The sequence below is a fragment of the Rhizophagus irregularis genome, chromosome 2 (assembly GCF_026210795.1).
Source record: "Rhizophagus irregularis chromosome 2, complete sequence".
Lineage (NCBI taxonomy): Eukaryota > Fungi > Glomeromycota > Glomeromycetes > Glomerales > Glomeraceae > Rhizophagus > Rhizophagus irregularis.
The window spans coordinates 3,264,608-3,387,979 of NC_089430.1; the positions used below are offsets into that span (position 1 = coordinate 3,264,608).

Genomic DNA, 123,372 nt, shown 5'->3' on the forward strand with positions numbered 1-123,372 from the left:
TCTTTTGCTGCGACCATCCGACCCGCAAAGCTCTCTCCTACACAAGTCGTGTATTTGCATAATGCTGTTCTTATCCCAAAACTTGAATACCGAATGCAAGTTACTCATTTGTCCGAATCCGACTGTCACCTAATAACGAGAAGTATACGATCCGTTGTAAAGCACAAAGCAAATTTTTCTCGTTCTTTACCCAATCCTATTCTATTTTTATCTTAAGCCTTGGGCTTGATTAATTTGTTTGCTCATCAACGACAATGTCATATTACTAATTTATTTTTAATGGCTAATTCTTCTTTTGTTTTTATTCAATCTCTTTTTATTTATAGACTGAATTTAATTCAATATAATTTTTTGATTCCTATTTCTCCACTTTTAATTAAGGACTGGTCTATATGGCCTTCTCTTTTTTCTTTTAAGAAAGATTATATCGCATGCACTATTGCTCTTCTAACTTCTACTCCTTTTCGTTTGCTTCATACTCAACTTTCGAAGCTCTTGAACTTATCTTTGACTGATAAATGCATTCCTTTATTTGAATGCATGACACCTAAAGCTTTTAAAGCCTATTTTCCCATTCTGCGAAAATGACAATTGTTTTATCTGTCTCAACTTGTTACTCCTCAAGGAACTCACTTAATTTCCTGGAAGGCTTATTATGACAATTTGGTTGGACGACGTGGTCCTGGTCGTATCCCTTATTGGTACAAAGATATCCAACAAGCTACCACTGTTCCTGACTCCCAAAATCGTTTGCTGGATCATTTTAATATTACGCCTACGATTGACTCTTCATTTTATGCATTGGCTCCTTGCCTATCCTCTCCCCCTACTACAAAAAATTGGATTGTCACGTTGGACGATTATGGTTCTCCCATTTTTGGCAAACAGCTTTTGGTCCAAGCAAGTCGTGGTACTTGTTCTATCGTTCACTGGATTTCTCCTGATTGTGAATCTTCACCTGGTGATCTCATTATACTTTCTCCTTGTCCTGGTTGCGCTGCTCATACTCCTTTGCCTCCTTCCAAAAAACGGAATGCTGATTTAACCCTCTGTACGCCTACGGTCTCTCTACAACATTCGCTTATTCTGCCTACTACCAATAAACGAATTAGACGTACTACTCTTGAAGTGACTTCCCCTTTTACCTGGGCTGATATAGAAGATGGTGTCCGTCTTTATTATAGTAGATTGGATTTTAATTTTGATTCTCCTTCTGCAGATACCGCTATAGCCTTTAACACTCCTGTCACTATTGAATCCTTGGCTGCTGCTGTCTTTGCAAATTCTCCGTTGGTCGTTTCCTCAGATTCGCGCTATACCTTTTTCACTGATAGGTCTCTTATTAATTTAGGCACTCCCGATGTTTCTATGGGCTGGTCTTAGATGCAAATAGTCACTGATGCAGGCTTTCCTAACTCCATCGCCACTTATGCTCACGGCCTTATACGAGATAATCCTTCTTCTTCTCGAGCTGAAGCTGCTGCTATTTATGCAGTCTTGACTATCTCTCCTCGCGACTCAGATGTTACGATTTATACTGACTCGCAAACTGCCATTGATGGTCTTCGAAGTTGTTCTTCTTCTGTCTACTCAAACAGTCGCCTGTATTACAAAACTACAAATTTTCGAGCTTTGGGCGATTATTGAGCGAACCATCCTTTCCAAAAACCTAACCGTTTTTCCTGTTAAAGTTAAAGCTCACTCTGGCAATTATTTAAACGATTTTGCTGACTCCTTGGCTAATACTGCTCATACTGCATCATCCAGTATTCTGATTTCCGGATTGGACCTGGCGTCGCCCATGATTTTGTCTTAATTTATGACAACGATGTTGTCTGGAATCTAATCCGCGCCACCTTCTCAAACAATATTATCAAACGCAGTTAATGCGTGATTTGTTAGACTTAACACGATTCCACTTTATTTCTTTATTATCAGCTAATATAGATTACATTGTTGATTGGGAACTTACTTGTTTCACTTTAAATTTCAAGCCCTCTCACTGATGCATCCTTTACTCCGAACACGCTTTCAAGACATCTAACCTTTAAATTTAAACTTTTCTTGGATGACTTGGCTACATTGGAAAAGCTTAAACGGACCTGACCAGACCTATACATGGATGAATTAACTTGCCATTTTTGTATCGACCGCATGGAAGACCTGATGCACCTTTTTATGTGCAAATGACGACGTCTACCTATGCAACAAATTCTCCAATCTTATCAAAATCATTTGATTTCCAAAATTCTGGAAGCAAGCAATTTGGCTGATATCGATCCTACTCCATTTATAGCTAAACTCACTTCTCTTTCATGCTGGTCCTTTTCTTCTACAAATTGGTCCTCCTTCGCCCTCGTCCGTGGTTGCTTACCCAAACTCTTCATCGACTTATTTGTTGATTTATCCATTCCGAGAACTTCTGCGATTAAAGTTATCGCTGCTATTCATAACAATTTTGTTCAGAAATTCAGAAGACGAATTTGGAATCCGCGTTCTTATGAGAAAAGTAGATGGGAAAATGCGATGAACATTACCTATAAGTTGAAAACTACCCCGAAGCCATCTAACCTGCCATTGTCAACGTACATACCTTACTCATCTTTACCACCTCCGACCCTACACGATTCACGTGACTCTGGAACCGATTGGTTGATGAACTCAATGAAATATGGTTTGCCTTGGTTTAATTACTTTTTGGGTTTTATGGGTCGTCTAACGGTGCTACTTAATAACAGCTTTTGCAGGATGGAGTGTCGATTTTTATAGTGGGCGCGCTATTTGTTATTTTGTTAGCATAGTTGCTTCTACTTTGGTTGGAATATATCAAGGGAAAAGATCTGGGGAAATTTAGTGTAATGCGATTTTTCTTTTTTAGATTAATTTTTTACTTTATTTTTTCTTAGGAGACTATATAGCTTTGTTTTTAGTTAGTTTTATTTTTATATTTTTCTTTTTATTTTTTGTAAATTGTAAAGTTCGAATAAATTCAATAAAGATAAAGGCTACTATGCCACGTTTGCCTGGTTTTTGACTAGTATTTGCACATCTGATCATAACCCTGTCATCACATACTATGATATGTCTTTACTTTATGTCTCTATCAAATTGGCTCGCGCTTGACAACTTAAGCGCCAAACCCGTCACGTTTTCAAATTTGATTCTGTTACTGATATTCAATGGACGGAATTCGCTGACAAAACTGATGCTTTATGTGACGTCTCACCTTCTACCTTTTCCTCCTGGCATATCAATCAAATGTGTGAATATCTTCAATCACGAATCCTTAAAGCTGCCAAAGTTACTTTACCCTCTTCTACTGTTGGCAACAATTATACTCCTAAGGTCTCTAAAGATCTGGAAATTTTAACTCAACATTATTGGTTTTTAAATCGCTTAATGCATTCAATACGTCTATTGCGCAAATATCCTTCAACTTATTCTGTAGCTCATGAACATAAGTGGTCTATACATTTGTATAGACTCCAAAATATCCTTCAATTATACAAGAAAGTATTTACTTTCATTCCTACTTTGCCCTCCTTTCTTTCATCATGTCGACAAGATAACTTCAAGTCACTTCTTGATGATTTATCTAATATTTCAAAATCCTTAAGGGGACTTCACTTACTTCAAGAAAAAGAATTTCAAGACTCCTCTATTCGTGCTCATTTAGACGATAGAAATAATAATTTTGAGACTGACCTTTCCTCTTTTATCGATTCAGCGCTTTCTCGCACTCGTCGCCATATCACTTTGGACCGTGTTTTTCTCGACCATTCTACTCAATCTCAGTTATTAACTGATTCCAAGGATGTAGATGATGCTGTTGTTAACCATTTCCAAAACTTCGTACCTATAAAGTCCACTCCTCTTGTATCCATCGATACATTACCTGATAGATGGTCTTCTGCCTACCAACCTATGGATGATGTATCCTCCTCCATCTATGATTCTTTAATGAATCCCTCTACCCTTGACGAATGGTTATCCACCGTCTCTTCCACTCCTAACGGTAAGGCCTCTGGTCATTCCATGATTACCTATGAAATGCTTAAACATCTTGGAACCCGTATCTCAGCTCTGCTCCTTATTTTAATTCAAGCATGCCTTTCCAAAGCCGATATCTCCGACTTATGGCGACAAGCAATGGTTTTTCCCATCCCTAAACCTCACGAATGGAAATGTCAATTAAAAAATACTCGTCCTATTACATTACTTGAAGTGATTAGGAAATCTCTTGTCAAACTTTTTTATAATCGCCTGTCTACTATTATGGCTTCACATGATGTTCTAAAAGGTGGTAACTTCGCTGGTCTTCCTGGTGGTTCTTGCCGCGACCCTATCATTACTCTAGAATCTATTATCCATGATGCTATTACCTACAATAACCCACTTTGGATTCTTTCCCAAGATATCTCTAAAGCTTTCGACTCGGTCGATCTGTCAATGTTACGTTTTGCTCTTGAACGTATACGTCTTCCAGCCTCCGCTGTTAAATTTATCCTTTCTCTTTTCACGAAACGCACTAATCGCGTTTTCACTGCTCATGGATCTACGCCTGCTTATAGGGTTCGCATTGGTATTGACCAAGGCGAAGTTATCTCTCCTCTTTTATGGGTTATTTATATAGATCCCTTACTTACTGTTTTGAAGAATGAAATGAAGGACCCTTACGTTCTTTCCTCACCGTCTTTAATTGATTCTCCAACTTCTTTTCCTGATTTGAAGATTAATAATTTAGTTTTTATGGATGACTCTACTCTTATTTCCTCGTCAAAAGCTGGCATGGAATTTATGTTATCCATTACTGAAGAATTTTACCAAATCAATAACACTTCTGCCAATTATAACAAATATGTGTTAATCACTAATTCGTTGCCTCTGACTTCAATTTCCACTTTACCCTCTATCACTTTTAATTTGGATTTATCCCCTTTAAATAGTGTTCCTTCCATTACTATTACCCCAATTTCCATGACAACTTCTTTTCGTTTTTTAGGTGTTTGGTTTAACATTAAGAGCTCCCATGATTTTGTCAAGAAGCAACTCAAACGCGAATGCTGCTCCTTTGCTGCGACCATCCGACCCGCAAAGCTCTCTCCCAAACAAGTCGTGTATTTACATAATGCTGTTCTTATACCAAAACTTGAATACCGAATGCAAGTTACTCACTTGTCTGAATCCGACTGCCACCTAATAACGAGAAGTATACGATCTGTTGTAAAGCATAAAGCAAATTTTTCTCGTTCTTTACCCAATCCTATTTTATTTTTGTCTCAAGCCTTGGGCTTGATTAATTTGTTTGCTCATCAACGACAATGTCATATTACTAATTTATTTTTAATGGCTAATTCTTCTTCTTCTTTTATTCAATCTCTTTTTATTTACAGATTGTGTTTAATTCAATATAATTTTTTGATTCCTATTTCTCCTTTATTAATTAAGGACTGGTCTATATGGTCTTCTTTATTTTCTTTTAAGAAAGATTATATCGCATGCACTATTGCTCTCTTAACTTCTACTCCTTTTCGTTTGCTTCATACTCAACTTTCGAAGCTTCCGAACTTATCTCTGTTAGATGGATACGTTCCCTTATTTGAATGCATGACACCTAAAGCTTTTAAAGCTTATTTCTCCATTCTGCGAAAACGACAACTGTTTTATTTATCTCAGCTTGTTACTCCCCAAGGAACTCATTTAATTTCCTGGAAGGCTTACTATGACAATTTGGTTGGACGACGTGGCCCTGGCCGTATCCCTTATTGGTATAAAGATATCCAACAAGCTACCACTGTTCCTGACTCCAATAATCGCTTGCTGGATCAGTTTATTACTCTGCATACGAATGCTTCTTCATTTTATGAATTGGAACCTTGTCTATCCTCTCCTCCCACTACAAAAAATTAGATTGTCACGTTGGACGATTTTGGTTCTCCCATCTTCGGCAAACAACTTTTGGTCCAAACAAGTCGTGGTACTTGTTCCATTGTCCATTGGGTCTCTCCTGATTGTGAATCTTCGCCTGGAGATCTTATTCGACTTTCTCCTTGCCCTGGCTGCGCTGCCCATATTCCCCTACCTCCTTCCAAAAAACGGAATGCTGATTTAACCCTACGTACAACTACGGTCTCTTTACGACATTCGCTTATTTTGCCCACTACCAATGAGCGGATTAGAAGTAATACTTCAGAAGTAACCTCCCCCTTTACTTGGGCTGATATAGAAGATGGTGTTCGCCTTTATTATAGTAGATTGGATTTTGATTTTGATTCTCCTTCTGCTGAAACCGTTGTAGCTCCTGTTACTCCTGTTACTATTGAATCCTCGGCTACTGCTGTTTTCGCAAAATCCCGTTGGTCATTTCCTCGGATTCGCGTTATATCTTTTTCACTGATGGGTCTCTTATTCATTTAGGCACTCCTGATGTTTCTATGGGCTGGTCCTGGATGCAAATCGTTCCAGATGCAGGCTTTCCTAACTCAATCGCCACTTATGCTCACGGCCTTATTCGAGATAATCTTTCTTCTTCTCGAGCTGAAGCTGCTGCTATTTACGCAGTTTTAACTATCTCCCCTCGCGACTCAGAAGTTACTATTTATACTGACTCGCAAACTGCCATTGATGGCCTTCGAAGTTGCTCTTCCTATGTCTACTCAAATAGTCGTCTGTACTATAAAACTACAAATTTTGAGCTTTGGGCTATTATCGAACGAACCATCCTCTCCAAAAATTTGACTGTCTTTCCCGTCAAAGTTAAAGGTCATTCTGGCAATTATTTAAACGATTTTGCTGACTCCTTGGCCAATACTGCTCATACTGCGTCATCCAGTATTTTGATTTCTGGAATGGACTTGGCCTCTGCTCATGATTTTGTCCTAACTTATGACAATAATATTGTCTGTGAATCTAATCCGTGACACCTTCTCAAACAATATTATCAAACGCAGTTAATGCGTGATTTGTTAGACTTAACACGATTCCACTTTATTTCTTTATTATCATCTAATATAGATTATGTTGTTGACTGGGATCTTACTTGGTTCGCTTTGAATTTCAAGCCTTTTCATGACGCATCCTTTTCTCTTGAGCACGCTTCAAGACACTTAACCTTTAAATTCAAACTTTTCTTGGACGATTTACCTACATTGGAAAAGCTTAAACGGACTCGCCCTGACTTATACATGGACGAATTAACTTGTCGTTCTTGTATCGACCACATGGAAAACCTAATGCACCTTTTTATGTGCAAAAGTCGTCGTCTACCTATGCAACAAATTCTTCAATCTTATCAAAACCATTTGATTTCCAAAATTCTGGATGCCGGTAAATTAGCTGACATCGATCCCACTCCATTTATTGCTAAACTCACTTCTCTTTCATGCTGGTCCTTTTCTTCTACAAATTGGTCCTCTTACGCCCTGGTCCGTGGTTGTTTACCCAAACTTTTTATTGACTTATTTGTCGATTTATCCATTCTGAGAATTTCTGCGATAAAGGTTATTGCTGCTATTCATAATAATTTTGTCCAAAAATTCAGAGGACGAATTTGGAATCCGCGTTCTTACGAAAAATGTAGATGGGAAAATGCGATGAATATTACCTATAAGTTGAAAACTACTCCAAAGCTATCTAACTTGCCATTGTCAACGTACATACCTTACTCATCTTTACCTCCTCCGACTTTACACGATTCACGTGACTCTGGAACCGATTGGTTGAAAAACTCGATGAAATATGGTTTGCCTTGGTTTAATCACTTTTCGGGTTTTATGGGTCGTCTAACGGTGCTACTTAATAACAGCTTTTGTAGGATGGAGTGTCGATTTTTATAGTGGGCGCACTATTCGTTATTTTGTTAGCATAGTTGCTTCTACTTTGGTTGGAATATATCAAGGGGGAAGATCTGGGGAAATTTAGTGTAATGCGGTTTTTCTTTTTTAGATTAATTGTTACTTTATTTTTTCTTAGGAGACTATATAGCTTTGTTTTTAGTTAGTTTTATTTTTTATTTTTCTTTTTATTTTTTGTAAAATTGTAAAGTTCGAATAAATTTAATAAAGATAAAGGCTACTATGCCATGTTTGCCTGGTTTTTGACTAGTGTTATTACCAGAATAACATAGACTTATTACCAATATTTTATCAGAAAAGAGAAAAGTAAAATAAAAAAACAGTGAAATGTTTTGCTTATAATAGCTATTTCATCTATTTCATCATCGCTTATCTGTGTTTAACTATTTTTAGATACAAATAAAGTTAATGGAATAATCTTATTCGTGTTTAGCTATTTTTAGAAATTAATCAATATACAACAAATATTCTTAATTATCGGGTTTTTTACTAGAACATAAAAAGTTTTATTATAAGTGCGAACTGCTGCAAGAAATCAATGCCCAATATTTTCCCAATTAGAGTCATCAAATGCATTTTCTTTATCAATTATATAATATCTATTATCTATTTTAGCAAAACCTATACAATGATCTAAATATCTTACATCGATAAATTCTTTTGATCTGAATTGAGTAAAATGTTTACATCCATATTCATCTTCTACAATTTTTGATGTTAATTGTACATAGGCTAACATGTAAACCTGATGGTTGAATTCATGGACAAGATAATAATTTACGATTCCATATATATCTACAATAACGAGTTGAGGAGGCGCATTGGATCTGTGGGCAAGTTTATCTATTGTGCGTCTTATCTAAAAATATTTATAAATAAAATATAAAATCAATATTAAAATTATATCAAAAAAATAGCAATGATAGTAATCAAAGATTATAAATTTTACCTGAGCACAATAATTATTTCTTGCAATTTTATTATTTCTTTTTATACAACAGCTATTAATATATTGTCCATCTGAAGTTCTTAATCTTCCATATCTTACACCATAATTATTAACCTCCTAAAAAACGAAATTATTTTGTTATTGTAATGATGAATTTAAAATTAAATAAAATAAAGCTTTATATTACCATTTCTAAATCATTATGATTTATATTGCTTGATCCTTCGTAAAATTTAATCAGATGTTTGTGTTCTTGGCTTAGCAGAGAATATTGAGTAGAAGGGGAATAAAATTCTTCTTCATACCCTTCAGTACTAAAGACCCGTTCCTTACTCCATTGTTTTAGCGGTTTTTCTTTGAAAATAGCTTTTGAGATAGAAAAAAATGGTAACATATAAAATTGCTGTAACAAAGTAAGCATATTTGCAAGGTTGCTATATGGCTTGATCTTTGATTTAATGAGTGGTTGTAATATACCACACACCCTTTCCATAGGAAACTGCCAATGGGTCCAACTAGGGCCACAATATTTAATAGAATCTGCTACATGTAAGAGGTAATGGAAACTTATCTTACATGCTGCTAAACGTTGGCCATTGTTCTGATAATACTCTCTAAAATAATTAATCATTATTTTAATTATTATACAATTATAAATTATAAGACAGAAATCATTACCTTTCATAATAATCTGAAAATTTTTTAAGCAAAATTTGTACATCATCAATTTGTTCTTCAGATATTTCAGGTTCTAAACAAAGCTTTACAGCCTTCACAAAGTTTGCCCATCCTTGAAGATGCCTATTATGTAACGAAAAGTAAAATTTACTTTTTGATTAGTTAAAAAAATTTAAAAATGTATTAATTTAACTTTTTACTTTTTATTAAAATACCTTTTATCCAGATACACCTTTAGTAATGGTAATGAAAATAAAATTATCCAATTTCTCCATTCTACCGCTTTGTAACCATTATGATATTTAAATATGTTACGTGGAGGGCGACCAATTTCAATAGGCATATTTTTTTTTACTTTTTCCATTTGTATGCCAATACTTTTCCACTGTGATTTTGATAACTCATAATCACTAGACAATAATAGATTGTTATAAAAAAATTTTCCACTCCAATGTGCATACATTGACGGTGCTACATTCTCGAAGAATAAATGCATTATATTTGTTGGGAAAGACCATGGAAATAATAATATTTGTTTTAACAATTCACTGGACCCTTTAATTCCTGTATAGTAAAGTAATAATAATTAATACAGAGATGTAAGTATACTTTTACTTTTTTTCTCAAGAAAATCATACCTGTTTCTCTGATCATTTCATCTTTTCGATCTTTATTCGTTTCTTTTTCAATTAATTTTCCCATATTGATCGTGTCATCATGATTTCTTATATTGCAAAAAGCAGATGATGGATAGTATATGTGTTTATTTGATGAGTGACAAGTCCCTTTTATTATACAAAAACGACAACCTTTATACGAATTGTATCCAGAGAGGTTTAAGCTTTTGCTTAACGCTGGAACATCCCCGTCCATGTTAATAAATGTGCGCGTAAAATAAAAGGTTCATTTATTCGTCCATCTATACATTGAACTCCTTCTATAATATTTAACAAAATAAAATTTCAATTATAGAAAAAATACATTTTTATTAGATATTAAAATTAGCTATACCTTCAAGTTCTTGTAATTCTTTTATAAGAGGGCATAAAAAAGAATTAAAATTCTTTGGCGAACGGGGACCTGGTATTATCATTGTTACCAGTAGATTTTCTTTTTTTACACGAATAGAAGGATGAAGATTATTATTTATTCATCAGGAAATTATATAGTGCAAAAAGTTGCGCAAGTTTACACATCATAATATTTCGTAAGCTTCCAGACCCGCCGCAAGTTTGCGTAAGCGTAATATTTTGTAACTTTTTAAAATATTTCGAAATATTACGATATGCAAAGCTTCGTAATTTTACGATTTGTAATATTCCGTAATTTTGCGGTTCGCAATATTTCGTAATTTTACATAATATTTCGTAAGTTTTCAGACCCGCCGCAAGTTTGCGTAAGCGTAATATTTTGTAACTTTTTAAAATATTTCGAAATATTACTGTATGCAAGGCTTCGTAATTTTACGATTCGTAATATTCCGTAATTTTAATGCGTAATACTTCGCAACTTTTTAAAATATTTCAAAATTCTATGATGCGTAATGTTTCATAATTTGACGATTCGTAATATTCTGTGATTTTACACAACTTAATATTTCGTAATATTTCAAAATATTTCGATAAATAATACTTCATTTTCTGTACTATAAGTTTATATAATGTATGTTTTATTAGATATAATCATAAAAAATTACAAGTATTTATTAATATATACAGAATACATAAAAGTAAAAAAAAGAAAGAGTAGAGTAACAATATTATTAGAAGTAAAAAGAAGAGAAACAGCTAGTATTAGATATAAAGATAAAAGAAATATTGTTATTATTGTTAGTATTAAAGTAAAAAGAGTTAAAGAAACAGTAAAAGGAGTAAAAGAAACATGGATATTATCGTTAGTATTAAAGTACAAGTAAAAAGAAATAAAGGAAACGTAGATAGTATTGTTAGTATTACGACATAAAGTAACAAAGAGGTAAAAAAAAACGCGTTAATATTAAAATAATTAGTATTAATAAATAAATATTTCTATACCTGCAAAGTAATTGAACAAAAGAATAAAGAAATAAAGAGAAAGAAAAAAATAAACATGTTGTTAGTATTGTTAGTATCGTTAGTATTAAAGTACAAGTAAAAAGGAATAAAGGAAACATGGATATTATTGTTAGTATTACGATACAAAATAACAAAGAGGTAAAAAAAAATGAAAATAATTAGTATTAATAAACAAATATTTCTATACCTGCAAAGCAATAAATTATGAAATATATGTAAATATATTGTATATAATTAAAGAAATAATAGAAAGAAGAGACAAAAAAATTAAAAATATTGAACAAAAGAATAAAGAAATAAGAAACAAAAATAAATAAGACAAAAACGCGTGCATGATTAAATGATTAAATGATTAAATCACATGCAAGGATCAGCCTAATTTGATTGGCTAGAAAATACGATATCGTAAAATTACGGAAATCCGCATTTTAAAAAATCACAGAAATTGTATATGCACAATTACTAAATATTATCCCCTCGTGATAAATTAAAAATTATCAACACAAATTCAACACAAATTTAACAAATTTAACGAAATTTGGCCAAAATTAACAAATTTTTACCAGAATTATCAACACAAATTGAACACAAATTGAACACAAATTTCAGCCACGATTTATTTATGTCACACCCGTGTTGTTAAGAATTAATAACCATTTTATTTATTAAAACTATATTAATTATGGTAAAAAAAATGCTATTACGTGTGATATATATAAAAAATAATATTTATTTCCTATGCAACCCATAATTCTCTAATAAACTATTTACATACCGACCTTCCTCCTCCGTGTTATAAGAGTCAATAGAAAGTATATCATCATCAGCTATGCCATCATTGGCCGCACCATCATTGGCCGCACCATCGTTGGCCGCATCATCGTTAGCCGCACCATCGTTAGGCCTACCATCGTTAGTCACACCATCATCAGCCGCACCTGCTCTATCATCAGCTGCTCTATCACCACCATCATCTACATCATTACCATCATGAGAATCATCGTCCGAATGTGTAAATTTATCCCTATTTTCCAACTTTTGCTAAAAATCAATAAATAAATAAATAAACTGTAATTCAAATAATTCACATTTTGCAAATTGTAAATTAAAAACTTACTAAGTTGTTGATTATCTTCGACTTCATTATACTTTCGCTCATTTGAATGTTTTGATTATTAGGATTTAAGTACGTTTCACATATGCTAATCGCATACGCTATTTGTGTTTTTGAATGATTTTTATTTTCTTTTCGCAACTTATCAATTATCAGCGACATATATGTCGTAGGTTGCCCATCTTTAACCTTTTTAAATAGGTTGTTGTAACATCTTTTCACCTCCGCCTTACTCTTCCATTTCTGAATCTTTGACGGACTAGCCTGAGTGTTAATAGACGGTAATTTATGCCCAGTCGCTTCGAAAACAGAATACATAACGTCTTTAACTCTAGACGTGAACGTCCTCGTATGCTTCTATGTTGTTGTACTAACTATTAAAAAAAAATGTTAGTATGAAATTTAATAAAATTCATAATTGCTTTAACTTACAGTCGGGGCAATTTTTTTTTCGAAAAAAATAATCCATTGATTTTTTTTGAACTGGCGCATAAATTCCAGATTTTCATCTTTTAAATATTTTTTGGTAGCGAATTTGTACTCGTCTTGCGAAGGATAAACAAAATTTTCAAATAAAATTTTCGACACCTTCTTAACGAGCTCCTAATCAAACGAGGTTAGCATTTCAGGTTTACATTAAATAATATTCATCTTTATTACCTTTACATACTCCGGATCTATTGTATTATTATTATTTTTGTTATTATCGTTGAGCTTTTTTTCTATGCTCGAGAGACGGGTTTCGAGATTTTTTTGTCCGGTGATAAGAACTTCAAGCTTAGAAATTATCTGCGAATTGGTTCTTAATAGTTTTTCTATTGTTTTTTTATTAACTTTAACAATAAAATATAATTTAACTATATATTATATAATTTTTTTTATAAAGAATATGATACATATCATGTCATATATACCATCAACGCTATCATCGGATATTCTCACTCGCTTCTTCAGCTTCGCTACCCTCAGTACTACGTTTTGAAAATCTTTCGTTATCGTCAATTCTTCGTTTCGCCGTGCTTTGTAGCTTTAGAATTATGATAATAAATTTGAAACGAAAATATGAGAAAAAGGAGGAAATATATGAGAAAAAAGAGGAAATATATGAGAAAAAGGTGAACTAGAAAATTCGAAAAGGATGAGGAAAAAGGGGGAAATACATGAATCAGAAATTCAGAAAAAGGAGGCAAGCTGTCGTAAGGTAATTTCCGCCATTCTAACTAAAAAGAAAAAAAACTTGCGAAATATTGCGAAAAATGGATGAACTAATGCGAAATATTACGAAAAATGAATGTACTAATGCAAAAATTTTGCATCGTGATATTACGAAAAAATATTGTAACACTTTCATAAGAGAACTTTAAAAAAAACTCTCGTAAAAGCACATAGTACAATCGAAATATTAATCAAATCTAATTTATAAAAAAATAACATGTTACACATGTTGGGGCTTTTATGCATGGAAAAAAAAGTTGCAGCCAGTGAACTCATTTGGCTGATCAGATTGATAGTGATCTTGGCCGCTTATAACCTGATTATCGCATAAATTTGTGGCCGATCATCCGTCCATTATTGTAAAAGCGATTTGCCGTGTTAAGCCAATAAATTTGCGGCTGATTATCAGATGATTAGCCGATTGAATAAGCCATCCGAATTCTTACAGCCCGTTACAGCAAATTCAAAATATGCGAAACACTCAGCACTTTTGCTGTCGATTCACTTGGCAGGTTGCCGGCAAATTGAAATAGTAAATAAAATAATAAACAATATTTATATGGTACATCATAGACTTGTTACATTTATTTTTAGATTTGCCAATCCACGAACTCGGCAAGTTCCCGACAGCAAAATTGCTGAGTGTTTCGCATATTTTAAATTTTGCTATAATGCGTAAAATTGCGAATGATTCCGCGATATTAGCCACCAGATTCTTACAGCCAGTTCCATTCATTAATGCGTAAATTTGCGTAGTCGTGTCTATTCAAATAACTCAATCAATTGTAATCCATTCAATTAATTCATTAAATTTTTACAATGAATTTGCAATATAATTTTATTAGCACACATAATCTCATATAAATTAAATAGTGAATTGATACTTTTCATTAAATTTGACGCGTTAATTTAGTAACATGAGTTTCAAATGCCCCCTTTGTATGCGAATATTCAGTCAACGCTTTGCATATACTCAACACGCCCAAAAATGCTTAAAAAATGTAGAAGTAGAAGTAGAAGATGATGATGATAATAATGATAGTGAAAAATATAGCAGTGAAATGGATACAGAAGTAATCTAAGTAGTGAATATGAAAATGATAAAGTTGAGGTAATTATGTTATTCCAGATTATTCTTTTTAAAGAAAAAGCTCAATAATTATGTTATTCCAGATTATTCTTTTTAAAGAAAAAGCTCAAATTATACTAACTCATTTTGGTTTATAATTTTAGGTGGATGATGATAATAATGTACAAAATATGTCATTTGACAGTATTGGAAGTGCAATATCAGAGATGAGCCTTGAAGATAGTAACTTTGAAAATATATTAGATTCATCTGAAGAGCCTGAAATTTTTGAAGAACCCAAAAATCTTAATACCAAAACTTGCACAGAATTTCCTAATGATGCTTATAAAGATCTAATGTTATTAGTAACGAAATATAAAATAAACAATAAAGGTGGTAATGAAATAATACGTTTTTTTAATAAACATTCAAATCTTACAGAATCACCATTACCAAAAAATATTGAACAGGGACGAGCATTTATGAATAATATGCAGTTTTCTAATTTAGAATTTAGTAAAGTTCTTATAACAAAACATAAGGATAAAGATTATTTTCTTTATTATCAAAACTTAATACAGTGCATCAAAAATATCTTAACTGTTCCTGACATAACACAAAATTTTGCGCTATCTTACGAAAACTATGAGGTAAATAGTAAATATTAGTTAATTCAATAATTTAAATAATATTTATTTTAATTTATTTATATTATTTTATAGTATAATAGAGAAAGTATTTACAGTGAACAAAACACTGGAAAATGGTGGAAAACTACGCAAGAATCCTTACCTACTGGTTCCAAATTATTATCAATTATTTTATATTCTGATGCAACAACTACAGATACATTAGGAAAAAGTCAATTGCATCCAATATCAATCGCTGCGCATGTAATATGTAAATCATTTCTATATTAACGAAAATTTGTGTAACCGTAATTGAGTTACTTCATTTTATGATTTAACGTCAATTTTAATATACTACGCCCATACTGATTAAGTAATTTGGTAGATCATCATGTGATCTACTAATTTTACAAAATAAATTTCCTTTTTTCGCAATTTTTTTTTTTTGCATTTACAAGAAATTCGTCTTAAAAAAACGCGTTTTTTTGAGATCCTTTTAAAAATAAGAAAGAAAATACGGTTTTAGCAACTGAAATATATGTAATTTTACGAGAAAAAAAAAGATTTTCTAAGCTTGTAATATTGGTTGCTCGGACAGTTTTTGCGTAAAATGCAAAAAATCGAATTTTCACTATAAAAAGAAGCTTTTTCAAAAAGAGTGTATACATTTATCTTTATTAATTATCACTATATTCTTGTATATACAACTCTTTTTAATATATAATTGTTAAATTTAATAGTACTTTCGGTCTATATTTATTACTAATTTTCTTTTCTTATTTTTTTAGTCATTATACTCAGTTTGGTTTTTCTGTTAAGGAAAAGGAATAACAGTAAGCATTTTATTTAAACTACCGATTTATCTTTTTTTACTTATAGGTTAACAATAGTTAAATTGTATTAATTTTGTAGTCTACGGTTCGTTTTGAAGAGTCTAGTGATAGTAAAAGTAAGTTCTTGTATTTTCTTTCATTTCGTCTCCTAATTCGTTTCATTCGTATTTTATTTTTTTTTCTTATTCATTCCATTAGTTGAGTTAAACCTTTTTGCTTTTTTTATATTAATTTTTCGTCTTCTTTCTCATTAGGCTACTGTATCAGTTCGAAATGGGAGTTCATGGATCGGAGTGATCTATAATAAGACAAAGGATAAATAAAAAAAATTAAATAAACGAAATAAAAGAAAAAATATCCTTTTATTTTTCGTTCTTATTTTTTATTTTTTAGGCTACAATCTGGGTCGAGACAGTGGTTCATGATCGGGTGAGTTCAATACCTTTTATTTTTTATTTTTTTTTCTTTAATTTTTAATTCGTCTACTTACTTTTGGATTTTTTTTTTATTTTAGGCTACAATTTAGTTCGGAATGGTGGTTCACAATCAAAGTTAATTTAAGACATATTCACTTTCTGGGAATTAATGAATCAAAAAGAATATAAAAAAAAATTGATTGAGTGAAGAAGGAAAAACGGATAAAAATTCTTGAACTAACGAGACGGACAGCATATTTTGGGTCGGTCCTGATTGAAATGGCGGTTACGATCAAGGTGAGTTCATTATATTTATTCATTTATTTTAATTTTTTGTCTACTTTCTCACTTTCGTTCTTTCTCTTTATTTTAGGTTATAGTTATGATGGAAATGGTGGTTCATGATCGGGTGAGCTCAATACCTTTTATCTTGAATTTTTTTCATTTAATTTACTTACTTTTCATTTTTCTTTTCATCTTCCTCTTTCTTATTTTGTTTTTTTTTATTTTAGGCTATGATTAATGGTGGTTCTGAGTTTAAGACATATTCACTTTCTGCGAACTAATGAATCAAAAAGAATATTAAAAAAAATTGATTGGGTGAAGAAGGAAAACGAATAGAAATTTCTTGAGCTAACGAGACGAACGGCATATTTTAGGCGGTCCTAATTGAAGTGGCGGTTATGGTCAAGGTGAGTTTAAAACATACTTTTCTTGATTCTTTTTTTCTCTTTTGTTTTTCGTTTTTTATTTATTCATTTATTTTAATTTTTTGTCTACTTTCTCACTTTCGTTCTTTCTCTTTATTTTAGGTAATAGTTATGATGGAAATGGCAGTTCATGCACCGGAAGTAATATACCCTGGTTATTTTATGTCGAATCTTCATCCGTTTTCGTTAAAATCAGAAATTCCGTGGGAATTACAACTAAAATGTAAATCTTATTTAAACTTTTTACATCTTTTTCCTTTTTATTTCTTTTACTTACTTTCGTTTTGTTTTTTCGTCCTTACTTTCAGAATGCGAAAATTGATGGATCAGGACTAAGCTGTAATGTGAAATATTTTGACTGTTGACTATTTATCATAGTGCTCAACTTGAAATCTTACTAGCAACTAGTAATAATAGATTTATGTGATTCTTTATGGTAGTGAAAGATGAAAAGTGACGTTATTTTATTTAATTTATTTAATTACCTGTTATTTTATAAAAAATTTAATTGATATAAATAAAGTATTTATTTAATTATTTTACTAAAAAAAACTCAATTAACTATTTTTTTTTTGTGCATATCCCCATGCAGCCTTAACTTTCTTCTTTGTCCAATAATTTGGTGATAATTCTAAAAGTGAATCTAACACCTTTTCAATTTCTTCATTGCTAGGCTTTGGACTTTTAAAATAAGGCTTCAAAATAGACTTTTCTTCTTCTGTTGTTACATGCCGTGGTTTTTTGGGTTTTGCAGTAGTGGTGGTTGTGGTTGTGGTTGTGGTTGTGGTTGTGGTGGTAATGGCAGTGGATGATCCTGCTTCAGACTGAGGTGGACATTTTTTAGATGTACGCTCAGCATTTTTTATATCTTTTGTTTTAGTTATAACTACTTCTTTGGCTCTTCTTCCTTTTGTATTAATGGGATCAATTCTCAATACCTCTTGCCTGTAAATTTGCTTAAGTCTTTCTTTTCCTTTATCATAACATGAAAAGAGTTTGGTATAACCACTATCAGTTAATTCTATGCAATTTTGAAATAAAGGATGATTTGTTGGATTTGATGATTCAAATGCAACTAATAAAGAATTAACAAGAGCCCAAAATAATTCACGTCTTCCATTAACTGCTCGATCTTTTTTAGATACTGCTATATCACCTATAAATTCATTGAAAAGTAAATCCATTCTTTCTCGTTCTGCTTGAATGGCTTTTATCTGTCTTTTAAGATTCTCATCATTATAAACATTTCCTGTAATATTTTCTTTTATAAATTTAACGCCAAAAGTTTCAAGTGCCTCATCAAATGCATAAAAATGCCCTTCACGATTAATATTAACTGAAGGAGCAAATTCTAAAAGTGTACGAAGTTTAGGATATTTGGCTAATATTGCAAGATAATTTACTGTTGATTTCATATAATTCATTTTTCCAGCTGAAGGAAATAAAGGAGCAAAAGCAGCAAGACATTGAATTTGAAGTAAAGAATTTCCAGTACGAATTCCTACTCTATGTCCCTTCCAATAACTTCCCCATTCAAAAAAATAATACCAAACTTTTAATAGATTATTATTATTATTTAATATATTTTTAAAGGAAAGATTATTTTTCTTTGCATAAATGTTTAATGTACAACCAACTGCCCCCCATAGTAAATCAAGAACACGACAAGTTGATCTATAATCTACAACTTGTTCTAACTTATCTAAAAATTTGACTCCAAGAAAAGCAGCAAAATTATAAATTCCATAACTTGAAAAAATAACTAATAATACACTACACATGTCTTTACTAGTATGCCACTGGCCTAATAAGGGGCAAATTTTTGGATTACTTAAATGATATCGCATTACTCGTCGAAAAATTGCTTCATCACAACATACATTAATACTTTCATCATTATTAATATTTAAATCAACAAAATATTGATCACATGCTTTTGCAATATCATTATCATTATTTGGATTTCCACCTGCTTCCAAAATAACTACATTTGCAGGTGGTAATGAATTTCCAGTATTATATATTTCTATAATTTTTTTGTTAATAATTTCTATATCAAAATTTTGATTCCAACTTAATATATTTTCATTATTTAATTCCCATAAAAAAAAATTTTCAATAATTTTTCCAAAATTTTGTATTATTTCACTTGCATCTTGATTCTGTCCAAAAATAAAAGTATTTTCTGATAATTCAACTAAATTATTAGAAATTGATGATAATTCAATAGGAAGAACAAATTGAAAAAGAAGGCGTAATGTTGCATGTGTAGATAATCGTGTGACATCATAAATATTACCCCATGCAAAAGAATTTTGCTTAAAATCAATATTATCAATTACACATATATTCCAAATTTTTGATCCAGTAATTATTCGAGATTGAGGATTTGATGTTAACATTCGAATATTTTCTAATTTTCTTTCATGAGAAATAGAATGTGATATAACGCTTACAGATTCAAGTACTTGATGTAAAGATGAAAGAAGTCGTGGTTTTCGACATAAACTTGCTAATGATCGTGTAAGCCAAAAAGATGTATTAGTAAATCCCATCGTTAATATTATTGAACTAAGCATAGTACTTATTTTTTGAACTTTTTTTTGATTTACTTCTTTAGGTATATATTCTTTTTTTCTTGATTTAGCAACTACATTTGCCATTTGGCATCGATTAAATAGTAATTTTTCAACTATTTCACTAAAAAGATTGTATAATTCAATAGGAATTGCATTTTGGTATTCATTTAATGATTGTGGATTTTCTAAAAGCATTTTATTATTATGTAAAAGCTGACGATTTTTTAAAAGAAATTCAGCCAAATTGTTTCCAAATAAATAACAATTTTTAGAATTTAATTGGATAAAATCTTTGTTTAATTTAATATTATATAATTTAAAAATTAATTTAATTGCAAAAAGACTAGGAATTTTTGAAATCTTAGGAGTAGGTGATGATATATTTTTTTCTTGTGATGAATTATCTGTATTATTATTAGATGATTTTTGTAAAATTAAATTTGAATCTAATTGTTGAAGAGCAGGTGTAATTGTGGCTAAAACTTTTTCTTGAAATTCTAAATCCCTTTCATGAGCTATTTGTAAAATCCAGTTAGCCATTAATTCTAATGATGTAGTTATTTCACCCAAATGAATTTTTGTTTCATCACAATGTAAAGATTTATAACCTCTTCCTGGTTTAATATATATCACTCGGTAAAAAACGGTCTATCCTACACATATCCTACACATATCTTACATATATCAAGTACTAGAAAATCATACACAAATAATACACATATCATACACATATCGGGTACTTATATATATAGTATACCTATCAGGTACCTGATATATGTATGATATATATATTAGTACCCGATATGTATATGATATGTGTATTATTTGTGTATGATTTTCTACATTTTAAGTACCCAATATGTGTAAGATATGTGTAGGATGAATCATTTTTTTACCAGTGTATATGACCACCATACTCTTCATAACATTTACAACATATATATCGTGTTTTATCATATTTATTATCATCAGAATTAGTTGGCATTATTATTGGTTCAAGTTTTTTTAATACATTGCATCCTTTTTGACAAATGCAAGCTAATCTAATTTCATTGCCTAATACTTTCCATGAATGTTCTTTGCAAAACTTTCCACGACTAAAAAAATAATAATTTTTTTCACAAAATCTACATTTACGAAAATGAATTAAACTTTGATTTACGTCTTTATCTTCTTTTGCACCTTCTTTATGAAGTTTATTTTGATCAAATAAAAAATGTGTATAACAAACACCAAGTTTATCCAAATTTTTTCCAGCTTGAAGAACTGCATCATTATCCAATTGCCAAGTACCTATTAACTGCCACAATCCTCGTAATTTAATATTTGAATTACATTTTTGTAATTTTCCATCAATTACATCCACAATTGCACAATTTAATAAGTCTTTATGATTGATTTGTTCAATATTCAGCTCAACATTAATACTAGTATTAGCTGTAGTTTCTGATTTATTAGTATCATAATCATTTGCTTCATCTTCAAAATCATTATTTACTGAACTATCACTATTATTATCTAATGCTCTTTTCATTGCTAAATGAAAAGCATTTTCATTGTTTTGTATAAAATTAAAATCTTCCTCATAATCAGCAATATTATCAAAAAAGTCATCAACTGAATTTTCTGGATTTATATTTAAGTCATCATTATCATACCTGTCTTTAAAGCTAAAAGTATTGGTTGAAAACATTAAAATAAATTTAACTGTAATAATTAATAAAAAAAAATCAAATATAATTTTTTATATTAATAAACAAAAAAAAATTGTCATATTGGTAAATGTAACTAAAAAATTATATGCAATACTTACTTTATAAATAAAATAAATAAAAAAATTAGTTTTTTTAATTTTTTATACCTTTTTATACTTCTTTTACGCTCCTCCTGCACTTCTTTGCACTTTTTTACGCTTCTCTGCACTTCTTTATGCACCTCTACACTTCTTTGCACTTCTTTTGCATCCTTTTACACTTCTTTTACGTTCCTTTGCCTTCTTTCTACGTCCCTTTGCCTTCTTTTTACGTCCTTTTGCCTTCTTTTTACGTCCCTTTGCCTTCTTTTACGTCCCTTTGCCTTCTTTTTACGTCCCTTTGCCTTCTTTCTACGTCCCTTTGCCTTCTTTTTACGTCCCTTTACACTTCTTTTACTCTTTTTGCACTTTTTTTACGTCCTTTTGCCTTCTTTTACGTCCCTTTACACTTCTTTTACGTCCCTTTACACTTCTTTTACGTCCCTTTGCACTTCTTTTACGTCCCTTTGCACTTCTTTTACGTTCCTTTGTACTTCTTTTACGTTCTTTTGCACTTCTTTTACGTTTCTTTGCACTTCTTTTACGTTTCTTTGTACTTCTTTTATGTCCCTTTACACTTCTTTACAATCTTTTTGCACTTCTTTTTATGTTTCTTTACACTTTTTTATACTCTTTTGCTTTTTTTTCACTTCTTTATACTTGTACGTTCTTTTAAAAAAAAAAATTTGTAATTAGTAATTAAAGTATAAAAAATTTCAAAATAAAATACACAATTACCTTTTAACTTGCTCTATTTATCGTATATAAAAAATTTTAAAAAACTTTTTTTAAGTTAAATAAATTTCTAACAGTTAATAAAATTAAAAAAAAATGAGTTATTTTACTACAAAAAATTTTAAAATACTTTATTTAGTTATAATTTGAAGTTTTAAATTACTTACTGTATTTAACATGCAAAATATCTCTCACTTTTCTTTATTTTTTACAAAAAAATACACCAACTTCAAGTTGAGATCCACCTCAAAAAACAAAAGTTATTTGAAAAATTTTTTCGATATACTCTTAAAAGCCGTTAATAAGTATTATTTTATATATTTAGTTTAAGGGGTTATATTATTTAAATGTTGTGTTACATTTGACCTGTATTTTTTCGATTTTAACCAAATTTAGGCTGGCATTATAAAATTGGTCAGAATTAAGAAGATTTTGGCCAGAATTAAGAATTCGAAGATCATCAATTTAACCAATTAGAATAATTTTAGCCGATTTTGATCTACATACATATACTATATATTTAATGACTATGTCGCACTATAATTTTTAATATGACTATCATAATAAAAAAAATTTGCCCCCTAATTTTATTACATGCGCAGTGATTGATATATATTTCATTAGGCAATATCCCAATATGGCGTCGTAATAAACAGGATGCAAAGCAACTTTTGGGATATTTACCAATTTTAGAAGCTGCAAATAAAGATCTGGTTCGTGATACCTTTCATAAATCTTTACGTCATTTACTAGAACCAATTATTTTATTAAAAGATGGTATAGACCTTTTTATAAATAATGAAAATACCTGGTTTTATCCTAGAGTTTCAACTATTATTGCAGATTGGCCAGAAGCCGCAAGTTTTTGTTTAGTTTATAAATCCTCCAATTCAAGCCTTCCATGTCACTCCTGTTTAATTAAAAGGGACAATCTTGCAAATATAAACTTATCGGTTAATGATGTAATACTAAGAACTCGCTGATGAAATGCGTAAATATTTTGAAAATGATACACAAAAATCTGTTTGCATAGAATCTGTACCTAATTTTTTTTGGGATTTGCCGTAAGTATGCAAAAGTAGAAATAATTATAATAACATATATATATATTAATTATAAATATTTATATTATCAAGGAATATAAATATCTACTTGGCTACTGTTCCTGACAGAATGCATCATTTAGATTTGGGTTTATTTCGTTATCAAATTATCTTCACGTGCGATATCTTAAAATTGCAACATGTTAATGGTAATAAATTAGTTGAAGAAGTAGATCGCCGTCTAGCAGCAATTTCACGTTTTCCCGCCATTAAAATTTTTTCCAATGGACTGCAGTCAATTGCAAGATTAACTGCTAATGAATATCGAAGTTTGATGAAAGTCATGATATTTGTTATTGATAATTTATATGATGAAAATAATAACGAAGTAGATAATTTTGTAAATAATGATGATCTTGTGAAATTGTACGAATATTGGAATGAAATGTATATTTTAAGTAGATATGAAGAATTTAGTGAAAGTGACTTGGAGAAATTTAATGTATGTATTAAAATTTTAGTAAAATTGAAAATTTAAATTAAATAAATTAAATTAACATTTAAATTTTAGGATGCAATACATAGATGGGCGCGGATGTTTGTCAAGGCTTTTAAATTTGTTTCTCCTTCCAATTTGAAGTTGCCTAAATTGCATTCATGGGTTTATCACATTATTGACTCAATACGATCTTATGGCGCAATAAATGGCTATACCACAGAAACTTACGAAAGTCTCTACAAATATTTCGTTAAAATACCCTACCGAATTAGCAATAAAAAAGATGTCGAACCTCAGCTTTTACGAACTGTAAGTATTTGGAAATTTATTTATTGTATATATTTATTATATAACTTAAAATGGAAATTAAATTAATAGATAAAACGTCAAGCAATATCTATTAGAATGTCTCAACATTCAGTGAATCCGGCAAAAACACCTCGCACTTGTAAATTTTCTGCAAGACTCTTTGATTTCTCTTTACAAGATGCAAATACATTTTTTAATGAAAAAAAGATTCCGTAGACAATAAAATGCAGACCGGTTTTGCTAGATTTATAAGTTGTCTGGATTCATATCTAGATTTACTTGATGGGTTCACAATTATTGGTGAAACCCGAATAAACATATACGGATCAGTAACACTGGAAAATGGTGCCATAATGCGTGTCACAAACAGGTATCATAATAAAGTATGGTTTAGCGACATAGCTATTTCAATGGATTCTGAAGAATCAAATGATTATATATCAGACAAAGGACTTTGTTATGGACAGGTATTTTTCCAATTTATGTAATAATTTATTATAAAGTATTAATAAATATTTATTATTTATAGGCCTTATTGTTAGCAGAAGTATTAACAGACCCACCGCTAAATCTCGCATTAATTCAATGGTACGATTTTAAATCTAAAAGGAACCCATATTTATATGGATGTCTTTACTTAAAATTGATAGAATTATATAACTTTGTAGCTATAGAGTCTATACATGGTGTCGTTCACATAGTACCCCGATTTGATAAACAAAATGAATATTTCGTAAATAAATATATTTTTTAGTCACTTGATATAGGAGTTTTGATTTATTTTAATAAAATTATATCCTTAAAGAATTTATGGTCACGTTTCCCATATCATAAATAAAATGCAGATTTATTTATTTAATTATTAACAACACAGGTGTGACATAAATAAATCGTGACTGAAATTTGTATTCAATTTGTGTTCAATTTGTGTTGATAATTCTGGTAAAAAATTATTAATTTTGGCCAAATTTCGTTAAATTTGTTAAATTTGTGTTGAGTTTGTGTTGAATTTGTGTTGCGTAATTTTTTATTTATCACAAGGGATGATATTTAGTAATTGCATGTACGATGTACAAGATTTTTTTTTATGATTTTTTTAAGAAATGTACGCAAAATATTTAATCAGAATATAATTGTTTTATTTTTAAATATGATATATTGATGATTTTTTTTTAAAAAAAAAATTGATTTTTTTAAAATTCAATAGAATGTGCTAATAATAAATTGGTTTATTTTTAAATATAATATATTGATATTTATATTTAAATAACCAAAACATGTACATGATTTTTAATTATTTTTAATTGAAATCAAACTAAGATTTTTTTTTAAAAAAAAATTAAAATAAATTAAGTGATTTATATTTATATTTAGAATCATGATATTTATATTTAGATAATCCATATCCGCATGAGATTTAATTAATATGTTTAATGATGAAAAGTCTAATAAATTAAATTTTAATTGAAACGAGAAATAAAATCAAACCAAAGAGGTATTGTTTAAATTTTATTTAAAGTGACATTTTACGACTTTCTTTCAAATTTTTACTCATCCCAAAATCAAATTATAAAAATCAAATCTAATCTGATAATGCCTCGCCACACACGTCGTCGTTCCCACTATAACGTCCATTGGAACTGGGCTATGATAGACGAACTTGTTGACATACGCCGAGACAGAAACCGCGCCTACCACAATATTAATGGTAGAAGCCGCCAAGATTTTTGGGACTCTGTTGCCAATAGGTTCATATGACTAATATCTATAATTTCTTTAAAAAAGAATTTAAATTCAAATTAACCAATCCATTTAATTGAATCAGAATAAATAGAATATTTCGAACGAGGGTTTCCGGGCAACAGTGCAGCCAAAAGTGGAGGAACCTCGTCAGGGATTACCATGTAAGTAAATAAATAAAATTACATTCATATAAATTAAATGTATTTACCGAATATTCAAACTGATTTTGATATTTAGAACTATGTCCTTTATCGTAATGGTACCCCTGGGCGGCAGCTGTGAATGCGTACCGGCGCAAGATATTATCGCGAATTTAGAACGAGATTTTGGGAGAGGCCGGGTAATTATACTATAATAAAATTTATAATTAATATTTACGTTCATGTTTTAAATTTGATAAATTTGATCAATTTTAGTCACGCATGATGATCGTAGGGCAAGGAGAAACTTACCTACGTATCGTAGAAGAAGATAATTATTTTTATTTTTTTATTATTTATTAAGTGAGTAGCTAGACATTTGATCCGTACCAAATATCGGCTGGAGACTCACGTTTTTTTGGGCTGTGACTGATACTGACGTCCACGCCGTACAGCCTGGGTACTATTTTATAAAATAGTAGCGAACAAGTATCAAATGTGTATTTTTTTTATTAAGTTATAATAAAAATTAGAATTTACTTTAATTTTTAACATAAAAATTGTAAATAATAAAAAATTCGTAAATAAAAATAAATTTGCTTTCCCAAACTTAAAAAAAAGGTGTTTATATAAAAGAAAAGGTGTTTATATTATTTTTGATTATTCAATAGTATCACATGCCCCTTGTATACGTTCTACTGCATATGCAGTTTACAATCTCGTAAATTTTTGAAATATTTCAACCGTAATATTACGCAGGTTTACAGTTTCGTAAATTTTCGAAATATTTTAACCGTAATATTACGCAGGTTTACAGTTTCGTAAATTTTCGAAATATTTCAACCGTAATATTACGCAGGTTTACAGTTTCGTAAATTTTCGAAATATTTTAACCGTAATATTATGCAGGTTTACAGTTTCATAAATTTTCAAAATATTTCAACCGTAATATTACGCAGGTTTACAGTTTCGTAAATTTTCGAAATATTTTAACCGTAATATTACGCAGGTTTACAGTTTCATAAATTTTCAAAATATTTCAACCGTAATATTACGCAGGTTTACAGTTTCGTAAATTTTCGAAATATTTCAACCGTAATATTACGCAGGTTTACAGTTTCATAAATTTGCAGAATATTTTGACCGTAATATTGCGTAAATCTTACGATATTGAAAACTTACATAATATTTTAACCGTAATATCACATAAATCTTACGAAATTGTAAACTTACGTAATATTTTGAAATTTTTCAAAATATTATGCCATAAACTTTCGTAAACTTACAAAATCGTAAACTTACGCAATTTTTCGCGCTATAAAATTTCCTGATGTTAATAAGATGACCCAACAATCATCAGTTCGTTGTTCAAAGATCTGATATCCATCACATGTCCCAGATAGTGCAATATCCCGTTCATCTTTAAAAAAACCCCTTTGTAATAAATCCTTATATAACCTATTGAAAGAAACATATTTTAATGGCCTTTTTTTTTAAAAAAAAATTTACTTTAGTAATTAAATTATACTCACAATCCATCAAAGATATCAGCATATATTTCCTCCTCTCCTTTGTTTTGGGAATAATTACGTCTATATTGTAATTCTTCGGCTCTTTCTTTATTCTTGTATTGAATTATTAGGCGTTCTTTTACCAAAAAAAAAAATGTTGTATTTACAGGTTTGCCATTATCATTAAATCTGTTTTCACCACAAATAGGGCAACTGGCTAAATTTTCATATGATGATGTAAATGCAATACAACTGTTTTTGCAAGTATCGTATCTATGAGGTTCAAAAGGAACTATGCTATTGATTTTTTTTTCAACTTATAGATTGTTAAATTAGAATTAACATTATCAAGTATTTTGTTGAATGCGATGTCAGATATTGAATGGAGTACTTTTGTATGTAAAAGACGTAAACCTTGAATCAATTCATCTAAAATAAATAAATATTATTATTCTATCAAAATTAAAATCAATAAACATAGTATTAACTGTACCATCATTTATGTTTGTCATTTCAGATTCCTCAAATTCTTTATTATCATCTGTTAATTCATCATTCTCTTCAGAAATATATGCACTTGTTTGTGAACAATCACTTTCAGTTTCTATGTCTCCTTTATCATCTTCTTCATCACAATCTTTATTATCAAGACTTTGCCTATCACTATTCTTATCGTAATCTTCGTTATTAGGAATTGGATTACCATTATTATAATCTTCGTTGTCAAGAAATGGCTCATCGCTATCGTCATCATCATAATCTTCTGATCTGCAATTAACATGATTTTGATGATTATTAAAGTATTATTATAACAATAATGTTTAATAAAAGTAAAATTTACTTTTTTTTATAAAACAATTAATTAATTACCTTTTTGGTATGTCTTTTAAAATTACAGGAACATGATCGTTATTTGAAACATTGCTTTCTGAACTTGTATCTGATTTATCCGATTCATCGTCTTCGAACTTTCTTTTTTCAGCTGCGTTACAACTTGAAATTGATTCACTATCGCTTTTTGTTTCTGATCCACTTTCTGCTTCAGATTCATTAATTTTTTCAATATTTGCTTTTTCTCTTTTTTGATGTTTTTTAAAAGTTTTTCTAGTAGACAACCACTTTCCGTTACCATCTTTAGAATTTATTTTACAAATACGACAAGAACAAAGAAATGGCATTTTGAAACGTGATAGAATTTATGTAACGATCTATTTTTATAAACAATCACATAGTTTGTATTATTACATGATTGTATTAAATTTACGCATTAAAGTTAGAGGTTGTGTTACAAGATTGTGTATCATTATTAGAGATGATATAATAATGACAATATTCGTAATAATTATACTGATTGTATTATGAGCAATGGTTCACACAAAGCCATACTAATTGTTCAAAGCCTATTATGAGCAACGGTTCATATAAAAGCCATAATAATTGTTCAAAGCCTATTATGAGCAACGGTTCATACAAAACCATACTAATTGTATTAAGAGATTGTGTTATGAGCAACGCTCGTACTGATGACTGATAAATTGAATCATTATATTTTATGTATTATTATCAATAAAGTTAATTTAACCGTGTTAATACTGATAAGAATGTAGTCCTAATACTTGTAATAATCTTTCATTAATAATTTCATAATATAATTTTCATGATATTTTTTTTCTTTATGTCACCAACACTACAGTGAAATGCAAAAGTTATATTTAAAGGTAACTCCCTCTCACCAATTGTTCGCAAGGCTCTCAATCAGTCAGAACCTAAAATAAAGTTATATCGGTTATTAGACATGTTTGATACTGGTCTCCTTAGTGTCCTCGAGCTGGGCTTTGATGCATAAACGAGTCGTAATATATTATTCACGGGGGTAATGAGTCAGTTTTTGGAGAGGCACTTTGTCAAACCATCAGGACAGAAAATCAGAAAATGGAGTCGAACAACTATAAATGGTATTTCGCGATCAATAAAAAATAAAAATAAACAACGCGTCAGTCGCGTCATGTTTAAGTATAAAGTATAAATACATGCTATCTTTAGTGATTCTTCATTTCTTTACGCATTTTTTTAAAAAAATTTAAAAAAAATGGAACAAACACCCGAAACTGAGGTATAAGAGTAAAAATATAAAAATATTTTTAATAATCTATAATCAAAAATTCTTACTTTATTACTATATTATAGCTCAGGCCCATATATAAGCCTACGTCTAAATATAATTTACAAAATGCGTTAGGATTAAAAAATGAAAAGCAACGCTGGCTTGCTTATTTAGTAACTATTTATTAATTTTTAATAAAAGATAAAAATTGTTTTTTAATAGTAAATTTTTGTAATAGGAGATAATGCGAGAATGTCTCTACGAAAAGAATGTAGATTTTACCGCCGATTATAGGAGTCAAAAGCATACAATAACTGCACAAATAGTTCGTTTTGTAAATATTAAATTTTAATTTTCGTTATTTCTTTTTTTTTGAAGTATACTAAAAATTATTATATTATAGTTTAAAAAAAAGGCTCCTGACTTCCCTATAACCGCAGCCGATTGCCGATTGAGCTGTAAAGGAGATACTTGTTAGTACTATACAAAATAAACGTAAGTTAATAATAACTTTATTTATATCTAGTTGGTTTATAGTAGAAATTAATTATTTCATTTTATTTATAATAGGCTATTATCTGAAAAAAAAAAATGAATTAGAAAATAATTTAAGAGTTCCACCACAAAATTCTCCAACATTACAGGACCATCCTCCACCATCTCCTCAAGCACAACAAGATCCTCCTTCTCCAGTTGAGCCTTCTGATGAACAAGTTCAGATCTGGCCTCCAGTTGAGCCTTCTGATGAACAAGTTCAGATCCGGCCTCCAGAACTACGTACTGATGAACAAATTCAGGTCCGGCCTCCAGAACCACGTACTAATGAAAAAGTTCAAAGTAATCCTCCAAAAAGGGTCCGGAAACAACGTGTAAATGACAAAGAAAATCAAATTAATGTCCCCAAAAAAAGAGGAAGAAAAGCAAAATCAAGTAAATAAATAAACTTGATCTCGGAGATGACAATTTCTTCGTTCTTGTATAAAACGAATCATACATAGTTTTGACTTAATTAGTTCAATAAATCTTGTTATGATAAACTATTGGTTAATTCATCTTCTCATACACTATATCAGTATTCAGCATTTCATTCGAATTAAATTAAAAATTTGAAGACGTTTAGATTACCTCCGCATAAATAATTTGAATTGTGTAACGCGTAATTTGTCCACGCCTCATTACGCAATATTTAATTGTTCTAATCATTAATAAATAATCTACACACTATAAATTACTTTGATAAGAAATTTTACACATTTAATCTTTTTTGTTCTAAAAAATCGCTTAAATCTTATAAATACCTTTCCCTTCAATTATGATAACTTACAAATGAAGATGGTTCACAAAAGAAGTCAAAATAAATTACAAGAACGAAAAAATAAATCCTTTTCGAATAATAAAAGAAAAAGAGATAAGGTGAGTGAACACTTGAGAACCGTCTAGAGTGGTTACTAGGTTCGCCCGTAGTTTTTCAGATCTTTTAGATAGCTTTTTTTATTTTTTTTCTTCTATTTTTTATTTTTTTATTTTTTTATTTTTTTTTTGGAGGGTTTAATAAAAGATGGAGTATATAATTGTATTTGGTTGTTATCTGGTTTCTAATTAAAAAATTGGTTTAGGTCAACTCTTTAAACGAAACAATTGAAAATAAAGATAAAGGTAATTATAAATTATTATTGTATAAATAATATATATCAATTACTAACATTTATTTAGAAATTACACAATTAAAACGGCAAAAAACATTTGCCGTTGAATTATATCAACAAAAGTTAAACCAAATAATAGAAATAGAAAATAAATTAGAAAATAATTGCAAATGTATAGAAAATGAATAATTTTGTTAATAAATTATATGTTATTATAATTCAGTTCTCCCAACTATTCTGTTCCCCAAAGAACTACGTGAAAAATTTTTTTTTTGATGGGAGAAAAAAATGATATGTTCCCATATGAAATAAAAATGATATATCTTCCCATACGAAACAAGTTTTGTGAGAAAAAAAATCATTTTTTCACGAGAAAAGGAGTTTGCCAAACAATCCTGTTACATTGAAGATCTGCTACTTTTACGTAATTACTAATAGCTCATTTATTTAATATTTGTATAATTTATAAAATAAAATACGAATACTGACAAAAAGTAAATTTTACTTTCAGTTAACAACCAGATCGGCATACTGTACTATTCTGATTGAAGTTTCTAGCACGTTGTTTGTAATTAATTTTGTACTTTTCTTTGTCCCCATTTTTCCCATTTCACAAAAAATTCATCAGATCTTATCGTTCTCGTGTATTTGCTAAAATCCTTCTTTTTGAAACATGTATTTTCTCACGCATTTTTTCCTATATATACAATCCAATTACGTAAAAATTATTTTAAGTTTTCGTAACGTCTAAACCTGTAGTACTCTCTTTAGGTAAGTCAGCCTGCTGAGATAGTTTTAATGATAGGAATAACTTTTAATTTATATAATAGATTCACGATGGTCAGACACCGCTCTCAACGTTCGAAGGAAAAACGAATTGCTCACATTAAGAGCAAGAGAGGAAGTGCTCGTCAGGTAGTTGCAGGTGGGTTCCTCTCTATGATATCCTGGGGGCTTAGATTGTTCTAAAGAGGGCTTGTGGATGTTTGTCCTGAAATGATCCTGTGGACGTCTTTGGATTGTTCTAAAGGTGACTTGTGGACGTCTGTTCTAAAACGAATCTGTGGACGTCTAAGCGGTATCGGTGTCAACCTAAGATGGAAAAACCCGCTTGGTCGAATTGCGCATAGATCAAGTTAACCAATTTTTTTTCCCCCATTAGATTACATAAAGGAATTGGAAAAAAAGGTGCAGGAACTTCAAGAGCAAGTGAATGGTATGGATCGGGCTTACAGAGATGACCAGAGAGAATTGCTGCGGGTACATAATGAATTAAAGAAGGCAGAGAAGAAGTAAGTAATCAACTTTTTTGCTAATAAGTTTCCTTAAATTAATATAATTTTTCACTTTTATTTTATTAGGATTACTCGTTTAGAAGGGGAGGAAAGGGATGAAGAAGGCCAAGAAAGAAGACAAAGAAAGGGACAGGGACGAGGGAAAAGGGGAAAATAAAATTTTGTATAATGTTATTTATATTCCTAATATATTTTTTCATCTATATGTTAATAAATATTAATAATATAATATGTTACAAATTGTTTATTATCGTTGTTGTAAGTTGTAAATATTAACGTGCTTGGTAAACTAGTTTTAAGAATGAAGGATAAAATTTAGCGCAAAGAGTAGTGACAATACAAAGTGCAATAAAATTACAGGTATTGCGAATAAAATGACTAAAAAGCCAAAAGACAGAATGAAAAAAAGAAAGATATAAATAAATGTAAACGAAAATGATGCAGACCTAACCTGACGTTATACATTATATGTTATACTGTACGAACACTGTTGTGATATTAAAGTCAATCGGCAAATATATATATATATATTTCAAATAAATCTTAATAAAAAAATCAACGTGTAACTGAATGATAAATTTTCTTTACCTGAAGATTTTTTTAGGTCTCCCGGTTCGTAAGACGAAAACGTCTAACGTAATGATTCAATTTATGATCGCATTGCACATTGCGTAAGTTTAATAACCCACCTATTATTTTTATTTATTTATTTATTATATATCTAATAATTATTTTCACACGAGAAAAAAAAATTTTTTGTCAATCCTAACTGTTACATTCTGCTACCATCAAAATTGTCATTTTTTTTTTAGTGAGAAAATTTTTTATTTGCGGAAAAAAAAATACCGAATGGGAGAAATGTGGATGTTGCACAGAGTTTAATGTATCATGCTAAGGTGGTGGAACATCATTATTATAACACAATTAAATCTTACGCGTGCACTTCCATTTTTGGTTCATCAAATCCACTTTGCCATTAAAGTATAAATACACCGCTTCCATTAAAAGATGTAAAGATGTAATTCAATATGGTGCATATCACCTAAACTCATCAAATAAAATTAGTGATTTTAAAAAGCTAACTACTTGTTAAAATTATATGATAATTAAAAATGTAAACCGATAAAATTACACTTTGAGTTCTTCTCTTTCAAATTATCGGATTACTTTTCCTTTATCTAACATATTTCAAAAGTTATTAAAGTTTAAAGTTAGCATATTTTTATATATCTCTATATTAACTTATATATAAATGAGAAAATTTCGGAATTATTCTATCATGTGATATTGATTATAACCAATTATATTGATTTATTTGTTATAATAAATTGTGATCAAAATTTTAATTACTAAATAAAGTTAGACTATTGCCTTATTTAGAAGTAATAAATTCTAATTTAGTAATGATCATCATAAAATAAAAATTCGGACTATTGATGAGTTTAGGTGATATGCACCATATCGAATTACATATTATGATTAATATGTCCAAACAAAAAAAAATCAAATTACATATTACGATTAATATGTCGCAGCAAAAAAGCCATAAAATAGAATTACATATTACGATTAATAAATTTATCAAACAAAAAAATTAAAAATTCATTTTTTGGTTTTTCTTTCTCTAATTCTCTTCTTTTTTTAAAAAAATACTGAATTCTTTCTACCACCTTTATCGCAATTTTAAAATATGGACTCTTTAAGATCATTAAAAATACCAATTATCCAGCTGCAAAAAAGTATTTTACCTTATAATTTTGATTCTGGAGAACAACCCGAAACAGAACAGCCTGCAACAGGTTTGCAAAGTTAATTATTTATTTTGTATCTAATTCTAATAAATCAATTAATATCTACTTCAATTTTGAATCAATATTTCATAATTGGATATATTTAAAGATAAACAAGAACCATTGGTTCTAATAATTTCTCCAAGTGTTACAAGTGACGATGGTTCTTCTGGTTCTCCCAGTGTCGGGGTTGGGGTTTCTAAAACTTTTAGTAATAAGGGCCGTGACATATATTACGTAATTTCTTAGGGGGTGGGGGGTAATTAGTTATATTAGTAGAAATCTTACGTTACACTGATCTGTATATCATGTGATCTATGATCATAATCTGATTCGCCGTAAACATTTTTTTTTTAATTTTCAGAAAAAAATTTTTAATTAAATTAAATTGTTTTGTATTTTTAATTTAATATACGTAATTTATATTGCACAAATTTTAGATATTATGTACTCAGTTAAATAATAGTGATAGTTTTATAGAAAATCTGCATTTAAGATATTCTTGCAGTATATTCCTTTTTTAATGTACCGCTATTGCAAATAAAACTGAAATATACTTTACATTTTACGTATTTTTTACTTTAATTTTTCAAAGTGAGACAAAATTTTCAATTTAATTATTCAAATATATATTCACTCTCCATCTGACATGTATTCTCTTAAACCAAGTTGAATTTCATTAGATGGGACAATATGTTCTGGTTGTTGTGAAGGTAAAAGAGAAAAATCATCAAGAATCATAGAATTTTGTTTAACCTGATCCTTTTTTGGGCGTCCTCGAGTAGCAGGATGTGCTGTGCGTTTGTGATTTGTCAAAAAGGCAAGAGTAGGAAAATATTTTTGACAGACGGAACAACAAAGACGTGAGTACATATTTTTATCAATAGATGGACAATCAGCATCATAGCCTGGTATTTTCAAAAGATCACAATATTGAAGAATGTGAATAGGATTCATAAAATGTCCATCTCTAGCTTTGGTGACAGGTGGCAAGAAACCATTGTTGTTTTGTAGAAAGTCCATGGCTTCTTCAGCTCTAGGTGGTTCACAACAACTTGTATTTTTACAGCGCTTGATATCAACCGAATAGGTGCACAAATTACAATGTGTTTCAATCCAAGACCATGGTACAAAACATTCCGAGAAGGTATTTGCATCCTCTTCATTTTTTTTTGAATTTTTTTCTCGTCTTTTTAATTCTTCTGCCCTTTCTTTATCTGTACCTTCAAACTTTATATTTTCAAATGGATTAGTAAGTGTATCTACATAATGGACATCAACTTTCTTTCCAAAAATCAAATCACGACTCCAAATATCACACAAGGTTTCTCCCGCATATCGAAAATTTTGAGTAGCCAATTCTGGATTTATTACTCTTCCTTGTGTATTCAAATGTATACCAAAATGGTTGATTGGCAATGTCGACACCAGCAAGTTTTCCAGACAATGTCGCCATACCTCTTTCCACAGGATTATATTTTGATTGTCCTGGAGCATGCGTCCTTACACTTAAATAATCTAAATCAAATTTCTTGAAGAGATGACAATATGCTTTTATATTTTTTAAAAATCTAGGATTTTCATCTGGTCCTCCATCCACCAACAATATCCAAATAGGTCGAATATTTCCATTTATTTTTAACACATCATCGTATTTGGAATCCATGGTAAGACTATTAAGATCTTGCATATGAGTAACTGAAGACGTACCAAGAGACCATTGAGGACGTACAAAAATTGCCAGTTGTCCTGTTCGAAGTGCATCATTTGAATCACTTGGCTTTATCATCAAATATACTGATGGAATTAATTTTTGCGCATATCCAGTAGGAAAATCATGATCTGCTACACATATGGGTTCATTAACTGATTGTAGTGTATGAAAAGTCCGGCCTACTGCAGGTATTCCTAAGCCTATTTTCGCCTTGTCATCTTGAGAAATAATAACACTCATATCAGCAAATAATGAAGCAAATTGTCTTGCACATTTAACAGATGCAAGACAGTAATGTCCATCAGGATGTTCTCGCATTTCAGTACGTGAAACTCCAGCTACTGCAACCCATGCCGGATGATGATGTGCTCTTGCAGCAATTGAATTGGCTTGACGAGGCAATAGATAATTATTTAATGTGGTTCGTGCCATATATACATTGTATCTTTCTTCAAGATTTTTACGCAAGTTTTCAACTATACGCACTTTAACTACTTCCTTCCTTCGTTTTGCATCAGCTGATCCAAATTCAACTGAATTATGAATTTGATCATGCAAGTCTGGGTATTTAAAGAGAATTGGAGGCCGACCACATCCATCATATCGCACAACTTCCTGATCTTCAGTAAGCATTTTTAATTTTTTCGCTCTACAATCTTGAACATACTTTGCATTTCTTTTTAACTTCATGATTTTGTCTTTATTAGAGCTAATTTCAGTTCGAAGATCATTTATTTTTATGTACATATCATTTCGGATTTGAGGGTCAGTTGTAATATTGCAAATTTGCTCTAATTCGGCTATCTTTCTTTCAATCATTTTGATCTCATCAGTTGCTCTCCTTTGGGCTGATGCATTTGGTGAAATTTCCAGTGTTGAGTCTATGGAATGAATGATAGGAGGGGGTGGAATGGGATCTTCTCTTGGTATAGAATGCTTTGATATTACTGTTCGTATATCATACAAGTTAAAGGGAATTGCCAGGTATTGTTTAATTATATCTTCAATTTCTGTAGAATTTTTGTTTTTAATTTTATTCCATTCTTGTGCTGCTTCACGGCAAATATCAGCACGGTTTGGAGTATAATTTGCAGTTTTTACCATGATGCTATATACATAAGCATTGGAAAATTCTTGATATTTATTTATAGGTGAGCGATATATTGGTTTTTTATTAAATTTAGGAGTTGAAAAAAACATTTGACGACTCATTTTCGATATTAATATGATGTATTAAATTTAAAAAAATATTAAAATATGAAATAAGCCAAGTGGAAGATAAAAGTTTCGCAGCGCGTCAAAGTATTTCGCAAAACTTGCAATGAAACCGTGATATAAAATGATCGGCATGTTACATTAAGGAGTTTAATAATTGTAATTTTTCGAAATTTAAACATTTTGATAGAAAATAAATTTTGGATTGTTTTTAAATTCGCATGAAAATTTATTAATTTTTTTTCGAAATAAAGCCATTTTAAATATATTTGGATATATGTAAAATAAATATATATATATACAAATTTAAACTTAAATATCTTGAAAATCTGGATGAAACATCAAGAATCCAAAGAAAAAGAGAATAGAAATCGTATTGACAGAATGACTTTATTTAATCATAGAAGTGAATCAACCGGAAATTTTATAAAGTTGATAAAAATGTCACGTGATTGAAGATCATATCTTACATGGGGGTGGGGGGTAAGCGTTTATATTAAATTGATATTACGTAATATATGTCACTGCCCTAATGGCACTAAAAAACCAAATATAAATAATGAATTTTTTGACAATAATGATAGGAATGAAGAACAGGATCATGGTCAAGGTTAGTTTTAAAATTAATATGATTTTATATTTAATATATGTGCGAACACGGTATAACAGTAATATTAAAGTTTATTAAATAGTTATTAATTAACACAATTTTATTTACAAAAAGTAAATTCCTTTTTTCTTATTTATATTTTATAGATGATCAAGTAAAAGTATTGGATACCAATACTGATGATGCTAACGAAGATTTTTGTAAGTTTCAATTTATATCTTATAATCTTAGTAATTTAAAGCAAACAGTAATATTTAAATTTATGTTTATTATTTTCTATTTATTGTAATGTATAAGGTTCAACCCAAAAAAAATGATAAAAAAAGAACGAAAATTGGTAAATTTTCGCATTTTTTTTCTTACCTTGTTGATTAACAAAAGAGATACTTACTTTTTGTTATTTTAAATTATATTAGATACCTCGATGCGTAAAAGGGCTAAACCAGGTATTGTATAATTCACAGAAAGTAAACTCTGAAACTTGAATTTGAAATAATATATATATTTTTCTTTAGACGAAAAAATATTATTGGCCATTAATAAGATCAGAGGTCCCACAATAGATTCGTTATTATATTCATTGAGCAAATTGAAAAATACCGGAGTTAAAAGTGTAACAATGAACTTGGTTAATAATAATATACGATTTATGGATTCTACAGGAACATTAGTAATAAAGCCAAATCACGTTAACTCTGATGATATAACAATTAATGCCAGTTTTCCTCATTATGATTATAATCAAGCCTCGGATCTCAGCTTCGAGGCAAATATTATCGAATTAAAGAAATTCAAAGAATTGGATATGGCTAAAGATATGATATGTAATTATTTTTAGAAGGTTGTAAAGTTGCAATTATTACAACATACATACAACACTTTTGTTGTAATTACAACACAATATTATAATTATTATATAGTATTATAATTACTACTAGTATTGTAATTATTATAATGTGTTATAATTATTTTCAATTATACAAATATATATTATTATTTCTTTTTATGATGATATTTGTTCTATAAAAACTTATTTTTGTAATTTTTATTTTTCAAAAAGAAAATTTTTGAATAATCATAAGTATTGTAATATTACAACACTTTAACTTTAAAAGTAGTAATAGGTTGCAACTCTTACTATTATAACACAAGGTAGTAATTATCAATTACATACTACATCTTTAGATATGGCAAGTATAAGATTGGCGGAAGATTTGCATAAGCTGCTAGGTTATATTGGTAAATTGCCAAATAATCCATCTATACGTGATAGGTCAATCTTCAGTAAAAAAGAAGAGTATAGAGAAGCCCCCATTAGTCATTTGGAAAAGATTAATTCAACACAAGATTTTCAATTTTTTCGTGGTACTCAACGTATTAATTTGATTTCTGATGACAATCAAAAAAGTTGCAGTTCTTTTAAAATTTTACCAATTCGTGTGCAAGAAAAGACTTCATCACTTACTGAATTATCTGATAAATTCAAGAAGATTGCAAAAGATTTATTGGAGGATATATTTTTATCCGTAATGGGAGAAGCAAATGAGCAAGGAAATAAAGAAATGGCTAGATGCAAGGAACTAAGGTTCCATGTCAGGTTTTTTAAGTCATACATACAATTACAGGCTTTTTGTGAGATAAACTTAAACAAAAAACAATCAGAGACGACAAAATCTCAAGCAAAAATATTAATTGCTCAATTTTACCCCTTAATTTCTTTACCGAATTTGGAATTGATGCTTCAGCAAGCACCACGTATATACAGGTTACTAGAAGTAGCCAATTTTGATTGGCGACTTTTAGATTCTTTCGAAGAATTAAGCGCATGTTTTTTTAAGAGTGGGGTAAAGACAACAATTAACTTTGAAATATGGATCAATTTGGTCCGTACAGGCAAGCTGATTAGTTATGACGAAGAATTAAAAACTCAAGAAAGAAATAGGGAAAACAAGAGGATTAAAATTGAAATTATTAAGGAATATTTTGATATTTCAGGGGTTAATTTTGACAAGATGGTTGGTAATGAGTAGGTAGTAAACAGAGAAAAAAAAATTTTTTTTGCAGTCAAATAGTTTTGCATTATAATTAGAATGAATTTATATTATAATAATAAAAAATGGACTCGAAAAGCGTTGCAACCTCCAGATTTATAAATTAACATTATAAGTAATTTAGTAATTTTACATGAATAAAAGGCTAAATAATATGCAATCTTTTATTGTTTGCGCATTCTAACATTTGCTAAATAAACTTGCTATAATTGCTATCGTTTACTATCATAAATAAATAAATAAATAAATCAATTTGTGGCTTAGCCTATTTTTACATGAAAAAAACTCCGATATGTTATTTATGTATACGTTTTTTTGTATTTATTTAAAAACGTTTTTTTTTGAATACATTTATTATTACATCAATTTGTTGTTAATGGTTTGGAACATTGTTCCAGTTGGTTCGATATTTTGTTAAACACTTCATCAGATATAGAATGGAGTACTTTTACATGTAAAAGACGTAGTCCTTGAATTAATTTATCTAAAAAATTAAATGTTAATTAATGATCTAGTTTAAAATTTTAAATTTATAATATTAAACATACCGTCCCATATTTTATTCTCTTTTTCTGCTGTTATTTCAAATTCCTCAAAACCATCATACTCTTCAGAAGTACCACTTTCTGTCTCTGAATTATCATTATCATAATTATCAATAATCTTAAAAGGTCCATAATCATAATCATCAAGAATTTGATCATCGCTAAAATAATTGTAATTATTAGGAAAATGTAAGTTATATTTTTTATTATAAATAATCGATCAATTACCTTTTAGATGTATCTTCTAACACTGAAGGAAATGGAACATCAAAGCTTTGATTATTACTGTCACTAAAGTCATATTATAACAACAATTAGTAAATTAGTAAAAGTAATTTTTACTTTTAGCAATAACAGTACGATATATTAGCTAATATTTTAGGAGGTATAATGATAATTTTAATTATTTGTAGATAAAGTAAAAAAATTGACTATGCTGATTTTAAATAAGGGCAATTTTAACAAATAAGGGAAGGTTTTCACTTTGACAATCTCAATTTAGTGTAGCGAGAGGTCCCTGACAATAGGAGAAATAATGGTAAGACAACAGTAAAACAAAAATTTTAAAAAACTTTTGTCCATTGATGAAACTTACCGAAAGTTCATCATTCCAAAAATATGTTTTTCTTTCATATTTACCTAAAGTCCATTCCAAAGTCCAGATGTTCTGATTCTAAAAATGAAAAAACGTTAGTTATAATATTTTTAATATAAATACATTTACACCTAATTACCTGAAAGGCTGTTCCAAATGGTTTTTTCTTTCAAATATCTATATAGAAGGAAGACATAAAATAGAGTAATAGATTGATTAATATACGTGAAGTATGAGTCTTCAGAAATAAAAATCAGCAAAAACAATGTGTATAAATAAGATAGAACAAGTATCGATATGCGCCCAGTCTTAAGCCGCAGGATCCTCTTCAAGAAAATTTTATTTTCTAGAAGAAGAAACCTGAGTCTTAAACGATACCAATTCTATGTATGCGCTTAGTTTTAAGCCGCATGATTCTCCTTAAGAGAAGAAACCGAAAATAACTTACAATTAATAAATTAAAATTTAACTATGAACATAATACTGGTGTAATGTTATACAATGGAAAAAAAATGATGAAAAGATTGATGACATAGTAAATCATGTAAAATTTCTTTTTAGGTCATATTAACGAGAATTTTTTTTCCTTTTTTATGTATTCAACCGCAATATGGATATTGAAAAGATGAATCGTGTGAAATTTCTTAATGAACTGCAAATGCTTTTAACTCTCTTTTTTCCTTTTTTTTTTCTTTTTTTTCACATTTTCATTTTCAACATCCAATTTTATATCGTAAACATGGATATCTTGCCAGAAATCGACTTAAGTGAGAACAGAATTACGAATAATACAATTGACAAACTAATCGAAACGCTTAAAACTACTAAGTTCAAGGTTAACCTTATTATACAAATTAAGATATATTTTAAATATAAATCTAAAGTTTTTATTTGAATTAGAAATTGAACCTCAAGAGTGTCTTCACTAAAAATAACAAACAAGAAACCTTTGAAATTTTGAGAAAAATATGCGAAGTAATTAAAAAAAGCACAAATTTGGAAGAACTGATAATTAGTAAAAATGCACTAGGAAAAAGCGGTGCAAAGGCGTTAAAAGTTTTTTTAACTAATAATGTTAATTTAAAGCACTTGATAATTGACGACGCGGGGTTAGGCGAAGGAGGTACAGTTATATTAGAATCGTTATTGAATTCGAGAAGGAAAACTTCTTATTTAGAAACATTTTCAATAAAAGAAAATGTTTTAGGAAAACAGTGTTCCAAACTGCTTTCTATGGTTCTACATAAACATAAAATTACACTAACAAAAGTAATTTTGTCTCGAAACAGCTTTTATAACTCAGATCTTTGTCAAATAATAGAGTCTTTAAGTTTGTGTAAGAAGTTACAAATTATTAATCTCGAAGATAATTTTTTCACTAAAAAAACATCAAAAATGCTTAGTCAATCTTTGGCTAACTGGCCGGATTTAAAACAACTAATAATTAATGATTGTTTGATATGTAAAAAAGGTGTTATATATATTTTAGAGGCATTATTAAAGGGTACCAATAAAAATATTGAATATCTGGGGTTTCAATATTGTAGTATTGATGAGAATGGGTTCTATACTTTGGCAAGTATAATTAAAAAAAGTCTAATGTTAAAAGTGGTGGAAATCAATGGGAATTATTCAATTAAAAAAAAATGTATGTCAAAGCTAAATTTGGTCTCTAAAAAAAATGGAACCTTGATAAATGGATTTGATGATTTAATTAACGAAGATGATGAGGGAGAAGAAAAGGAGGGAAAGGAAAAGGAATTGGACGATAATGAGGTAGAGGAAATTCATAATGACATGAAAGGGAAAGGTCATGATGGAAAGAAGAGAAAGGAGGAGGAGGGGCTGGACGTAGAGGAAGAGGAAGGAGACTATGATGAAAAGGAGGGAAAGGAGGAGGAGGGGTTGGACGTAGAGGAAGAGGAAGGAGACTATGATGGAAAGGAGGAGTGACTGATGATGAAATCATGAGTTTTATAATAATAATAAGATAGTGCCGTAGTACAGTTGCGATTTTATTGTAAAATTAAAATATTTTGTATATATTGTGCCAGCTGGCAACTTAATAAGCATCCCATGACTTTAAATTTTAGCTGAAAAGTTAATTGAACGAATAATTTACTTACATTAATTATTCTACGTAAAAATCATTCATAATTTTTTATTTATTTTTTTTTTACATTTTATAATATAAAATTATAAATTCAGTCTAATGTGATAAATCAGATACTATTATTAACCAAATTCATTGCTACACTTTTAACTCCAGTTTTTTTCAATTTGCTCAAAGAATAGAATAATGAATCTATAATAGGATCTCCAATCTTACTAATAGCCAATAAACTTTCTTTGTCTAAAGAAAAATATATATATATATTACTTCAGATTCAAGTTCACAAGTTTTGCTTTCTGTTAATTATACAATACCCGGTTTAGTCACTTTTTTACATATCGAAGTATTGCCTAATATAATTTAAAATACCAAAAAGTAAATATTACTTTTGTTAATCAACAAAGTAGAAAAAAAATACGAAATTTTACCGATTTTCACTCTTTTTTTATCATTTTTTAGGGTTGAGCCTTATATAGAAACAATAAACATAAATTTAGTATTATTGTTTGTTCTAATTATTAAGATTATAAGATATAATTTGAAACGTACAAAAATCTTCGTTAGTATTATTGGTATCTGATATTTCTAATATTTCTACTTGATCATCTATAAATAAGTAAAGAAGAATTTTACTTTTTGTAAACAAACAAAGAAACGATGAAAAAGAACTACCATCACTTTCCCTAACATGTTTTTTGTTTGAATTTCCTTCGATATCTCGCGATGCTTATAATATAAATATGAAAATTGGATTAATAACTTTATAATAATTATACATAACAAAATCTCAATATTATTGCTATACCGTGTTCGCCTATATATTAAATATAAAATCATAGTAATTTAAAACTAACCTTGACTATCATAATTTTCAGAAAGACTTTACCAACCGTGCTATTAAGATTAGAAAGATCGATATTTTTAAAGATAATCCAGAACCATTTGTCCTAATAATTCCTCCTAGTGTTACTGGTGGTGATGGTCCTCCTGGTTCTTCCGGTGGCATTGTTTTTGAAACTTTTAGTAATAATGCACTAATAAAAAACAAAATAAAAATAATGAAAATAATGAACTCTAACTTGGCATCGAAATCTATAATTATGAAATATTGATTCAAAAAAATTGATATAAAATTCGATTTATATTGCCACACATTTTATTTTTTGTTTTTTTTTGTTCTCATTTTTTACCTGCACAATTCTTGCATTTGTCTTTAGTTTTTGACATCTTTTTTCAAAAAATAATTCATGTCTTTTAAAGAAAGAAAGAAATTTAGTTTATAAAATTAAATAATCTAATTACGTTATTTTATTTAATTTTTTGCCGATCAAAATATTCATGTACTCGATCAGAATATTTTAAGGACACATCATCACATACCAGGTCATTTGTGAAACCGATACGAATAGTATATAGTCCTTCCCAGAATATTTTAAAATATTACAATTCGAAACACTATTTTAAATATCCATTTGTACAATTTCAGTATATTTTAAGAATATTATATTAACATACCTAAATTACTGATAAATTACTTTTAAGGATATTTTCCATATCTAATCAGAATATTTTAAAATACCAGTCAATATTACATTTGAAAATTAAGTATATTTTTTGTATAATTTAAACTTATTTATTATTATAGAACACTATTTTAAATATACTGTTTGTACAAATTTCAGTATATTTTAAGAATATTATTACTATATAAGGATATTTTAACCATAAAACTAGTACAGTTTAAGGATGTAGACTTTTTATAGGGACGTAGAACCATAGTCTTTTAGTTCTAGGCTAATTCTGGCTAGATATATAGTGTCAGTTGGAATTACTAAATATGGCAATCACGTGATCCCGGATAAATAGTTTAGCCACTGGACAAAAAATTTTTTACTGGTTCTGTCATTGCTAAGGTTGCTTGTCTAAACCTATTCAAAATCCTATGATTAGTTTCGTCAAAATTTTACTATAGATTTATTATAGTTTCGGCAGAGTTTTGGCAGTTTCAGCATTTATAATAAGTTTCGGCAGTTTCGCCTTTTCCAAAGTTTCACCAGTTTTTTAATATAACTTTAATATAGTTTCGGCAGAATTTCACTTTTCGGCGAAATGCCATCTTGCCAAATCCCCTAAATTTCGGCAAGCAACCTTAGTCATTGTAACACAAAAATTTTTGTATTACACTTACTTGTAATTCTGGCTGGCACTATAAGTTCGGCCTGAATTAACAGCAGGATTGAAAAGACTGAAAGACCGCGGTCTGTCTTAAGACTGGCAGTCCTGAGACTGAGTAAGACCAGTAGGACCGATGACCATCTTTAGTAGCAATTGCTGATCGTGCACTTTTAAATACTTTTTTAATTTTAAGAAAACTAATCCAGGAGGAAAAAATGTCAAATTTTTCACCACTTTTTTTGTCAAATACATAGAAAGTTTTGTCTTTTTTATCATAAATTAAAGTTCCCTCTCTATATTTTGCTTTTTTATAAAAAAAATAAATCTGTTTTCCATTAAAACTAGGTTGAAATCTATATAATTCTTGAAGGGCCTCGGGATGCTTAATTTTTTTGATTCCTGTAAGTTGGTTTAGTCACTTAAAACACGTTTCTAAAGTAAAAAAAACTTTAATTAATAAAATATTTTATTAAATAAAAATATTTAAGTCTACTTTTCTGACTATATTTATTAAATTTAAGTATATATATATATGTATATATGTATATATATAGCCGATTAAAAATTTCTTTTCATAGAAATATTTAATCACGTTTTGAAGAACCAAAAAATGAAAAAAAGATCTCATATTTGTTATACTTTAATGGTGTAATAATATTGTATATCAAATTCTTTTATCGGAAATGATTTATCTTTCAAATTTTTGACATTTATTAGTGAATTATATTAATTTAATATATAAGACAGTTTTGTTAACCTAAAATCATATTGTGTAATATTCAGTTAGATTCCTCTCACCCCTTGATAATGTATGAAGATATTGTGAAGTCTGATAACTTTTCTAGGGAGTTCTGAGTAAGATTGCTGGAGAAACTAAGGGGTTTTAGCAAGTTGGCGAAATGCCAAAATGGCGAAACTTTGCCAAAATTATATGAAAGTCTTATTAAAAAATTGGCAAAACTCTGGAGAAAAGCGAAACCTGATTAAACTTATTATAAATGCCGAAACTACTGAAACCTTGTTAAAACTATAATAAAACTATAGTAAAATTTTGGAGAAACTAATTGTAGAATTTTGGAGAGGTTTAGGCAAGCAACCTTAGTTCTGAGTCCGCTGCTCTTACTAAAATACCATTGAGTTTGTTCCAATATCTATTTATATCTTCTTGAAAATACTCTGTAAGATTGGCTTTATTCTTAATTACTTTTTGATCTAGCGAGTTTAGTTGATTTTTTATATTAAGCCAGAACTTATTACACTTTTCCATTTCAATGTCATCACAATCATACAAAACTATGGTGTGGGCATTACCAGCACAGGTCGAAATGCTAAAAATCGGCAAAAAAATGGCACGAAAAGCAGTGGCTATTCTTGGCTATTCTTGGCTGTTTTTGGCTATTTGCGAATTAACCTATACTATTTGTAAATAGTTTATATAAATTTGCGAATAGTTTATGCAATTCTAGCCATTTTTTTGCTTGTTTTTGGTCATTTAACGTGTGCAGTAGGTAATTTGTCATATATTGTATTTTTTTTATTATTTCTTATGAGGATCGAGGTATCTATCATAGTTAATGTAACTATGTCATAATCATTATGTGTGATAAACATTGAGGGGATAATTGAAAAATTCATTAAATTATTACTGTGATTTTCTGATATCCAAATTTGGTCTATTCTCGTGCTTACACAGGATTCCGCTTACTTATAATAAAGGTCACTGTAGAAAATTGGTCCTTTATTAATAGTTTTTACCTTACTTTTTTCTTAAATTCTATTGGTTAATTAGCTAAAATCATAACAATGTAACATAAAATTTTCTTTTATAGTAGGATCTGCAAAGAATTTTATATATGATTTTTACCTTAAGCCTGGGGGTGACCTATCTTATAAATAAGCAAATTCTACTTACACCCTCTCTGTGATAAGTATTTTTTAGTACTTTTTTATTGAACTTTCTATATAAACCAATGTCTCAAGATCATTAAAAAATTTGGGTTTTGTAATATGTTATAGACTTGTGATGGGTACGATCAATATGACCATTTGAAATCAAGTTAAAATCTCCTATTAATATATGTACTATATATATTTGATTTTTTCCTTATAGTTTCATCACACATTTCCTTTTTAAGTTGTTCCAAGGTGTCATGAAAAATTGTTTTATTTTGTGATGCTGCGTAAATAATTTATATGCAAAATAAAACATTTCTGAATAAAAAGTATGCTGAGACTAATTTCATCTGAATAATCCCTACATACTTTCTTAACGGACTACATGAACAACCAGGTGTATCCAGATGTAAGGTTGCTTGCTGAAACCTAGGAGTTTAGGCAAAATGGCGTTTCACCAAAAAGCGAAATTCTGCTGAAACTATATTAAAGTTATATTAAAAAACTGGCAAAATTTTGGAGAAAGGCGAAACTGCTGAAACTTATTATAAATGTCGAAACTGCTGAAACTCTGCCGAAACTATAATAAATCTATAGTAAAATTTTGATAAAACTAATCGTAGGATTTTGAAGAAGTTTAGACAAGCAACCTTATCCAGATGTGTATACATTCGAAAAAAAGCTGCAGGTTGTTCCAGAAAATGAAAGACCCCTACCTGACTCCGTGATAAGAGGACAACCTGAAAGATTTGTACCTGAACAGGACCCCGCTTACTTCTAATAGAGGTTACCTATAAGTCTAAGGTAAAAATTACATAGAAAAGTCAAAAAAAACTGGTTGGTAAAATTCTTTATAAATTAAAAAAAGTAAATGTAATTCTGTGGTAAGTTTTTTTTATGTAACTGTTAAGTATATGGTAAAATTAAACAGGATTTTAAAATGTAACTTGTAATTATAAGGTAAAATTTATAATTTTGTAAAATTTATTACTAGTATATACTATTTTTAGCATAAAGTTTATTACACAGACATGTAAAATTTATTATACTATTTTTAGTTACAAGTTTATTACACAGACACATAAAATTTATTATACTATTTTTAGTACAAATTTATTACACAGACATGTAAAATTTTATTACATAAACACGTAAAATTTATTATACTATTTTTAGTTACAAGTTTATTACACAGATATGTAAAATTTTATTACACAAACACGTAAAATTTATTATATTATTTTTAGTTACAAGTTTATTACACAGACACATAAAATTTCATTACACAAATACGTAAAATTTATTATATTATTTTTAGCATAAGTTTATTACATGGACACGTAAAATTTCATTATACAAATACAGACACATACAAATTTATTACACAAACATGTAAAATTAAAAAAATAAATATGTAAAAAAGAATTTTTTATAGATATTCATGTAATATAAAAAATTATAAAATAAAGCAAAGAACGGAAAAAATGGGTGGTTGGAGGTAGTAGGTGGGATAAATATAAGTTATTTTTTTTATTTTTTTTTTGTCAAAAAAATAATATATATATTTGTAACTATTGATCAATTTTGAACTTATTTTAAATAGGAACTTTTTTACATTTTTTTAAAATAATTATATCTAAAAATTAGGCCAATTTTAAAAGAAATAAAAAGTACCAAATGTATAAAATAAATTATGTTTTATACAATTTATAATTATAAATGTTACTGAACTTGTAAGGTAAAAATATATGTGATTTAAAAATATAACTGGAAAGGTGGTAAAATTACTTAGTAAAAGGAAAATTAGAGTAAGGTAAATTTACATATAAATCTTAAAAATTTTACGGTGACTTCTATTAGAAGTAAGCGAAATCATACCTGAGCGGATACTCTGACATCGTATCAGGAAAGGCTAAGACTAATACCTAGTTAAGTGAGAATGCTATCTAGATACTGAAGCTACTTGGGAACCCACTAGTCAATTAGAAGAAGATGTTTCTGACTTAGTTTGCAAGTTTTAGGAATAAAAAAAAATTGAAGAATTAAAAGGTCTTATTTTTTGTCTCCTCGATTCACGTTAGGAACTATCAGAATAAAAATATTTTTCCTATTGCAAGTAAGGGCTATATACTCACGTGATTTATGGACATTGTGGTTGTAACGTTTTAGACACGTCTGGCTTAACCCTCGTCCTTCCTGTACTTTCTTTACTCAAAATCGTGAGGTTTTCAGTGATAGTACAATCAGGGGTAAGTTCGATAGACACACCCTTTATCATGCCGAATGTTTTACCTGATCCTGAAGTACTGGATATATTATGTATAATACTCTTATCAACATTCAGCCCTAATTCCTCAACAGCTTTCCTCTAAATAAAAGACATGTTAGTACAAATGTCAGCTAAATATTAAATCGTTATCCCATTAACTTTCCTATCCAGTGCTAAAAGATCTTTAGTATTCTCCAAACGAGATATGTCAATATCTATAGGATCATTCTCCCTGATATCCTCTTCTTATTCCTTCTCAGCTAAGTCCTAATCCTTTGGAATCTCTGTAATTTTACCAACAGACTTCAACTCCTCTTAAAGAATCCCACAGAGCAATTTTCTAAAATCTACAGATCTCAATAGATTCATCAAGTCATTCTTGGTAATGGCTTTTGCAGGTATAGATTTAGCAGTAATCTTTGCAGGAATCTTAACAGGAGTTGCTTTACCTTTTAAGGGTGCTCCAGGAAAGCTAACTGCTGTCTTACTTGAAGATAACTTAAGAAGTTTCGAGATACTCGAACCTACTTTTTTTTTGATCCAGAATGAACCATATAAATATCACCATCCCGTTCTACTAATTCCACCTTTTTACCAAGACTCATAACATTATTATTAATGTCTATAGCATCGTCATTAAGATCAAGATTTTTCATTTGCTTGAAACAATTCCAAATCATCACATCTATCTTTAGTTTTTTGAAGTTTCTTCGCAAGTCTTTTAAACATTCCAAGTCCCATAATAAGATCAATATCATTAAGATAATCATGATCATTCCAAGCAGGAGCATCAGAATCATCACCAACATCATGATGTTCATTAGGTACTCCTTCATAATATTCATAATCTTTTTGTTGAATGACACGTTTTTGTGGCTTTGGTTGAACAGGTTGAACTGGTGGTTTACGAACTGGTGGCTGTCTCAAATTCTTCTGCAACTCCCAAATTTGCGCTTAAAATGTTTCCATCTGTTTCTTAAGCATTTTATCCATTTCTTCTTGAGTAATGCTATCTGAGTAACTGGTTTTAAGATACTGTAGATAACTGGTTCTTGTGAAGTATTAGGAGTTTTAAGTACTTGTCAATGAGCATTTTGCTCAGTCTGACCACGCCACATTTCTCCTTTCCTTTTTTTAACTCTTTCTAATCATTCTACCAACTCATCTACAGGAGTATCTACACCGATTCTTTCAGCTTCTACCAAATTATCCCTATTCAGTTCACAGAAGAACTGGTTAGTTATAACTTCAGAAGTAAAGTTTAAGACCTGTATACCATTCCTAATTTCATTATAAAACTCATGAATAGGTCAACTACCCTGTTCAATACTACTAAATCATAAACGCAATTTTGCTAGAGTAATATCTACCTATTTTAACAATAGTATGATAAGGTCAAAAAGGTATAATGTAAGGATTTCCAGCACCAGCACCACTAACATTCATAATAATACCTGCAGCAGTAACAAAATTAAGATTAGCATCAGTAAGTTCCATACCCGCTCGATCTCTCCATATATCATTATTAGCCCTATTTATCTCATAGTCAGGCCATATTTCGGTCATGAAATTACCTGCATTATTGTGACCTTGTTGATATTGAGTAGCTACTGAATTTGCAACCAAAACATGATTGGGAGCAGCGGCAGTAACGACTGCATTGTTAAGAGCTAATGCTCAAAAAGCGGCTTTATTGCAATTAGTAATAACACGTACAAGTATATTTCGAAGTCTAACATTTTTTCCTAAAATATTGTTATCATACCATTCTGCAGCATGACCTTTCAAACAAGTTCGAAGAATACTTAAAACTTTCTCGTAACTAGCTAGAGGGCCACCAGATGCATCAGCAGGATTGATATTAAAACTGTGAAGGTACTCCTTATATAGCTTAATAAATTGATTAAAATTTTCATCTTCACGTCCTTCAAAAATAGGAAGTCCTAATGCAACAGTAGCCATATCACAGAATGTTCTGGATTGTTGGGAGAAGGCGGAGGAAAGTTCAATTGTCTAATTCGAAACTATTGTACCTGAATACACAGAGCAGCTATCTGTTGAAAAAGTCGATTTCTAAGACGTCCCAATGTCTGGATCCCAAAATGCATTTGATTATTAGCATGTACTAATTGTGCATCAACCTGTCCAAGTTGCGCATTAGCTAATACAAGTTATCTTCCAGTTCAAGTAACTCTCATCTGCCAATGATTCAGAAGAATATTACCATGATTGATTGCATTTTGAACCTCATTACAATCTTTTACTGCTTGAGTATAATCTGCTTGTATTACATTACGTTCATGTCATGCCTGATTACGCTCACCTATAGCCTATTTATGAAGCTCTACCATAGTATCATAATCTCTTTGTAGGTTATGATTTCCTTCTGTAAAATTATCATTAATTGTACGTATGTCACGTAATTATTGTAAACGTTTCATCAAATGCATTTATCCTATCATATGTGTAAGCTAACAAACTTTTTGTAGTATCAAGTTCTTCATGTTTTGCTTTACAGTATTGCATTAATATATTAATAATATGTTTGATTTGATTATTCGCCTCGTGTATCTTTGAATCAACAGATAAATGACCCCTGGTAGTCAATAAATTTGCATGAGCCTTAAGTATTCTAATTAACTCATCATCATCTTCTTCATTGGCCAAGTGTGCAAGAGGTAGTCCAGTAGGTTCTGAAGGAGAATAAATTGCAATTGGTGATGTTGACATTATATTTAAACTAAGTTAGAACAAAATTCAAATGGATCTCTATATATACAATTTGGATGAGTATACGATCGACTCAAGACAGAGTAATGAGTATGCTACAACATGGCTATTCTCATTAGCCATAACAGGTAGCGTAAAACCATTATGATCATTAACTTGCTAATGGGAGATAAGAAAGCAAAAAAGCTATTAGCAGCAGAAAGCGGATGGTAATTGGTACGTACGTATTATGTGATGCAGTACTTTTAGTTGGCAGATACCAAGACCTTGCACAGGTCGAAAAGTAAAAAATCAGGCACTAATCGGTCACCAATCAGGTACCTGATTGGTGACCGATTGGTAACTGATTGATGCCTGATTTTTTACTTTTCGATCTGTTTTGCCTACTATTAAAATAGGTCACCCTGTGGCCTAAGGTAAAGTTTACATATAAATCACTTTGAAGATCTTACTATAAAAGGAAATTTTATGTTATATTGTTATAATTTTTTTTCTTTTTAGTTAATTAACCAATAAAATTTAAGCAAATCCTAAGGTAAGGTTTTATATGAAAGTGAAATTTCTACTAGTAACATATCTTAGTAGTAGGCGGAGACCTCAGATACCTTGAAAAACTAAAGTGGGCAGTCGTACGTGATTTTTTCGAAGAAGAAGAAATCTTATTTACCGCAGTAATCCATAGTGAAATTCCAGAGATTAACTCTTTTGATTCATTCTAAGCTACTGTAATTATATTCAAGGATCTAACAGATACTTCCAAAAAAACTCAGAACCTTATCACTAGTTACTTTACACATGGACGACACAAAAATATTTTATGTATCTATATAACCCAAAAATTCTTCACTATTCCCAAGGCTATTCGTGAGAATGTGAATTATATCTCTCTACATGGAAATTATGGAAGCTTTATAAATACTAAGAGAATCATCTGTCAATATACAGAAGAATCTGAGTCATTAGCTCCAGTAATTGATGACTTTACTCTACAACATGAATTTGTAGTGTTCGATCTTAAATGATCTAAAAGTGATCTATTATCTAGATGGGATATTAGTCTCAGTTCGATAACAGAGCAATCTCAGTTTGATCTCAGTTTGAACCCAATTCAATCTCAATTCAATTTCAGTTTGATCCAAGTTTGAACCCAGTTCAATCTGAGTTTAAACCCAGTCTGATTGCAGTTCGATCAAAGTTTAATCCATATGGACAGAAAGCTGTAGCTGAAGCAAAAAAAGGGTGGATACTTGATTGAATTTACTCAGGTATTTCTATTCTCTAAAGAGTGTAAGCATTTACTTGTACCTGGTGTCTTAGCCAAGAATGCAGATATCTGAATTAAGTATGTCAGCTAGTATGTCTTTTGGAAAGCTTATAGACTCTCTGGTAAGATCTTAGGAGAAGACTTCCAAAACTTCTTTATAGTGGTAGAACTGCGAAGACCAAAACTTCAAAACCTGAAACCATAAAAGAGTTATTCTCCCGATATGAAGCTCTGAAGTCTAGTCACTCTTTAAATAGCAAAAAATAATAGAAGGTATTGAAGTTCTTCTACAGATCTTTTTCAAGGGTAATATGGATTGTAATGCACTACGAGTAAGGATTAATAGTATCTTGTGAAAATTTCACGTAATTCGTCTACAGTAGCTCTAAGTAGAGTTCCAATCCATCATCCGACGGATGATCAATCTCTTCTCATTTATTTTTGGAAAGAGACATTTATGTTTCATAATTTATAATTTAGGAACTGCATTCAATGTAAGGTGATCAGACTATGCATTATTTAATTAATTGAACATAAAATAAATGGGGTGAAATCTTAGTCGGATTGAAATTTTCATCCGTCGGATGATATTTTAATCTGTTCCTAATTTTTCCTCACTTTCATTTTTGAAAAAAAAGTTTATTTATTAAATTATATACTGTATTATGCTCTTAGGATATCCTTAAAAAAAAATGCTCTTTTATATTAATTAAATGAGCGTACAACTGTCAAAATGTGATTATCCGTCGGATGACGGATTGGAACTCTAGCTCTAAGAATCATACTAGCACTTTTTTTACGGCCCTCAAAGTCAATTCGTAACATCTTAGCTTTTAACATTATAGCTTTTAAAGCTCAAAAAGCAAAGTTCTTAGTCATCAGATTACTCATATGACTCATATGACTCGTATAATTCTTATAGAATGTAGTGAATAGCTCATCAATACCATCTGGATATGTATCACATAAGAACTGATATAAGGCAATTTCTCCGCTATCACATCCAATGGCTACAAGCTGTTCAAGTAGCCATTTTCTAATATTCTCATATAGCTTTCCATCCCTATAAAAAAAATTTTACTTAAAATATATTTAAAATATATTTAATTTTCTTATTTTATACTTAAAATATACTAAAAATTGAATTTTCACAAAATTTGAATTTAAATTGTATTTAATATATACTTAAAATATATTTAATTTACATTTAAATTTTGCCCATTTCAGTATATTTTAAGGATGTTTAAAATAAGAATATTTTAAGTATATTATTATATACTTAAATTATACTTAAATGATATTTAATTTTTACCTATTTCAGTATATTTTAAGTATAAAATAAAATTTCAAGTTTATTTTAAGTATATTTTAGCAAAAATATTTTTTATAGGACATCCATAAGTTTTATATTTAGTCTCTATACGAATAATTGTATAAAGTCCATATTACTTTTCTGATGGATAATCTGAATTAACTTATTCTTGACAAGTCTTAAGGCTTGCAGAGGATCACTCTCATCACTAATCTTCTTTATAATCTGTCTATATAATACGCTGGATAATCCTCTATGTACTGCTTTTGCAGAGATTACTTCACAATTCTGATACTGGTTTATTATGATTGACATGGCTATTTTTCTTTATGTAAAAAAGAATTATTCAAAATTACATAACTATTCAGAGCAGTCCTTACACAACCTATTCGTTAAGTCACTCAGATTTGTAAGCATAAGATATTCCTTGCACAACTCGATATTAAGCTCTGCAAATTTTCGGGTATGGCTTCTAACGTACGTACGATTGTTAACACTGAGGAAGGCGTCCTGTTAGTCATATCCTGCTCTAGGATAAGATCATTATACAGTATAACGCTGCATAAAACACCTGGTATAATTTAAGAAACCCGCTTAGATTGTATAGTATCCAGGGAGGTGTTATGTGGGAAGGAGGGTACTATAATAGGGGATACGTTGAAAGGAGGGTATTAATCATGTGATAATTAATATACTGGTAATCTTAAAAAGTAATGAAAAATTCAATAAAACTTTCCGCAAATATAAAAATAATTTAATTTATTGCAAAATGATGATTGTTATAGAATTTTAACGATTTACTAGACAAATCTTTTTATCAGATGACCTGCAAGGGGTAGCACAATTTTGAAAAAAGCGCAATAAAATGATCATGATATTCAATCACGTCAGTGTTCTTCGCATTTTTACAAATTTTAATTTCTTTATTTCATTAATAAAATGGTTCGTCCTCAAGCAAATAAAAGTAGTAACTGTCTAACAATAACAGAGAAAAAAAGGAGACACTGGAACATATGCAAAAAAGTTGCAATTATTATGTATTATGAAAATGGCCATAGTAAAAATAAGACAGCAGTAAAGTTTAATATTCAAACAAACCAACTTCGCAACTAGATATCTAAAAAACCTCAGTTACTCAAAGTATAACTAGATGTTAAACGTTTAAATACAGAAGCAAAACCAAAATACCCTACTTTAGAAACTGCTTTACTTATTTGGGTAAAAGAAAAAAAAATCAAAATGCAGTTATGCGAAGCATGATTTAAATGAAGGCCAAAGCACTTGTACAACAACGCCAATGGTAAGTTACATGTTCTGGTGTTGGATCTTTTGCTTTAGTAATAAGTGGCTAAATGGTTTTATACGACGAAAAAATTCAAGTAATCGCTGCTGTACTACTATTGTGCTATGTTAGGATCCCGAAAAATACATATAAAAATCAGAGATGATCGGCAAAATTTTGCCTTAAAATAAGCAAATATTTTTACTAAGATCAATACACAAAGTTGATTTCTGACTTTATAATTTATATTAGAATAAGCAAATTTTTTTTATGACATTTGTATATTAAAAAAATGAAATCATGGCTTTTTTTTTAATTTAATTAGTTGTATTTAGAATATACTTCCAGTATAATTGATTTTCAATTGCTAGCATAATGCCAAATTGCAAAAATTAATTTGTACTGACGTATTTATTTATACTACTATATTTAATTATTTGATAATTCAAGTATTAACACTAAAACAAAAAGATTGTTCATTATTTTTTTATAAATTATAACAAAAACTTAGAATATAATTTATAAAATCATTTCTAAAAGAAGATCCTATTTCTAAAGAAAAAAAATATTAATACTACTTTCACATATAAAACAAAAAAAATTCCACCCTATTCTCAACTTATTAAAAATTTCAGTTTAGTTTTAATCTAAAAACCATTTCTAATAGAAAAAACAATAGAAATATTAATAATACTTCTAAAATAAACAAAATAAAGCTAAAAAATTCTTTACTTACAGTGAGCATTGGAGTTCCAGTCTGAATTCCAAGTTCCTAAGAAAAAAGTAAAAGGAATATTAGTATGGTAATATTTCCAAAAAAATTGACTATACTTTTCTCTTAACTCATATTTTTCCAAGATATTGGTATCTAAAATAATAAATTTTAAATTTAAGAAGTTGCTTTTAAAGAAAAATAATAAAAAGGAATATTAATAACATTCTAAACCAAATATTTTTTTTTAATAAAATGGCTTGTTGTTAAAAAAATATAACAATAAAGGCCAAAAAAAATTTTTATTGAATAAAACGGTTTGTTACAAACCAAAAAAAATATTTTATTTTTTTCTTTCAATAAAACGGTCTGTTAAAAGTCAAAAAATTGAAAAAAATTATCTATTATCAATCAGATTAGCCGTCAATTACGTATTTTCAAAAATTTATGTATTATACTATACGTAATGCTGCTTATTAGGGAATTCCAAAGCATTATGCTGCTAATTAGTAGAAAATCGCTGGAATTCCAAGCATTATACTACTAATTAGTAGAAAATTGCTGGAATTCCAAGGCGTTATGCTGCTAATTAATAGAAAATTGCTGAAATTTCAAGGCGTTATGCTGCTAATTAGTAGAAAATTGCTGGAATTCCAAGGCGTTATGCTGCTAATTAGTAGAAGACTGCTGGAATTATATATATATATTTTTTTTATTAAAAAATACCGTTGACTACGCAAATTAAAATATATGACATATATAAAAATGATTGTTATTACGCAAACTATATATATAACCTTTTAAAAAATCTCAAAATCTACAGTCAAACCTTGATATAGCGAACCCTTGATATAGTGAATTTTTCAGACAACTATAATAAATTTCCCCTTGCTATAACGAATTAACCAATCAAATCTCTTAAAATCTTCACTATAGCCCTATAGCGAAGTTGGCAGGCTCAACCTGAGGTTCGTTATAACAAGGGTTGACTGTATACAAATAAAATTTTATGACTTTTGGAAATTTTACTAATATGGTTAAGCAAACTTACACGTGACCTTTATATGTATTTTTCGGGGTCCTACTATGTTTACCTGATGATCTAGTTGAAAAACAACAAGAATTTTTATCATACATTGTATATCGGCGTATTCAGTATGATTATCCTTTAGCATATATCAGTAACATGAATGTAGTATTCTGCACAAATCAATTCGTAACACAATGTGATCCTGATTGCTCCTGAATAATAAAAATGTATTTTGCAAATAGCTTTTGATCTACTCTGCACAACAGGACATGAAAAAGCTAACTTTACAGTAGTTTTAATGTGTATGGCAAATGGAAGAAAACTTCCTCCACTTATAATTTTCAAACTTAAAAATGTTCCTTAAGAAAATTTTTCTCCAGAAGTAATTATTCGTGCAAATCAAAAGAGTTGGATGAATGAAAATAAGATGCTTTATTGAATCAAAAATATTTGGACTAAACGTGAAAGAGTTTTTAATCTACAGTCATTATTAGTTTTGGATTCGTTTTTGTCACATAGTAAATTCTGTTAAAAGGCGTTTTGGTAAAAAAAATACCAATATTGCTGTAATTCCTGGAAGATTAACATCCCACCTACAACTCTTAGATGTTTCAGTGAATAAATCATTTAAGACCAAGGTAACAATTATTACTCTGATCCCTTTAACAATATCATTTAATTCTATTTTGCTTTTTTGATTTCTAGTTATAATAAAAAAAAAATAAAAAATATTAAAATTTGTTATTATTATCCTATAGATGCGACAAAACTATAATGAATGGATGGCAGAAGCTGTTAAAGAGTTAACACCAGCTGGTAATTTAAAAAAACCCTCTTACGAAATCGTAGCAAAGTGGGTTAGAGATTCATGGAATGCAGTTGATGTTAATTTAATTCAGAAATCTTTTAAATGCTGTGGCATCTCTAATAAGCATGATGGAACTGAAGATGACTGGATTTTTAACTATAATCGACTTGGACAAGGAAATTAGCCAGAGGATGAAGTAGAAATGCCATCAGATAAACATGGCAATGATGAGGAAGGGAAAACAGATGGTGAATATGTTGGTAAGGAGAGAGAAACGGATGAAAAATATATTAATGAGGAAGAGGAAGAAGATGATGAGGAAGAATACGAAGGAAAAAAGGATGATGAGGAAGAATATGAAAGGAAGAAGATGAAGAGGGAGAATATGAAGGAGAAGAGGATGGATATAATGATGAATATCATAGTCATTACAAACAAGGAACAAATTACGTTAACATATGGAATGATTAGCGGGTAGCTTTGAATGTGTAACAATGCTTATTATTCGTTAATAAAGCTTATTAGTTTTCAAACTGAAGTTTTTTTTTACGTTTATAAGTTAATTAATAAATTAATAAAGTTAATATATTATTATTTATTATATTTAATTTATTTATTATAATATATATAAATGATTACTTTACAAAATCAATAATTGATTAATACCAGGTACTATTCAAAATCAGATATTGATTAGTACTGGGGTACTTTTCAAAAATACTAGAATGTAAACTTTAAGTAATACCCCAGTACTAATTAAGGGGAGTATTATTCCAGGAGGTACTATATGTAGTGCTGTATGTAGGGATGGTTAGGTTGGTCCTGGTTCGGTTCTGGTCCTAGGACCTATAAGTCCTATTGAACGGACCTGCAGACCAGGTCCTGTTAGGACCAGTCCTGAACCTGGTCCCTGGACCTGGTCCTGATTAAGTTATTTATAGATTTTATGAATTTAGTAATAACTAAATATAAAAAAAGAGAGTTGCAATATTGGGATTCACTTTTTTATATTGATTTTATATAAAAAAAGTGAGTTGCGATATCGCGATTCACTTTTTTATATTGATTTTATATAAAAAAGTGAGTTGCGGTATCGCGATTCACTTTTTTATATTGATTTTATATAAAAAAAGTGAGTTGCGGTATCACGATTCACTTTTTTATATTGATTTTATATAAAAAAAGTGAGTTGCGGTATCGCGATTCACCTTTTTATATGATTTAATATAAAAATGTGAATTGCAATATCGCAACTCATTTTTTATATGATTTTATTAATATAAAAATTGTATTGCAATATTGCAATGCACTTTTTTATAATTTATAATTACTTAAAATCAAATTTACAGCAAATTATACATATATAATTTAAACATATGGATCTCTTATAACCTTATTGGCTAGGACTTTTTAGGACCTGGTCCGCTTCTAGTCCAAAATTTGGACCTAAAGATCTGCAGACCAGGTCTTAAGACCAAGTCTTTAGGTCCAGGACCTAGGACTTTACCATCTCTAGCTGTATGGTACTCATCCATGATTCTATTCGCAACTTTTCGCTGAACATATACTACATGTCTTTCTAATGATATCAAGCAACATCTCTTAAGGTCATCTCTGATATCTTGTATCTCATTGAAAGTTAATCGCTGACTACTATGCTGTGTCTCCTTCCTCCAGTCAATAATAATATTTATAAGAGTGACCTCTCGATAATGGACAAAGTAATAGTTATAGTTGTTTCTAAAATTCAATTGCATAATAGTGCAAAATTGTGAATATCTCAGGATCTATTGATCAGATTTTGATGATCTTACTACCATTCGATTCGTCTCATCGAGACGAATCTAATGATATGTGTTTCATTTCTATAGCACTGATATTGACGGAGTTTTTAATGAATTTTGGTGTTGAAGCACGATCTAGTGATTGGATTTGAATGAATTTACCACTATTCGATTCGTCATGACAAGACGATTCTAAAGGCGGTAACATCAGGAAATTTTTTAAGATGCAGAACTGCAGAGATCTGTAAAATTAGCAGATCTCCACATTTTTTTTGTTAATTTATGCGGAAGTCAGTTATGCAATAATCTGCAATTTTGCATATTTCTGATTTTTTATGTATGCATTTCTGCAGAAAGTCTGCGATTTTGCAGATTTCTGCTTTTTTTTATGTGAAATTTATGCGGAAGTCTGCAATTTTGCAGATTTTTGCTTTTTTTTCATTAAAATATCAGTTCGATCTGCAATTTTATCATTGATTTAATATTTAAACTTTAATTAACTCTAACTTGATTTAATACCTAAATGATTTTTTTTACAATACTCTTTAAAAAAAAAAACTTTACAAAACTTTAAAAAAATAATTTTTTCTACAACACTTATTACTAAAGAAAAAAACTTTGTAAAATAATTTTTTCTACAACACCTTTCAGGAAATAATCTGTTAAAGATTCTAAAGAAAAAATATTTCTATTATTTTTTAAGCTTTGAAACTTATCAGAGAAATTTTTTTTTAAAAAAAAAATTTATTTGCAAGGTTCGGAGTCTTTTTAAGGCAAATTCGTCCAACATTCAGCACATAATCTGCAACATGCAGGGAAATCAGAACTAAAAAAGGAGTCGTATTCCTTTTTTTTCTTCTTTGAAAAAAAAAATTTTTTTTTAATGAACGTCAGTTAACGTTCAGTTTGTAAGTCAAGAAACATAATAGAGCTTATTGTCAATTTTAATTTGGAGGTATATCACCTCTGAAACTTTAATTATTTTTAGAGAAAAAAAATTTTTTTTATATTATATAGGTTAGATGAAACCTATCGATGATTTAGTTTGGAATTCAGAGGTATGCTTACCTCCAAAATTTAATTTATTTTTTAAAAAAAAAATATTTTTTTTTATATTATATAGGTTCTGAATGGAATCTATCGATGATTTTAGTTGAAATTCAGAGGTATGCTTACCTCTGAAATTTAATTTATTTTTTTAAAAAAAATAATTTTTTTTATATATTATATAGGTTCCGGATAGAACCTATCAAAGATATTGGAATTCAGAGGTATGCTTACTTCCGAATCTTAATTAATTTTTTTAATATTATATAGGTTCCAGATAGAACCTATCAAAGATATTGGAATTTGAAGGTATATTAACTTCCGAATCTTAATTTATTTTTTTAAAAAAAAAATTTTTTTTTATATTATCTAGGGGATAGGTAAATATACGGGGGGCCAACTCAAGGTTACACAGGCTGATCAATTACCGATTGAACTGAAGCCTTCATAAATTGAAATTACACAAACGAAATTTCATATTAAAATTTCGCTTTTTTTTATTTTTTTCGACACGCACAGCATAAGAAAGTAGCTGATCTCGAAGTTAAGTTTGTTCATATTAGCTTTATATAGCCGAAGTTTTTTCATCCAAATTGGACCACTGGTTAATTTCTTTCGTATTTTTATATGTTTTATTACGCTGACAATAGGAAGTTAGAAATTACAAACTTTTTTTTTGAGATTTCAATAAAAAAATAATTTTTTTTTGCTTAAAACATTTAAAAATAGTGTTTTCTTCTTTCGTTGTGCATTATTTTCAAGTATTTAATAAACTTTTATATATTTTTGAGGTATTTAAAATAGCCGATCAAGTTTTTTGAAATATATGTAAGCGAAACTCGACAAAAATTATATATTTCCGTTAGCTTTGATTTTGTTATTTTTCAGCTAATTTTTTTTCATAGATCATATTGATTATCGGCCCATTTCTCGCTTTAAACATGGGGTATTTTTGAATTTTAATATAGTTACTTATAAAATTACTATAGGCTTCGTTCTGGTCTTATGACTATGGCCTGTGTAACCTTGAGTTGGCCCCCCGTATATTTACCTATCCCCTAGATATTATATAGGTTCCGGATGGAACCTATCGATGATTTTAGTTGGAATTCGGAGGTATATTAACTTCCGAATCTTTAATTTATTTTAAAAAAAAAATAATAATTTTTTATTATATTATATAGGTTAGGATCCTGGGCATTATTGATGATTTTAGTTGGAATTCGGAGGTATGCTTACCTTTGAAATTTAATTTATTTTTTTAAAAAAAAATAATTTTTTTATATTATATAGGTTCCGGATGGAACCTATCAATGATTTAGTTTAGAATTCGGAGGTATCTTTACCTAGAATGCTAATTTATTTTTTTAAAAAAAATAATTTTTTTTATATATTATATAGGTTCTGGATGAAACTTATCAAATTTGTACGTCATATTACGTGATGAGTTGACGATCTGGTAAAAAAGGAGTATTAGCCATTTTTGGCAATAATCTGCATAAATCGGCATTATTAAATTTTTCCGGTTGAGTGGCAATTTGTCCCTTAATATTAATCAATTAGAGGTTAATATTAACAGGGTATGAAATTTAGCAATTTTAATAATTTATATATATTATTTGTTTAAAATTTTATGATTTTTATTTTGTGTTTAATATATATTTAATTTTTATATACTTTATAAAGAAAATTGTTAAAAATTTCAAATAATTTGTGATGTTAATATAAAATTAAATTGCTTGCTAAAAATAAAAAGATTAATATTAAAATAGTAAAAATATTTTAATATAACAAAATAATGAAATTATTTTATTATTAAAATTAATTAAAGTGAAATAATAACAATTTTAATATAATAAAATTCATTAATAAGTAACTTTATATAAAACCAATTATGGTTTGATGCAAAAATGTTGATATATAAAAATTATTATCTAAATTGGTAGTATTATATAAAAATTAACAATCAAGTTAGTGCTTCTAACAGATCGGTTCAAACCGGATTTAGCTTAAATCTGATCTGATCTGATTTTTATTTTAATAGATCTGATCTGATTTGAATTTGATCAGATCTGGTTCAATTTAATCCGAATCTGGTTCGGATCCATTTGAATCTGATTTGAATCTGATCCAAATTTGGTCCTTGTACTAAAAAAAGGAAAGGGAACGTTAATTACGTTCCTTAAAGTAAAAAAAATAAAAATAAAAATAAAAAAACGAACTTACCATAGTTCGTTCTTTTAAATCCTGGTCATTCAGCTTCGTCTCGCGTCTAGGTTTCCTAAAAATAAAAGAAAGGGAACGTTAATTACGTTCCCCTAAGTAAAAATAAAAAAAAAACCTAAAAAAAAGAAACGAACTTACCATAGTTCGTTCTTTTTTTTAAATCCTGGTTGTTAACGTTTTAATGACTTCATTCGTCCAGGTTTCCTAAAAAAAAGGGAACGTTAATTACGTTCCTTTAAGTAAAAATAAAAAAAAAACTTAAAAAAGAAATGAACTTACTATAGTTCGTTCTTTTTTTAAATCCTGGTCGTTAATGGCTTCATCTACGTCTAGGTTACCTAAAAAAAAGGAACGTTAATTACATTCCCTTAAGTAAAAATAAAAAAAAAACTTAAAAAAAGAAATGAACTTACCATAGTTCGTTCTTTTTTTTAAATCCCGGTCGTTAATCGGCCCATTCACTCCAGGCTTTTCTAAAAGAAAAAAAAAAAAAAAAAAAAAAGCGAACGTTAATTACGTTCCTTAACGTAAAAATAAAAAAAAAACTTAAAAAAAGAAATGAACTTACCATAGTTCGTTCTTTTTTTAAATCCTGGTCGTTAACGACTTCGTTCACGTCCAGGTTTCCTAAAAAAGAAAGAGAACGTTAATTACGTTCCCTTAAATAAAAATTAAAAAAAAACCTTAAAAAAAAGAACGAACTCACCATAGGTTCTTAAACGTTCCCTTCTTAAATCCTGGTCGTTAGGCTATCTTGTTACGTCGGAAGGCTTCCTAATAAAAAAGAAGGGAACCGTTAATTAAGTTCCCTCAAGTAAAAATAACAAAAAAAAAGAAACGAACTTACCTAGTTCGTTCTTTTAAATCTTGGTCGTTCGGCGTCCGTTTGTCCAGGAAAGGGTTTTTAAAAAAATGAATTTTTTTTTTTTAAAAAAATTTAAAAAAAAATCTGATCTGAAATCTGTTCAGATCGGATCGGATTTTCTCATGTTTGATCTGATCTGATCTGAATCTGATCGGATCAGATTTTTTTTTAAATCCGATCTGATCTATGGATCAAAATTTTGAAAACTGAACCGATCTGACTCAGATCAAATTTGCGAATCCCAGATCAGATCGGATTTTTTTCGGAGCACTAGATCGAGTCATATAAGTATAACAATTATATAATAAGTAAGAAACATTTCTACTTTCAATTTATCAAATAAAAATACACCTTTTTTACTTCATAGATAATACAAAACATGATTAAATCCTTTTAATTAGCAACAAAAAAAAAATAATTATTTATATTCACTAATAATTTTTAGATATTTGACAATACCAGAAATAATATTAAAACTTATTACTACACAAAAGGTTGCTATAGTAGTTCTTATTATTAGAAAGGTAACAATTGTATGTATGGTTGCTGAATACAATAAAAATAAGATCTTATTATAAAAAACTATGGCTAATTAAAAAAAAAACTTAACTATAATGTTGTTGAGTTTATATATAGTTTTGTTATTTCTGCAAACAGCAAATATTTTCAATATCCACTTTCAATATATGTATTACAACAAAAACTTAAAGAAAATAGTCATATATTTCAAAATGAACATTAGTACTTCATATACTTACTTTACCATTGTAAACTACAATTAATCAAAGAAGTTTAGTCTACTGTATACATACTGCCCAAATTATTTTAAAATGCTATAATTATAATTTAAGATGCTATAATTCATTCAATTTATATATAATTTACTATGTAAAGTATCAAAATAATTTGGGATGCTATAATTATTTGGAATTTTACTTATAATTATGGCAGCCTAAAATAATTTGAATGGTATGTATAGTTTACTGTAAAAGGTGTAGTTATTAAAGCCAGTCTTTATTTTAATCTTTTCGCTATTAGATACAAATTATTATATGCTTTTAAGAAAAAGATTACTTCTAAAATTACAGTTGGGTTTTAGAAAAAATGTCTTAATAAGACGAAAAAATATAAATATTTATGTAATGATATGAAAATAAAAATAAAGATTCTGAAGTTGAAGAATTTGATGAATTATATAGGCTGATTTGTTTTTTTTTTTATTAAAAAGAGTTATTGAATTGATTTTCACAATTTTTGTTACTCAAAATTGTTTTGTAATACCAAAAAATCATCTGATTGATGATCACTTGACTAAATAATAAGTTGAACAAAAATTTACATTTGCGAAACTAAATTATTAAATATAAAAAAACTGTGAAAACCCCCATTTCACTAATAAAAAACCCATTTCTCATATATATGGAATTTTTAACATATATTATTAAAAAGTAAGTATATTTTAATAAGAAATTTACTACAAAAAACCACTGGTGGTCACCACCAGTGTCACGTGTTTATTATTTTTATTGATAAATTAATAAATTATTAGCTCCCTTGTTTATTGTTTAATATGTATTTATGCGGTTAGCAGTTTCTTAATTAGTATTAACGCGTAATAGTTTAGCCGTTTATGTTGAGTATTACGTCACAAAATAAAATATTGCTGTGGTTTGCTTCGCTAAAACAATAGTAGCTTCGTGTCATATTGTATCGCTTATTGTTTCGCTGCGGCTTGTATTCTGTCATATATCCACGAAGCTCCCCGTATTTTTTTCTTTACTTCTGTTTGATAGTTTACGCTGGACCATTTCGATCAAGTTTCATAAAAACACACCAACTGTTCTGTTTGGTGACTGTTATATCCCACCTTTCAAATTATCTAGGAACCATGCCAAATGGTTCATTTCTACAAAATAAAAAAAAAGAATGTTAGCAAAATGTTCTTATACTAAATTATTAAACACAATACTCCCACCTATAACCCACCTTTAAAATCGCCTAGAAGTTGTGCCAAATGGTTCATTCCTACAAAAATAAAAAAGAAGAACATTAACTAAACATTTTTATACTAATTTACTAAATATTACCACTACACTACCCCATCCACCTTTGAAATCGCTTTAGAGCTGTAACCAAAAAGTCCGTTTCTACAAAATAAAAAAAACAATTGGTTAGTATATTAAAAATAAAAAAAAATTTTTTTATAAAAAAATTGATCAAATTAGTGAATTACATAATTCACATATTCATACTGAATAATTCATTATAGTAGCCTTATTTATTTCTGTTTGTTCTAATCTGATCTGATTTTCACAAAATTTTTTTTGGCCAATCAAAAAACAGCGTAAATTGAACAGAAAAATTCGCGTTATGATCTATTTCATTCTGTTCCAATTTTTTTCTTTCTATAATTATGTCTAAAAAGGATATTGAATATACTTTAATGTTATTAACAATACAGGATTTAAATGACTCTTTTGACTCTTTTAATGATAATGAATTAAATAATAATACAGTCAACCCTTGTTATAACAAACCCTAGGTTCTAGACCTCAACTTCGCTATAGGGCTATAGTGAAGATTTTAAGAGATTTGATTGGTTAATTCGTTATAACAAGGGGAAATTTATTATAGTTGTCTGAAAAATTCACTATATCAAGGGTTTGTTATATCAAGGTTTGACTGTAATAATTTAATAAAAAAAATACTTCTTGCTTTATCCTCTTTACATTATCTTGTTCCTCAAAACTATATTCCTAAGTCTCAACATTGGTATTATAAAATCTTACCATTATATGATGATATACGATTTAAAAAAGTTTTACGAATGGAAAGATAACAGTTTAACAAGCTAATACAAGTTTTACAGAACGATACAGTTTTTCAAAATAAAGGAAATAAGCCATAGGTACCAGTTGAATTTTAATTAGTAATATTTCTTAGGCGTTTAAGTTCTAAAGATGATATTTTAAGTATTTGTTCTCAATTTGAAATATGTGAAGGTACTGTAATTCTTTATATTAACTGTGTAATAAAGGCTATTAGAAATAAAAAATTGGAGTTTGTTCAATTGCCTAAGAATAATAATAATCGTGCTATTGTTTATGCAGGATTTTAAGCTATTGGAGAGTTTCAAAATATTATTGGAGCAATAGATGGTACTCATTTTATTTTAAATGAAGCACCTGCACAAGATCTAACAGCACTTTTTACAAGAAAAAAAAGATACGTAATTCATTGTTAAGGAATTGTTGATTTTAAAGGAATTTTTATTAATTATATAATAGGATGGCCGGGATCAGTGCATGATGCACGAGCCTATGCTAATTCTGATTTTTTCTTAATAAAGCAAAATATATTGAAGGAGATGATTATGTGTTAGGTGATTCAGCATATCCGATCTCTTCCTTTTTAATTACTCCTTTTAAAAATCCATTTAATCATCGACAATGTCAATTTAACTTTATTTATTCAAAACATAGAGTTGTTGTAGAATATGCCTTTGGTAAATTAAAGGCTAAATTCAAAGCATTAAAAGAATTATCTGTAAAAGATATAAAGACAGCAATTAAATTAGCAGATTGTGCTATATTATTGTATAACTTTCTTGAAATTTGTAGGAAAATTTGGGAGATTAATGATCAAAATGATGATGATGATAATTATAATGATCAATATGATTGGGAAGATAAAAGTGATGAAATTTAAAATTAGAAGGCAAACTTAAAAGAAAAAGAATGTCATATGGGCCGATCCTTGGAATCTAATTTTTTTACACAAAAATAATTTTATTAAAGCAAATATAAATTATCATTTATATAAGAATAATAAATTTATACCAGATAATGCAAAAAAAACTAATTAATTATATAATTTTTAATTTTTTTTTAATATAAGATATCATTAAAATTTAAAAGATCAAATATAACTCTCATGACAAAATCATTGATAATTCTTCGTAGAAATAAGCTATACAAATAAATTTACATTCATTTGAAAGAGAAAATCGAGATCTATCTAATGAATCTAAAAACAAGTGAATTGAATCACTAGTTGTTCAGTAATCACGTTTAGTATATTATTGAATTTTATCTAAATTTGATCATTAATTACTTCACATATAGTGATTCAATTTGAATGATCTTTGCTCCCTAAGGTGATGCCAACTTTTATCTTTAAAATAAATTTAAAATAATTCGTTTAATATATGTAGATGTTTAGGAATCATCAATTATATTATTAATATAAAATTTTATAAATTTGATAAAATCTGATATAAAAAAATTTATTAAATACCTGTAGATGCAAGCTACACGAATGAAATTATATTCATTTGAAAGAGAAAATTGAGGTCTATCTAATAAGCCTAAAATCGAATGAATTGAATCACTGGATTGTGAATAATTACGTCTAATATATTTATTTTTAATTTTTAAATTTGATTTGACTTTGATCGTTAATTACGCCTCATCCAGTGATCCAATTTTCCTGATCTTTGATTCTTACGATAGAGCAAATTCTCAGCTTTCAAATGAATGTAAAATGATGACGTTAGCATATCTCCAGGAATAATAATGCACGATTTTGTCACCTGCATAAAGTCCGATCTGAAAATTTTATTTCTTACCAAAAAATGCTTTCATAAGAGAATCCCAAATTCTTTTACTTTATTTAAAAGATTTTATTTGCCATTTAAGGATTTTAGTAGAATAAATCTAATGAAATAATTTTAAAAGATAAAAAACAAATATATAATTAGTTATTTTTAAAAAAAAGAATATCTTATTATTCATTTTACAACTATTTTACATCATAATTATTTTTTATTTGCATGTATTTTTTACAAAGAAAAAACAATAAATTAAAGCTAAAAATTATGAAAAAATATGTCTTATCTATGTATATAAAATATTAAGTTTTTTCTTTTACTTACCACTTAAAAATAACTGCTATATTTGCTTATAAACTTTTTTGTCATATTTAATAAAAGTGAATAGAAAAATGATGGAAAAGTGATGGGAGTGATGGGGAAAAAGAAGTGGTTATTACCGTTATTTTTGAATATTGATTAAAAAAATTTTTTTATTTTTTATTAAATCTGAGTTACGTAAATATGTAACACATATTTAATTTAGATTTGTGTAATGTTAATCTTACAAATTTTTATAAAAATCTTAATTTAGACTAATTCCAAAAATCGGCACATATGCCATTGTATATAATATAGTAAAAGAAAAGAAAAGCAACTAAAAAAAAGGGAATACAGTTCCCCTTTGATATAACGAACCCTATGTTTTAACTGATCAAAGCTTCGTTATAAGCAAATTCGTTAATACTAGCCCTGTTCATTTCTGTTCTGTTCCGATCTGATCTGATTTTCACAAAATTTTTTAGCCAATCAAATTCATTTAAAAATTGGATCAATAACTGGATTAACGGATTAAAAAAATTGATGATCTAAGTGTTCTGAATACGCGTTTTTTACAGTCTCACGTTTAAATTTACTAATAATGACTTCAATAACTTCTAAAAATAAGAAAAAAGTTTTGTCAGCAAGCAATAAGGACGTTAATACAAACATAAAACTTCATGTTACTATACGTCTAGAATCAACCACATTAAAACAAAGTAATTTGCCCATTAAGGTGATTGCATCTGAATCAACTTTAACTCATAAAGAAATAACTCAAACAATTATTAACCTTTCTGATGACCTTACTGAACCTACTAAAGATGTTTGTATTTATATTTTTGTCTAGTATTAATTTTATTTACTTTATTTTAATATATTCTATTTACAAATAGCTGGACGCGAAAACTACCTAAGAAGAACCACAAAAAATTGAAGTTTCTATGGTAAAAATTTCAGTTTAATACACTTAATTAGATTTCTATAAATTAAGACTTACTTACTTTAGCTACCAATTAAAGGTACTAAATGTAAAAAGCAAGTTTTGAAAATAAAAGTTAAATCAAATGATGATGCTAAGTGGACAGATAGCGAAATTAAAATATTGCTTAAGTTTTGGAAAGAAAATTTGGAAGAATAGAAACAGGGAAAGGTGAAGGTTTATCAAAAAATTATAAGTAAAAATGTGTTACCAGGTCATACTCTTGATCAAATCAGAAATAAGGTTGGAAAATTGTGTGAAACATATTTGCAAAAAAAAAAAAAGCTAATTCTACTAGTAAAGGTAATGTAGAATGGATTTAGTTCTTACAAATGGAAGAAATTTTGTCGCTATCAACCCAGATTATGTTACAGATTCAACTTCATATTTTCCTCCTATTTCTTATGGCGAAAATTCAGATAATAAAAAAAATTATAAAGCTAATGAAACACGAAAAAAGAAAAGAAAATCAACAGGAATTGAAGGTATATCTGGGGTAATTGCAGTAATGGGAGAATCAAGGGATAGGTTTTATGAAAAAAAACTAGACTTAAAGGAGCGTAAAAGTTAAAAGAAATTCGAATTGGAGGAAAAGAAATTAATTCAGCAATACGAGTTGAAAAAGAGTAAGTTGGAGATAGAAAGATTGCGTGCTGAAAATGAAAAAGTTAAATTAGAGTTGAAAATGTTGAAATTTCGCAAAAATAATAAATGAAAATTTTTTATTGATTTGAAGAACAGGACGGACATCTCCATATTATCATGATATTGCCGATCATTTTGCTGATCACTTGTCCAATATTATCATATAAAAAAATACCGTTGAATTAATTTTTTCACAAATTCTACATAATAATGTATAAAATTTCAATTTTATTTACTTTATTTTATTTATTGTTAATAAATTAGTTCTTAAAATGATTCATAAAGATTTTGTCAAATATTAGACATATATTAATTTTACAATAATTGTAAACATTTATTTAATGATAACTTTTGGGTTATCAAAAATTATTCAGGTTTATTTTAGTCACTAATTCTTGAATATCTAAATAGTATATTGTGAAAGTTTCAAGTTTGGTCCAAAGTTCTGTGGCTTAGCTTGAAGCTTCAAAGTCAAATTAGCAGATGATCAGCATATGGGCGGACTTATAGCAAAAGGTGGGGCTCGGACAATCACGTGATTTCAAAAAAAATTGAACTTTAATATTATTGGTTAATTTAATAAATTATAATTTATTCCATCATTTTTAAAGATTTTTAAAATCAATTTTTTGCAAACTAGAGTAAATTTTTGCAAGGAATTCATTAAAAGCATTAGTTTTTTTCTAAAGCATCTATATTATTTGTTAAATGCAATAATAGAAAAATACAAAATTTGCAAATTCTTAAATAAAAAAATTTTTTATTAATATATTATAAACAAAATTTTTTTTTTCTGAAAGGTTAAATAAAGTAATATATAATTAAAATAAAATTTCAAAAAAAAAATTTTGGCCAAGCCCCCCCTTTTGCTACAAGTCCGCCCATATATATGAATTATTGAAAATCTCAGCCTAAGGCTAAATTTGGAACCACATTTTATTTTGCCACAATACTTTTATATTTAATTATTGATAACCTAATTATTAAACAAAACAATTAAATATTATTTTTAGAACATTTATAGCTTGAGATAAGGCTTCAAAGTTAATGTGATATCACATTTATTATGATCGGCAAATGATCAACATGTGATATAGGGTATGTCCGTCCTGTTGATTTAAAGTTTACCTTACATAATTAAATATATTTATTAAATATAATATAAATATAAAATATTTTTTTTGTAAAATTTGTTTATTAATTACTTGTTATGCTACATATTAATTTAACATATGTGCCGATTTTTGGAATTAGTCTAAATTAAGATTTTTATAAAAATTTAATATTTTAGTAAGATTAACATTACACAAATCTAAATTAAATATGTGTTACATATTTACGTAACTCAGATTTATTAAAAAATAAAAAAAAATTTTTTAATCAATATTCAAAAATAACGGTAATAACCACTTCTTTTTCCCATCACTCCCATCACTTTTCCATCATTTTTCTATTCACTTTTATTAAATATGACAAAAAAGTTTATAAGCAAATATAGCAGTTATTTTTAAGTGGTAAGTAAAAGAAAAAACTTAATATTTTATATACATAGATAAGACATATTTTTTCATAATTTTTAGCATTAATTTATTGTTTTTTCTTTGTAAAAAATACATGCAAGTAAAAAATAATTATGATGTAAAATAGTTGTAAAATGAATAATAAGATATTCTTTTTTTTCAAAATAACTAATTATATATTTGTTTTTTATCTTTTAAAATTATTTTATTAGATTTATTCTACTAAAATCCTTAAATGGCAAATAAAATCTTTTAAATAAAGTAAAAGAATTTGGGATTCTCTTATGAAAGCATTTTTTGGTAAGAAATAAAATTTTCAGATCGGACTTTATGCAGGTGACAAAATCGTGCATTATTATTCCTGGAGATATGCTAACGTCATCATTTTACATTCATTTGAAAGCTGAGAATTTGCTCTATCGTAAGAATCAAAGATCAGGAAAATTGGATCACTGGATGAGGCGTAATTAACGATCAAAGTCAAATCAAATTTAAAAATTAAAAATAAATATATTAGACGTAATTATTCACAATCCAGTGATTCAATTCATTCGATTTTAGGCTTATTAGATAGACCTCAATTTTCTCTTTCAAATGAATATAATTTCATTCGTGTAGCTTGCATTTACAGGTATTTAATAAATTTTTTTATATCAGATTTTATCAAACTTACAAAATTTTATATTAATAATATAATTGATGATTCCTAAACATCTACATATATTAAACGAATTATTTTAAATTTATTTTAAAGATAAAAGTTGGCATCACCTTAGTGAGCAAAGATCATTCAAATTGAATCACTATATGTGAAGTAATTAATGATCAAATTTAGATAAAATTCAATAATATACTGAACGTGATTACTGAACAACTAGTGATTCAATTCACTTGATTTTAGATTCATTAGATAGATCTCGATTTTCTCTTTCAAATGAATGTAAATTTATTTGTATAGCTTATTTCTACGAAGAATTATCAATGATTTTGTCATGAGAGTTATATTTGATCTTTTAAATTTTAATGATATCTTATATTAAAAAAAAATTAAAAATTATATAATTAATTAGTTTTTTTTGCATTATCTGGTATAAATTTATTATTCTTATATAAATGATAATTTATATTTGCTTTAATAAAATTATTTTTGTGTAAAAAAATTAGATTCCAAGGATCGGCCCATATGGAATATGAAAACCCTAAAAATAATCCTATGGTTGAAGTGATAAAGATGATTCTATATTAGATAGTGACAAAGGTGAATATCATGATACTAAATTGATAATATAGAAATTACATTATGTTTTAGTATGCAATTTTAGTTATAGAACAAATTAGAAACTCACCTTAATATTTATGTTATTTAAGAAGGTTTTTTTTACAAAAAAACAAGGCTTGAATATTACATGAATTAAATAGAAATGGACAATTTTACAGATGAAAAACAAGTAGTACAGCTATTCTGATTTTTTGAGGAAATTAATAATATTTAAATTTTTTAATATCACATACTTTTAACAGCTTAAAACTAAATGAAACCAATCTTTTTTTTTTATGATGCTTATTTGATTAATCAAGAATATATAGAACAGGTATGAAATAATTGATTATTTAATGACATGATATTAAGATTAAGGTGTAGGATTAAGGTTAGGATTAGTTAAGGTTAGGATTAGAATGTAAAATTGTATAGGATTAGAGTGTAGAATTGTGTGGGATTAGAGTATGGAATTAAAATTAGAATTAGGGCTTAGAATTAGGGTTAGGCTTAGCATGTTTATTGTTGCTAACTTTATTTTAGAGGTTGGAACTGACCAAAAAAACCTTATTCGATTAATAATCGATTAGCCAAAGGCCCTAATCAATTAATAATCGATTAATATTAAAATATTAAAAATTTTTTTTTTTGACTGCAGATTGCACCAAATTGTTTTTGATCATACATTTAGTTATAGGAAAGTCTTATTTATTATTATTATCATTAAAAAATTAATACAAATTCAGAGAACACGTGACCAAAAATTCACAGCTCTGGGCCGCATTAGATAATTTGACCAGAATTATAGGTTGATAATTTTAATCGATTAACTGATTTTTGAAATACCTTAATCGATTAACCTTAATCGATTCCAAACTCTACTTTATTTATTTTTTTTTTTAATTTTTGATTGATAGTTCAACTTGCAAAAATGGATTCTGGAAATATGATTATGAAATTAAACTAATTCTACTCAAAAAATTTGATTAAAAATATGCTATTAGATGCAAATTAAACCTGAATTATTACCAACACATTCACAGTTTATTATTTTATTATACCAGTGTAAATATCTGCTAAAACTATATCAAAGTAAAGGAGCATCACAAAAAATAATTAAAGAAAACAAAAAAAATCAAAATGTTAATATAAATGATAGCATTCTGAAAAAATTATGAAAGTGTAGAGGTTTTGTTATGATTTACGAAATTGCAAGGTTCTTAGCAAAAAAATTGATGTTATATTATATGTAGATAATTAATTTAGATGTTATAAATAAATTTTATGGTATATACCATATCAATAATAATATGGAGGTGTTATCACATGTGGGCAATTTTCTTTAAAAAATTTACTTTAATTTTAAGTTTTATTAATAGCATATTGGTGTATCAACTTTTTTGCACTGGACCATATTTTCTTAGATAGTTTAAATAATTCTGTATATTTTACTTTAAAATGTTAATTTAAAATTCCATATATTAAGATACACTTAAAACTTTTTACTATTTAAATATAAATATAGTAATTAGATTTATATTTTAAAGTAATTTATCTGTAGTAATATTTGGTTTCAAATACCAATAATTAAAAGAAATTATATAAAATATTGCAAATAGTAAATTTATACTAATATTAAAAAAAAAATGTTGGTAAATTAATCCTTTGTAATTCCTGTAATATATTATACCAAAGTTGAAGAATCAATTCAAATGGTATATTTTGTATTAATGATGCAAATAGAATTTGACATATATTATAAAAATATAGGGTGTAAGTTATTTATTTAATTCTATTATAATTAATAGTATTTTAAAAAGTTTAATAAAAAATTTAGGTTAGCATTATGGATTCGGCGGAATTAAGAAAATTTTGGCTAAAATTACAATTTAAAGGTGATTTTTAAGTTTTACTTATCCGATCTCTTAATTAATAAGCCAGCATATTTAAACTTGTTCCAATTAAAAATGTAAGATATTTTATAAAATATAAAAATTGGTTTGTAAATACCAGGTTAATTTCTTAATACTAGTTGAATAAAAAGTTCATTTATAATTTTCTTTTAAATATCTTTTCAGGTTTCAATTTTAAATTAAAATTATTACTTTAAGGCGCACCTAATTTCATCTCTTCTAATTAGTGCATTTATAAAAAGTAATGAAACTTAGCTATACTTGTTTATATATTTTCTTTTTTTTTTAAACAAAAAATTGCTTAATAATATAAGAATTGGATTGTTATAAACATTGATTCAGATCTAATATCATTAACATTTATTATTGTAGTAATTACTTTTTTTTTTTTAGATATTAACGCAAGTTTGTCACATTTAACGTGACATCTAAAATTAAGAAAAGTATATTAATTGGAAATATGAGAGATTCCATTAGTCTTTGATTTACTTTTTACTACGGATTTCCGTTCCGCAGAAGCCACCACAAATCCATGAAAAGGGGGCGAAGGTTTAAGGGGACGACTAAGATATTCAGGATGATATTGAGTAGCGACATAGAATGGGTGACCTAATAACATGTTAAATAAATAAATAAATATTGAAATCAAACAATATGTTTACAAAAATAAATGAAATAACTTACCCTTAAGCTCCATTATTTCCATCCTATTTCCAGTTGTATCGCGCCCTACAAAATGTAAACCTTTTTCTTCAAGTGTTTGCACGTACTTAGGGTTAACTTCATACCGATGTCGATGGCGTTCAGAAACATGATGGTCATCTCCGGAGATAAGTTCAGCACTCTCATAACATTTTCCTTAATAAACCATAAACAAAATTTCAATATCAGAAATTTATTTTTTGAATTTATGCTCTTAATGCTTACGTATTTTTGACCACGATTCTGTTCCGTCTTGGAAAATAGTGGGCCTTAATCCCAGTCTCATTGTTCCGCCAAGATGTGTCGTTGAAATTTCAGGCATATTAATAACGACCTGATGCTTCGCATTTTTGTCAAATTCTTCTGAATTAGCAGCTATCATTGTTGAATCACAAAATAAATTATTATATTCGCAGTATGCTGTATAAAATAATTATAATATACCTTCGAGACCACAAACATTGCGAGCAAATTCGATTACAGCTACCTGTAACCCTAGACAAATTCCTAAGCAGAGTAAGAGCAAACATTTTTACGAAATCAATTAATAAGTTTTTTTTTTTTTAACGAAAAGTCAAATTAATAAATATACCTAAATATGGAACTTTATTTTCACGTGCAAATTTTGCTGCGGCAATTTTGCCTTCTGTGCCACGAAATCCAAATCCTCCTGGAACTAAAATACCGTTAGCAGACCTTAAATTTTCCCATGATTCACGGTACTTTTCCGGATTTTCTTTTTCGTATTCTGCTTCTAAATATGAAGCTTCAACCCACTATTCAAATTAAAGAAATATGATATTTTACGAATTAGTATATTATTTATGCACTTATTTAAGAATACAAACATAATCTTACATACTTTAAGATCTATCTTACGTTCACAGTTTAATCCAGAATGTTCAAGTGACTTTTTGACAGAAAGATATGAATCCTGAAGATTTGTATATTTCCCTACCAAGACAATTACAACGGGATGTAAAAAACGATCATGACTAAAAGAAATCAATTTGATTAAATGTTTAATCGATAATATAGCATCCATAATCCTACAAAATTGCGTACTCTTCTGTTAATTTTGTCCATTGCTTCAATAAATTTTCTCCTTTTTCGACTTGAGTTTTAGAAATCAGGATTTTATCCAACTTGAGTCTATTTATTAGAAAATCTAAAACGCCTTGTTCTTTTAATAAGAGAGGAACATGATAGGTCGAGGAGACGTCTCGAACAGAAATTACCTTAAGATGGATCAAAATTAATCAATAGACTTCAATATGAAAAATTATATCACCACATTATTTTATTTATTTTAACACATACTTGTTCTATTCCAACATGACAAAACATTGAAATTTTATTTTGAACTTCAACTTCTAATTTTTGGGAGCAACGACATGCGATCTGAAAGAAAATTGAATTTTTATTATCGAAAAGAAGTCAAAATACTAATAAATAATATTAAGTCACAAATTTACCAAGTCGGGTGATAATCCTAAAGCTCTCAATTCTCTTACGGTAGCTTGAGTTGGTTTAGTTTTTTGTTCACCTACAGGACCAATAATTGGAACAAGTGCCACGTGACCTAGTGCAAAATTTTCTGATCCAACTCGAAATTGAAATTGGCGCATTGCTTCAATAAATGGGGCGGATTCTATATCACCGACAGTGCCGCCCAACTTAAGGTTTCACGATGATATCTTTATTTAAAATTAATTTAGAATAAAAACAATAAAAGATTGCAGCTATACCTCAATAATGCAAACGTCAGGTTTTTCACCACTTTCATCAACAGGTATTGATGCTACTCGTTCAATCCAATTTTGCATTGCATCAGTTATGTGAGGAACCTAAAATAGGTCGATCGGATCAATAAAATTTATTTTTTTAATGATAAATGATGAAATATTATATAACATTATACCACTTGTACAGTCTTGCCCAGATATTCACCTTTTCGCTAATTGGATAAAAAAAATAGTAAATTAGGAAAATGAACATGCTTGAAAAAGATAATACAATCAATTTATTTGATTTTAGGTATAACCTCCTTATTGATAACTTCTTGATAAATCTTGCCGGTTGTGATGTTATTATCTTTCGTAAGAGTTATATCGAGAAAACGTTCATAGTTTCCTAAGTCAAGATCGACTTCCCCGCCATCATTTAATACAAAAACTTCACCTATTGGATAAGGAATGATTAAAATATACCGATTTATATCCATGACTTTCATGAAAGTAAACAAACCATGTTCAAAAGGACTCATAGTTCCCGCGTCGATGTTCATATAAGGATCGATTTTTATAGCAGTAACCCTTAACCCGATAGTTTTTAATAAGAGACCCAAAGAAGAAGCAAATATTCCTTTCCCAATACCCGAAATAACACCTCCGGATATCAAGATATACTTTATTTTCTTATCAAGGTTTCCCATGTTTGATATAAACACAAGGTAATGATATTCGTAGGTTTATAAACAAAGTAAAGAAGAGCAAATACGAAAGAAAGACACTTGAATATTAAGAGGAGAGAAAAAAAATTTTTTTTATTTAATGTTTTGGGCCCAGTTTGTCATCACGACAACTGGGAAAGAAACCAGATCTTCATAAAAAAATTTTCATTATATACTTTAAAAAATTTTTTTTTTGTGATACGACAATGCACGACTCATTACATCATCATTACTGTAAACGCGCATTAATAAATGAGCATAATTTCCTATTTTCTTGTTATTTGTCACGTGATAGATTTTTAAACAAGTACAGTATTAGTAGTATGATTATATATTAAATGAAAATAATTCATGATTAATTATAAAATAAAATAAAATAAGGTGGTATTATGTTTTTATTTAATTTAAAAGTAAAAATGTAATTACTTTATAAATAGTATACAAGATTGATAAATAAAAGCATGAAACTATATAAAACAAACTACCTTTATAAAATAAGGATTAACCAGTTATTATATTAAAAAAATCTTATGTTTATTAAATTAAAATTTAGTTAAAATAAATAATAATAAGTATAATAATATAAAACTTTTTTAAAAAAAATATTTATTAAAATAAAAAAAAGTTCACATTTATTTTATATTAAAGAATCTTGTTTAAAAACTTTCATATTTATTTATTTTAAAAAAATATCTTTGTATTTAAAATTTCATATTTACTTATTAAAAAAAAATTTTTGTACTGTCAGTATTTATTTGTTAAAATATATATAAAAAATATTACTTTTTATAAAAAAGAGTTTTGCTAACTTGCCCTTTGGGTTAAATAACTTGGGTTAAATTACCTTCCTAAAATTTATAATTTATATTAATATTTTTTTTTAAAAAAAAATTATTCATGTTATTATTTATTTCACTTTATATAGATTTTATTTTATTTGAATATTATAGAATATAATAACTAATTTTTCTTATATTTTTAATAATGTTTCTCATTTTTTATTGTAATTATAATTTACATTTTTTTTTTGAAAATTTGGGTAAAATAGGACCCCAGATATCTCCAAAACAGGTCATAAGTCACACTTTTGGCAAATTGGCTCATTTTCAAAAATCGTTTTTTATAAATATCTCGGCATCTAGTGATCCAATTTTGATAAAATTTTTTTAAAATTGTAGAGCTAAATGAGTTTCTACAAAATAAAAAAAGTTCATTAAAATTGAATCACTGAATGCTGAGATATTCACAAAAAATGATTTTTTGAGTTTCAGCAAAAAGGAGTATTTTTGGCCAAAAGTCTATTATAACCTTTATATTAGATATCTGGAGTTCTAGTAAAATTATAAAATTTACTAAGAAATTTTAATTTTTATATAATTAATAAATAGTATAATTAGTTTTATTAGTAAATTTTATGTTGTAAAATATTGTATTTTTTTTTTTTTTTAGATGATCTATATAAAAAAAAAAAAATATAAATAAATTTTAAATTTTAAATATATTAATTTTTTTGAGAATTACTAAACTTAACCTGAGGGAATTTTCCTCCCCTTTCTTTTTATTTCAATTTTTAATTAAAATATTGACTTGTATAGTAATTTAAGAATAAGATTATATGTAAATTTATGAAAAGAAAAGGTTTTATTAAGTTAAAAAGGGTAGTTGTTCAGATGGTTTTTGAGAAAATTACATAATTTTGATTTTATAGTTAAATTGTATTTTTCATGATAAAAATTTTTTTTAAAACCAAAAATTGCCAAATTTTTATGCGATTAATATCCACTTATATTTATTTTATATATTTCATAAAAAAAGTTTATTTTTTTTAAATTTTTAAGGGGAGGAGGAATTATCCCCCCGGTTAAGATTAGCAATACTCAATTTTTTTTTTTAATATATAGGTGCCAGAAATTTACATTCAAAAATAATTATATTGTTTAAAAATATTTACCACCTTAAAAAAACAAAATTTTAAAAAACTAAACCAGTAATTTTATTTTTTAAAGTAAATATTATTAAATTACTAGCCAGATTTTTAAATAGATATTTAAATAAAAAATTATGAACATTTAAATTTGAATAATTTTTATATGATTAATTTCATTTTAAAATATATAATAAGCTAAAATTTTTTATAATTTAAAATAATAATATTATAAAAATATTTTATTAATTATTTTAAGAAAATAATTAATTATAAAAAAATTATTATATATATATATAAATATTTTTGAAGTTGGAAAAATTCTTTCATGTAAATCTCATTTCCAAAAATTCACATGAAAGGTAAAAATAGTTTTTTGACAAAAGTGTTTAGGAAAATTAACACAAGTAAGAAATAAACATTATTTTTAAAGAGTTCTCAACCTTATCTTTTTAACCATGTCAATAGTAAATGTAACTATTAAATATTTTACCACAGAAGTTAAAAAAGAAATTAAAGTATAGCTTTATTACTCAGAAATGTTAACCTATTATAAGACAAGTTTACCATATTTTACAGACTACAGTACCTTTCTTATTACAGTATTCTATAAAAAAGAACTTCTATTTTCTACTGATTTTACTATTTAAAATAATTTAATAAATACCTAGGTATTACATATGATAAATACCTAATTATATATAAGTTTTATATATATCTACTAATAATAAAATCTCATGCAATAGTGGAGGGTATAAGGTCAAAACCTCTGAAATCGTATTATACTGCAAGTGACGATGGTTTCCATTATACGGTAATTATATACTAAAAGTTTTCTTAGAAGAATAGCGCTAAACTTCTTTAACACCTGACTATCTATTGAAGAAAAGGAAGAAGAACCAAACTTTTTTGCTAATATTATAGAATTTTTCAAAGCATAGTCATATATAACAGCTATTTTGACTTTTAAATGAACTATTCCAAATATTGCCAGATTTTTTCAGCAAGAATCAGTCAGAATAACAAAAAGAAGTCAATAGGAAATGCGGCTGATATGAACTTCATTATAGATTATAATGACACAAATTCAGCTAATAATGACTCAGATTCACTTAATATAATAATTTCTGATAATACATCATACCAATTATAATAAGTACAATTTCTTATAAAGAAAATTATTACATCACCTTAAATTCCATTTAGACAAAAATGTAGAAAGGAAAAAAAGCTTAAACAACAAGCTGAAATTGCAGATTTTTTATTAATAAAATCTCTTTAGATTAGAAAAAGCTTTTCTTACAAAGTACTCTTGAGGATTTGAGATTAAGCAGATTAGTATCTAAGCCAAAACCTACTTCTATAAAGGAGAAAAAAACTAAAACTGTCAAGAATACTAAGAAAAAGGTAACATACATAATAACTAGATATCAATCAATAGGACTGATCATAGCTAATATTAATGATATTATTATTTACGATATTTTTTCAACCTGAAATAATACAGACTTCATCAGAAAGTCATAAAAAAAATATTTATTAAACGTATATCAGTTATTTAATGTACATCATAAAGAAATGTTAAACATCAGATTCTGCAATATACTACTGATATTATAATATTTGATATACATCACTTGTCCATTAACAATATACATTATTTTAAAGATAATAAACATTATATCAATATTTTATTATTTATGTTAATATCAATGTTAAATATTATTGAATAACAAATTATTTTATTAAATTACATTATCTATACTAAAGTCTACTAAATCTTTATAACTTTACTAATCTAATTAATTCAAAAATATTAGTTAAATGTTTCTATTAAAATTAATAATGTTTTTGTAAAAAATAAAAAAATGGTAAAATTTCTAAAGTTTACAAAGAAATCACCCTTTACAACATTTCTAATTGAATCCTTTAAAATTTATAAAAAAAGCAAAAAAAAAGAAAATTCAGTGTTTTTGTTAAAAAAAATAAAAAAAAAAGGTAGGTTTTGCAACGAAACTTACCACTTTTAAATTAACTCAATACTTTAAAGGATTTACAAAAAAAAATTTCAAAGTTATTTTTCAAAATTTACTGATTCTATCATATCTTAGTGTCCTAAGAAGTACAATCTACAATAAAAGATAAAAAAAAAGTATTAATAAAAAAAATTAAAAAAAAATTTCAAAAAAAAGTTTTGAAGAAAAACTTCAAAACTTATATAAGAAGCTGACCCAAATTTCGAAAACAATTCCTACAAATAAACAAAAGAAGAAATGATTAGTTTTTTTAAAATAAAACAAAAAAAATTTAAAAAAAAAGTTTTAAAAGTAAACTAAACTTTCAAAATTTACTGATCATATTCACAAAAAAGCAGTGCCTACAAAAAAAGAAAAAAAAAGATTAAAATAATTTTAAAAGTTTTAAAAGTAAACTTTACTTTCAAAACTTACAAATCATATCATTTAAAATCTGGAAAGTTCAATCTACAATACCTGCAAAAAAAAATCAAAAAAATCAAAAAAAAAATAAATAAATACCATATATCCAAGATGTTGATCTACAGCAAGGTACCATTTTACAAAAAAGAAATCATTAAAGTCAGCTATTTAATATCAAAAAATTTAACCAAAGAAGTTCAAGAAGCCATTATGTAAAGATATTCTTAGTTTATTAGTTTCATCTAATGAGTTATATATTAAAGAAGTATCAAAAAATTATACAACTATATTCAAGATTATTTAATCGAACCAGAAAGAACTGAAGTTCAATATCAAAAGAACAAAAAAAATATCTACAAAAAAAAAATTATCAAATAAATTTCAAATAGAAACTTACCATATCAATATTTGCATATCTGAATTCATGCTAAAGTAACTGATCTTACAAAAAAATAATATAAAATTTAAAAAAAATAAATTAGGAAAAAAAAGTTATATTTCAAATTTCAAATCAAAATTTACCATATATTTAAATTCCAAAGCTGAAAAAATTGATACCTACAAAAAAAACAAAAAAAATTAAAAAAAAATAAATTAAAAAACATAAATTTTGAATCAAAGTTAAAAAACTGGACCTCTACAAAAAAATATTAAAAAAAACATTAAATCGTTTCTTATATTTAAAATAAAAAAAAATTTTTCTTTTCCCATTTCTCACTACCTTAAAGTCCAGTTTTGTAATATTCAAGCTGACATCTTCCTAATTAGTGATTGGAATCGATTATCATTATTAGAATCGATTTTAGAATCGATTAATCATCAATTAATCGTTAATCGAAATTATACTACTGTCAGTCACGTGACTATCAAAATTATTAAGATCGACATAAAAAATTTCCTTTTTGGGAATTTTGTACAACATAACTTGAATTTTATTGGATAACAAAATTTCCTTTTTTTGGATTTTTGTTAATGTCACGTGACATCGACCTAACTTCTTATTAACGAACTACCTCAAAATATCACGAAACAGCCGGCATTAAGAAATTAAGAAATTAACTATGTGACAAATAATGTGTGACAAATAGGCCAATACTTGTAGGGTACACAGGGAAAATCTTATTAACGCTACTGCGTCACAATAAGTAAATTCGATTTTTATTCAATAATCGATTTAAAATTGATTCTTATCGATTTTTGATAAATTCGATTATTGTAAAATCGATTCCAATCTCTATTCCTAATATATGTCTATCCTACAAAAAAAATAATAATAAAAAATGTTAAGTTGTTTCTTAAATTAAAAAAAAAAATCAAAAAAAAATAAATCAAAAAAAATATGTAAGTTTTAAAATAAAACTTATATTACTTTCAAAAAAAAGAGGTGAAAGAAAAGTGTGAGAAAAAAGATGGATGTAAGAAAAAGAAAATAATGAAAGGGGAAGGAAAAAACAATAGGAAAAAGAAAGAAAGTAAAGAAGTATAGGAGAAAGAAAGAAGGAAAAGGGAAAAGTTTAAAAAAGATAATCTTTTTTTAAACTTTTGATATGTATAACGCATAATGACATAATATTTAATTTTAACCAACATATAATTATAAATTATGATTGAATTATTTAATTTTACTAGTCAAATATAAGCCAAATTTTACTAAGGCTGAATATTCCTTTTTCAACTAATGAGAAAAGAGGAAATGTGAGAAAGAGAAAGAACGGAAAAAGAAAAAATAAAAAGATAAAGAAGAAAAGGAAGTTTTGTTTATCATATTGCTAAGATTATATTACGTAATGTGATAATAAATAAGGGCTAATATAAAAATTTATTTTCAAATACATTATATAAATTTATTCATTCAGTGTCATTTGATAAACATTAAATTTTCATTATTAAATGCTGCACATCATAATTTTTTTTTTTTTTTTTTTAAAAACTTTATTATAGATGCGATCATGTCTTATTATAATCACGCTTACTTACATATATAAACTTACAAATATAAGATAAACAAATACATATAAGAATTAAGCATTATGAAACAATACTACTTTTCATAAAGAACAAGTCGACTTGTCACCTAAACGATCACATCATTGTTAAAAACCATGATGCGACCTCAAATTCAGAGGTGACTGTCATGATCTACCTAAAAATTTGCCCAATGACCATCACAATGGAATGCCAAATCATTCCATTTGTTCCAATTACTTTCTAACATATAATAGTCAACATCTTTGACACCTACTTCAGTGCTTTTACTATGTGACTTAGCTTTTTTATCTTTACCACTAATACCACACCTCATTTCTTCCTTTACTACATGTTATAAATAATATGCATGTATGATTCTTTCTTTATTAAAAAAGCTGTATGTACATACTATCAGATACAGAAAGATAAAATAAACGAAAACAAATTTTCTAAATAATTCGTTAAAACTACTGAAGAAGTCTATATATTTTTCTTTCAAATAAAATTTGCCATATGTAAATATAATCAAATATGGAATGATGTGAAACTAAAAATAAATTCAATAGACAAAACTGACTATATATTTTTCTTTCTAACTGAATAGCCTGCACATCATAATAAAAATCTCATTGATGATATTTATTAACATTAAATATTACATATTTATTTAAAATAATGAATATTATAATATATATGATCTACAAAAATATATATATGATAAACATTATTTCTGTGATTTTCTAATGTTATTACACCACTTGGAAGTCTGGGTAAAGTTATTTCTATTAAGATTACTCAGCAAAAGAAGTATAATACAATTAGATTAAAATTAAAGATATTGTAAGCTTATCTTAAATAATAAAATCTAGACAGTTTCATTAGGAAATATTTTAGTGAAGTGATTTCCAGCCACCTGATCTCTCTAATATGAAAGAAAATAAAGAGAGAGATTTCAATAGTTTCTCTTTGAATATATCAGATGATTATACTGCTATATTGTTTTCTAATAATCAAATCTATCTGGCTTTATTGGCAATAAGCAGTTTCAAAGCCTTTAAAGTTATCATTACTGAAGAATAGAAGTACAAACTTGTAACTTATCTGGAAAAATGGGAAGATCTTAACAATCTTATAGGAAAGAATTACAAAATTGATGGTAAAACTTTAGATTGATATCATTATACTTTTTCATATTTTACCAGAAAACCTAAAGATAGGTCAAATATTAAAAATAAATTTAAAGGTTTCAACAACTTTCAGAAAAAGAATTTCAATCCAAAGAATAAAGTTACAGGTACTAATCAAATTCTTCTGAATATTTGAACATATCAAGATCGAAAGAGGTTTTAATCAAGGATAGATACTAGTAATAAACAAGACAAGAAAAAAAGAATCCTAGAATCTTCAAGAAAAAAATTATACAAGAAAGTAACAGAATAAAAGGAGATGTTAAAGAAGCTAACAAACAGAATCTGAAACAGGTGACCTATTTTTGGTTTATATATGAGAAATTGGATTTTTATTTAATATAGATTTAGTTTTAATTTTTATTTTTTAGATAGAAATTTTTGTTTCTTTCAGAAATTTTTTTTATTCTAATTAGTTAGTATGTAAATTTAAATACGGATTTCTACTTTTGCTGCTAACTACTTTTTTTTTTTTAGATATGATGTGTTATCTTATGAAATATATTTGTCATTGTATGTCAACGAGTAAGCTATTATTTCAATTGTTTAAGTTTTTAAAGATTCGTTTCCTTTTATATTGATTTGTAATAATTTTTTTGAGTATAATAAAAAAAAATAAAAATAAAAATAAAAATATTTTAATTTAAATAGCTAATTATCATTTTTTTTTTTACTAAAAATAATCTTATTTTTTTTTATAAAAAACAGTACAATTTTAATCATAAAAGATAACTTATTTATTTAAAATATAATATTACAATATTTTATATATTGTTTATAATTAAAGTTTCAATTTTTATTGGCTAATATTTAATTATATAATTGTACTATATTAATTTTAAATATTTAATATATTTTCTGTAAAATAATTATATTACTATTATTTGTTATTATTATTATTATTATTATTTGCTGCAATATATTTAAACTTTTATTAAAATAAATGAGTTTGTAATATATTATACAAATGAAAATAAACTATATAAACTAATTTAATAATAAGATTTAAACTACTCGTCATCCTAAAAAGAATCTCACATATACACTATCAGATCATTTAGGTGGAATTTAGGTTATGAGTTTGTTATTATTAAATAATATATTTTTATTAATATTTTAAATAAAATAATAGTTTAAAAATTTGATAAAATAATTATAAAAATTATTCTTAATATATTAGATATAAAAAATAGAAAATTTCAAAGTTTACACAGGGTGTTTGAACACGGGTCATATGAAATATAATGACACCAATGTCACACCCTTTTACTTTTTCTATGCAATATATGTATTTTTGACTGCTCTGCAAGTTTACTTAAGGCATCAAAGGGGGTTTTGAATGCCGTTGTTGACTAATATATGAAAAACTGTCTTTGCCGATCATTTCCTAAATTTTTTCAAGAGAGCGATCGGCAAAATCAATTATTCATAGGTAAAGTCAAAACTGACATTCAAAAGCACCTTTGATTCCTTAGATAAACTTGTAGAGCAGGTAAAAATCCATTTATCTACTAATTTTGAAGTTTATATTATTAGTCAAAATGGTAATAATCACATGACCCAGATTCAAACACCCTGTGTATAAATAGAAATTGCCTAAAAAATATGATATTATATTTAAAATAACAAAAATTATAAAAAATTTAGCTTATTTTTATCAATAATTATTTTTAATATTGATAATTATTTTGTTAACAGATATTTCACTAATAATTATTTTATTAACAGTTTATCCATTTACCTTAATTTAATTTTAACTTAATCTTAACTCTATTTTTCTATTTTATTAACTTTAATTTTAATTTTAAATTTCTTTATTAGTAAGATAATTAAAGATTTCTAATGTGATATCTACTTATTGCTGTTTTCTAATTACTGTGATCTAGCATTTTTTAATAAAAAAAAAAATTTTTTGAGAAAACATATGAAAATAAAAATTTTATTGCATTTTCAAATAAAGGAAATATGATTATAAGCTAAAAATTATAATTTTAAGAAAAAATTATCAATCTTTAAATAAGTTTGCTTATAAATAACTTTTAAAAACAATTTGTTACACAAAATTTTAAAAAGTTACTTTATAGATGCCGTCGGAATTATTTTTACGGTTACGGCATGTGCCGTATCACCGTAAAAAAAAGCCGCAAATCGTAAATGCCGTAATGCCGTAATTTAATTTGACGCCGTAATGCCATAATTTAATTTGGTGCGTAATGTCGTAAATTTACATGGCGTAAATAGATAATTAAAAAATAATTCATTTACATTTATTTTTAAGAAACTTCAAATTCTCTTTTTTTGCAGAACGATATCACTAAGTCGAAAAGGATTTTCTTTGAAATTTACTTTAAGAAATGACATTTAACTTCGTTTCTTATTCTTTTTTTTTATTTACTAAACGTAATCAACTAAATATAATGTTTATTTATATAATTAATTTTATTCACTAATAATTATAATGTTTATTTACTAATTATCATGTTTTATAACGTTATTTAATACTAATTATAATGTAATTTCATTTACATTGTTTACTAATCTGTTTCCGATTCTTCATCAAATATTGCTTCAAAATCAATATTTCAATCCTCATAATTTATAGATTCATCAGGTTGTTGGTCCGAAATATTTGAATTCGAATTATCATCATTTTGTTCGTTAAAACTATCTAAATTCATGATATTTTCCATAATCAAATCATTAGTATTAGCATCATCATCATTCAAATCAATACTTTCATCATCCAAAACAATATCATCATCATCAATGAAAATATCATCATTATTAATCATAGCTGTAGTAATTTCTTGTAATGCAGTTTCAAGCTCATTTTCACTTAAATCACTACTAGAAAATTTTAACTCGATTTTGCATTTGTAATATAGTAGGAGTGCATTTGAGCCATGGATTGGAGGCGATCAATATCTAACCTAAAAAAAAAAATTATTAATAAATTAATATTATATTATTACTGTTATTAAAATTAAACAAATACCTTGTTCTCCGCTTTCCTATCATCCAATTTAATACTGAAAAGGCTCGTTCACATGCAGCTTGATGAGGAGTAATAGCAAATAACTTTAAAGCTAATTTTTGAATATAATTATTTGGCTGTCGACAAGTTGACCACCAAAGTTCAGGCGTATCATATTCATCAATATATTCCATATCATAAGGTGGTTCATTATCACCATATGATCGAAGTTGCGATAGCAAAATTTTGCAACTTCTTTTATCACTACCAAATTTTGACCAAATTTTCATAGCAGTTAATGCCATTTGACGAAATGTACTGTCTTGAAATTTCTTGTCTAATATGAAAAGTAGGAACAATAAATACATTATATTTAACAAATAAGTTAGAAAAATAATCAACTTTACCTCTATATCTTGGATGGAGGAAAAAGGCAACAAGATATGTATCAGTATCAAACTGTGCCCAACGTTTATTAAATATGTTAATACAATTCTTTTTGAAATTTGGATCAAAATAATTTGAAATCTTTTTAATTTCAACTGCCATCTGAATTAATTGCAAAAAAATTGATGCCATATTACTCGAATTAGCTTCAACAGCTTGAATTGCTTTTTTAGCAGGTGCAAGAATTGTATGAAGTTGTTCAACATCTTGAAAAAACTGGCGATTTTGAAGAAGATTTTTTATTGCTATTGCATTAATAAAAATTTCAGTTTGAGTTTCAAGAACCTAAATTATAATCCAAAAATAAATATTATTAATTTTAGTTTATTATTAAATATGTTATTATTTGTTAACTTACATTTTTGAGATTATTTTCCAAACGGATAATTGAGTCACAACAAGTCCATGCAGTAGACCACCTTGTTTTTACTGATGTCTTAAGGCCACCTCCTTCTGTTAAAGTTTGAATAATATCTTTTTGGAAATTTGCACCTGCACGATATGATGTTTTAAAAAAAGTTATAATAGATTGGCATTTTTTTAATGTGTTTTTTGCAAAATCCAATTTAATAATATCACTTGAAACTAAATTCAAATGGTGTGCCATGCATCATATAGATAAAATATGGGTGTACTTTTCAGTAATTAGTCTTCTCGCCATTTGCATTGCTGATTCAAAGATCGATACTACAGCTGCAAATTTTTCTGTCCAATTGTGTCAAAACTTTTTCAATTTCAGTAGCATTAAAAGTTCCAGTATGGGAATCCATTGACGTATCTTTCAAAGTACGAATATATTGCCTTTTACTTGGGGTAATTATTATAAATGCATAAATAGATCTTCCTAAAGGATCACACCATCCATCAACCGCTATAACAAAATTAAAAATATTAATATGTATGTAAAAATATTAATTAATTTGATATACAGTAATTAAATAAATTACCTAATGTTAAATTTTTTTCATATTTGAGTTCTTCGATTTTATTTAAAATTATAGCAGTTTCATGATTTAAGAAAGTTGTTGATAGGTTGCTTCTTTTATTTTATTTAGGCAAAACAGTAGACTTCTTTTAACAAAAATCAATAAAATAAAGTGGATGACTAACGGTTGATAATCGGTATTCCACAGCAAATAAAAAATCGTATGTGCTTGATCAATTTTATCTTTTCTATCCGCAGTGTTCAAATCACCGATTTAATCAGAATCTGTTTTTTGTTTTCTATTCATAGTACATGGCCTCCAACAGCCAGCATTTCCATATATTCTGTTTTAATATATAGTAACATCTTTACAATACAATGCTAAATGCGACTTCAAAATTTCTGGTTTTCCTCTAGACCAGTTTTGATTACAGTAATGACATCTAGCTGCGTAATGCCCACTACCCAACGGTTCTTTAAAATAATGATCCCAGACATGCGATTCTTTACGACCCCTTCTAACTTCTCTAATATTTCGATTATCAAATAAATCTGTCAATCCATTTTTACAGTCACAAAGATTATGTAAAAGCAAAAACGTAATACACAATTTGTAAGATTATTTAAGTTAAAAAAAAGATTATCAAAATCGTGATTCATGTTACACATCAACTGATTAGAAGTCTATGTAACACAAAATATTTTTTATTTCGTAATAATAAAAAATTTCAAAAATTTCTAAGTTGTTTGATTTGTTTCAATTTTATTTATCAATGGTTTAGACATTTGTCAATTGCTAGTTCAATTCCAACAGGTAAGCTAGATAATGTTCCTAAAGAATGAAGGAATGAAAGTTAATAATATTTCTTAAAAGTAAATGCAAGAAACTTTCCTCTGCTTACCATGTAGATTCGTCGATGGTTGAACCATTCCCTACCTACAAAGTTCTTCATGTATCTTATTTAGTTCTTTGTATTTTGTACAAATTAACGTCTTAATAAAAATAAAAATAAAAACATTTTATATACATTCTATTGTTGGATTACTTTTTATTAGACGTGTTTTTTGCATACATTATTATATAAAAATAAGCACATTTTTATATACGTACTTTTGTTGGGTTACTTTTTATTAGACATGTTTTTTTTTGCATACATTATTATATAAATGTTAAGAAAAATCCTCTCCACTTAACCAATGAAGTCGTCGAAAGTCCACAAAAATTGTTCTGAAAAAAAGAAATAAATTTAGTTGTTGTTTTTGACAGTAAATATCAAAAACAACCTCTTTCCACTTACCAGAAAATCCAAGAAATCCTGCAAGAACTGCTTCTTAAAAAAGAAAAAAGAAAGCGAAGTTAATCAAGTCGTTTCCTAAAGTAAATATCAAAAAAAAAAAAATCCTTTACTACTTACTAGGAGGTACAAGAAGTCCACAAGAACTGTTCCTAAATACAAAGAAAAAGAAATGAAGTTAGTTAATATCATTTGCTAAAAGTAAATAAAAAAAAAACTTTACCTACAGGAAGTCTGGGAAATATAAGAAAATACTTCTAAAAATAAAAAAAAAGAAGTTAATGATATTTCAGAAAGAACTGTCCCTAAAAAAAAAAGGTGCGCTGTAAACATTTTTTTTAAAAAAAAATATTTACGGCATATATATTTGCGGCATTACGGCGCTAGATTAAAATACGGCATTACAGCGTCAAATTAAATTACGGAATTACGGCATTTACGATTTACGGCATTTTATTACGGTTACGGCATGATTTACGACATATGTCGTAACTCCGAAATGTCATAATTAGGGAATTCCGACAACATCTATAAGTTACTTATAAGTAAACTTATTTAAAATTGAAAATTTTTTCTTAAAATTATAATTTTAGCTTATAATCATACCTCCTTTATTTGAAAATGCAATAAAATTTTTATTTTCACATGTTTTCTCAAAAAATTTTTTTTTTATTAAATAATGCTAGATCACAGTAATTAGAAAACAGCAATAATTAATTAGTACAAAACTTATATTCAATAAATTTTTTTTAAAAAAAATTTATAGTATGGCTGAACCAGGTTTTATTAAAAATTTAAAATCATACATAATTACAAATATGAGAAAACCCTTCACTTCCACTATGCAATAGGAATTTCCTGGCATATTTGTATTAAATAATACTTCGCACCAATAAGAAATAAAATGAAAATAAAAAAAATAAAAATAAAAATAAAGGGAAACAGTCAGTAATGAAACCACTCTACAAATTATTACACTCCTAAAATTAGGCTTTACTGATCATTTTGTATGGAATTTCTCAAGATACTTCTAATTTTTTTAGCATCGATCTAATATCAGCTAAAATCGTAAGTTTATTAATACCGTTTAAATTCTTGTCAATTTTTTTGGCTTGCTTGGTTACCTTAGTTTTTTTACTTAACTATGTTGTATTAGTAAAATTCTGAAAGACCTTAGAATTATTATCTTACTTCATCTTCTGATGGCAGTTTTTTTTTTGCTTTAAGTTAAAAGTAAAGTATCCTTTCCAATTCTTTTAAGCTGAAAGCTTTATTAAGAACTTTATCCAAGTCAGCCTATGATTCATAGTAAGTAATCAACTTACAGAATACAGACACTCCTATCTTGAATGCTTTACATCCAATAGGTATAAATATAAAATAAGCAGAATTAACCAGATATAAAGTTGTAATAATGGTATAGAAGCAAAAACTTCTATTAATACTGCCTGAAATCGTTTCCATTCTTTCCTTTGTTTGAGATTCCAATTAGTTAGAAACTATTGTATGGTAAACTTTCAAGTGGAGCAATCCAAGTTCCACCATTCTATAGATCTATAGCCATCTCGTTGAAATCAACTAACACTGTAACAGTAGTGTATTTCTATTGCGATTTAAATTTAATTGCAATTACTAGGATCCTAAATATCTAATATAAAGGTCATAATAAACTTTTAGCCAAAAACACCTCTTTTTATTGAAACTTAAAAATTCATTTTTGTAAATATCTCAGCATCCAGTGATTCAATTTTAATGAATTTTTTTTATTTCATAGCCCTTATTTAGCTCTACAATTTAAAAAAAATTCATCAAAATTGGACTACTGGATGCCAAGATATTTACAAAAAACAATTTTTTGAACCCTTGAAAAATGGGCCAATTTGCCAAAAGTGTGATTTATGAAAACTACTATGCCATGTTTACTCCAAAAGTATGATTTGTGTACTTACACGCCTTTCATCTCTTTACCTCCTCCAACCTTCAATGTATCACGTAACTCTGGAACTGATTGTTTTATTATGGATCATATTGGTATAATCACTTTATAGGTTTTATGGGTCATTTAACAGTGCTACTTAACAACTGTTTTTACAAGATGAAATGCTGAGTTTTATATTAGGTGCACTATCTGTTGTTTTATTAGCATAGTTGCATTTACTTTGATTGAAATATATCAAGGGAAATGATCTAGAAAGATTTAGTATAAATTGATATTTTATTTTATAGAAGTCATTTATTGTATTTCTTTTTAGGAGACTATATAATTTATTTTTAGTTAGTTTTTTATTTTTAAATTTTTTTTTTCTTATATATATTGTAAATTTTGATAAATTATTATTAATAAAAATAAGGCTACTATGCCATGTTTGCTCAAAAATGTGATTTATGATCTGTTTTGGAGATATTTGGATCCTCAATTACTTGATTCCAAGTTTTTAAGTAATTAAGTATGTCAAGTTAAATCCATCTAGAGAGAATATCATAGACTGTAATTTCACATATATTATCCTTAACTTCAGGATCATATCCAGTTATCACAGTGCTAATAGTCTTAAGTGTTAGTGTTACTAGTTGTTTCATAGTGATCATAGAATAACTCTTACTAGTAGGACTAGCCTTTAAAACTTGCACAGTTTTCCTTTTCTTATCCTTTATAGGAATAGGTGAATTCAGTTTACTAGAGTTACTATTTGAGTTCTATTTAACTATCTTTGCATAAGAAATTTATCCATTCTTTTCTTAGGAGTAAAAGGTATAGCTTTTGCATTGAAAGAAATAATTAGTTTCTCAGGTTGTGCAATATTCACTGATTGGTACATTGAATTTTCTAAAATTTCTATATCTATCAGTTGATTCTCTACTAATTTGGTTTATTGTGATAACATTATATTATGACTTATGAATCATACTTTCTGTACTGTTTAGTCAAACTTATTGACAACCAAATTTCTAAAGTACACAGAAACTTCAAGCAAAATAAACAGAAAGTGATAAAACTTGGTGAAGTCTTTCATACTAAAAATTCTAAGAGTATCTTAAAACTCTAAATATATTATTTATAAGAGAGTCAAGTCTTAGTTACAAATATCTTTAACAGTCTTTACTATATTTTATTCAGTAAGCTTTTTTAAGGAATATTTTGTAAGATTAAACCTATAAACAAGTTTAAGAACTTATATTTAATAATACAAAAAGTTCAATCTATATAAATGAAAGTAATATAAAATAAATAATGCAATATAGTTGTATTCAGATATTCTGATAATTGTTAATAAAATATTTGTTTACAAAATAATTCTATTAGTAAAATATATCAGTGAAATAATTATTAATAAAATAATTGTTAGTATAATAAATGTAACCTATTAAGTTATTTAGCTTATTATAAAATTACCTTTCTTTTTAATCAAATTTAATAGCTAATTAAGTTATTATATTTATAAATGGAGTTTGCTATTTATCACTGGTGGTGATTATCACCGGTATTACAATTTTTTATTTTTCACGTGATTTAAGATCAATTTAACATTTTATTGTTAAAAAATATAAAATTTTATTGCGTAACAGTAAATCATGCGTCTAATAGTAATTATTATTTCAAAGTTTTTTTTTCAGCCGATTATACAAGAAATCAAGAATACGCAACTAACAAATATTTTACATTAAACTAAACTTTAAACTCCACTCCTACTAAATCTACTATGTCAACTAAAGTTTAGTTATTATTTTCTTTATCAACTAAGTCAGCTTTATGTTGCCTACAGTACATCTTCTAATATTATGCCCTTTTTCCAGACAATAACTACAGGTTTTAGAAGATGAAGATATATGTTGATTATTGTTCTCTTCAGTTGATGATTTATATCATTTCGAAGGATGACCTTTTGGCTTGTGATATTCTGGATTTGATATTTTCAGAATATTACATTCTTCCACTACAACTAATAGCTGTCGCTGGTAATTATAGAAGGATTCTTGAATTTCATCATTAAAATGTGATATAGAATAAACTTCCTTTATATTTAATCCAGTATTACGACGATATTTCATAATGAATTGGATAAGAAGTCTGATCAATTCTGATGCAACACCTTCTGCTACAGCAACTTGAACACTTGTCTTTGCTACTGACATAGTAGAACCAAACTCAATCTTTTTACTAACTTTTTCTTTAATATTTGACGTATAAACATTTGCAGACCGAATTTATATAAAGCTTTGGTAGTATAATCTTTATTTCCTTGAGCAACTATAATATAATTAGTTGTTTCAGTTAATATTGATTCATACCAACGTGGATGAATAAACCCCATATGAAAAATAACTTTACTAGACTGAAGTAAAACCCGATACTGATGTCGACATGGCATTCCTTGATTGATAATATACATACATGTACAAAATAATGTTGAATCTTTGAGAATTACTACATAATGTGGTGTAGATGTTGATGATGTTATAGTGATATAATAAATCTCACATATTTCTTGGATTTCGTCACTGTTTATATCTGATAAAAGATCTTGTAATCTAATTTGCGGTTTATCATATATACGTTCAATTATATCATTAGACTGCTCATTATCAGATTCTTTAACTTGATCAATTGAAATTAATATTCTCTGATATAATAATGACTGTTTCATTTGAGCTCGTTGAAGTGATAATGGAATAGGTGCTAAATGATCCTTTAAAATAGAGTCAATATTTTTGAAAATCGTATTATACGTTGACAGAAGACCAGTTGATAGATTTGACCCATAATATTCCTTAATTCGATTATATTGTGCTTCTTTGTCCAGTTCATTTTCAATGACTTTTACTAACTCCTTTAATAAAGTTCCTTGATCTAAATGTTTTTTAAGAACACCATTAATGGATTCAACTCGTTGAGTTGACTTAACACCTGCTGTAAATACTTTTGAAATCACGTATCTTGCCCATGATTCACGATTAGGGTAAAGTTTTTTTCAAGATAAAATCGACACAACTTATACTTTGTGAGCATTTCAGTGTATTTTAATTCAAATTGATACTCAGTGTAACTATTACGCATATGATAAAAATCTTCAATAAAATTCTGAACCATATCATTACATAGTAAGGCTTTGGCTTTCTTTTTTATATTTTCTGCAATATGATAAATACATAACAAATGACGCGTTTGTGGATAAACAATTTGAACAGCAGCTAGCATTACCGTGTTCCCGTCTGTGTATAATACACGAAGTGAAAAATTATTTGTTACTTTTAAAGTGCATTGTAATATCCAAATATAATCAGCTTGTATCTCATACTTCGTAAGAGCTTGAGCAAGAACTCTTGTTTTAAAATTATTGTCAATTCCAACAAACAAGCTTAGCGTCATTTCGTATCTATTCATTTTTGCCGTATTATCATGAATGACAACATCATAAAACTTAGGCCAAAGTTCATTACGCTGTTTACTTGTTAACCAAAAAAGACTGGTAAGTTCGTTAGATAGCCTTTCTAAGCGTGATATTACTACATAATTAGGATCTTCTTCATATTGTTTAAAAGATATAGGAACATTGTAGCAGCATCAGTTTCGTCATGAATCCGAACACCTCGAAACTTTTGGATTGCGTTATAGAGGTTTTTTTTTTAATATGGTACTGTGGAAACTCATGAACAAGAAGATCATATTGTTATCCTGCACTTAGGTTATCCTTTGTAGTATAATGTTCAATTTTATCTAAAATTGATTGTGGAAAGCGTAAGTTTTTAGGAGCTAACTCTATTGAAATAGGATCACATTGATGATTATAGCTATTGTTAAACTTCATAAGATGTATATCAGCAGCACGTTTGCTAAAATAGAAGTTAGCTTGACAAGGACAGTTTGTTTTAGTTGAACTACTCTCACGATGTAATGTAATATCCTCTACTTTTTTTGGATTATTAATTTCAGCTTTTCAACATTGATAAACACGACGATGAGTAATAGTTTTATCAATAATGTCAAGATCTTTACGAAATTTAATAGCAACAAAACCATTGTTTTTTGCAAACGTACTATTAACAGCAGTTTCAACTGCATTCCAATCTTTGAAGGTATCGTTAACATTTAATATTTCAGTTGTAATTGTTGTATTATTAATATTAGCTATATTATTATTACCATTCATATTATTTTGTTCACAATCAGGTTCAGTAATTATATCTAAAGATACCGTTACTTGCTTTCCTTTATTTGTTAGATGAAATTGGTCAGATGGTTGGCCTTGATATTGATATTCGTAATCCATCAATTGAAGCAATTGGCCTTGGTTTTGATATTCATAATCCATCAGCTAAAAACCAGATGATAATTGGCCTTAAATTTGATATTCGTAATCCATTAGCTGGAGATAAGATGATAGCTGGTCCTGATTTTGATATTCATAATCCATCAGCTGATCAGATGATGGTTGGCCTTGGTCTTGATATTCATAATCCATCAGTTGAAGGTTAAATAGTTGGTTTTGATATTCATTATTCATAATTAATATTCGTAATTTATAGGTTGATTATCAATATTATAGTGACTGATATCTAACTTTAAAGTTGTTTATAAGACTGGCCGTGAAGACAACTGAAAAAGAAGCTTAAAAACCTAAAAAATTGGAAAGAGTATTTGTGGGAAAATCAAGTTAGTTACTTCTTTTGTAAAATAAAGTAAGTATTAGTTCTATAAAATTTACTAACTTGTTAAACTTTGATATCTAACTTCAAATTTTTTTTCAGATGCTAACTATGAAGCTTAAAGAAAAGACGTGTCTAGAAAGAAAGTGTTTATGGGAAACGCGTTTATGAAAAGCATTTGGGAAAAGAATAACTTAACGAAACAAATAATGATGGAATAAGTTACGTGATAAAGCGAACTATATCATTAGTAGTAAGATTACGCAAAAATAATTACCAGTGATGATCATCAGTAAATAAAGTTAAAATCTAATTATATAACACCGGTGATGATCACCGCAGGTGATATGTAGCAATTTTCTATAAATTATATGATTTTATTAAATATAATGTAAAATTTTGGCTATTTTTTTTTTCTTTAATAATTATATTATAAGTATTACTTTTTTAAATAATATACTATTATTAGAAAATTTATATAGTATAATATCTATCAGTTATCTATTTTATTAATAGTAATAACTAATTAAATATAATTTATTACTAGTAAAATATTTGTTTATATATATAAATTTACATTACTTAATATTTAGTAAAATTATGTAATCTCAAAATTATAAATATTACTATTTTTCCAATTATATATTTAAAATTTTTTAAATTAGAAATTATATAATTTACTTTAAAAAGTAAAAAATAAAATGTATTATAAAATAAATACAAATAAAAATAAACCAAATAAACTTTTAAAAAAGTTATTTTTTTTTATTATAAAAATAAAAATTAATTATAACATAAATTATATATTTTTATTATTAGGGGTATACCAGAAATTAGCTAATTTGAAAGAAGGTGGGGGGAGTCAAGTTCAAATCAGGTCTATATATATTATATGATATTTATATATCTAAATATAAATGCTATATAAATAATTTAATTGCCGATCCGCATGTGATCGATAGAATTTACATAGTAAAATGTGGCGTTATGTTAATTAATAAAAAAAATGCCGTTTGAAATCTCTGTTTCCCCAAGAAACAATAACGTCAAATACATACATAACTCCAAAAAAACTTATTGCAACTGGCGCTATTATATCAGAACTTCATTATTATGTCCATATTTATATGACTTGTTTATTATTTTTTAAAAAAAAATTCAAGATAACTATTCCTATTTTGAGATTACGCTAAAACTTAATAAAAGTCCTTTTATTATTCATATATTTCATTATATTCATATTTTTTACAAACTGGACATATTTGTGAAAGAAAAAGAGATATAAAAGTGCGTAGTGTTATTAAAAATGTAATAGTTGACAGAAATAATAATCAAAAAAAGTTTTATAAGTGTCAAAGAAAAGTTAAAGAGCTAGAAATCGTTTATACCATAGAAGTAAAATAGTAGTAAATACTATGAAATCTCCGTTTTCCACATATGAAACTTTATAAACTGCAAAGAAAAAAAACTTTTTATAAAAAAATTTTTTTTTCTTTTTTAAGATCTTAAACGTATATTGCAGGTGTTAAATTACGTAATTGTATAACAATATGGTTGCATTTTATTTGATATAAAAACATGATCGACATGGCTTATATATAAATGTTGCGCCGCATTTTATTATATAAATTCTATCGATCACATGCGGATCGGCAATTAATTATTTTTATATATAATTGCTATAATACAATTATTTTGACTTCTAGTGACCCAATTTTAATAAACTTTTTTTTTAATTTATAGCTCTCATTTAGCTTTAAAAAATTTAGCTTTATAAAACAAAAAAGAAGTTTGTTTAAATTGAATCACTTGAAGCCAAAATAATTGTATAATATTAATTATTATATATATTAATAATAAAAATTTTTTTAACCAATCAGATTTAATCAGATAGGAGTGGATTCAAAGCTACTAATTAAAAAAAATCAGCTGATTTCTGGCATGCCCTAATAGTAATTAGTAATAATTGATATTTATTTTATAATTTATATAATAATAATTTTAAAAAACTTTTATTAGTAATAATATTTATAATTAATTTATTTATTAAATATAATAAATATTAATAATATTATATATCAAAAAGAATTATTTTATTATTATATTTCTATTATATAATTTTATAAAGTTTATTATAAATTTATTAAACAATAGGATTAAAAGAAGAATACTAGACTCTAACCATCCTTTATGAGTATTTATTAGCTTTTACAACTTTAAAAAAACCTTTTCAAAATTCATTATTGACATATGACTTTTTGTTATCTTTATATCTAATTGGATTTTGTATAGCTATTAAGCAGTGTTATTACAGGACAATATTCAGAATATGTTATATAAAAAAAAAATGATAATCCCTTGAAATTTTTCTATAATAACCTTGTTCAATATTCAGCAAAAATATTTAACATCTAATTATACATAAATATATATAATTTTTAGAGTTTTTTAAGTTATAGAAGAGTACAGACAGAACGCAAACATATTTGAGATAACCAAAAAAGGCTGCAGATATCATAACATTGATTATTAAGTATTTTGGAATATACTGTATATATACTTAAAAGAATATTAAATTACTAATTATTCAATATATAAAGGTTTCCAATTAAAAAAAAATGGTTTATAAAATTTTATTGACCTGAAGTTAAAAAAAACTGCCTATAAAATTTTACTAATTTAGGATCAGAAAAAACTACTATGAAATTTTATTAACTCAGAATTAGCTAATAACTAATTACTCATGAAAAATACCTAACTGCTTATAATTAGTAATCATACTTATTCAGCTATTTCTTGCTAAATAACTAATTTTCATTCTGGTATTTTTCTATAAGACTAATAAGATTTTTATATATAGTAATATATCAGTGATTAAGTAATATAAAAAAAATTTTGTCTAACTAGATTTAATACTTTATATCAATAAGAAATAAGAGGATCCTGCTTACTATTAAGATAGATCACTCTATGGTCTAAGCTTCTAAGGTAAGGTTTACATATAAAACTCTTTAAAGATTCTACTATAAAAGGAAATTTTATGTTACATTGTTATAATTTTTTTTCTTTTAGTTAATTAACCAATTAAATTTAAAGAAATTTTAAAGTAAGGTTTCATATAAAAGTAAAATTTTCACTAATAATATATTTTAATAGTAAGCAGAATTTTAAAACAAGTCTTTTTTTCTGATAAAATTAAAAGATTTTAAACTTAGGATGCTTATATAATATTTTGATTTTTTTAGACTTTTAAATCTTTATAAAATACAGTTTAATTTTAATATACTGATATTTAATATATTAATATACCGTAAAATCTTGAATTTAAGCACTCTCTTTTTGCAGTCATGTGATAGACAAAATTGGTAATAGTGCTTAATTTTGATTTTACTATTAATTTTTTTAATCAACGTACATTAACGTACATCTTACCCCTATTTCTTTCAAAAATTCTTCACGTGTTTTAACAATATTTCTAGTAGAAATGACGCGTAAAAAAGTGGATGTAAGACAACGTATATCATATTCACTTGAAGAAAAATTAATAGTAGTTAAGTATGCCCAAGAAAATGGAAGAAATGCTGCAGCAAAGCATTTTAATTTAGACGCACCTATGGTAGGAAGATGGATAAGACAAAGTTCTAAATGGGAAGAGGAAAATAAAAAGAAAAAACGTTCTGGAACTTCAGGAAGAAAAGCCTTTTATCCTGAAGCAGAAAAGATTTTATATAGTTGGATAATAGAACATTGGAAAAAAGGGTTTGCTGTTAATTATATCTCCATAAGATTACAAATGTGTAAAATTCTTAAAGAATCTTCAATTCAAGCATTATATCTAGCGGGAGAGTATGAATTCTAAGGGAATCTTTTTTGGATTAATTCTTTTATGAAACGATTTGGATTGTCATTAAGGAGAAAAACCAAAATTTCTCAAAAATTGCCTGAAGATTTAGAAGAAAAATTAGATGAATTTAGACAATATATTATAAGACTGAGAACACTATATAATTTTGATTTGAATAGTATTTTTAATATGGATGAAACTCCTGTGTGGTTTGACATGGCAGGAAATATAACTGTTAATAATAAGGGTGATAAAACAGTGCATATTCGTACTACTGGAAATGATAAAAATCATTTTACCGTAGTTCTAACTTGTTCTGCAGGTAAGAAGTTTTATTTTTTTATTTTTTTATATTTACTTTAATTATTTTATATATCAAATTAATAAGTTCATTGTATTTATTTATAGATGGAACAAAATATCCACCAATATGTATTTTTAAAGATAAACAACTTCCAAGAGGTGAAGTTATTTCGAAAGGTGTTATTTGTTAGTTTCAAGATAAAGGTTGGATGACTTCAGACTTAATGAAGAATTACATTGATTTTTTATTTAAAATTCAGATGTCTGAAAATTTGTCAAAAGAACCTGCTATGATGTTGTATGATTCTTTTCGTGGTCACTTGGAAGAAAGTGTTAAAGCTAAATTTAAACAACATAATTTTCAATTAGCCGTTATTCCTGAAGGATTAACTAGTGTATGTCAACCATTAGACGTATCAATAAACAAACCTTTTAAAGATAATTTACGAAAAGAATGGCACAAATGGATGTGTAAAGGTAGTTCAGGTGTAACTGAAGGGGGTAACTTAAAAAAAGCAAGGATAAGTAAAGTATGTGGATGGGTCAAACGATCTTGGGATGCCATTTCAGATCAAATTATTTTTAATTCATTTAAAAAATGTTCTATTTCAAATTTATTGGATAGGTCAGAGGATAATATGGTCTATAAAGAAATTGATAGATTGATCGCTAAGTATGAAAAAGAAAATTTAGAAGAGTTAGGTGATGATGTTGAAATTGTCTGCAATTAAATAACCAAATAAAAAATTTTCTTACATTCATTTCGATATTGTCAATGAGTTTATTGTCATAGTTCAGCATAATCTCATCACACTCAATTCGAAAAATCCAAAGCTGTTCTTAATACAAAAGAAAATATTAAAAAAAACTCAAACTTAAATTAAACAAAAAACAAGTATTTAATTTACCTTTCAGTCCATTTAAGTTCCAAGAAGTTAGTGCCGCTGGTATACATGCCACCCAAATTATTTTGGATTGCCATAATTATAAGTAAAATCCCAAATTCAATTAGGGAGCTTACACATATTATGTAATTATTATAGGGGGGGAGGGGGGTAGTTAAAATTTTACGTTACACTTATTTAAATCATATGATTTATAAATATTATAATTTGATTGGTTATAAAATCTAACAGGGGGGGGGGTAAGGTTTATAATAAAATGAATATTACGTGATATGTGTAAGCTCATATGGCGATCCCAAATTATTTTGGCACTTTACATAGTAAATTATATATAAACCGAATGAATTATGACATCCCAAATTATAATTACGCATCCCAAAATAATTTGGGCAGCACGTATACACTTTGGCGTTCCTTAAAAAGAAGAAAGAAATGTTAAAGTTTAGAACATTTCTTATTTACATTTCTTAATCTATACCCTTTTCCTTTCTAATTTACCTTAATATTAATTAAGTCTGTTCGTCAAAGTTGTCAGGTATTCCCACAATAAGAAAAATATTTTTTTTGGACTAACTTAAAGGGAAATTGTAAAGAAGTGTCTTTAAAAAAGGCCAAAATAAATGTTTTTAACTTAAAAAAGGATGAAATAAATTAAAAATGGTTTGTGCTTATATAGTTATTTTATTATTATTTGCGAAAAATTTTATCAATTAACGCTGATGTATAAAAGAATTTTGCTATGCCAAAAAAATTTTTTAAAAAAATTATTAAAAAAAAATAAAATTTTGATATATCGTATTATGCAATTTTATACCGTAAAATTTATATTTGGAGGTGCTTAAATTTAGAGGTGTTAGATTTTAGTTTATACAGACATTGCGGCAAAAGTGACAGAGGTGCTTAAATTCAGTAGGTGCTTAAATTCAAGATTTTACGGTATTATTAAAAATTTGATATACTAATAAAATTTTATTTTTTTATTATATATAAAAATATAAAAATATTAGTATAACTTTAATATTATATATCCTAATATATTATTATATAAAGGTTTGACTATATAATATTTTTTATGGTTAAATAGTGTTCAAGACTAATAGATATACTTTAAGGTATTTTTACTGAAAATCCTTATATATAAAGTAATCAGTAATTTCACTAATTTGATATTCTTCTAGGTATATATGTGTTTTAGAATATTTAATAGTTATACAAAATCTAATCAAATAATAGATATTTATAGAAACAAAAAAGTTATATATCACTTAAAAGGATTTTTTTAAGGTCATACTAGATGCTAATAAATATCTATAAAAAATAACTAAAGTTTAATACCTTCTTTTTAATTTAACTTTAATTTACTAATAAAATTTTCAATTATATATAAAAATTATATATATTTAAATAATTAAAAAAATTAAAAAATTTGGTATTAGCAAATTATTATATAAAAATTGCCAAAAAGAAAGAAGTAAGTAAAAAAGTGATATATTACATATGCAAAAAAAATATTAAATTCTTTAATTAATTTTTATGGAAATTTAATATAAATTAAAAATTAAATAAATAGAAAAATAATAGTTTAATAAAAGTTTTTTTATATAAGAAAAATATAATTAAAAAAATTTTCAAAATAAATTAAAAATAAAAGTTTATTAAATTTATAAATATACTTTTCCACTAATTAATTATGTCATATTTCAGCGAACAGACTAATAATTCACTATTTATTATAAAATTATTATGAATTAATTACATCTGTTAAAATACATTACGTCTATTAAAATAAATTTAATTAGTATTTTATTATTTTGATAAAAAGTATATTTATAAATATATTATTTAAAAAAAAATTATATTAAATATCAATATTATTTAGGGCAGTGATATTTATTACGTAATATCCATTTACTATAAGCCCATACTCCCCCACCCCCATGTAATATGAGAAATCTTACGTTACACTTATATGTTATATGACCTTTAAATACCCTCTCACCCCCTAAAATATTACGTAATAAATGTCACTGCCCTTATTTATTTATTTATTTATTTATTTTTTTTTTCCGCAGCGCATTTGCAGTTTTATTAAAGTAAAAAATAAAAAGATATATACAAAGTAAAATTTCTTAATAACTACTCTAATATAATTAAACTACAAACCACTCATCATACCGGTAGTACCTTACGTGTGCACTGTTGAGTGATCGTTTGACTCCGTAGGTAGACTTCGTTTAGTAACGGGTCATCTTAGCCATAAAGGCCCTATCTTCAATGTCTGGTGATCACGGGACCCAATCAATATTATTTATACTATTAATAAATATATATATTTATTAAATAATAAATATTTAATAAATATTAAAATTTATATTTATTAAGTAATAAATAAAACAATTATTTCTTATTTATGAGTTTATTAATTAAGAAATGTCCAGAAATAATATAATTTAAATTTTAAGATTTTTGACTTTCCTCTTTTTTATGTTATTATTCATTTTAAGAAATGCAAAATTAAAATATAATTCTAATCAGAATTATATTAACTACAAATATCTAAAAATATATAACATCATCATAATCTTAATCCTCTTTCTTCTTTTAGAAAATAATATAATTTTTAGATATTCTCTATTTCTCTTATATATAAAAATACAGAATCATTTATTATATAACTAATTTACTAAAATTTTAAATCAGTTTTCTATCTATAAGATTGCTTCTATATCCTATTATTATCTTATAAAAAAAATAAATATTTTATTAATATTTTAAATTAGTATTTATAAATAATTTTTAATATATTTTATATTTAATAAATATTTAATAAGTGTATTACAAAATTAAATCAAATAAAACCTAAACTTTAAAGATTTTATACTTATTAAACAATAAAAAAATAAATGTTTAATAATATTAAATTTAATTATTTATTAAGTATTTAAAAAATTAAATCCTTTTTTAATATTTTAAATTAATATTTATAAATCTTATATTCAATAAGTTTTATTAATAATTATTTAATAAGTATTTTAGTAAATATTATAATGTATTTTAACAAATATTATAATTAGTAACTAATAAATAAAAAGATTACAAGTTTTTATTCTATTTTTTATATATATTAAAATATAAAATATAGTTCAAAAATTTATCTTATAGAATACTATTTTTTAAAAATATGGTTAATTAATTATTTAAAATTTTAAATATGAATAAATGTATTTGTAACTTTTGACCTGTTATTAGTATCTTATTTAGTAACATCCTTTTTTTATTTTTTTTTAATAATAAATTTAGTATGTGGTTTACAAATAAAATTTTTATATGCAAAATTTAATTTGGAAAACTTTTACTTAATGTACTTAAGATAGTTTCATAGACAAAATTTCAAGTTATAAGCAGTTTCTTGAAATTTTTTAAAAAATTCTTTTGTCTTAGTTACACAACTGATCTTTTGTTTTTGTTTACATTACGCCTAATCTTAAATTTTAATTGGATAAAATTGGGGGTTATTACAAATAAGATGTGTAACAGGCTGTTACAATTATATTTATCTTTTAAATATAAATTTAAATTAATTAATATATTAGGCCAAAGAAATAAAATTATTCGTTTTTCATGAAAAAAAATTGCTAAATTTGACTCGGCTGCTCAGAAAAAAATTTATTTTTCAATAAAAATTTAGCTGATTTCTAGAAGTTGATTGGTTGATTTAATAAATTTTTTGCCAGTGGAAAAAAAATTATTTTTTTATGATTATGATTGGTAAAAACTAAAATCACATGACTAAATAAAATAAATTTTTTTATCTTTTTTTAACATTTACATGACCCGCCTGGTTATGAGAAATGAATAATTTTATTTACTTTGCCTTATATAATCTGGATTGAAATTTTAATAAAAAAATAATGGATAACTATTTTAAAAATCATATTATAGTTGCTAAAAAAAAAATAATACTAAATTATTATTAATGATAATAGGATTTTTAATTTTTTAGTAATAATTATTGATATATAGAATTAATTTATTTTAATTAATATTACTTTTATAAGTATAAAAATATAAAATTATTAAAAAATGGATAAATAATATTAAATTAATTATATATTATAAAAGTTTAAAAAATTTACAAAAAATATTAAGTATATTATTTAAAAATATAAATTTAAATACAGTCAACTCTCTTTATAGTCACACATTTGGGACAGTCCATATTTGGTGATTATAAAGAGATGTGACTATATAAAAAATTTCTTATATTTGTATATCATAATTCCGGCCAAAAATTAACATAATTTTAGCCAGAATTATACTTAAAACTTTATTGTATCGTAATTTCGTCAATATTAATCGTAGAGAGATGATCTTACCGCCATTCGATTCGTCTTGATGAGACGGTTCTAATGGTATAAAATATGTCGAAATCCAATCACTAGATTAATTTTTGAAATTAAAAAAATATTAATGGTTTTTGTGTAATAACTCTGCCAATATTGATCCTAGAAAGACGATCTTACTACCATTCGATTCGTCTTGATGAGACGAATCTAATGGTATAAGATACATCGAAATCCAATCACTAGATCAATTTCCGAAATTAAAAAATATTAAATGGTTTTTAAGTAATAACTCCGTCAATATTGATCACAGAGAGATGAGCTTACCATCATTCGATTCGTCTCGATGAGGCGATTCCAACGAGCTATAAATCGTCTTTTTACAATCACTAGGTACCGAGAAATCTAGCAAAATGTTAAATGGCGCAGTAAACGTAAATCAAGAAATATTATAATGCCGATGTTTAACATTTTGTTGAATAACTCAGCATAGCAGGCTTTCGATTTTATCACACGATTTTTTTCGATTTTATCACATGATATACAATTCTGATATGAAACATTGTTTAATTTTTTGAAAAATTCGGCATATTAATATATTCTTAAATTCTATCAATATATATGTCCTATGTTAAATTTTAATTATACCAATTTTTATTAAAATCAGATTATTATTGGCCAACTTTTATATGTAACAACTTATTAATTTAACGTAATCAATACATTTTTTTGATATAAATGTTTGGTGAATTCAAAATTCTACATAATAATTATAACTCAAACTTTCCAAATTAATAAATAGCAACTTGATATACTTGTATTCAAAATTTTACTGAATATGGATGTAAAATAAAGAACTTTAATATATATCATCTGTGTAAAATTAAAATCGAACATAATTCTTATAAAAAAATGCAAATAATTTAACTTACATATAAACTAGGTGGACGTTTTTATATTCACTTTAAAGAATAGTACCAAGACCTATCCAACAAATTAAAAATTACTTTGGTTGAATCATTGGTTGATGAATAAATGCGTTAACACATTTATTCCTAATTATGAATTTGATTGTCAACATTTCTATATGTAGTGAATCAATTGGAAAGATCTTTGATTCCAAAATTAGAGTGTGATTTAATCTTTTAAAATGTAAAATTATTTGTTTAGCCAATATACTTACTGAAAAAATAATACCATATTACTAATATTACATCATAAAATTTCTTACCAATAAGTTATTTTTAAGATTTTGTATTTTATTTAAAGGAATGAAAAAGAGTCATTCACTATTCAAAAAAAATAAAATTTTAGAAAGATCAGTTTCTAACAGAAAAAAATTATGTAAATAATTTATTATAAAACCCAAAAAAATTTTTTAAGAAGTTGTTAAATATACAAAGAAAAGAGCTTCTTCAAATGGGTTCTTCCATCATAAATTTCAATAAACATATAGTAGATTAAAAAGCTTAAGTAAAAACAAACCTTTGAATACGTCTGTTTCCATTGTTGTAAATAGATCTCATATTTCGTTTCTTCTAGCTTATTACAATTTGAAAGAAAATGTACTTATGCTTATTTTCATTTTATAAGAAGTTTTCAAGTATTTATAACTTCTGGATTTCATCTCCAATAGCCAGATTCCTTTGTAATACGTTTAAACATAACCTGAAGAATTGATTTTTTTTATCGTCCTTCGCTATTAAATTTTTTGCGGCACAATTAAAATAAATTAGTACAATTATCATATGCCGATACATTTGATATCCAGCCAATAAAATACATATCTATATAACAAACAATTACGTTAGTGTTATGACTGTTACGTCATTTAAAATTACTTGAAAACTTGATGATTTACTTAAATTTTATTTGTTATTTAAGCAAAAATCACATTTGCCAATCGTCATGTGATTATTCGAAAATCGGAAAGCCTGCTATGCTAAATAACTCGTCAGCCAGTGATCGGAAAAGGATAAAACTACCACCATTCGATTCGTTTCAGTGAGACGATTCTAACAAGCTATGATACATCTTTGTACGATTATTAGATGCCAAGTTATTTAATATATTCTTTATATAACTGTGATTATAAACGGTTCTTTTTAATATAAGATTTTTGAGGATAGGATATAGCACTATAAACAGATTGCGACTATATAGGATAGATTTTAATAATAAAGTGTTTTGAACATTCAACTGATGTGACTATATAGTAGAATGTGACTATAATGGGAGTGACTATAGAGGGAATTGACTGTATATAATAGTATTACAATATATAAAAAAATTAAGAAGTTTTGAAATCAAGTATTAACAGTTAGTAGAAATGTTCCCAAAAATTAGAGGGAGATTTTTTGTACTATGATATCTCAATATAAATTATTGGAACAGTATGACTATATAGCATATAGTATATATGTAAACTTAAGGTTGGCTAAAGTTGGTACAAATGGCTAAAATCGACAATTTTCAGATCTTAATTCTGGCCGAAATTTTCTTAATTCTGGCTGAATTTGTAATGCTGGCCCAAATTACATTAAAATCAAAATTTTCAGGTCAAAGGTAACACCATATTTATGCAATGTAACATTTTTTCCAACAATAGTAAACATGTTCATTCAAGGTTTAAAAAATATTTTTAAACCTTTTAAAAGTCAAAAACTGCACTTTATTCAGTTGTATCTGGCCAAAGAAAGTAGGCAATTATATGGTTATTTCAATACAACAAACTAATAAAAATTAAGAAAATTTATTTAACCTTATTCTTTTGCTTATTTTTTTTAAATATTCAATAAATATCTTTTATTTTAACGCTACTTTAGATACTTTTTATATATATAAAAAAATATTTTACTTATTCATATTATACTATTTGTATTTATTGATTATTAGGTCTATTTACTTTGTTAAGTCATAAGAATTTTTTTATGAATAAATAATATTTGTTTTATTTTCTTGTTAAACGAACTAAAATTAAAAATTTCAAAGTTTTTTTTAATGTTATAATAATTTACATAATTACTATAATATTAAGAATTAAGCATTAAATGTCTAATTTAAATAAACAAATAAAAACATAATATTTAACTATTTTTGCGATTAAACCTCATTTATAACGTTCAAATAGACCTAATAATATTATTCTAATAAAAAAAAAATTTTTTTTATTAGCATTATAATTAAAAAATTCAACAAAATTTATAAATAACAAAAAATCTAGTTTAATAATCACCATTTTAAGCTTAACAAAAGTTGTTCATTTCACCAAATTATACCTAAAAATGAAATAATTGCTGATTAAGAAAGCTTTTGTATTAAAATCAAGAAAAATTTTTTTTATTATAAAAATTGGTTTTTTGCGGTTTACACAAAATTTCCCTAAATAACTGCTTTTTTTAACTTAATAAATCTTTTTCTTCTCGTAAAATTACATATATTTGCATTATTTAAATTGTATTTTATACCCACCTTTAAGTTGCATTTTAAGGAAAACTTCATTTTTGAGACGAACTTTCTTGTAATATGTAAAGAAAAAAAAAATATTACTAAAGAGGAAATGATGACAAATATTTATAGTCCACATGATGAACTATTAATTTACTTAATTTGTATAAGCATTGTATTAAAAATTTCTTTTTTTAGCTACGTGGTGATATATTCAATTATAGTTACACAAAATTATTTTAATTAATGATTGGTAAGAGAAATGACATTTCCACTGACTGTTAAGTTTATTAAAATTGAATATAATTTGAAAAAGACAATATAATTAATATTAATCATTAATAAATAATAATAAAATAATTTAATTTTAATAACTAATAAAATATGGTAATTGTAATTTTATAGAAAAATAATAAATAATATTATTTAAAAATTCCAATTACTTTACTTTTAATAAAAGTTATAGTAATTGTAATCATAATTATATATAAAAATTATTATAAATAAATAAATTATATATATTATAAATATTAAAAAATTTATAATAATTTATTGAAATTCTTTATTTTTTTTAAAAAAAATTTAAATAAAGTATTTATATCTAATAGAATAAATGAAAAAAAATAAATTTTTTATATTTTTCAAATGGTATATATTTGGTAATTTAATAATTATAAATATTTATAAAAAAGTGAATTTTTTTAAATTATTATATATATATTATTATTAATTATTTCTTTTATACTAAAATTAAATTTCTTTTGTATGATTAAAATTATACTAGCAGATATAAAATTTCAATAAATACAAGTATAATTAAAATATAAAAAATTTTTTATATAGCTTTATTGTAATTTTACATATATAAATATATTTAATATATAATAAATTAGATAACATTCTCTAAATTATTAAACAAACTTTTTTTTATAAATTTATGTTAAGTTTGTTAGTGTATATTTTTATTATACAATTACACATTAACAATTTTTTTTTGCATCTTAATAAAAATATTCATAGTCTTATAGTTAAATTGATCTGAATTAATTAACTATTAAAGAAATAAGAAAAAATTTACATCTGTTATATATGTTATAATCGTTTATTATTGTAATACTGCTTAAATTTGTTAAAATCAAAATTTATAAATTTACGAGAAAGGCAAAATTTTTATTTTTGTATTTTGGTAATTTTTTAAACTTGCTCTTGCGCCAAAAAAATGATAATTAAATTTGACAATGATCATCAATAGTAAATGCCTAAACAAGTTCGAATGCATGAATTAATATAAACAAAATAAATTTACTGCGGAAAGCTAAATAAAATGTAAGAAATAATTTATAACATTTAGTGGTTATGTTGCGATATCATTCGGTCGAAATACTAGTATACTAATTGAAAGGCTGTACACCCAATTTTTATAAATAATATGAACACACCCCTTTCATACCTTTGAAGGAGGAATTGTGTAAGTGTGAGTGTGGGTATATTTTTCAAACCTGCTTATAATAAATTTTAAGGACCCCGTTTTTAAAATAAATATTTTTTGTACCCTCTTTTTTTGTTCATTGATAATAACTTATTATTGAACATACTAATATTATTATAGAGTGGGCGTGGAAGGTGAAAAATTTTTTTCTTTCTTTTCATTCCATTAAGAAAAAAAGGTTGTCCTATTACACATAATAGTGTGCTTATTACACAATAATCCACTAACAAAGCCTTAATTTGAACACGATTTTCCACAACAATTAAGAATTCTTTTTATCAGATGACTTTTATAATATACAGATATATAATAAGAAATGCATTCATAGGGTCATATGGTGTTTATGATTACTATATGTGTATTAAACACACGATAAAAGTTTTATTTGCCAGGTGCAACAATTCCAAATTTTGACTTGTATATGAACTTGTTATCTTGTAAATAGCGTGGCGCAGCAAAATTAATTTCAAGCCTTTGATTTTCTTCGTAAATCATCTCCTTATAAAATATTTAAACGAGCGGAATTTATAAATTTATAAATTTACTACTCACTAATCCAGTTGTGTTTACTATTAAATGAATAAGAAATGAGTAAATGAATGATTACGAAAATTTTTTTTTGCTATCGGCGGGTCGTCTTTTTCTGGGCTGTGAGTAACAAATATGAATTTACAATGATAAAAAAAAATACAATAACTGATATTATGGATAATAAGAAGTTTATAATAGTATATATGATATATAATAATACACGTAATACTAAATTACTTTTGCGCCGTGTGAAGTATTACTAGTACTAAATGTCAAGGAGTGTCCATATGAAGTATATACTTCATATGTAAGGCTGTCCGATATTAGAATATGTATGTCACAAATATCAATCTATATTTCTGCTATACTATATGTGAAAAAAAAATAAGCTAATTGAGAGGGAAACAAAAAAAAACAATCCCCATAAGACACATCCATATACACCCCATATACTACATATATAATAGACGAAAAAAAAATACCTTAGAGTAAAACCCCCAACATACCTGCTTTTCTCGTTACTACCAAACATAACTCAATTTTCTCTCATCATCTTACCAAACTTCTAGTTCTAAGCTTGAAAGTTCAAAATGCCTAAAGCCAAACCTGCAAAGAAAGCTACCGGTGGTGAGTATTTTCGTATTTATTTTAACTTTCAATTATATGTCTATATATATTATATATGGGAAATTTAAAAGCTCTTAATCCAAGAGCGTGTTCTTCCAAATTATTATTATAAAGAATGCTTTGGGGAGGACAGGGGAGCTCTACGTCCACGTTATTTCACGCTTTTTTTTGCTACTTGTATACTGCACTTATAAACGTCGCTTAGACCGCGACTGTACATATATTTTTATATATATTATATATTACCTATATCTTCTAATATATATCGTTTTGAACTCTTTATTAAAATTTAAAATTATTAGGTGGTAAGAGAAAACTCTCTCCATACAATGCTTTCATGAAGTCTGAACTACCTAAAGTTAAGGCAGAAAATCCTAACCTTGAACATAAAGCTGCTTTTAAGCTCGTCGCTGAACGGTGGAAGAATAGTCCCGATAACCCAAAGGTATATCTTTTTTTCTGCGTTTATTTTGCTCTCCCTAAATGTTTCGTCATCTAGAGATGACGTCAACTTTAAAAATTAACACGTATTTACCTAAAAACTTTTCTTTTTTAAATATTTTTTAATTTTTAATAGAACCAAGCAAGCTAAATGTCACGTGATCTATAAATAATCTGTATACGAAAAATTTTTATTCTTCGTTCGTCTTAACTTTCTGAAATATACAATATTAGCGAATAATATTTACAAATTATTTGACCTAATTGATCTAATCTATTCATTTCATTTTTTTTTCTTTTCTTTATATACTTTTTTTTATATAAAAAAATTATCCCCCATAATTTTCGTATAAATTTTTGTTAACTACCTCACACCACCAAAAAGATTAATTTCTTTGAAAATTTTTTCTCTTCTGATATGGTGTTTGTGTAAATAAAAAAAATATTCTTTACATTTTTAAACAAAAAGATTTTATTAAGTGAGCGATATTTGTGCTAATTTAAAATTTTAATAAGGTTTTGTTTTGTAGCCAATTTTTGTTCTTATATAAAAATTAATATACTTGCATAATAACACGAAAAAAAAGAGGAATCTAGATATTGAATTTCCAAAAACAATCATAATACATTTAGTAATTTAACGTAACTAATTTACTAATTTGACGTCAATTTAACACAAAAAGCGACTAAAAATACTAAAAATGGCAAAATGGCACCCGCGTAATTTCGTTTAAATAGCACGAACTTCATTTGTTAAATTGGATTCTCGTTTTATCTGATTTATTATTTGGCTGGAATTAAGTCCTTAAAAATTTGTAGGATTAAATTTTGCCCAAAATAGAATAATTATTTAGCGTCAAAAAAATTTTTTTTTCCTTGACATTATGGCTCGTCCTACAGAGGAACGCAATCAAGACGCTACGGTTTATATTGGTAACCTTGATGAACGTTGTACTGAAGCTCTGATTTGGGAGTTAATGCTTCAGGCAGGGCCCGTTGGTAATTTTCACACTCTCCGCTCATTTTTATTGTTATCAGTTCAGCATTACTAATCAGAAAATATGTTTTGACTTCAAGTCAATGTTCACTTACCAAAAGATCGCGTAACTCAAACACATCAAGGTTATGGGTTTTGTGAATATATGAGTGAAGATGACGCAGATTATGCTATTAAAATAATGAATCAAATCAAACTGTATGGGAAGCCTATTCGTGTCAATAAAGTAGGCGTAAACATTTTTGGCTTGTTTTTATTGTTTGCTGTGTAGCATTGACGCTTCGTCGTATTATTATTAGGCAACTTCGGACAAAAAGAATTTGGACGTAGGCGCTTCATTATTTATAGGAAATTTGGATCCTGATGTTGATGAAAAAATGTTGTACGATACGTTCAGCGCTTTTGGTGTTATCGTACAGACTCCCAAGGTATTGATATAGACTAATTATCGAATATCGAATTCATTTTACATATTTAATTTAATTAAGTCGAAATATTTAATTTAGATTGCAAGAGATCCCGATACTGGTAATAGTAAAGGGTATGGGTTTATTTCATATGACAATTTCGATTCTTCAGATGCGGCAATTGATGCAATGAACGGGCAATATCTGATGAACAAACCAATTACTGTATCATACGCGTTCAAAAAGGATGGTAAAGGCGAAAGACATGGAAGTGCTGCAGGTTCGTATTTTCTTCCGAATCGAATATATTACTTTCAATGGGTGACCATTTTTTTTTTTATTTGCATACCCTAGAACGGTTATTGGCAGCCCAAGCGAAGAAAAATCAAAGTCTGCCGAACCGTTTGTTTGCAGATGTTCGTCCACCTACTGTTCCACCTCCAATGATAGGAGTTCGCGCACAGATACCAGCTTCGCCACAACAAATAAATACTGGAATGTCTCGTCCTGGCATACCACCTTCAATCGTTTCTCCAACAAACGTGTACGGAGGATATCATGCGCCAGGGACAAACACACAAACAACAACACAACCACCGCCTAGACCATCTATGATGAACGGAGCGTCAGGTGCACCATCACAACAATACTTCATATTTAGTATAAATATATTTGTAATATGTCTTAAAAAATTTTTTTTTTTTATCGTTAGTTCGCCCACCGCCGCCACCTACATTTGGGACTTCGGCTCCTAATCCTAATCGGCCGTCTTTTCCGCCACCACTGCGTCCTTCAGGTCCTTACGGTCAATACCAAGGCTCCACTCCATCCGGACAAGCTCCAAATTCACAAGGGTATAATGAATATAGTACGGGATAATCGTGATGAAATTATCAATTTTTATTTATCAATTTTTTTTTATTTTTCTGTATAGGTAAAAAATTCACATGTGAAATAAAATTTCTGAATAAACGATGCGAGTATTTTTATGTTTATCAAGAAAACGGGTAAGGACACTATGTATATAAATATTTACATTACAATGCTATATATCCCTTAATCATACATTTTCACTTTATGCGATTTATTTGAATAATTTGAATATAAATTTTTTTTGCGTGTCATAGAATATTCAATAAATTACAATAAATAAATTCGAATCAATGTCAACCTATATTAGACTATATTTGGTATTAATTAATTAAAATTACCAGATTGCAATATAAGTATGATAGATATTCTAGGTAGAAACAACTTGATTTTTAACGAATTCTACAGATTTTTTGACGTGGCCTTCAAAATCCATCATAGAATTAAAAACGTCGCGAACGATACCATCTTTATCAATCAGAAAAGTAGCTCTTCCGGGTAAAAAACCTAAAGTCTTCGGGACCTAAATTAGAGAAATAAGATTATCAAATTAAAGTACAAATTTAAGTAGTGAAATAAATATACAAAATACATCGTAGAGCTTTCTTGCTTCGCTGTTTGGATCGGATAATAATGGGAATTGAAGGTGTTGAGTATCATAGAATCTTTTATGCTTGTCAACAGGATCCGAAGAGATACCAACTACGGTAGCGCCAGCGTCGGAAAATACTGAATATGAGTCACGAAAACTACAAACCTATAATTTAAGAAATTTACTTAGACGAGAAATATGGAGACATTTGAAACGGTATTGTAATGTTTTAAAGAAAACGCGACATTAAGCTGTAATTTTACCTCTTTGGTGCAGCCATAAGTTTCGTCTTTAGGATAAAAGAATATAACTGATGGTTTACCATTACCAATAAAAGACTTTAATTCAACCGATTCGCCTTCTTGATTTTGAAGAACAAGGTTAGAAGGAGCAGGTTGATCCATTAAACTATGTTTAGTCATTTTATACGAGTAAGTAAATAACGATTTCTTTTGTAAAGTTATGTTTGTATTCGAAAAATTTCGTTTATATTTATATATTAGTGTTTTGTCGTGTATGAGTAATCTTTTTTCGCACGAGTTAATTAAATTTATTATAATAACGTCACAAAAAGATTTTCGAAACATTGTTCTGATTGAAATTTAATTGATTTCCTTATTTATACTATTGGTTTATACAATATTCACGTTTCAATTATAATTTGCTAATCTTTTTCTGATGATTCACTAAGTACAAATTTAAAAGAAAAACAATTAGTAAGAATATTTCGAAAGTATATACATAATTAATAAACATGCATTTATTTACTCATGAATTCTAATAAAGCCCGGTGAGAATCTTCAGATAATATTCTAATATATAGCAAATAAAAAGTAAATCTTAATAAGAAAAACAAGTATTTAGTGATTAGTAATTAAATTACCTTAATAATAATAGATCATTTTCACGTTTATTAATTTTATGTAAATATTCTCTTTCATCTTTACGTATTAATTCTTTTGATTTTATTATGGCTTCAAAAGAAAACTTTGTTACTCGTGTTGCTTCTTTTAATGTTTCTTGAATCAATTGATCTTCCGGTATTAAACGGCTAATTTAATTAAGAACATAAATTCGTTTTTATTATTTTATAGTTTACTACTATAATTATTTAAATTTACCTGATGAATCCTATTTTAACTAATTCTGGTGCTGTGTATGTCTTATTCATTAACTAAAAAATCAAGCAAGATAAATTTACTTTCTAAAACGGAAAATTCTCCAATATTTAACATACCAACAATTCGCTAGCAATTGATTGTCCCAAATATCTTAAAATTATTTAAATTATTCATTAAAAAATATATATAAGCAAATTATTTTTTATGTACATAATATGTATGACTTACTTCGGGAATAAATATGAAGAACATCCTTCGGCACAGAATGCTAATAAAAAAATATGCAAATAATTATAAAAAAATATACTGTAAGTTTAGTATTTAATGTATTTAATCTTTTAATATTTTTAATATTTACCCCATTGCATAAATGGAGTTTGAAAAGTTGCTTCTGGTATCGAATATACTACATCACAATGGGGTAAAAATGTAACTCCAAATCCAAATGCTTTTCCTATACGAAAATAAATAATATTATAAAATACTTAAAAACAAGTAAGGTACAGTATTTCATATAGTAACTTTACCATTAACAGCTGCTATCAACAATTTAGGAAAATCTATTAATAAGTCGACCAATTTTCTATATATAATGTCAATTATTTATTATTTGATTTTATATTTTCTTTTCCTTAGCTTTGAATCCACATACTTAAATAGATTATTATTAGCTTCTGCCGTTCTTTTCAGTTCTTCCATATCGCTAGGTACATTAGGTAGTTCCAATCCACTGCAAAAAAAATTTCCTTTTCCTGTTACAATGACGATTTTAACTTGTTCTTCTTCATTTGCCCACTTAATCGAGCTAATCCAATCCTGCAATTAATAATAAATAAATAAATAATTAATTTAACTTTATTTTATCAGAATGGTCATTACTTGTAAGAGTTCGTAATTCAACGCGTTTGCGCGTTTAGGTCTATTCAAGGTTAAAATAGCTATTCCGTCTGGATTAACTTCTATTTCAAACGTTTTAAGTATTGGTACTGGTTTTCTCATATTCTAATTCAGGCTCAAGGAAGCTCAGAATTTAAATTATGATTTCGTAAAGATTATCCTTATCACCGATACAACTGATCATAGATTATCAAAATTTTTTTAACTGTAAGTCTTTAATGATGTACAGACAAAATGTTTGCATTGAGACAATTTCGTTTACCATTATGTTCAATTCGAGGTTTAATTTTAGCACGAGATAAGAATGCATTGCGACTTTTACAAGTACAAACCCGATACAAAGTATATAATATTAACAAATAAATGTGCTCTGTAAAATTAGTGACTAAAATTTTCCTCTTATTCGAATTAGTCAAATGGATCACTTAAAAAGCAAAAAGTGCCCGATTTAGAACAGACCGCGAGCGTACGTTTAATATTTTATCACCATCATTTCCGTTCTTGATTTCAGTCAATAACTTTTATCAACGTTACATAGCAATATTTCGAATATCGTTCAAAGATAATTGATGATCTTCGCCATACAAAAGATCCAAATCCATACCCACATAAATTCAGTGTAGATATCACTATTTCACAATTTATTCAAAAAAATTCGCATATAAAAGCAGGACAAGTAAATACTGAAGAAACTGTAAGAATAGCTGGTCGTATCCATAATCAAAGGTCTCACGGCGAATTAATTTTCTATGATTTACACGGTGATGGAACCAAAATACAAATTAATGCTCAGGCGCAGTAAATGTTATTACCAGTTAATAAAATATTTTTGCTACAATCCTTTGATTTATGAATGTAATATAAATTAAATAACGTATTTTTTTTTTTTAGATATTCGGAACGTGATTTCGCAAAAGTTCATGAACACATCCGAAGGGGTGATATAGTTGGAGTTATAGGATTTCCTGGAAGAACAAAATTAGGCGAATTATCAATATATTCGAAAGACATTATATTGTTATCACCATGTTTACACCAATTACCAACCTCACATCAAGGATTTAAAGATAATGAAATGCGATATCGACGAAGATATCTTGATTTGATGATGAATAATGAAATACGAGAAAAATTCTTAATTAAATCAAAAATTATTAATTATCTTCGGCGATATTTGGATGACCAAGGGTTTTTGGAAGTAGAGACACCGATGATGAATTTTATTGCGAGTGGAGCATCAGCTAAACCATTTGTAACCCATCATAGTCATCTTAAACGTGATTTATATTTAAGAATTGCACCGGAATTATTTTTAAAACAATTGGTCATAGGCGGATTAGAAAAAGTTTATGAAATTGGAAGACAATTTCGGAATGAATCGATCGATACTAATCATAATCCTGAATTTACTACAGCAGAATTTTATTTGGCTTATGCTGACATGTTTGATTTAATGCAAATTACTGAAGATTTATTGGGAAATTTGGTTTATGATTTTAAAAAAAAATATGTTATAGATTATGTTATGGATGACAAAAAAATGCAAATTGATTTTAAACCACCATTTAAAAGAATTGATATCATAGAAACTTTGAAAAATAAGTTAAATGTGAAATTCCCTGATGCGGATCAATTACATACTGAAGATACAAATAAATTCTTATGTGATTTATGTGAAAAACATAAAGTTGCTTGTAGTCCACCAAAAACAAATGCTAGGATGTTTGATAAGGTAGTAAATTTGTTTCTTGAGTAATATATCCCATAGATTTATTAACTTATCATTTACATTAAATATAGTTGATTCAAAAATTCATTGAATCAGATTGTATATCACCAACATTTATAACAGGTCATCCACAAATTTTATCACCATTAGCAAAATCACATCGTGAAATTTCTGGATTATGCGAAAGATTCGAGTTAATTGTCGGTACTAATGAAATTATTAATGCATATACTGAATTAAATGATCCTTTCGAACAACGGAAAAGATTTGAAGAGCAAAGTCATCAAAAAGACTTAGGTGATGAAGAAGCTCAAATTGATGATGGTGTATTTTGTACAAGTTTAGAATATGGTTTACCTCCCACGTAAGTTTAAATATTTTAAATATTCTTAATATTATTTAATATTGTAAGCATCTGACTAAAATTTATTTTATAGAGCTGGATTGGGTTTAGGTATTGACAGATTAGCCATGATATTAACTAATAGTTCCAGTATTAAAGAGGTATGTTTGATTTAATTTTCTACTTTCATTTTCAAAAATATTTATTTTTCTTATTATTGTAGGTTTTATTATTTCCAGCTTTGAGACCTTTGAATTAAACTGTGAATTTAATAGTTATTACGTATTTAAAATTAGCATAGAAACGTCATGTATTACGTACGGGCTATAACCTAACTTTGTCTGTATTAATAAAAAATTGATTTGCAAAAAAGAAATACTAGTGCATTCGGTTCAATTGACGATCACTTCGTTGGTATATACGTTGTTTTTCTCATCTTCGCAAAATTATTATGTACGGTTAAAAAATTTCCATTATAGCGAAATGTATTAAAATAGCTATCAAGTATCATTTATGGTTTATTTTGTGATTATTTACATTATGAAATTTCAAGAAAATATTATTTTTTCATATTATAAAATTAAGGAAAAGTTAAATAAAAGAGATAGAATTTATCTGATTGTCTAGAAGTAGTACTTTAACTAGGATTTACTTATTTATAAGATAGGTTATTTCAAACCTAAAGTAAAAATCATATATTATATATTATATAGAATTCTTTGCAGATTCTATTATAAAAGAAATTTTATATTATATGAGATATTAAAGTACTGAAAAAAAAAACCAAATTGGATATTATCTGATTCAGAACATTTATTACAATTAATTTCTTTTATAGTTACACAGGATCCATCTACTTATAAGATAGGTCACCCTCAGGCCTAAGGTAAAAATCATATATAAAATTCTTTGCAGATCCTATTATAAAAGGAAATTTTATGTTATGTTGTTATGATTTTTTTCCTTTTTAGCTAATTAACCAATAGAATTTAAGAAAAAAGTAAGGTAAAAATCATTAGTAAAGGACTAATTTTCTATAGTAATTTTTATTATAAGTAAGCAGAATCCTAGTTACACTCAACATTATAATGTTTATTAAAGTATTTATTAAATATTTATAAATAGCACTTATTAAATACAAGATATATTGAAAAAGTGCCTATAAGTGTTAAATTAAAGTATTAAAAAAATATTTAAAAAAAATATTTAAAAAATTAAATACTATAAATAATAAAATATTGCAATATTTAAGTATTAATTTTTTTATTACTTAATAAATGTAAATTTTTAATACTTATTAAATACTTTTATTTAGTAAATACAAAACTCCATTTGATTAAACTTCATGATATTATT

At 27.0% G+C, this 123,372-nt stretch overlaps 27 protein-coding genes across 29 annotated transcripts; 15 read left to right on the forward strand and 12 right to left on the reverse strand.

Moving 5' to 3' along the window:
• Window positions 1-8,388: 8,388 nt before the first annotated feature.
• On the reverse strand, window positions 8,389-10,353 carry OCT59_012077 (uncharacterized protein; the record flags this gene model as incomplete). Its single annotated transcript, XM_066134212.1, has 7 exons — window positions 8,389-8,712; window positions 8,803-8,919; window positions 8,990-9,168; window positions 9,379-9,416; window positions 9,481-9,603; window positions 9,696-10,044; window positions 10,119-10,353. The coding sequence occupies 7 exons, from the start codon at window positions 10,351-10,353 to the stop codon at window positions 8,389-8,391; spliced, it is 1,365 nt and encodes a 454-aa protein (XP_065989500.1).
• A 1,910-nt stretch (window positions 10,354-12,263) lies between these two features.
• Window positions 12,264-12,966, reverse strand: OCT59_012078 (uncharacterized protein; the record flags this gene model as incomplete). The annotated part of the gene is made up of 2 exons (XM_066134214.1): window positions 12,264-12,575; window positions 12,652-12,966. The coding sequence occupies 2 exons, from the start codon at window positions 12,964-12,966 to the stop codon at window positions 12,264-12,266; spliced, it is 627 nt and encodes a 208-aa protein (XP_065989501.1).
• A 4,123-nt stretch (window positions 12,967-17,089) lies between these two features.
• On the forward strand, window positions 17,090-17,856 carry OCT59_012079 (uncharacterized protein; the record flags this gene model as incomplete). Its single annotated transcript, XM_066134215.1, has 6 exons — window positions 17,090-17,107; window positions 17,184-17,219; window positions 17,323-17,345; window positions 17,486-17,502; window positions 17,623-17,743; window positions 17,829-17,856. The coding sequence occupies 6 exons, from the start codon at window positions 17,090-17,092 to the stop codon at window positions 17,854-17,856; spliced, it is 243 nt and encodes an 80-aa protein (XP_065989502.1).
• A 221-nt stretch (window positions 17,857-18,077) lies between these two features.
• OCT59_012080 (uncharacterized protein) lies at window positions 18,078-20,639 on the reverse strand (the record flags this gene model as incomplete). 2 transcript variants are annotated; one of them, XM_066134216.1, is made up of 1 exon in its annotated part: window positions 18,078-20,639. In XM_066134216.1, one exon carries the CDS (start codon window positions 20,637-20,639, stop codon window positions 18,078-18,080), a length of 2,562 nt encoding a protein of 853 aa, XP_065989503.1. The 2 variants fall into 2 exon arrangements, with proteins under 2 accessions (XP_065989503.1, XP_025164363.2); XM_025323137.2 differs by having other exon boundaries at window positions 18,078-18,704.
• Window positions 20,640-20,991: 352 nt separating this feature from the next.
• On the reverse strand, window positions 20,992-21,792 carry OCT59_012081 (uncharacterized protein; the record flags this gene model as incomplete). Its single annotated transcript, XM_066134217.1, has 1 exon — window positions 20,992-21,792. One exon carries the CDS (start codon window positions 21,790-21,792, stop codon window positions 20,992-20,994), a length of 801 nt encoding a protein of 266 aa, XP_065989504.1.
• A 1,821-nt stretch (window positions 21,793-23,613) lies between these two features.
• On the forward strand, window positions 23,614-25,231 carry OCT59_012082 (uncharacterized protein; the record flags this gene model as incomplete). Its single annotated transcript, XM_066134218.1, has 6 exons — window positions 23,614-23,690; window positions 23,763-24,171; window positions 24,241-24,477; window positions 24,547-24,616; window positions 24,685-24,944; window positions 25,007-25,231. The coding sequence occupies 6 exons, from the start codon at window positions 23,614-23,616 to the stop codon at window positions 25,229-25,231; spliced, it is 1,278 nt and encodes a 425-aa protein (XP_065989505.1).
• Window positions 25,232-27,658: 2,427 nt separating this feature from the next.
• OCT59_012083 (uncharacterized protein) lies at window positions 27,659-29,049 on the reverse strand (the record flags this gene model as incomplete). Its single annotated transcript, XM_066134219.1, has 5 exons — window positions 27,659-27,818; window positions 27,893-28,187; window positions 28,286-28,300; window positions 28,365-28,639; window positions 28,742-29,049. The coding sequence occupies 5 exons, from the start codon at window positions 29,047-29,049 to the stop codon at window positions 27,659-27,661; spliced, it is 1,053 nt and encodes a 350-aa protein (XP_065989506.1).
• A 911-nt stretch (window positions 29,050-29,960) lies between these two features.
• OCT59_012084 (uncharacterized protein) lies at window positions 29,961-30,913 on the forward strand (the record flags this gene model as incomplete). Its single annotated transcript, XM_066134220.1, has 5 exons — window positions 29,961-29,984; window positions 30,059-30,148; window positions 30,214-30,309; window positions 30,379-30,448; window positions 30,546-30,913. The coding sequence occupies 5 exons, from the start codon at window positions 29,961-29,963 to the stop codon at window positions 30,911-30,913; spliced, it is 648 nt and encodes a 215-aa protein (XP_065989507.1).
• A 388-nt stretch (window positions 30,914-31,301) lies between these two features.
• On the forward strand, window positions 31,302-31,810 carry OCT59_012085 (uncharacterized protein; the record flags this gene model as incomplete). Its single annotated transcript, XM_066134221.1, has 3 exons — window positions 31,302-31,388; window positions 31,592-31,631; window positions 31,689-31,810. 3 exons carry the CDS (start codon window positions 31,302-31,304, stop codon window positions 31,808-31,810), a joined length of 249 nt encoding a protein of 82 aa, XP_065989508.1.
• A 648-nt stretch (window positions 31,811-32,458) lies between these two features.
• Window positions 32,459-33,073, forward strand: OCT59_012086 (uncharacterized protein; the record flags this gene model as incomplete). Its single annotated transcript, XM_066134222.1, has 3 exons — window positions 32,459-32,546; window positions 32,784-32,913; window positions 32,983-33,073. 3 exons carry the CDS (start codon window positions 32,459-32,461, stop codon window positions 33,071-33,073), a joined length of 309 nt encoding a protein of 102 aa, XP_065989509.1.
• A 1,533-nt stretch (window positions 33,074-34,606) lies between these two features.
• Window positions 34,607-34,955, forward strand: OCT59_012087 (uncharacterized protein; the record flags this gene model as incomplete). Its single annotated transcript, XM_066134223.1, has 2 exons — window positions 34,607-34,715; window positions 34,816-34,955. The coding sequence occupies 2 exons, from the start codon at window positions 34,607-34,609 to the stop codon at window positions 34,953-34,955; spliced, it is 249 nt and encodes an 82-aa protein (XP_065989510.1).
• A 2,145-nt stretch (window positions 34,956-37,100) lies between these two features.
• On the reverse strand, window positions 37,101-37,632 carry OCT59_012088 (uncharacterized protein; the record flags this gene model as incomplete). The annotated part of the gene is made up of 2 exons (XM_066134225.1): window positions 37,101-37,104; window positions 37,166-37,632. The coding sequence occupies 2 exons, from the start codon at window positions 37,630-37,632 to the stop codon at window positions 37,101-37,103; spliced, it is 471 nt and encodes a 156-aa protein (XP_065989511.1).
• Window positions 37,633-38,427: 795 nt separating this feature from the next.
• Window positions 38,428-40,275, forward strand: OCT59_012089 (uncharacterized protein; the record flags this gene model as incomplete). Its single annotated transcript, XM_066134226.1, has 5 exons — window positions 38,428-38,445; window positions 38,543-38,582; window positions 38,662-38,691; window positions 38,761-39,069; window positions 39,398-40,275. 5 exons carry the CDS (start codon window positions 38,428-38,430, stop codon window positions 40,273-40,275), a joined length of 1,275 nt encoding a protein of 424 aa, XP_065989512.1.
• A 383-nt stretch (window positions 40,276-40,658) lies between these two features.
• OCT59_012090 (uncharacterized protein) lies at window positions 40,659-41,848 on the reverse strand (the record flags this gene model as incomplete). Its single annotated transcript, XM_066134227.1, has 7 exons — window positions 40,659-40,780; window positions 40,845-41,002; window positions 41,070-41,132; window positions 41,325-41,358; window positions 41,481-41,514; window positions 41,576-41,583; window positions 41,815-41,848. The coding sequence occupies 7 exons, from the start codon at window positions 41,846-41,848 to the stop codon at window positions 40,659-40,661; spliced, it is 453 nt and encodes a 150-aa protein (XP_065989513.1).
• Window positions 41,849-42,175: 327 nt separating this feature from the next.
• OCT59_012091 (uncharacterized protein) lies at window positions 42,176-43,389 on the forward strand (the record flags this gene model as incomplete). The annotated part of the gene is made up of 2 exons (XM_066134228.1): window positions 42,176-42,271; window positions 42,337-43,389. The coding sequence occupies 2 exons, from the start codon at window positions 42,176-42,178 to the stop codon at window positions 43,387-43,389; spliced, it is 1,149 nt and encodes a 382-aa protein (XP_065989514.1).
• Window positions 43,390-43,658: 269 nt separating this feature from the next.
• On the reverse strand, window positions 43,659-44,555 carry OCT59_012092 (uncharacterized protein; the record flags this gene model as incomplete). Its single annotated transcript, XM_066134229.1, has 7 exons — window positions 43,659-43,789; window positions 43,864-43,899; window positions 43,978-44,016; window positions 44,099-44,155; window positions 44,222-44,275; window positions 44,355-44,363; window positions 44,489-44,555. The coding sequence occupies 7 exons, from the start codon at window positions 44,553-44,555 to the stop codon at window positions 43,659-43,661; spliced, it is 393 nt and encodes a 130-aa protein (XP_065989515.1).
• A 6,726-nt stretch (window positions 44,556-51,281) lies between these two features.
• Window positions 51,282-51,848, reverse strand: OCT59_012093 (uncharacterized protein; the record flags this gene model as incomplete). The annotated part of the gene is made up of 2 exons (XM_066134230.1): window positions 51,282-51,556; window positions 51,668-51,848. The coding sequence occupies 2 exons, from the start codon at window positions 51,846-51,848 to the stop codon at window positions 51,282-51,284; spliced, it is 456 nt and encodes a 151-aa protein (XP_065989516.1).
• A 7,126-nt stretch (window positions 51,849-58,974) lies between these two features.
• On the forward strand, window positions 58,975-59,502 carry OCT59_012094 (uncharacterized protein; the record flags this gene model as incomplete). Its single annotated transcript, XM_066134231.1, has 2 exons — window positions 58,975-59,100; window positions 59,209-59,502. 2 exons carry the CDS (start codon window positions 58,975-58,977, stop codon window positions 59,500-59,502), a joined length of 420 nt encoding a protein of 139 aa, XP_065989517.1.
• A 10,954-nt stretch (window positions 59,503-70,456) lies between these two features.
• OCT59_012095 (uncharacterized protein) lies at window positions 70,457-70,996 on the forward strand (the record flags this gene model as incomplete). Its single annotated transcript, XM_025327607.1, has 2 exons — window positions 70,457-70,681; window positions 70,865-70,996. The coding sequence occupies 2 exons, from the start codon at window positions 70,457-70,459 to the stop codon at window positions 70,994-70,996; spliced, it is 357 nt and encodes a 118-aa protein (XP_025170437.1).
• A 154-nt stretch (window positions 70,997-71,150) lies between these two features.
• On the forward strand, window positions 71,151-71,408 carry OCT59_012096 (uncharacterized protein; the record flags this gene model as incomplete). Its single annotated transcript, XM_025327608.2, has 1 exon — window positions 71,151-71,408. The coding sequence occupies one exon, from the start codon at window positions 71,151-71,153 to the stop codon at window positions 71,406-71,408; it is 258 nt and encodes an 85-aa protein (XP_025170438.2).
• Window positions 71,409-76,281: 4,873 nt separating this feature from the next.
• Window positions 76,282-79,466, reverse strand: OCT59_012097 (CTP synthase ura7). The gene is made up of 13 exons (XM_025320813.2): window positions 79,123-79,466; window positions 78,920-79,056; window positions 78,797-78,832; window positions 78,624-78,722; window positions 78,351-78,551; window positions 78,196-78,276; window positions 77,941-78,113; window positions 77,738-77,870; window positions 77,468-77,651; window positions 77,320-77,382; window positions 77,101-77,250; window positions 76,858-77,031; window positions 76,282-76,782 (listed from the first exon to the last, which is right to left on the reverse strand). Exons 1-13 carry the CDS (start codon window positions 79,307-79,309, stop codon window positions 76,622-76,624), a joined length of 1,779 nt encoding a protein of 592 aa, XP_025170439.1. The 5' UTR covers window positions 79,310-79,466; the 3' UTR covers window positions 76,282-76,621.
• A 19,254-nt stretch (window positions 79,467-98,720) lies between these two features.
• OCT59_012098 (uncharacterized protein) lies at window positions 98,721-98,960 on the forward strand (the record flags this gene model as incomplete). Its single annotated transcript, XM_025311556.2, has 1 exon — window positions 98,721-98,960. One exon carries the CDS (start codon window positions 98,721-98,723, stop codon window positions 98,958-98,960), a length of 240 nt encoding a protein of 79 aa, XP_025170442.2.
• Window positions 98,961-102,614: 3,654 nt separating this feature from the next.
• OCT59_012099 (uncharacterized protein) lies at window positions 102,615-103,468 on the forward strand (the record flags this gene model as incomplete). The annotated part of the gene is made up of 3 exons (XM_066134233.1): window positions 102,615-102,976; window positions 103,043-103,296; window positions 103,383-103,468. 3 exons carry the CDS (start codon window positions 102,615-102,617, stop codon window positions 103,466-103,468), a joined length of 702 nt encoding a protein of 233 aa, XP_065989518.1.
• Window positions 103,469-115,899: 12,431 nt separating this feature from the next.
• On the forward strand, window positions 115,900-117,634 carry OCT59_012100 (Splicing factor 3B subunit 4). The gene is made up of 8 exons (XM_066134234.1): window positions 115,900-116,059; window positions 116,138-116,283; window positions 116,357-116,485; window positions 116,564-116,744; window positions 116,819-117,094; window positions 117,177-117,318; window positions 117,399-117,471; window positions 117,592-117,634. The coding sequence occupies exons 1-7, from the start codon at window positions 115,945-115,947 to the stop codon at window positions 117,400-117,402; spliced, it is 993 nt and encodes a 330-aa protein (XP_065989519.1). The 5' UTR covers window positions 115,900-115,944; the 3' UTR covers window positions 117,403-117,471; window positions 117,592-117,634.
• On the reverse strand, window positions 117,515-118,519 carry OCT59_012101 (uncharacterized protein). Its single transcript, XM_025333666.2, has 3 exons — window positions 118,190-118,519; window positions 117,927-118,091; window positions 117,515-117,857 (listed from the first exon to the last, which is right to left on the reverse strand). Exons 1-3 carry the CDS (start codon window positions 118,511-118,513, stop codon window positions 117,705-117,707), a joined length of 642 nt encoding a protein of 213 aa, XP_025170445.1. The 5' UTR covers window positions 118,514-118,519; the 3' UTR covers window positions 117,515-117,704.
• Window positions 118,459-120,128, reverse strand: OCT59_012102 (uncharacterized protein). Of its 2 annotated transcripts, XM_025311557.2 has the most exons (10): window positions 119,927-120,128; window positions 119,700-119,863; window positions 119,575-119,630; window positions 119,406-119,501; window positions 119,276-119,315; window positions 119,164-119,197; window positions 119,048-119,100; window positions 118,810-118,977; window positions 118,695-118,738; window positions 118,459-118,612 (listed from the first exon to the last, which is right to left on the reverse strand). In XM_025311557.2, the coding sequence occupies exons 1-10, from the start codon at window positions 120,044-120,046 to the stop codon at window positions 118,581-118,583; spliced, it is 807 nt and encodes a 268-aa protein (XP_025170446.2). In that variant the 5' UTR covers window positions 120,047-120,128; the 3' UTR covers window positions 118,459-118,580. The 2 variants fall into 2 exon arrangements, with proteins under 2 accessions (XP_025170446.2, XP_065989520.1); XM_066134235.1 differs by lacking the exons at window positions 118,459-118,612; window positions 118,695-118,738; window positions 118,810-118,977 and having other exon boundaries at window positions 118,990-119,100.
• Window positions 120,129-120,178: 50 nt separating this feature from the next.
• OCT59_012103 (uncharacterized protein) lies at window positions 120,179-122,275 on the forward strand (the record flags this gene model as incomplete). The annotated part of the gene is made up of 7 exons (XM_066134236.1): window positions 120,179-120,286; window positions 120,357-120,410; window positions 120,483-120,742; window positions 120,836-121,676; window positions 121,745-122,037; window positions 122,111-122,177; window positions 122,240-122,275. The coding sequence occupies 7 exons, from the start codon at window positions 120,179-120,181 to the stop codon at window positions 122,273-122,275; spliced, it is 1,659 nt and encodes a 552-aa protein (XP_065989521.1).
• Between the last annotated feature and the right edge of the window lie 1,097 nt (window positions 122,276-123,372).

Coding starts and splice junctions, on each gene's coding strand:
- OCT59_012097 (XM_025320813.2), bottom strand. CDS start 79,309: ATGGGAAACCTTGATAAGAAAATAAAGTATATCTTGATATCCGGAGGT. Junction 79,057..79,122: donor TATGAGTCCTTTTGAACATG/GTTTGTTTACTT, acceptor CTTATCCAATAG/GTGAAGTTTTTGTATTAAAT. Junction 77,652..77,737: donor AACGTAAGATAGATCTTAAA/GTATGTAAGATT, acceptor TAATTTGAATAG/TGGGTTGAAGCTTCATATTT.
- OCT59_012100 (XM_066134234.1), top strand. CDS start 115,945: ATGGCTCGTCCTACAGAGGAACGCAATCAAGACGCTACGGTTTATATT. Junction 116,486..116,563: donor TTATCGTACAGACTCCCAAG/GTATTGATATAG, acceptor TATTTAATTTAG/ATTGCAAGAGATCCCGATAC. Junction 116,745..116,818: donor AAGACATGGAAGTGCTGCAG/GTTCGTATTTTC, acceptor TGCATACCCTAG/AACGGTTATTGGCAGCCCAA.
- OCT59_012101 (XM_025333666.2), bottom strand. CDS start 118,513: ATGTTTCGAAAATCTTTTTGTGACGTTATTATAATAAATTTAATTAAC. Junction 118,092..118,189: donor CTTATGGCTGCACCAAAGAG/GTAAAATTACAG, acceptor CTTAAATTATAG/GTTTGTAGTTTTCGTGACTC. Junction 117,858..117,926: donor AAGCAAGAAAGCTCTACGAT/GTATTTTGTATA, acceptor TCTCTAATTTAG/GTCCCGAAGACTTTAGGTTT.
- OCT59_012102 (XM_025311557.2), bottom strand. CDS start 120,046: ATGAGAAAACCAGTACCAATACTTAAAACGTTTGAAATAGAAGTTAAT. Junction 119,101..119,163: donor CAATTGCTAGCGAATTGTTG/GTATGTTAAATA, acceptor TTGATTTTTTAG/TTAATGAATAAGACATACAC. Junction 118,739..118,809: donor AATGATCTATTATTATTAAG/GTAATTTAATTA, acceptor GCTATATATTAG/AATATTATCTGAAGATTCTC.